The following is a 121,896-nucleotide window of genomic DNA, read 5'->3' on the forward strand; positions in this document are numbered from 1 at the left end:
GGGCTGACTCTGCCGCCAACTCGTGAGCAGCGCCGTCTGTGAGCCCGATGGCCGCATACACTGCGGCATTGGCGGTACTAAGATATTGGAACCGTGGTTTAAGTGAGTTTCTTGGAAGCTACGCAGTATATTCGTCTTCACGTACTCTTGACAAGGCTTCTGAAGCGTCGCCTGTAGGATGAGCAACTTCTCGAAGATCTGGCCGGTGGCCAATTAAGGGCTTTAGAAGCAAATTCAATGCAGCGCCTGCCAAGCTTAACGAAGGAACCTTTAGTGCAATCCAAATGTTCAGTGCGACCATGACGGTGGGCATATAATTATGCAGTGTCAAGGATAGCGGTGAAATATAGATGTTTGTTTCGTAGACGACATAAACATTTCTTAAAGTTGAGAAATGGCACTGGTTTGAAGAAATATACTATATATAGCTGGCGGTTGCGGTAAAAGATCGTTGCGGACAGAAAATTTTTTTTCAGGAGGTTAAGGTTAACCATGAATTGTGTTTACTATGGCAAGAATCTATAGAAGTTGCGTTTTGCCGAATCGCCGACCCTTGCTTGTAGGTACTCAATCGTCCATGTAGGAGTATTTGCGGAAGCAAGAAGCCATGCACGCAGGAGTTTCTATATTTATTTCTTTGTTCATTTTTTTTTCTCGCTCCTCTGCTCCCAATTTATGAAACATCATTTATGATCTCGAGTGAATAATGCCTCGAACAGAGACCTTCGTACCTGAGATCAACGAAGTCAATACGTTAGTAGCGCTCAAATTGCATGGCAAGCATTTTCTGTGCCCCTTCAGTATGGCAACTTAAATCTCACGTCTGCGCTTTATATAAAGCGTCACGACATTCCAGTTTCTACCGCAGGTATTGCGATTAGCAAATATCTGATCCGTGTGACATTCATAACAATCAGACTCGATCTTTAACTGGGTCGCGATCGAGTCGTCTGCTTGCTCAAAATGAACTGACGGAGAAAGACACAGCGTGTGTCGTCTGCTCGCCGCGGAGCAGACTACACACCCCGCACACGACAAGTGAGTGGGAGGCTGTTATACGACCACGTCGTATTCGGCGCTCAACGTTGGGAGTTGTTATATAACAAGTGCCGCCATTTTGCTTCCAGCTCGAATTGGAGTCCGTCTGTCTGGAAGCTGCGGCATCAGCTCGAGGCACTGATGCCGCGCACGTCCGTGTTCTGGACGTGTCCCACAAATGTCGTACCTCCTGGAGAACGTGCGGAGTCAGAGTCGTAAATACACCTGTCTCGTTATACGGCAAGCAAAAAACGGGTTTGGGATGAGACCCTGGTACACGCACCCGAGAGCTTGTGGCCACCTGGAAGGAAGCGTAGACAATTCAAGAGTAGGGGGATGACTCCCGAACAAGAAAATTGCCTGCGTCTTTGGAGACGTGCAACCAGCGCAATATATATGGTGCCTAGTTAACGTTGGCCAAGCTGTTCATGGAAGAAAAAAAGTATATACATTTAGGAAAGCACGGTGCAGGATACAATTTTAAGACCTACGGTGTTTTCGGTTGTCAGAACGCTGACGACTAGACAACGTAGGTCTTGTAATGGTATCATGCACCGTGTCTCTCCTTCTTTTCTTTTGTTTTCTTTTCTTTTTCGTTGAACGGCTTGGCTAACGTTTGCTTTGACACACGGTATATGGCGAAAGTAGCGTTGGGGCTTCTCTGTTCGAAGGCCCGGGTTTGACTCCCAACAACGGCGGAGTGCGCGCATTTCGACGCTAGCAAGATGTAGGCTTAGGTTTCGATGCAGAAAATAGTGCTGCCTTTCCTCCTTCCCCACAAGAACCACTTCTCTCTCTCTCTCTCTCTCTCTCTCTCTGCATGTTCGAGACGTTCAGTGCGGCGATGCGCTTAAAGGACACGGTCTCGGAGTAAGACATCATAAACATGAACAGTGAGGCAGTGAACGTCACTTATCACTGCGATGAGGCGGTTGCATGAACGCGGGAAATTCGGCAAACGACAGTTGGCATAGGTACCACTTGTAGTGCGTGTGGGAGCCAAACTAACTGTGCTTTGAGGGGGAGATGCAAAATAAATCATTTTGGTGAAACTCGGAAGTTCATTTACGCACGCAAGGTTGATTCCTTCGTTCAAAAAACAAACAAAAAAACCTCATTGTAACATTCGATAACACACAATTCCCACAGACAGGTGCTGTCGGCTTCACCCGTCAAAAACTTCTCTACTTGTGTCATATGATCGCGAATTTCCGACGGTAAGCGTGTATGCAGGAACGCATGCAGCGTCTCGACAACCGAGATGCATCCGTATTTCCTGTAGAAATCTTCTGAGGAGTTGAACTCATGCGATTTTCCTCCGTAACGCCCCGGTGGTTTCCGCTGTCTCCTTGGAAAGCTTGGATCCCCAACGTCTGGTTGAACTCCCTACCTTTCCTTCCTTCTTTTCCTCCTCCTCCTGGATCCCCAACCTCAAGCGCTCCCGCTTTAGTTGTCACATCGTCCCAAAAAGTAGGGAAGTCATCGCTAACTTGACTCATATTCTCTCTAACCGCCTTCAATAATAATTCTGCATGCCTAAACTACAGGCTCTTCTTCTGGAGGGTTTACAGTAGTGTCCAGAGGTGCGTCTAATTGACCTCCCTATACCTTTCCTTCCTACCTTTTCATCCTACTCCTCTATATGCGATTACCGAAGTAATCATCACATATTCAGAACAAAACGCAACTGGTAATATTCGCCGTCGCTCCCACCCCCTCCCACCATACCTCCCTGACGGCGAACCCACAACAATGATAGGAACGCCTGCTGCGTTCCCGTCATTGACGCTTAATTTATGCACTCAAGTTAGTGGCCACGTGCACTCAAGAATCGCCGCCACTTACTTTTGTTCGCGCTCATGTCAGACGGCACTCATACGATCCTGTTCACATCTGATGCAACTTGATCTCACTGGCACTCACACCCCGTTCGTATAGCTCACGTATATATACTCGCGCCTCCTTTGTCAGTCACGAATGATCTGTATAACTCGCTTGTGAAACGAGCGTCGAGCTTGTAAAAGTCAGTGGACTCGTCGGTGAGATGCATGCCGACCTGTATAGGTAAGTGGTATATGCAGTTGGCCCAATTGCAGCCGAAGTTATGCCGACCTCGGTTAAAGACAGCAGCAGTGGAAGAATGTCGTGACGCACGAGACTTTTCCACGAGGCTTTTCCACTGCTGCTAACGTCCAAGTAAGCGCACGATTTGTTATCTCTGTTAGCGTTGCTGACATCGGAACCGAGTGATATGCGTAGTTTGCTGGCGCGCGCCTTAGATAACAGGGGTGCGTATCAGGAGGCTATAGCGGAAAGAAGGCAGACACGATAAACAGATCTTGTGGGTACGTGAGCACCTATATATAATAGCATCTAATAGAGGCCTTACTACGCGGTAGCAGTGAGTCGGGCTTATTTATTTATTTATTTATTTATTTATTTATTTATTTATTTATTTATTTATTTCAAGGTACCGTTCAGGCACCATGCGGAGCATTGAGTAAGGGGGGGGGGGGCATGAAAGAAAAAAGAAATTTGAAATACTGAAATGCAAATAATCGGTGCAAATTATAACTATATGCACGAGTACGCCGAGACACGGAATCCACTCAAAGTCTAAAAAACACGATTGCATAACAGGGTTAAAAACGTGAATAAAAATAAAGGTATACAGTGCGGGTTAACAAACAAAATATCAGCTCATTTAGTGCGTACGTTGCCCGCTCACAATATTAGGCATCGCATAAGAGAAACCGTCGTTCGGAAACTTAAACAAAAATATTTAAAGTCAGCATTACGTTATATATGCATGGTGATACTAATTAAACGCATGATGTATTCGAAGTCTTGCACGACAGGAGTTGGCCGTGGAGTTAGCACCCGAAAAACGATTTGCAGTGAAAGCATTAATTAGTGAACTGCCAGTCACTCGTACACGTTGCACGGTTCAGTGCACATTATTCTTTGTTCTCGTCATACGCGGTTACACAGGGGAGAGAGATTAGGGAACCCGTGCGATGCGCTTTGGGGAAGGGGAGGGTGACGTAATGAGGAACGAAAAGGGGCAATTAAGGCTGTCGTGGTAGCGGGTCCCACAGCTGACAGCTGCAGACATGCAGGCTGCGCATTTACATCTCATAATAGACACCATCCACGTGTCCTCCGGGAACGTAATCAGGCGCTTGAAAGGCGGAGCTATGGCGCGGGCCGGGTAGCAGAAGTTGCGACGCCGAGAACCGCTGGAGTTTCCGGGCGTCGTAAACGACGCGGAGAGAGAAAAGCCCTGCCCTTGGTGCAGGCGGAGCAGGAGGAGAGCAGGGGATCAATCGTCTCCGCCGTGCACACTGAACAGGACCGGGGAAGGAGACAGGCCCTGTAGCTAAAACTTCCGGATATATCGCCCAGGGAAGCAGTCGAGCCGGAGAGATCCGCTATACTGCCTTGTGAGGCCACGATCCGGAAGGGGCCAAGGGGATCGAACCAGCGACGCGCTGGTCAGTCTAGCCGGACCAGCGCATCGCTTTGCCGGGTGAATTGCCCCCAGGTGCCGCTGCAACGTATACCTCACTATGCCTCGCATAGTCCAAGGCCGTTATGCAGTATCGGCTGTCGGTTGGAGTGGAGTGATTGTACTGCCTCATCCTGGGCGTATCCACCTCCTCTTTGCCCCGGACGCCGACGCGAGGGGGAAGCCACTGCGGCGACAGCTCCAAACCACTCGAGAAAAGGACGCGAAACTGTTCCGCCAGCAGAGAGACGCCGAGGCCGGAGACCCCCGGTCGTTGGAGAGCCATGGAATGGGGGCAGCGGGTCGCAAAGGATCACTACTGGGGAATCCGGGAGGTCCATGGCCCGTAGGTCCGCCCCGGGATTACGGCCGGGATTACGGATGAGGCTGTACCACGTGTACCATCAGCCGGCCCAAGTTAGCACTCTATTGCTGTAGCAGAGCCAGGGTCCGAATGGATGGAGCTGCTCATGTAGACATGGATGTGTCTGTCTAGCTGGTCCTGCAACAGGGACGTCGACGCCTGGTACCATAAGCGCAGGATGGGGACCGCGCCTTTTCGAGAGGCGCATCCGGCGATGGTGGACACTTCCAACGGCCGATGGCATACGCAGGAAAGTGTGAGGCCGGGCTAGTTGGTATAATCCATGATGATATATGTGACGCGTGTGCTATGGTAATTTGGTAATTTGCAACAACGCGACGTGCCTTAAAGTTTTGCGTGCGCACGAGTAAAAGAAGCTTCCTGTGCCTTCATTTATGATAACATTTTATTTAATATGTCGCAGCTGGAGGGTGACATCCTTCACTCTATGGATGTCACACTCCATTAGATACGCTTCGTTACTTTGGCGGTAGTTAGTACGGAACTAGCATTAACAAGTGAAAGGCGTCGAAGCGCCGGTATGGGAGAGGGGTTTAGGCTTAGCCCTACTTGCCCCCCCCCCCCCACCCCCACTCCACCTATTCGCACATTGTCCCATTCTCTAGAGGGCGCGCGGAAAAGACAGATGCAAGCTGTAGCAACTATATCTTTGGCCTAAGTTACTTGTTACGAGCTTCGTGAATAGATTAGTGCCGAAGTGGGGAACAGAAAAGCAATTTCCCCGGTAGCGTATACCTCGATATTATCAAATATTAACGCAGCTATGTTTTAGCCACATCTTCTCCGAATCTGGGAGAAGATGTCTTAAAATGGCACCGACTTTACATGCGGTACTGTCACGATCTCTCCTTTTTTATTTATTTATTTATTTTTTTTTTTTTTTTTTTTTTTTTTGTGCTGACACGATTGTGCATACGAAGTCGATTAACCATAAGTACGGTGTTGAATTAAGTGCTTTAAATCGTGAAACGTACGCCGCAGACCCGGATGAAATGACGCAATCGCATTCAGCGAACTGTGTACTGCAGCACACATTGTCACCGCTTTTCATTCCTCGCCCGTTAACACAAGAAAAAAAAAGAAAGAAAGAAAACTCCAAAGCAGAAGGCAATCGTTCCCTGTTAGAATGTTGTATACCCGGATGCGGAGAGAGCCTGCAGCCGCAAGCTACACACAGCGGAATCCTCTCCCGCGTACCGCAAACACTCGTCGTTGCAATGGCCGCATCGGCTCCTCATCGAAGATTGTTTACAGAGAGAGAGCTCGTTCAGGACGGCATCCTTATAAGGAGAACGGCAGCGCACGCGATGACGCGTACTACGTCAGAGCAAGGTTAATTGCCTTGCGCTCGTACGCGACATGGTTTGGACGGGCGCCAACGTTTTTTTTTTTTTTTTTTTTTTTTTTTTTTTTACGACATCTACAGGAAACCGCACGCGACGAGCTATGCCTGCAGGTGGTTGTGCGAAAGCAGACACAAACTATTATACCATACGTGATTGACGTCTGCTGCAGTTTTCGTCTGCTGCGGGACTTCCGATTTCTGTTTTTTTTTTTCGTTTGTTCGTTCATTCGTTTGTTCGTTCGTTTGTTTGTTTGTGATACTTATTTTAGGTCAATTCCTCGGCCCTAGTAAGAGTGGCGTACATTGACTTATGTAAATATAATATATGCTACACAAATGAGCATAAAAGTGGAAGATACGTACACGACATAATACTTACAGTACTGACAAGATAAACCGCAGGTATACACAAATGTACGATAATATTGTAACATATAGAAAACAATTATTTATATTTTTTTATAAATATAGAAGTGGGATACGAACCCACGCCCAGAAAACCGGACTGCGATTTGAGCGCAATTTGACCCCTTGAGGGCAGTTAAAAGCATGCATTTGTTTTTTGTGGACCGTCCGATTTTTTTGTACTTCCTAAGAACCGCAACATCTGAAAAATCGGGCGGTCCACAAAACAAAACAAAATGCATGCTTTTAACTGCCCTCAAGGGCTCAAATTGCCACAGCCACCTCCAAGGTAGCTTTAAATGCCGGCCAGTATAATTATTAAGCATCTCGGTGCTCGTACTGTGATAGGAAATGGCAGGTGCGCGCACGTGTAATTAAGGAACACATTTTATGTTCCACGACAGTGACCCCTTCACACATTGCTGTATTGCGGCGTAGCTGACTTTCGTGAGCCGAGTTGACCGAACAAATGCCCCCCCCCCCCCCCCCCCCCCAAACACACCTCTACAGCGCCCTCTCCTGCCACTTTTTGTGAAAATTTTACAGAATATCCTACCAGGACTGCTAAATGCAGTACTGCAAAAGCATGTGGCCTTTATATTACTTTAAGTGAGAAAATTGAGCCTATATATTAAGACCCATGGATGGTCATCCCAGCGATGTGTGTCGTGTGGGCATTTATTGTGCACTTCTTCATAATCTGTATATTATCATCATCATGTGTGCGCCCCTCTTCTTCATTGTGCGGGTAGTCGCGTCGTAATAGTGTACTTGGTCGAGGGTCCTTCGCCGCGCATCTCAGGCTCAATAAAGGTCGGCCCTTACTGTGACGTCACAAGTGGTGGAGGAGCTTGAACCCCCGTCCTTTGCACGCCTGGCATACTCCCGGGAAGGAAGGAAGGAAGGAAATCAACTTTATTGGAGGTCCTGCAGGCCACGAGAACCTTGGGCTCTCATGGAGTGGGCGTCTCCCACGACGGAACCGGGAGGTTGAGTTTCCTGGCGGCGTCGTGGACCTGCTGGACGGCCCAGAGTTGGGAGCTTCGTTCTTGTGACGTCACAGTAAGGGCCGACCTTTACTGAGTCTGAGAGACGCGGCGAAGGACCCTCGGCACAGTCCACTATGATGACGCGACTATCCGCACGATGAAGAAGAAGGGCACACACATGATGATGATAATAGATGACGAAGAAGTGCACAATAAATGCTCACACTCGTTATTGTAATAAAATAAGAATCACGCTCATATTGAAATCTGAACTCATTGTTCTTGTTGCACTAAAAAACAATGACTCGGATGATGTCCTTTTTTGCCTCTCTTTAGCCATGACGTTAGTTGAGCTCGAGTTTTCGAGGCTCTTGCATCCGTTTTTCTACAACGGTACGTTGAGGTATGGCAAGCACGTGAGAGCGCGTACAGCAAGCTTTTTTTTTTTTTAAACACTAGTCGGGGGAACCTATTTCTGGCATTGATCTCTAATTACACCTGCTATCTGAAACGCTCCCCTTGTAGACGAACGATGTTCCAGCCTAGTGGGAAAGCTCGATGACGCCACCGGAGTGGACGAGCCAGCTGGGTATGTTCAGCTGAGGACAGTCGCAAAACGGGTCCCTAGTATTTTCTTTTTTAATAGGCTTTAATATTTATGCGTCGTCGTCTGCTCGCCCATCTTCTCCTAAACTTCTTTTAAAAAGAACTTCAAAATTAGCTTAACAAGGCAAAATGCTAGAAGCATGTACGCTGTGTGGATGAAAATACATAATAGAGCTTTCATGATTCTATGTGGAAGATGGCGCACTTTTCTGCTACTTTAGCTCGCACGAACACACACACACGCACACACACACATTTACTAACTTCGAATAATCCGTTGCCGCCTTGACAATTTCTATTCTCTTTTTCTTAACTTATAATCCCTTTGTAGTTTCTCTGCATTAGGTCACCTCTCCCGCCTAAGCTTAGGTGGGACGACTAGCGTTGTTTAAGATATGTAGCAGTTTGGTCAATCCCACATGCTAAAGTTTCACTTTGAGACGCGAGCGTGAAAACCAGCGCGTCATTCGGTACCGAACAATTCTAGACTGCATAATCTTCTAACGATCTCTGGCCGCAGCGCGACTAGCATAGCTTTAGTTATAATAGCTCAATGGCGCATAGAAAAGTTTATATATATAGTGCGTTTGTTCCCTCTGACTTGCACTTTTTCGCGCATTTTCTTGCTCCGAGGGTTCATTCAGAGCGTTTGTCGTCTGCTTTTGTAACTGAGCGTTTGTAACTGACAGTTGTCAAACTTACTCTTGAGGAAAGTATACATAATAAAAATAAGAAAAAAAAACCCAGTTCACAATTGCTGCCTGCCTTACCGAGTCGATTTGTTTTGAATCCAATTCTTGAATAAGCAGTGCTGCCGCGTTACGGCAATGAAGAAAAGCTTGTTATAGCCTCCGAGATTGCCAACGCCACGTCTTGTGGAGAAGCGCTTGCGAAGCCCAAGACAGAGCATTTAAAAACGCCATCTCAATTTTCTTTTTAATATTTCTGTACCATTTGGCCGTGGCGCTTGAACTTCATGGTGGTAATGTGGCTTACGTATTAAAAATTGGATACCAGTCTTGTTACGCAATAGTTTTCACTTCTGTAGATGGGTGGCGCGGCCTGTTAACTCGGCAGTAGGAGGAGTCGTCTGCTTCTACCGGTAGCAGACGGCACATTTGCGCGGTTGATAAGATTTCCAAATTCATTCATTCAAATAACTTTATTGAGTGCCCTGCGATTCCTGGTGGGGCGGGCCTGGACCCCGCCTAGGTTTCGCCCAAGGGTTGTTGACCCTTGGCGGCTTCCTCGGCTCGCTGGACGACCCAGAGTTGGTGCTGCAGGTCCGTGCTGAGCAACGCAGACTCGGTGCGAACTATACCGATAACGACATATTAAACAGCGACAATAACGCCACGCACTGTCCATCCCGTTTCTGTTGAGTATTTATTTTGAAGGAAGACTCGGCAATGTTATTTTGCCAATCGGTCACTCTCCTTTAAGGAATAATAGTAAGTTGCTGCGTCGTTTCATTAAACTAGGTAAGGCCGATTACGAACCCGTTACCTTAGTTCTCAAAAAGGTGGTTTAGTGAGTGTGCTGAAAACATCGGCGGCCATAACGTCAATGTCGATGCTACTGGTGACGAAGCTCGAGCTGGTCTCGCCCGTCACGTGGTTTGGTGGCTTTGGCACGCTATTCCTGAGCGCGAGGTCGCGGGCTCGATTCTTGACCGCATTCCGATGGAGGCGGAATGAAAGAAACGTCCGTTTACTTACATTTAGGTGCAGGCGTTGAAGAATCCGGAGCCCTAGCCACTGTGGCCTCTTTCATATAGTCCACTGTTCGCTGTTTCGGGACGTTCAACCGCACATTTTTCTTTAATTAAAAATTAAATTGTGGGGTTTCACGTGCCTAAACCACGATTTGATTATGAGGTACCCCGTAGTGGGGGAACTCCCAAATAATTTGGGCAACCTGGGGTTCTTTAACGTGCAGATAAATCTAAGTGCACGAGTGTTTTCGCATTTCGCGGCCCCATCGAAATGGGGCCGCCGTGGATGGGATTCGATCCCTCGACCTCGTGCTTAGCTGCCCAAAACCATAGCCACTAAGCAACCACGGTGGGCGGCACATTTTTTAACTCAATCGCCTGATTAAGAGAGAGAGAGAGAAAGCAAGGAAGGAGAGGCAGGGAGGTCAACCAGTAGAGCAACCGGTTTGCTACCCTACACTGGGGGTGGGGGAAAGGGGAATAGAAAGATGGAAAAAAGGGAGAGAGTAAGCACTGAGTTCGTGTGGGAGAGACACTATACACTGGGACATTATAAACGGTCTGATTAAGTTAGTGAACAGTTATGGCTGTCACACTGCCGCCGTTCAACCATTATTACATGTGCAAACTGCGTATACCTTTACATGCTCTTGTAGAGAACTCTGCTTTTTGAAGAATCCTAGGAGTGACGCAGCGCCGAACACCACACCTCCGGCCCCCTAGAATAAAAAAAGTGAGAAGAAAAAATGACAATGATCAACAACAACAAAAAAAGACTTCCTGTTTTCTAGTTGATCATATGGTTAAGCTCAACGCACGGGTCGCTTTTCTGCTTGCGAGTCGTTCGGAAACCGATAACGTGCGGCAGTTCAAGCTTGACCGAACAAATCTTGGCGCCCTCCCAAGCCGTATAGCATCTCTCGGAAACCGCTCGCGCTCAAAGCAGAGCGCTGTCGGTTTGCAGTAACGCGCACTCGAGCGGCGGTTGTATTATTTGCGCTCGATGACAGCTAGCGTGCCGACTTTCGCTCCGCGTCGACCTTTCGAAAGTAAACGCGGACAAGCGGAAGCGGTAAAAAACAGCGTGCAAACGCGCGCTCGTTAATTAATTGCTAGCTATGCTTGTTAGCATGCGGAAACTAAACACCCCTCCTTCTGCGTCAACGGGTCATCCAGGTCATGTTAAAATTAGTTTCGTATTACGAATGGATAATGCTGCTTTCTTTCATGACACAATGCGGCCATGGTATATATATATATATATATATATATATATATATATATTTATATATATATATATATATATATATGTACATACATATATAATGTGTGTTTGTGTGTGTGTTGCCGATTCCGTGTAAGAGCATGTGCTCAACTATGTGCCTTGTATACAGCTGGCGTCATAAGTTTACAGACCCAATTAAGGATCTAACAACAACAAAAGAAGAAACAAAAGTTTTAAAAAAGCTGAGTACTTCCACAGCCTCGACGCGCAATCGTGTCAGGATTTCCAACCTGTACGCTTTCTACTGTATGCGAACAACATATGGTTTTTGTATCAAGCGCGCCCCTTAGACGGGACAAAACAACGCACACAGAGCACAACTGCGCTATAACCTAACTATAAGCCAGCAACAGACGTTGACGTGAATTTTTTTTCTTCTTTATTTTTTTCGGGAAAAGTTAACTGGAGCGCCGTGTGTCTCTCGTAGCAGGCTTTAAAGGAACGCCACGAAGAGAAGGGAAAAGAATTTTTGAGCTGTGCTAGTAAATTATCCTTCCAGCTAGAATACACACACGCGCACACACAAAAGAAACATTGTTACGTGTGCGGAGGGGCTTCATAAAGTCATGAAGTCGCAAGAACGAAACCCTAGTGGCGACGCCACCTGGAAGTTCCCGCAACAGCTTTCTGTGACGTCACGAATTTTGAGGCCGTCTGCTTGCGCGTAGCTAATGCTTTTATCGCTAATAATAGTAATCGGTAGGGGCTTCAACAGATGACGCCAGTTCCACTGGAAGCCGAGTGGTATGCGTTTGTTCTCGCAGTGCGCGCATTGCCTATTACAGCGACAAAAATAGTAATAATAATAATAAATCGTTCCTTTATTTGTACAAACCTCAAAGCTCAGAGCTGGCGTGGAGAGCGAACATTCGTATCACGACGATGGTACGTACGAACACCTATATCAAAAGTTTGAAAGATACGTTATGTACGTTGCAAGGGAGTTAAAAGGCACAACGATGAAATAAATAAATAAATAAATAACCACGTCTAAAGCAAGAAAGAGAGCAGGATAATTTATGCGGGTTCTAGGCTAGTATACGACTCACTCTATAGGCTTACGTGAACCAAAAAAAGAAAAAGAAATGCCTGGCAGCTAGACGATCGGGAGCATCTTCGAGGCAATCTCGCCACCCCCTCTCCCCTCTAGGCGATCGAATGTCGCCTTTTTACGCATCTTTGCAATCAAGGGTGTCCGCTTGTGCCCAATGCGACTCTTTAATTCTACTCCCCGGCCGGCAAAGCGATTCGCCGCAGATCGGGTAACTGGGAGCTGTCGCGTGCCCCGGATGAGATACGAGTTCTCGACCCTCCATGGAGATTTTTGAGCGAACCTTTCTTTGCCCTCACCACCCTCTCCCTCTCTCTCTCACTCCTTTTTTTTTTTTTTGGTGACATATTCTTGGATTGCAGCGCGAAGTGACACAGACGGATACCATATATATAATAAGAAGCCAAACAAACACTGACACCATGGACAAGATAGGGGAAATTACTTGTGCCTAATAAATGAAATAAGGAAACGATAAATTAATGGAAATGAGATGAAAAAACGACTCGCCGCAGATGGGGAACGATCACACAACCTTCCGCATTTCGCGGAGGGTTGTGGGATCGTTCCCCGCTCATGCACCTGCGGCAAGTTGTTTTTTCATATCATTTCCATTAATTCATCGTTTCCTTATTTCATTTATTAAGCACAAGTAATTTCCCCTATGCTGTCCTTGGCGTCAGCGTTTGTTGGCTTCTTATGATATGTCTAATAAAAATTGGGCACCCTCGGTTAATCCCCTTTCTTCTCGTTTACAGATGGAGACTAGACAGACTAGCGCTCATCCTGTCTGCTATATAGTCTCTGTCTGGGTCACTTCGCCCTACAATCCAAGAAGAGGTATGTGCCCGAACAGACAACTTGTACCACGTGCCATTGGGTATGGCGTATGTGAACATTATTGGCCAATGCTCCAGAATAGATACTTGTGCCACTGGGTTGGTGCATGAATAACATAGCATAACACAAGTAGAAAGAGGTGATGAAGTCGCGACATCAAAAGCAGCCGAGTGTTGAGTAAGAAAGGGAAGGAAGAAAAATAACGAAAACAAATTGGACCAGACCGTGCATTGAGTGACTATGTAGCGTTGAGCTATGTAGAAGTGAGGGAGTAGAAGTGGACACACTAGAGAAGGTCCCCCTCCCCCTGAATAAATAAATAGAATATTAATGAAATGTCAATAATCGTTAAATACAGCCACTTTAGCGACTGCAGTGACGCAAGTTCTGGTGTCCGCCTCTGCCGTGAAGGTTGGCCATCAAAAAAAAAAAAAAAAGAATACAGAAGTCTATTTCGTTTGAATTTCGTTTTCCTTTTTTTTCCTTTTTGTAATGAATGATCGCGCATCGTAGCTGAAACATGCGTAGTAATTTCAGCTGTGGATGACAAATTTTCATGTTCGGTGGCTCAACGATTGAATCAAGGGCCACTGAGCTTTTGCGGCGCCTATAAGTTGCGAAACGATAACGCTTTCTTTAAATTTTATTTTTCAGAGTCACAGTCATCAAATTGGTACGCGGAGCTCCATCCCGCAGCATGTTGTTGTGTCATGGACCTCCACCACCGGAAGCCTACAATATACAAAAAAAAAAAAAAGATTTCGAGGTCAAAAATATCGTGCAGAAAATACGACATGTACATTACTCGTGAGTTTCCGAATAAAACGCGTACATTGAAGTCGACTCTTATTACGTTAATTGTTTTTTTTTCTTCAAGGCCACGACCTTCTTCGCGATGCGTATGCATCACCGTGCAATTCTGTTAATCCCGCCAAAGTTGTTTGCACTTGCCAGCGTACGCGATAGTGCGCCAGCGGCGAGGTCATTAATTATTATTATTATTATTATTATTATTATTATTGTTGTTGTTGTTATTGTTAAAGTGCCGGTTCTAAGAACCCATGTTCGAACTGCCCGTGTGACACCGGACGATCTTGTTGCGAATTGTTGAGCGATTCTAACAGTGACGCATCGTCCATAACGAGGGTCCGCTTTTCAATTAAGACGATATTAAGAACGCGTATGCACGATCGAGTCTAAATGTAGGAGGCCAATATAACATGCTCGGGGCACGAATACATGCGTACGCATGTACAAATGTAGTGTAACCTTAGAAAATGGAAATCGATAAATCGTAACTGCCGCGTAAACGTAACAACAGCCTCTAACTTGATTGTTCTTTTTTGCATTTGTGTAATGTAAAAAAAAAGAATCCCTCTTAATAGCAACCAACATTTTCGCAACTCCTTGCGAACGGATCTTCACATAACAAGCTCTAAAGTTCTTTCTTTTTTTTCACAGAACCAAGCTCTAAAGAACAGACAGAATTTCTCATACATGTTTTTTTTTTTTTACAACCCAGAAAAGGCATCATTAAAAAGCTGTGTCAAAGGCGCAAGCAGGCAAAAAAATATTGCATAAATATTTAACACATGGAACCTGCAGACCTGGGCAGCTTCTAGCACCGTCACTACAGCGCCGATATAGACGGCCAAAATAGGACAACCGAAATTTTGGACTCCCTTGCACCGAGCCGTTCGATAATTTGGACCCACCCTGCACGACCGCGTTTTATTCGGCCACTGACTGGAGCATTAATTATGTTTGTTTTTTTGTTTTGATGAATATATTGCCGGCATCTCCTCTAAAACCGAAACTATAGCGAAGCCTGGTCAATCCAGTATTTAGCCGTCGACCGTGCCAAAACCACGGGACAAAACTAGAGTGTACTAATTCTTGAACACTCTAGACAAAATGTAGCTGCTACATTCACTTCTTTATGCTTAACGTGTCTGACGGTGTTAAAAGGGTGTATGACGTACGGGTACGTGTCTTTCTTTTTAGACCATGCAGCATGCATCTTTTAAATGTCGTCTGTGTCAGCCTAAGTCATTAGGCTGGATTACTCAAAGAGGTGGCCACGTTACAAAATATAGCTGCTACGTTCACTTCTTTATGCTTAACGTGTTAAAAGGTTGTGTGACGTGCGGGCACGTGTCATTCTTTTTTAGACCATGCCGCATCTTTTAAACGTCGTCTGTGACAGCCTAATTATAGTCATTAGGCTGGATTACTCAAAGAGGCGTGCATTAATTAGCTGGGCGAGAAATTGAATTGCACAATTGGCTAATTAAGAGGCATTTACTAACTCATTGTATTTTAATTAATTACGTTATGGCACATATTTAAATTTACGAATTGTAGCCGGTGAGTTCATGCAAGACGTATCCATTTCGAACAAATTTTCGGTATGACGCTGCAGTTTCGAAATGTTCATTCCCGTAGCGGGAGACCAAATACATGGACGTTCCAGTTATTCTTGTACTTCGATGTATACAATGAGGGTTTGTTAAACAAGTAAGTGAAACAGTAGGGCATTCTAACCGCAAGTTTCGCGGTGCATGTCTCGAAACCACTGCAATCCTTCGAAGTCGGCACAAGCGGATACGCATCGCAAGCTCGCCTGCTACAATTCCTAACTTGCAATATATGCGGTAAATTTAAGTAAATGGCTAGAAAATATAGCACGGGTTGGAAATCCGAATGGTAAGCTATACGTAAACGTGTCCAGGCTGGGCAAATATTATGCCTGATATCAAATCCTGTGGGCTGTGAATTTTTCACGCTGACCGTACATTTACCAAACACTCGGCCCCAGTTCAAGAATGTATCAGTAGTGATTAAAAAAAAAAGAAAAAACTATATATTAGGAGCGACAGTAGTGGGCTTGATTTGACGGGAAGAAATTTGTGACGGTTGCTGTTGAACTTTACTTGGCACAACCGACAAAATTTCTTCCGCACGAAGCCTTGGTAACAAGGCTTCGTTGTTTGCTGCAATATTGTTGCAGCGAGTATACCGGGCAGAGAATAAATAAATAAATAAATAAATAAATAAATAAATAAATAAATAAATAAATAAATAAATCTACAATGTCGCACCGTGACCCGTACTGCGTTTGATAAATAATGGCAGAAATGTTCTTGTTCATCAACTGAGTGACTCGGTCGACACCACACTTTCTTGCGTGGTTGTTCACCACAGTTGTCGTCACCACCGTCTCTATACCGTCTGCAACAGTTGCAGACGGTAGAGCGATTCTGCGTAGCAGACGAATTCCTCTGGCATCTGAGATCGCGCGTGCAAAAGCCATGGGTGAGTGTCTTTTTCTTTCTCCGCATTTGCATGAGCGCGCGGACGGAATAGTAAAAGAGGAACGCGTTCTTACGTTTTCTTCTTTTTGTGCACTTTCTTTTTTTGTTACTTTTCCCAGCCGGTGCGGTCAGCGGAGGCCGAACGAGTCTCGTATTGCGGGCGCGCGCTCAGTCGCGGATATACAAGCCGAGCTGGAATGCGCGATTTCGCCGCGACCTGTACACCGCGGGTCGGTTACAGCGGAAACCGAGAGGTCTGCTGTCGACGCCGGGACAGTCGAAGCATTCCTACGCACCACGTGACACCTGTAGCTCTATCTTTCTCCTCTTTTATTGTATTTGTCGAAACAGGAAGGCACAGAGGAAGTGGCCAGAAGAAGAAGCGAGAAAGAACGCACAGGCAAGAGCCACACAACGTAGCAAACCTCCCGCGTCAGCCCCCCTGACGTCACCGCTGCTGCGCGGCGGTCTCGGCCCAGCCGCGCTGCCGCCGCGCGCGTTCCGGTTTTTTTATCGCCTGAAACACCGCGCCGTTCTCCTTCGAAGAATTTGGGAGGGGGTGGGAGGCGACTCACGGGGAGGATTTATAATCGTGCGATTAAGACCAGGTAGGGCAAGGGAGGAAGCACAAGCCGAAGAAAACGCGTATAATTATGCGCGACATGCGTTTACGGTGATGCGCGTGTAGAGACACTCAAATGTCTGCTAGCCGCTTAAAGAGCAGACGACAAAGAGAAAAAAGGCGGCCGCTTTAGCAGCAGAAGATGCGAACGCCTCGAGGCAGACGAAAAGAAGCGCCTGAGTGGTAGCCGTCGGTGCTTCCTTCGGTGATTTGTCACTGGTGTCGCGCAGAGATGGGCTCTTGCTGTCAAACGAAAACAACGGTTAGAGGTACACGCCCTGGAAGAACGGGTTATTACACAAGCGAAAACTCCTCGCTTTCATCGCTACGTCCGCCGTCTGGCCCCCGAGGGGCATGCGCGCCTTCTTTGCGCGCTTTGCCGAGAGTCGAGGTGGAACAAAGATGAAGCTTGTTAGCTTCTCCTTGACATATTCAAAGTGTTGGATGCATTAGATGCTTCTCTCCTTAGCGCGCACCGCGCTGTTGCGTCTCGGTTCGGATACCTTCCAGTGAGTCAGCGCACAACCGCAGTCTCGCAGCCGCGTTTTTTCCCGGGCCGGCGACACCGCGCGGCGCGCTGTCGGCGCCGGCGGCGTCTCTCGATTGGCCGATAGCGCAGCACGTGGATAGTGTCACGTGGGGCACACCACGTGACTTTAAGAGGTGGTTTGTTCGTCTGCTTGTGGCGTGCGTGCGTGCGTTTGTGCGCTGGCCGAGGAACTCCTCTCAGCGAGCCAGCAGCGGCGGCGGCGGTTGACTCGCTGTGCGTGTGTGAGTGAGTGTGTGTGCGCGCCGCCCGTGTGACAGCCGTGCTACTTTAGCGGTGCCGGGCATGTCACGTTGGTTTTGAACCCCCGCAACCGAGAAATCAGTAAGTGTGCGCGCTTGGTCCGGTGACGCGTCCCACCCGGCTGGATTTACATGTCGCCGGCCCGGGAGTGAAACGCACACCTCGCCCCCCCCCGACAAACACCGCCTTGCGGGAAGGCAGCGTCCGCTCTTTTAGCCGGTCTCCTGCCAGGCCAGCGGTAGCCAACATGGCGGACCCCGCCGAACTGGATGCGTTCAACAGTCCGGAGTTGAAGTACCTGGTCGTCGACAAGAGCGACGTGTACGACCCGACCAAGCAGGCGGAATGGACGGCCAAGAAGCTGATCTGGGTGCCGCACGAGTCGCAGGGATTCGTCGCCGCAAGCGTCAAGGGCGAGCGAGGCGACGAGCTCGAAGTCGAGGTGCTCGAGACGGGCAAGCGGTTTCTCGTCAGCAAGGACGACGTGCAAAAGATGAACCCGCCGAAGTTCAACAAGGTGGAGGACATGGCCGAGCTCACCTGCCTCAACGAGGCGTCCGTCCTGCACAACATCAAGGACCGCTACTATTCGGGCCTCATTTACGTGAGTTTCTCTTCCCGTCACCCTAAAAATCCTCGTCCACGCGAGCTCCTGTCGTGCACGGCAAAGCCGCGAGGTGCGGGCCTACTACGACGAGCGAAACAAACAAAACCGAAAAGAAAAGAACGAAATCAAGCGTAAAAGAAAAAAAACAAAAACAAAAATCGAGCGCCCCTTTTGTTGGGGGCGAACCGCCACACCTATCCGCCGCCGAGCCCTTCCCCGCAACCACCACTGCACAACCGTAGCTGCTCCCGCCGTTGTTAGGCCTAGTCGTTCGCGGTGACGACGGCGTCTGCTAAAAGGTTCGGGAAAAGAAAAGTTTTGACGCTGCCTAGCAGGACACCTTGCCCACGTCTTGCCCGCGCGTTGGGATGCTTGGGCACTTGTGTGATCGCCGATCAGCGCTAGCTGCGTGACAGGATGATGCCGGCTGTGTTTTTTTCGTCGATGAAAGCGTCTTCGTCGCGCGTGTCGTTCGTTGTACCGGCGTTTTGCTAGTTGGCGCACGCTGGGGTCGGCGGCAGTCGTTATTTTTTTTTTTTCTCCTCAGGACCGGAGGTGCCACTAGTTGCATGACATCCGCCGCCAGCCGCATATGCCCGCATTGCGATAATCTTTATTTTCCTTCTTTTCTTTTTTAACTTTACGTTCCTGCCTCCCTCGCCTCTTCCTTGCGCGCATTCTTTGGTGCGGCGAACCGCTTTTTCATGCTCGGTCGACATCGCGCCGTGATTCGCGTTCGAAAAAAACGTAGTGTAGTCTGCTTTTCATTTTTAGCGTCTGCCTTCTGCTGCTTTCGAAAGCGTTTATTGTGGTCGCGGTTTTCTTACTTTTGCCGCGATTTTGCGCTCACGTCCACTTCTCGACGCGTTCCAAGAACGTCTCTCCGAGTCGTTCTCGTGAGCCGAGCTTCAAACGGGTGCGTTTGAAAAACTGTTATCGAACGACACGCCACCACTTGATATCGCTGGAGCGCACTTTCATTTTCTTTGCTTCCGGCGGGTGGGTGGTAGTAAGGTTCGCGTGCTATTTTGCCAATAACGGTCGAGCTTGTTTCGCTTCATGCCCATTGCACACCTGTCAATCATTTTTGCTGCTGCTGCGTTCTGTCTCGACTTGATATTTTAGGATCCCCTTTGAAACAGCTAAAAAAGTACGCGCCTGTAATCTTACTGTCTCCTTTGCGCCGTTTCCCCCCCCCCCCCCCAAGTTTGTGATTCAGCAACTAGCGGAGCAAATTCGGAGCGTTATTGGTGACGTCAGATCTAATACCGGTGTCACAATGCGCACTTCTGATCGCGATCAAGCCCGATCCGGATCGAATTTCTCTGTCGTGATTGGCTCCTTTGCACAATATGCGCGAGAGAGTCAATCTTAGTCGAGAATTTCCATTTGAATCGGTCCCGATCGCGATCAGAAGTGCGCCGTGTGACACCCGCATAACTATCGTTCCTTTCAATGCGACCAGACGAAGCGGGCTTCTCTCAAGGAAAAGAAATTACTACTAGATGTTGTTCGAGGTTAATTTCTCTAATTGTGTTCAGTCGACGGCGGAATAGAGCATTGATTCGTGTTTTTTTTTTTAATTGCATCGGCCGCTGATGTTTGTTGAAGAGGCTTGTGGTTCGGAAAAAAAGGAAATAAGAGCGGCATAGAGCCGATGACTCACTCTCTGCTGGCATGGAAAGGGAACGGATCTCTCCATAGTCTGATGTCTCCCACATGTGCGTTTACAAGCGGCTTCGGTCGGCGTTTGTTGGCTTTGTGACCAGAGAGAGAGAGAAAAAAACAAACAAATAAAGCGTCATAAAAGCGAAACGGTTTGAGTCGATCAACCTTTCAGACTCGGTGCCATTGTGTGTGAACACTTGGTTTGTCGAAAAAGTGATACGGCGCGGCGTTCTTCTTTTGTCGCAGCAGTGGGCGCGGTTCTCTCGGCCCTGTCGATGTATGGGTGAACGCGACGTCGTGGTTTTATGTGATATAGTTTGATCTCTAAATTAGCAGACGTGAAAGAACGATAGGAGACACGAAGGATTATGAGAGTTATCGGGAGGAGGTTGGGGAGCTTGCCTCGAGGGAATCAGCGCTGAATAAATTGGAGCAACAAGCTGCGGTCGCCCGCCTCTGCTAACGGCACGCGAAGTGGATTGCGATAGCGTGGCATTCGCCAAATTCCATCCAGGCTGCCTAGAGGGCACATTTTGTTTTCGCTTTATTTATATAGCTTTTTTTTTTCCTTGCCGTATAGCTCACTTTATTTCGTTTTGCCGTGCTGTATATATATAATATATATAATACATTGCCATGTCTTAAACGCTATCTCTCCCTCGCGTGTCTTGGACGTAGCTCAAGTATTTCTTCCTGTATAACCTTCTTTCCCCGTAGTGCTTGTTATGGACCGCACGTTTAGTCAAGGTCTGGGACTGACAACGGTATATCCACTTCAGGCGCCGGCAAATTTAGTTTTAGTACATCTTTTTTTTTTGTTGCGTTGTCGCAGTATTGAAGTGCGTATTGCTGCGGAACGGATTTTAACATGTTCGATTCATCGGTGTGTTTTGGGAAGATTACGCAATGTGTACTCTGCGCGAGGACCCTCTGCGCCATACAAGAAAGCATCAACTGTTTCATGTCTAGCATACTTGGAAGGCACCCACCCACCCACTGGAAATATATCCTGGATGTAAAACATTCTGAAAAAGAATGAACCCGCTACATCATGACATACTGATCCGAACGCAAAAACCCAGACGTGTATACCCTCCGACTTGTTTTACTAAAGCACCTTACACTGCACAAGTGCAATTAGAAGTTTTGCCATGTGTGTGAGGCATTTTAAGTATTCTTTTTATTAGTGCTTTTGATGCGCCTGAATGGGATAACTCACTGTGCGAAAGGAAATGGCGACCGAGTTTGGTAGCAGACGACGGCTGTGCCGTCGTCTGCTTTGACGGGCAGACGGAGAGGTAATAATGGCGGTTTGTAATTGTGGAATGTAGTGACATACGTGCGCCACATGCGTTCGTGTGCTTAATGGTAAACGATTCGCCCTTTTTTATTTTAGATAAATATGAAAAGAAAGGAAAGAAAAAAAAAAGCCTTTAGATTCCATGTAGGTACACGAACCCTACGTGCAGGAAACGACTTTGTCCCAGCTGGGCACTGGAACGAGAACTTTTGTTGTTTACGTTTTTTGTTTTTGTACAGGCTACAGTGAATGTTGCTCAGATAGGATGGTTGTCGTTGCTTATCAAAAAAAAAAAAAAAAAACACCCGGGAGGAGGAGGAGATAAACGGACGACATTTCATGGAGAGACAGATCTCCGTCCTCAAAATGCGGCGTGGTGGTCTTTCGCTCATGGCCGCGTGGTGTCGCTAATTAACGCCCTCGTGTGTGTCGTGGGGGCCTTCGTACGGGGGCGGGGCAATTGAGCGTTTCGGCCGACGCGTGATTGCGGTCGTGCAGGGGGCATTAGAAGCCGCGTCGAAAGTGTGCGTGCGCATATGCGCCGGGCTTTAATTAAAATCGCCCGTGTGAGGTAGTCGCGAGGATACATTGTCGCATACTTCGTTAGCGGATCGCAGGGCTAGCCAGGTCATAGGTTCGCGGTATGTATGTATGTATGTATGCATGTGTGTGTGTGTGTGTGTGTGTGTGTGTGTGTGTGTGTGTGTGTGTGTGTGTGTGTGTGTGTGTGTGTGTGTGTGTGTGTGTGTGTGTGTGTGTGTGTGTGTGTGATCGTTTCTTTACCCTTGAAAGGCCGCGCTGGGGTATTATGTAAGGGGGGTACGGTATGGTATGAAGAACTTCATTTAGGTCGTGAGGAATACATTCGTTTTCTTTTTTGGCAAAATTAGAAGCACGGGACGGTACAGGCAAAAAGTGAGAAGTGTGAAAGTAAACATACAGAGCCAAAGAGAATAATAATGAACAACACATTATGTAAATGTATTATTATTGCACAGTAACACGCGTCACAAGTAGTGCATCATGACAACAACTATAATTCACAAATTTAACATAATTTCAGTCTTATTAAAAAATATTGCACATTAGTACCTGTAATAATTTTTTTATTGTGTGTGTGTGTGTGTGTATATATATATATATATATATATATATATTTATATATACGCACGCAGGAAAAAAGAAGTCTTCCAAAAAGTTCGTCGTCTCTTTCCTGCGTATGTTACGTCGGGTCCTGCGTGCTGAACTTTGAAGAAAACCCCTATATATATATATATATATATATATATATATATATATATATATATATATATATATATATATATATATATATATATATATATATATATATAGTGTCTGCATGTGTGTGTGCATCTGACCTCGGGAACTGGGTTCACAACCAATGGTCGCACCAACTTGAGTCGCCGGGTAGTGTGACAACAGGGTATTTGGCGCCCCTTCAGTGAACCTCTTTGACGACGCCAACTTGGGTCCACGGCAGTACGTGTCAATGGGTACACGTGTCGGTTTTCGTGATAATCGCGAAACATATCGGTCGCCGATTACGCGCCCGCCGCAACATAGATTGCTAGTCGCTTTAACGTCGCCCATCGTCTCCGAAGGATGAATGCGCCGCCAATTTTTTTCTTCTTCCTTTTATTTTAAATGCGATGATGTCTTTGATTGTCTTTTTGACTTCATATACTATTCGCTGTGTCCGTAGGTATCTTAACTTCTTTCTTACCAGCTCGGGTGACTGGTTATGTGCCACTTGGCATGTTCAGACAGGCAACTTGTGTCGTTGGGTACGTGGCGTATACGTGAACATTCTTGGATAATCCTCCAGAATGGGTATGTGCCAATGAGTATGTAGGTGCCCGAATAGACAGGTAAATGTCATGCTACAGGGAAATGAGAAAGCCGGCATCAAAAGCAACCGAGTGTGGAGAAGAAAGTGGACAGTATCGAAGCGCAGGGTACGTTGAGCGAGGAGGGTTGAGCTATATAGAAGTGAAAGAAAGATGTTGGTAAGAATAATTAAAGAATTCGGCTATGTACAGAAGTGGATAACTTGGCGATAGGGTGTGGCTGCGTTGCCTCGGTGCTAAGCGCTGTGAACGTCTACAGTCATTTGCGAGGTGGGTTTCTGCCCGATTTTTAATGCGAAAGCATTAAATGTCCCATCAGGCTTTAAAGCTGGAATTGTCCGCAGTGCGAGTGGTTACAAAAAAAAAAAAAAGCATCAGTGACGTCATTAGCGTCTTGTATGACGGCAGTAGTAGCACAGAATTAAAGTTTGAAAAAGGTTAGATAAAGTGAGGTGACTTAAGGTGGAGTAAAGTGAATGAGAGTGAATTAAGGTGGATTTAGGTTGGCACACATTTTAGAGCAAACTCGATTAAGGAGGATTAAGCGTGGTATAAGTTAGAGCAAGGTGGATTAAGCTATAGGGTTGTCAAGGACACGTGACAATGTATGACGGCGTCGCGTATCACGGACGTATAACCGTGATTTCGCATTCAAATCACGTGAGGATACTTAATCGACTGTCAGTTTTTCTTATTTTGTTCTTTGGCATCTTTGGCGGGAGTTTTGTTGCGTCATCATTAGGTGTCCGTGCCTACGGTCCGACGAAAAAACCCACGCGAGGTGGTACTGTTCATTGAGATGCTGAGTTACACGTCGGTATATAGCGTACAGCACGCCTTGTATGCGCCCCCGCCCCACTTCTCGATTTCGAAAGTTTTTTTTTTTCCTTCCGTTCGAGAGACTCCTCCACCCACGCGCCGTTAGTAGTCTGCGACATGCGTTGTGAGATCGAAAGGCGCCGTAAAAAAAAAAAAAGAAAAGAAAAAAAAATCAAATACAGATATTAAACGACGTGACGGCTCTCCGAGCGGGGTTGGCACGGCACTTCCTTGTGGGCGGGCTACACAGGTAGCCGACTCGTTTTTTTTTTCTTTTTTTTGGCAGACGACGGAGGGGGCTATACAGCCGCGTTTTGATTTGCTCGCCTCACTTGGCGATATCCTTTGTCGCAGACGCATATTCTGCGATATGGAATTGCCGGTTGGTTGGTTAGTGATTTCTGGCGCAGCAGGCAACGTCTGATTGTTTAATGCGCTGCCACGACCGCGCATGCGTGGTCGCTCGCGACGTGGAGGCAACTTGGCGCATGTCGGCCGGGCTGCCCCGGCTCGATATTCTTTTAAACGCCAGTCTGCATGTTCGTAGAACAGTATGTACGGAAGATTAATATGCAGAATGCTAAGATAATGTTCAGTAGTCTGGCAAGGGAAAAAGAGTTCAAGGTCTCCAGTCAGCCTGTGGAGTCTGCGAATGAGTGTACCTTTACCTAGGTCAATTACTCCCAGGGGACCCTGATCCCGAGAAGCAAATTTACGGAAGAATAAAAGAATGGTTAGGAGTGCGTACGGCAGGCATTGCCAGATCCTGACTGGGAGCTTAACATTATCATTAAAAAGCAAGATGTACGATCAGTGCATTCTACCGGTGCTGACATATGGGGCAGAAACTTGGAGACTGACAAAGAAGCTCGAAAACAAGTTAAGGTCCGCGCACAAAGAGCGATGGAACGAAAAATGTTAGGCGTAACGCTAGGAGGCAGGAAGAGAGCGGTGTGGATCAGAGAGCAAACGGGGATAGCCCATATTCTAATCGACATTAAGAGAGAAATGAAGCTGGGCAGGTCATGTAATGCGTAGGTCAGATAACCGGTGGACCATTAGAGTTACAGAACGGGTGCCAAGAGAAGGGAAGCGCAGTCGAGGACGGGAGAAAACTAGGTGGAGCGATGAAATTAGGAAATTCGCAGGCGCAAGTTGGAATCGGATGCCGCAGGACAGGGGTAATTTAAGATCGCAGGGAGAGGCCTTCGTCCTGGGCGATGGACATAAAGATAGGCCGATGATGATGATGATGGTGATGTATGGAATGTTCCGGTACAATATTCCCCGCCAAATGGAGCTGAGTCAGCGTCGTTACTTCGCTTATATATCGTGGATTACCCCTGGTGTCGTCTACTAGCCAACCGTGGGTGTACAACGTTAGTTATTGCTGGTTATTGCGGTTCCGTTATCGCGGTACTCGTAATGACTTCTCACCCCCCCCCCCCCCTTCCGCTTTTTATTTTTTTCTTCCACGATGAACTGCAGCGTTTGGCATACGGCTACCGCGTCTGCGTTGTAATTCCGTCTTTGTCAGGTGTCCAGATCGCGCTACGTCTTTCTTTTTTTTTTTTTTTTTTTTTGTCTCCTGTTCAGCTGGCAAGATATTTTCAGTTTTACCGCTGACCAGCGCTTTCGTCGTGTACTTCTCGTGTACTTAGATTCAGGTGTATGTTAAAAGACCCCCCCCCCCACTCACCCACCCACCGTTCACACCTAATTGCCTCACGTACGGCGTGCCTCACAACCAAATCCTAGGATTGGCGCGTGAAAGCCTCAGATTATGTATTTCTTTCCTTTCAGCTGGTTACACAAATTATCCGGTGCGGCTCCCCCCCCCTTACCCCCCTCTCCTTGTTACCGCGTTCCTAATAAGCCACTGCGCACTATCGCAAACGATAAACCTCATAACTGGGGGGGGGGGGGGGGGGGAGGGCGAGGAAAAGGGGGCAAATATACTCGGAAGGCGACGCTTTCGTTGCCATTGTTCTCCTGCGGCCGCGTCGTGCGGTGTCGTTTCGCCGATAAAATGTGCCTTCCTCTCTGCCGACCGACGTGGCCGTCGTATCTCTCCGCGCGTACTGACGCCCGACTGCCCCCGTTTTAGCATACGTGCGGGCTGGAGGGAGACAATGTAAAGCTCGCGCGAAGGAATGGAAAGGGGCATCCCCGTTTAAGGCCGCCTATCTTATCCCCCGACCATGGCCTTGCACCTTCTCTTTCTCCCTTTTTCCCCTTCTTTCTTTTTCTTTTTTTTTATGTGCGGGTGTGTGACGGCGCGCGAACAATGAATACTACGTAACCGGGACGTATCGCGGGAAGCGCTTTGGCTGCTGCGGGGCTGAGGTTGGAAGGCAAAAAAGCACGTGCATTGCGCTTTTTTTACGTCGAAGATATATAATATGCGCTTTCTCTCTCTCTCTCTCTCTCTGTCTTGCTTGGTGGGGTGGCAAAGCGATTATGGCGGAGAAACTGCGGCCAGTGGATCGCTGGGCTCTGACGTTCTCCGGATATACTGAGCGCGGGGTCGCCGGTTCGACTCCCGATCGCGGGCGGTTGCCGTATATATATATATATATATATATATATATATATATATATATATATATATATATATATATATATATATCGATGGCGGGCGCAGAATCGGAGGCGTCTGTGTTTCTTCTTGTCCTGGTCTTTGCTCGAGCTTAATACTTATTACACGCAGTTCTAAGGGACAGAAAGGAGAAAAATAAAAATAGAATGCTCGTGCCCAGTGCTTTTAAGTGTATGTCGTAAGGAAGCTCAAGAGTGGAGGTGTGTGGCCTCCGAGATCGGCCGGGATGATCTCGGAGGCCGTTGGTGGTCACAGTTGGTCCCTAGACACGCCCACTTGCCCGCAGCGGCGTTCTCGGGTGTTCTCGCGCGACTACCGCGATCCTTTTGAGGGCGTCAAAGCCACTCCATCCGCGCGGTCAAACCAACGCAAAAGTCTGCAGCTTCTTCTTTTCCGCTATCGACGCCTGTCGTCATTTGCATTTACTAAGAGAAAAAAAAGAATGCCTGTCCAGCACGCCCGCGAGGCGGCGGCGAGGCAAGCCCTCGACGTCCCTTCATGGGAGGCTTAGGCCCGGCCATCATGAAGTGCTGGTTGTGCAATAAAAATTAATTCCTCCTCCTCGCAGTGGCGGATATAACCAGCTATGCCGTTCCGCTGCGGTGCACTAGGTCGAGCGTTCGAGTCCCGACCCCGCCGGCTACATTTTGATGGGTTGGGCGAGTGGTCACGCGTTAACTACGATGTCTCATCTTTGAGACCTCGATTGACCAATTAATTAAATAAATAAATAAGTAAATAAATAAATAAATAAATATTTTCTGCAGCGGTGCTGTAAGGATGTTACGTGCAGTGATGGGTATCAGCGCGTCCATCGCAATTTTGTTGTCGCTATAGCGGCAAAGAAAAAAAAATGTTGGCCGCATCGTGGCTGAGAATAACGGATGAAAAAAAAAAAAAAAAATGTGCCCCGCAGAGAGGGCAGCGTGTGAAGCACAGATAATCGAGGTGCGATACGGAGATATGTGCGCGGTAATTAGAGCACTTGCATACTCGTTGTGACAGAGCGCACGATATACGCGACTCCCGGTGAGACGACCAAAGTGTTGCCCCTCTGCGGCGACGCGATATTATGGGCTCTGCCTGGTGAATGAACGCGTCCAGCCTAATTTCATGTTCACCGCGCAAGATGAAAGTCCCTGTTAGCGATCTCCAAAGCGACACATTGTCGCGCAGAAAGGTGAAAAAACAAAAAGCAAAAACGAGATGACAGGCGAGTGCTAACTATACCAACCAACGGCAGTCGTCTCGTTTATTCTCTGTTTTTTTTTTTTTTGCTGTTTTCTTATGCACTACAATTCGTCATACCTTGAAACCAACAAGCCCAAACAGCCACAATTTTGCGACAAGCCCCCCCTACCGCCTCCGTCTTGAACCAGCTGACCCCACCGTACGGCTGCAGATTTCGCAATTTCATCACACCGCCTGCCGTCTCCGACTTGGCTTCCCTGCCCTTGGGCAACCAATCCGTAACTCTTAAATAGGCCGCAGGATTCGTCCCCCAAGCAATACGTGAGCTGCCCAACCCTATTTCTCTTGCCAATCTCAACGAGAGCGTCTGCGACACTCTAAAATAATTCACACCCTTAAAGGTTAAAATGTGTAAATCTGTCCATAACCTCGCACCCTTACACCAACCAGAGCGCCGGCTGTATACCTCCCTTCGCCCTCTAATTCACACCGTCGCTCTTTGCGCGCGGTCCATATAGTATATCTTCTCCAACTTCCTCATTAACCTCCAAGTTTCTTTCCCTTTAGGTTGACACCGTTAGAACGCAATTATTGCTCAGTTTTTTTTTTTTTTTTTTTATAAGCAGAACGCGGTGTATAGCTGGCGATCGTGACTCGGGTGTCTCGATCTGGCGTACGTCCGCTCCAATCCATGTTTTTTGTGTTCCAGAAATTTCCGTCTCACGATCTGGGTCTCCGTGTGACTAATTCGGCACACTGCGAAGAACACTTCACTGTATTGCCGTGGGCGCGTCCAGTGACTACGTGCGCGTTGTGTGCGGTCTGAAACATCTCTCTCTCTCAACCGATGCGTCAGAACGCGCTGATGCGTTTTTGAAGCCGTCGGCGTCTTTCAGCGAGGCAAAAGGGATGAGGCGATCACTTCTTCAACCTGTACGACACTCGGCGCCTAGCCAAGATCGCTGGAGAGTGTCTCTCCTGGATGTGTCAGTGATAAGGCAGCGCGCTTCGTTATCTCCTCGCGGTCGCTGAATGCGGGAAGGGGGGGGGGGGGGGGGTTGCCCCCGGTCAATTGCTTAAGTGATATGCTTGTACGAGGAACGCGAGCTGTTTGTTCATCGACCCGTATACTCGATTGCATCCCCGTTCTGACACTTCTTGACCCCACCCCTCTCTCTCCCTCTTAAGGGATACTGCCAAAGAAGACCAGTATTTGTCTTGGGAATCAGCCGTCTACGAGCTTTTTCAGGCTGTGTTCTGTAATACTCGTCGCATACTGCAGTTTCATAGACAGCTTAAGCCGACAACGGTCATCTTGAGTCTCGTTCCAGTTCTGACAAAGCCGTTAAAAAAAAAAAAAAAAGTTTTCGCGAGAACATCGAAGTAAACGAAAGAAAAAAGAGAAAAAGATGGAGGTTACTTTGCTGACCAAACAAGATGGCGGCTTAGTATATAGAATGTTCGAAAACACGACGGAAACGTCGCCTGTGCACAAGAAAACGTATTCACGCTTATGCGCCAAATGTAAGCTACGTTGTGTGTGTGTGTGTGTGTGTGTGTGTGTGTGTGTGTGTGTGTGTGTGTGTGTGTGTTCATAGGCTGGCTCGCATTACAGCGACGATGTGTGTGCGTCCTGGCTTTCTTGTTTTCTTGTCGAGGCCAGGTTGGCGTCAGGTCGGCGAGACGTCTTCCGAATACGTTCCGTCGACTTGGGCTCGAAGCACGTCTTCTTGGCAGTTGAAGTATGTAGACCGCCTTTTACAAAGGCCGGCCACAATCGCTTGCAACGCACCGTCAATCGGTCACTCCGTCCACACTCAAGATTACGCGCTGCAGACACGACGTCCTCTTCTCGAGTACTCGAGTACGACACGCGTGACTCGTGTGGCTGGTATGCGTGCGTGTGCAGACCAGTCGGGTTTTAAGAGAGAACGCCGGACGTGACGTCACCGCGGATTCCATCTCGGCTTTTGAGGTTTGCGGGCACCGCGACGGATCGATCTATAGTCAGAGGAAGCGGTCGCGAACGTATATCCGTCTGTTACTATTATATATATACGCGAGCTGATCGAGCCGACGCCGCTGCGTTTCGTAAACAGCGTGCCGTCTGTCGGTCGTCTGCGTCGAGAGGAGGAAAGAGGCGTCATCGGTCGGGAATTGGCGTGATAGAAATACATAACGGTGCGGGATGTTGTAGTATATCCGTAATGCAGGATGTATACGATGTGCACCGCGCCGAGCCTTATAGGGGAAGATAGCGCAACTGATTCGCGTTCAGTTTGTGCGAGAGTGATTCTGTACGTCTGCGTCATCTCACATTAGTCTGTACCCACGAAACCGTCTGACTGTCGAAGTGACACTAAAGGCGAATGCGAAGTCGACGTAAAGTGTTTAAATAGCATTCCAGAAACCTCGCAGCGCTTGCTTAGTTCACGAGAAAATTTCACCTGAAGGGTTCCGAATGCCTTCATTGCAATTCAAATCTCCCGCTACGCAAGCGGGGAGTGGTGACGTTGCACACGCCATCACCGCCATTTGCTGCCGTCGGTTAGTAAGATGGCGCCCGACAGACGACAGTGCGTTTTCCTTCTTTACTTCTTTCTTTCTACCGAGCCAGGGCAGACCGGTGGATTCGCCGCTGCAACTGCGTTTGTTCAAGTGGCGTGGACCGTTCGGACATCCCGCGACTTCACATGTGCGTGGAAATATCTGCTACTTGCACTTTGTGGGAGTTTCGCACGCCAGAAAAACCAGCGCAGCACTACGCTATAACGAAACTACTGAAACGCGAAAGCGCGGGCGGCGCAGAGTCGAGCGCAAACGCAACCTTTCGACCGCTGGCGTCGTTGTCAAGGGTAATGTCAATGAAGTTCTCTTTCTAAAGATGAAATAGAACTGGACAAATAGCATTTTCTTTCCGGTTATAATGCAATAGAATGATGTTTCTGTAAAGAAGTGGTTCAGTACTAGTGGCTGAATTTAAATGAGTGCTTTCGTCATCGGCTAAGTACTCGAATGTCCGGGGGGAGTCTCTAATCGTGTCCTGAATTTACCTCAATTTCTCGCTTACTAAGGCTCCGACGTAATATGTCTGCGGAAACCCGCAACGTGGAGAGAAGTAATTTTCCCTTCATTAATTACTACATTATACACTACTATTATATACACGACACTATTAAGTTTGTGGATAAATCCGTGAACGATTGGCATCGCTTACACGAGCCGTCACTTGTATACCTCAGCAATACTTCTTTTTGGGCGAGTTTGTTCATCTTGAAACATGTGGGTAACGGCGCAAACAGACGACCACAAGAAGGGAGACACGTACGCACTTGTGTGTACGTGTCTCGCTTCTTGTGGTCGTCTGTTTTAGCCGTTACCCTTACGTGCTTCACTTGTACCCACCGGGTTGCAATGGTACGAACTGAGCACCTGCTGGTGGGCGCCTACGTGGTTCTCCCGTGTCATCTTCCTTCGTCCGTCGTTTTATTTCGCGCCTTCGTTGTAATTAATAATGGTACGAAGACAAAATGTCCCGTTCTCGAAGTGCTCCGCTCCTGCGTCATGCAACGGCCGTGCTTGCCGTCTGCTTTCGACGACGAGGACGTTCCCTGGGTCAAAAACAGTTCGCAAAAGTGTGTTAAAAAAAAAATGGCGCGAAAACGAGAAGTGATTCAACCTGAAGATCGTCTGCACGAACCGCGATGGCCCGTTCGCAACAATATTTGATGTGTCACTGCCCTCCGCAACATCTGCATTGAAACGGGTCTGCACGATCACACGCAATTCCAATCCCCACATTATGCCGCGTGACAACCCTGGAAAAAAAAAAAAGGAACGCTTTTGCTTATGTCAGCCGATCTGACTGAGCAACCGATGTATAGCAGCCTGATCTGATTACGTTCCAATCCATTTCTCCATACATCCATTTCTTTTCCACTTTGACACTTCTAATGCTGACGCATTAAAAAATCATTCGACAGCGTATCTCCGGACAGGCTGCAAGTCCGCGGATTCTCTGACACAAATGAACGCGTGTATCTAGATATTCGCCAGTTGCTTGCCGCAGGAGTGCACGCAACTACTACATAATGCATCGCGCCGTGTGCATTCGTGGTGCGGGCCGCAAATTCTGGAACGTGCGCAACTCGAGGTCGGAGGGGGGGGGGGGAAGGGCAATGTGTCACTGTCCCGTCCCTTTCGCGCGCGACGCCTACGCGCGGGGGAATGTTTGATGACCGAGTGGCATTGCAGAAGACGCGGTATACATACGCTAAAATAAGCACCGCCTCAAGGCGCTCGCGGTTATTCGTCTTGCCTTAACTGCACCTGCCCGGTGGCTGTTCGCGGAGTAAGATCTAAAGATATGTGTGCTTGCGCAGCAAACTGGCTGCCGTGGGCTAGGTAGGTGGCTACGATTCTCGTGCTGTGACGATATAACGCGAGACTCGGACACCGGTGATCGTCTGCTCGCTCATATAGTAGCGAACAGACGACAGGTGTCGCCCTTGCAGGAACTCTTTGGTGTCTGTTGCGCTGTCGAAGTCGTAGCCTGTATAGTAATAGTAGTGTGTGAGGGTCTATGTCGGATTATACGTTTGAGTTTATTACTTAACCTCGCTAAAGGGAACTCTGGCGCTGCGATGGTCCAGCTACTATACGGGAATGAGTGGCGGTGCGTGAATTTGTCTGTTTTTTCTTTGTGCGTTTGTTAGGCTTTATATGCGGCCTTTGTTGGCCGAAATTTCCAAGAAATTTTATTGACCTACAAGGTCATTTAGTCTCTGCGCACACGCATAATGCGTTGCGAATTGTCGCATTTATGACGCATCGTTTCGTCGAAGCTGATCAATTTTGCCACTCGTGTCACAAATCCGTATTTGAAGCCGGAAGGACGAAAGCCCCGCGCCCGGTTGGGCGCTCTCGAGCACCCACGCGGACCCTGCCCGAAAAACGAACTCTTGCAGGAAGTCTTGTAGAAGGGAACTCTTGTAGGGGAAGCTCTGTGGCTCGTTCATATTACCTCCGAGATCGGGCGGTGCGCACGGGTTGTCGCCGCGCGCGCGTCTTCGGATCTCGGAGGCCACGCCTCTGTGTACTGCGCGCGCGCGCAACTGTGCACAGCGATGCGCATCGTCTGTTTGCCACTTTGTATTGGCGAGCACGCCCGCACGCACGCAAACTGACGTCTGCTCGTTATAAAACGGGAGCTGCGGTCTCGCCGCAGCCTTCTTTTGTGTCCGTGCTCGCGCGAGCACGCCCGCGTTTTGTGTACACACGTACGCGTGCGGTATGTCGCACCCGTCGCCGTCGCAGCGTCTGGCGTGCTGCTCGTGCCGCCTCGTTTCCGGCCTGATCGAGACGCGACGCGCTCTTCTAGTTTTTTTTGACGCAAAGCAGATGACGCCGTGCCCCCTTTCCTCGCGTCGAGAAGCGTCGGCGATACGCTGCTACCAATTCGCGAGCGAGCGTGCGTATAAGCGAGCAAGCAAACAGGCTCGCGTGAACGCACGCGCTCTGTATAGCCGTAGCGTATTATATACGCGCTCTCCGTCTGACGGGTCAAGGCTGCGGATTCGGACGGCCGAGCTGCTGCTGCTGCTGCTGCTGCTGCTGCTGTTTCGGGGCCCGGCCGTGCAGTGGTTGCGCTACGAGACCTTCACCGACAAAATAACGGGGCTCCCCTCTTTATAGCTGTGTGGCCTTCTGATTTTGAACGCCGTCGGGTCCGTTTGTGGGCCCCCCCTTCTCTTCTACTAGAGGCGAAGAAATTACTATAGAGGGACTTCTGGCACTACGGCGTACGCGGGAGCTGCGAACGGGGTGGTTTAGCCTGCCTGGAGATGATCGGTACACACCGCGTACCGGTCATCGTTGCCAGGTGGCCGTTGTTGTTGGACACGGTACATTGATTTGCCTAATCTTCGTCCTTCTGGCTTCTGGCGGTTTTTTGTTCCTTCGCGAATTGCGGAGAACGCGAATGCTGAGAAACGCTTTGGCGTTCCAGTTACATTTCTGTGCTTCTGGGCGTCAGACGACGTTTTTGTTCAGAAAGTAACTCGAACGCCAGTGCATTTCTCCGCAAAGTTCGGGAACTGATATCTCGAAACTGACGTCATCCTGAGAATTCTTTCCAAGTGGGATCCGCCTTGCGGACTCCACGATTAGCATTTGAAAATTGCAATAAGGGCCAAAAGCAATTAGTTAGAAACTTAATTGGTGACTTTTCGTTAATTAATCGGTTATGCATTCAATTTTTTGTGCAAGTAAAGTCCGCCTCTTCGAGTAGACCAGCTCATGAACTAGAATTGTGCCATCGTCCGCAGGTAACCTGTAAAAATTTTTGAGTGTTCGCTGAAACACCCGGGATATAAGTTCGGCATTACAGGTTTAAACAATCATTACGTTCGCTTTTCCTGTCGAGCTCTCCGGTATACAGTGAACAGGAACGACTCGCCCAGGTTAGGCCGCTCATCGCGCGTGAGGTCATAAAGGTGGTCGTTAACTATATATATAAAAAAAAAAACTGCTATTAAGCAACCTTGGTTTCGCGTAGTTACCGGTTTCGACCGCACGCGGGACGGACACTTCGCAAGCGTCGCGGGCCAGCGAAACTGGGACACCGCCGTCGACGCCGCGATGGGTTTAGTCATTGCCTCATTCGTTCGATAACGTTTCCCCGTCATCAGAGAGCCAGTCACTCGCCGTAGTTCTTCCCTGTCGTGGTTCCTGTGTCATTCAACGCTTACGCGCAGCACAGGACCGGGTACTCTGGCGAAGCGGGTTTTCCCCTTCCCCCGTGACGCGTCCGACGGGGCCTCCGAGATCCCGATCTCGGAGGCTATACGTCCGACGGCGCCGAGTGTAGCGTTTGCAACGCAAAAACACGCGCAAGCAACGGGGAAAAGAAATGACAAAAAAAAAACTTCTTTAAGCGCGCAACCAGACGAGGACGGTGAAAGACGGGAGACACAATCGTCAGCGTCTGGCTGTGCGCTTAAAAGTTTTTAGTCATGTCTTACCGACACGCCCAAACAGTCACATTAGGAAGAAGAAAGCGATGTTTCCCTTCTCAATACCATGTTCAGTCGTAATCAGTGTGAAAGGGAACAGCGAATACATGTATTTTTTTTTTTTAACGACGATAATTCGTGAGGCGCGTGGGTTCAAGTATGGTAACGATAAGCTTTCCTGTTGAACACTTGTGGCTTTCTTCGGAGCATGGGCTCCGAGATCGGTCGCCGCGCGCTGGCTCAACCCGCGCCACCCGGTGGCAGTGATGGTGGCTAGAAAGAAGCCTTACGACGACGTTCAAAGATTTGCCTAAACTTCGTTCTTCAGGCTTCTCAAAAAAAGGCTTTGAGAGTTTACAACTCGGTCAGTTTCAGCGAGTTATGGCGTCATGGATTTCCCTGCTGTGCTTATAAAAAGGTGGACCAGTGCTCGGCGATATCGAAATACGAGTCGAAGTAGCTTCGCAGTTCTTCGAATCGGCGCGGAAACCGACGGCGACGCAACAAGGAACGGAGTCGGGACACGGGACGATCAAGAACCGTACCATACATCGATGCATGCAAGAATGCACAAATTTCAACTCGCCCGGCTTCTCATATTACTGTAACTTTACAAGCACATTCATTTTTTTTTTTTTTTTTTTGAAGCAACAAGCACTAAGATTAGACAAATCCACGTACGCATCGATAATTCCCACGATAGCTGAACGATCGCCACTTCGGAAACGTCTGGCGAGCTTCTTGTCAGAAACTCCAAACGGCACCGAGCTTTACTTGGATAGTGGTAACTCGGCGTAACCGACGTTACGTGTTGTCCCCTATTCGATGGCCACGCCGGTGAAACTTGCTTGTCCCACTTAGGCCTCGAAGCGGCCGCAGCCCCGTCCGGGTCGATGAATGAGCAGTGGACGCGGTCACGGATTCATTGTTTGTGGATATGCACGACGGCGCGCCTTGCATGGTCGTCGTCGTCGTGTCGTTTCGGGTGACTCACCGCAGATGCCGTCAGCGCGTTTCACGCGGCAGTTTCTTTTTCTTTTTTTTTTTTTGCTGGGTTTCCTACCCCCACCCCCACCCCCATATACACCCTCTCTCCGTAAAACACACACCGTGGCAGCCAGTGTGGACCTGTGCGAAGCGGCTGTCTTGTCTCTAGCTTCGAGCCCGGTCCTAATGTGGGTCGCCGCGAGCGACTTGTTTGACAGAACATGGCGAGCAGCTGCTGTCAAAGCGGCGCTCCCAGCTGCAGGCGCTGCTGGGACGACGCGTTTTTTAAGTCCGTCGTCGTGATTTTTCTAACTCGCAGAACCCCTCCCCCCGCCCCCCTCCCGACTCGACGCCCCCGTTTCGTTTTGTCTCTCCTCGAAGGAGAGTCTCGGTTGACTCGATCTGCTCGGCGTGTGTATTGCCGTCCACACGCCATGTTTATTGCCGCTTTCCTCGATTGTGGTGTGCGTGCGCGCGTGTGTGTGTGGACTTGGACCGCATTGGCATACTTGACGCACATGTTCGACTTGTTTAGTGTTTCCTTTGATCGACCGGCGTAGTGAGATTGCAGAAAGACTTGGCGATTGACTGACTGGTGATTGATCGATCTGGTTAGCTGACTGGTTGATTGACTGACTGGTTAGCTGACTAGTTCATTGACCGACTGGTTGGCTGACTGGTTGAGTGGTTGGCTGATCGACTTCTGACTGAGCGGTTCACTGACTGATTGTTTGATTGTCCGGTCGGCTGATTGATTAATTGACTGACTGGTTGATTAAAAGATTTAGCGCTGTCTAACCGCAGATGAACGCTGAAAGTGCAAATAAAGCGAATTTAAACAAATTTGGTAGGAATTTGCAATGAAGACTAAGATTTAGAAAAAAAGATTGGGCTACTGAGCAGCACGAACCGTTGGCAGAAATGTGAGTCTGAATTTAAAGGCATTCAGATTATCTGCTTTTAACGTGTTTGAACACCGATTGCTAAAAATCAGAAGAATACCGATTGAAATAATCAGAAGAATAAGAATGGGCTTGGGTGCGTTTGGCAGGCATTCTCAGGTCATGGACAGCAGGTTGCCATTATCCCTCAAGAGAAAAGAGTATAACAGCTATGTCTTACCAGTACTCACCTACGGGGCAGAAACCTGGAGGCTTACGAAAAGGCTTCTACTTAAATTGAGGACGACGCAACGAGCTATGGAAAGAAGAATGATAGGTGTAACGTTAAGGGATAAGAAAAGAGCGGATTGGGTGAGGGCACAAACTCGAGTTAATGACATCTTAGTTGAAGTCAAGTAAAAGAAATGGGCATGGGCAGGACTTCTAATGACGATCGAAGATAACCGATGGTCATTGAGGGTTACGGACTGGATTCCAAGGGAAGGGAAACGTAGCAGGGGGTGGCAGAAAGTTGGGTGGGCGGATGAGGTTAAGAAGTTTGCAGGGACAACATGGCCACAATTAGTACATGACCGGGGTAATTGGAGAAGTATGGGAGAGGCCCTTGCCCTGCAGTGGGTGTAACGAGGCTGATGATGATGATGTTATATTACGTCAGGTTTTCACCGCCTGAATTGTCCAGTTACTTCAAACATGTTGCTATAGACTTGAGCATAAAGAAAAACCTGTTTTAACAGGGACTGCTCAAGAATGGGCACTTCCTCGTAACTGTGCCAATTGTGGTGAGCATACTTCACGGTTCATTATGCCTGCTCGAATGAATACTGCCCAATTAAAGTCAGTCTGCTAGAATTAGTACTTACCTAGTTCAAGAAGCACTTTGTAAGTGTTAGTGTGCAGATTGTTGAGCCTTGTAGTTTTGTTTTATTGTGTGTTCGTCATTTTGTTTTATTGAAGCTGTGAAGGCTCGTGTTTGATTGCAAGTTTATGTACTGGGTCACAGGCACACTCAAGCTACAACGCTGTCGCTTTTTGCCTGCGGTCCCCTTTCCTTCGTTTGAAGTATGGAATAAAGTCCCATTCACAATTCATTGGCATATAACTGTATCCAGTGAATTGTGAGTTACGAATTACGTGTAATATCTATGCTCTTGTTACGACCATGAACAGTATAAGCGTCTCAACGGCAAACTCTGCGTGGAGTGCATTCTTGCGTCTGAAAACTACTGATACGGCCTCTACTACTACTGCTACTACTTCTCCTCTCCCGACCACTACTACGACTCCTTGTCCTGCGACTGCTGTTACAACCACCGATAGACTACATCGTTTCTTCCTCCTTGTACTGCTGCTGCTACTAATACTGCAACTACCATGCTACCTAGTCTCTTCTTTCTTGTACTACTACTATTACTATACCGCTACTACTACTTTGTCACCCATATTTATCTATTCCCCAGTGCAGGGGAAGAGGTAACCTGGATACCGGTTCACCTCCCCTCCTTTCGTATCTCATTTCTCTCTACTAGCACTAGCGACTATACTAGTGGGGTACTGCAACAATTCCTCCTCCTCTTCCTCCTCCTCCTCCTCCTCCTCCTACTACTACTACTACTACTACTACTACTACTACCACTACTACTACTACCACTACTACTACTACACCTTCGTAGTCTCCTACTATTCGACTGATACTTTCTCCTCGGCCGATCATTCGACGCAGCGCGCCACGTTGCTTCGGTTCGCGATTCGCGCGTTCAGTCAGCCGTTCTCATTGTTTACGGCAGTCCTTCTCTCTCGCCTTTTTGGACGGCTCTCTTTCAAGGAGGCGATGACGACGCGAGTCTCGTTTTTTAAACAGCTTAGTCAAAGGAGAGGGGGGTCGGGCGACCGACAGCGTCGACAGGGCCACATCTGGATCCCCCAGTCTTCGAAGGGGGTACATAACCACGCACGCGCGTGTCCTCACACGCACATTGGGTGAGGGTAGCATGAGAGGGAGAGAGAGAGCTATTCCCGGAAGCGGCACTCCTGCGTTTTGTTTTCATCTTCGTTTTATTCCTTTTTCCTCATTATTGATTGTTGCGAATATTTTATTGCTTTCTTTCTCGCCTCGCCGTCCTCAGTCGTGGGCCTTGCTTGCGTGGTTGTTGTTTTCGGAGCGCCGAGAAAGAGTGGAGCTGCGCGTGTAAAAAATGTGGGCAGATGACGGATTGCGCCAGCTGGAAGGACTTTCGCTCGTTCCTTGTCTTGTCTCCTCGCCCGTGCCCTCCTCCTCGGACATTTCTCTCTCTCCTCCTTACCGATGCCGTTTTTATTTTATGTGCGTGTACTACTTGCATATCGCGCCGGCGCGTTCGAATCTGCCTGCCGGGCTGTTCCCACTGTTGTCAAGCTCTTCCCTGCGGCGTTGCCTCTGTGTTTTTGTCTCTCTGTTTGTTCTGCATCTGTCCGTCTGTCTCTGCCTGTTGTCCTGTCTCTGTCTGTGAATGCCAGCATCCGAATTTATGTCCACTGCAGGTCTACGGCATTTCCCAGCTATAGTGAATAGCACTGAGTGCGTGTGTGGGCTGCAAATGCTTGTCGAACTGCATCATCTTTTTGGTAGCTTATAAGCTGTCTTCCGGGAGGGGTGATTGAGACATCCGGCTGCGGCAGACAACGGTTCGAATTGCCTTGCGTTTCTTTTTTATTGCCTTCGTCTTCTTCCGTGGCATTGATGTGTCGAAGCTGGTTTGATGGAACGGCTGCAGGATCGGCGGTGTCTCTATCCGCGTGTCTATCTTTTTTTTTTTTTTGCGGTGACATTTGATTGAAGAGTGGTTTTTATTGTTTTTCGTTTCGCACTAGTCGTCGTTCAGCTATCGTCTAACAGTGCTTAAGTGGTAACATGGAATAGCGTTCGAGATAAAAGTGTAGAAGTGCGGTACTTTTCCCATTCAGAAACGGCCAATTGTTTCGCCGGCACCCATATTGAGTTCACCGCTCGGTGTACGCAGTTTCCGAAGCCTAACTGCGCCGCGATTCGCTATAACGAATGTCTTCGCTATACCGAGGTTCCGCTGCGTTCTCGGCTCCGCGCGTCTCATTTCGCATCGCACGCTTTGCTACCGCCTTACTATGCGGTGTGTAATTACAAACCGCCTTCTATCTGTCTTTTCTTTTTGTCTACTTTTTTTCAGACCCCCGCAAAGGCCTGATTAGATTTTTCGCGCGTGAACGCACGATGCCTGCGCGGGTGCCACCGGCAATCTCTTTTCTGTTACGTCACCATGACCGCCCTACACTCGTGTAACTGATTCCCATTGAAGTGGCCACGATCGGTTGCGAGCGCCCGCCCTCGCCGTCTCTCATAACGAATTTCCGCCTATACCGCAAAGGGAGAAAAGATTGCTAGTTGAAGTAAAACGATAGAAAAAGGTTCCGCCGCTTGAATTTCGCGCCAGAACTGCTGCGCCGGCACTTCAGTGTGACGTAACCGATGTCGAAGCACTTCACCACCCGTATTTGAGCCGCGCCGGGCGACGGAGTGAGATAATTTTCGAAATTCGTTGATTTAGCTCTCTTCGCTCCCTTTAGAATACAATGTGGTCCACATTCGGCGATGAACGATTAACGTATATGTCCGACCAGACGCCGCAATGAGTGACGTCACGGTGAGAGGGGAGCGATAACTTCGAAGGCGACGTATCGCCAACCGTCTTTCGTTTTTAGCGCCTTCCCGGGCTTAGCGGACCCCTCCTTCTCACAGTATTAAGAGCGGCATTTCCTTTTTTCACATTGTAGAAGTGTTATTTACTAACACAGTTCATGTTATTCTTCCCTTAGTATAGCCATAGGGGCTTGTTGGTACGGCATATCTTTTGTTGTAGCGCAAGCTGAACAAGTACAACAAAAGGCACATCTTTGTGTGTGTCAGATGTTCCTTTCTGTTGTCCTTGTCCAGCTTGCGCTACAACAAAATAACGTATTCTTTGCTCGAGTGTCCCTTTAAAAGGCCACGGAAAAGAAAGGTACACAGCCTTTCGCAAAAATATGTGAGCTGCTCCGCGCCTTTATTATGTATGTATGTTGTTTGGTTCCGTGGTGCGGTTCCCGAGACGCTCCTTGGATGGCGCTGACGAGAGTTCTTGCGTTCCTGAGGGCTTTGGGAACTTGCGACGTACCAAATGAAGTCCCTTTAAAAGCCTAATAGTGTGGCGATTGCGAGCGACGTAGCCCCTATATACTTGTGGCAAAAACGGTATCGTAAAAAAAAAAAGGCGATTTGGCGGTCAATGCGAGAAAAAAATGCGTTATCATTACGTCGCACCTATATTTGAGGTACGGGATGCGCGATTGAAACCGCGTTCGCCGCATTGCAAGGTATCATTCGGAAGCGCACATACATACATACATACATACATACATACATACATACATACATACATACATAGATTTAGATGAACTTTAAGGAACCGCAGGTGGTCCAAATTTCCGAAGTCCTCCACTACGGCGTGCTTCATAATCAGAACGTGGTTTTGGCACGTAAAACCCCATAAAAATAGTTATTAATTCATTCATTCATGCATACACGCTATTCTAAGTTCTCCCGTCTGCTCTGTACCTTTACCCCGTGACCGCCTTCTCACACCTTTTTTTTTTCACTTTGGCACTCTTAATAACCCCGAAGCATTAATAAAAAATAAAGCAAGCTCTGCTACCCATGCCGCCAGCGCCGGTCTCTATCGGCATACGCTCACGTGGTCACGTGGTGCGTCGTGCCTGCGGGTGTGTGCGTCTATACATACATATATGCATATAGACGCACACACACACACGCGGAACTCGTCCCTCTCCGCAGCGGGGGAGCGTTCTCTGCGCACGAAACCCACCTCCCGCGTTTATGTGTATGCATGCATGCATGCACGCACGTGCGCTGTCGCCGCCGCCGCTGGTGTAGCCGACGCTCCGGCGCCGCGCCGTTGGGGTCGGACTCGCTCGAGGCTCGCAAGCGGTGAGTCAGTCGGTCGGTCGGTCTCCGTGTTGCTTCGCTGCAGCGCTGGCTGGCGCCAAACCGTGGCGTCGGTCGCCGTCGCCAGGATGTGTCTGTGTGCGCGCGCGTGCGCGCTCTGCAGTTGGCACGAGAGAGAGAGAGAGAGAGAGAGCCCTTTAATGAAAGCAATTTTCTATAACCTGCGAGCGAGAAATGCCACGAATCGCTTACAGTATAAACCACGTCGTTACGTCGCGTCCACATACTGAAACACGCAGAGGCGGAAACATTTCGACAATTTGTATCACTCGGAATTGGAGAGAGAAAGAGCGCAAACGTTGATCTATAATTGCTCTCCGGGACGACTGGTGGGGAGAGAGGGATGATGTCTAATACCCCAGTCACACGGGCACTTTCAAAGTCCTTTGAACCAAAGATCCTTTACTTCAAGGGAGAATGCGCGCTGTCATACAGGCACATCAAAGGAGCCCTACTGGAAGGGAGCTTTGAGTCAAAGGAGTGCGCGTTCGTCCTTTGAAACCTCAAGGGAATATTCTCGAGCCTAGTGGGCGTCCGACATCAGAAAAAATAATCTCTAAAAATATGGAAGTTAAATTTTTACCTCCTCAGAACAAGCTTATAAGTACTGTATACTAATACTAATGTACTAAACACGTTCGTGACACCCGCAATCTCCATCATGAATACGCCAGTACAGCAGCGCCGGCACGGCCTGTCGTCAGCAGCAGCATCGACACAACACTGGTGCCATGTGCGATTTGGTTCTTTGGTTAGCGGCTTCTAGGCATCCCAGTCTCCTCGTCTTTCTTCTGCGCGTCTTCTTCCGTCGTCACTTTTGTTTCGTAGTTCTTTGTGTTACCGCGTTTACGCGTACCTACCGCTGCCTAGCCACAAGGAATGAAACAAAACAGCTGAAGCAAGGGCAACAACGAATAATCGACGCCATCATGCGGTGTACGGAGCGGTACACATGGTGGCCATCATTACTATAAGTACATCAGTATTTCGTAAAGTAATGCCTTTACTACGCGTACATTTTGTTTTGATGTTTCTATGTATTAGGAAAAATAAATATTGCTGAAAAAATGTGACAAATTTATTATAAGACGCACTTGGGCCATATTTTTTTGTTACTATCGAGGCGATGGCAGCGCTAAGGATACGTTGCGGTTTCTGTTAAAAGCTTCAACGGAGACTACCTGGAGACCGTGTAGCACCGACACATATCCCTTGAACTAATGTGCCTTTGAAAGCTCAATGCTCCTTAACTTCAAAGGTCCCTTGGCATGCTCCTGTGACTGGGGTATAAGTAAGGGAATATATCTAAAAGGACCTGCGGGTCAGTATGAATGTGTTCGTGAATCGGGTGGGCGTAGACTTTGCTGTAAGCGGTGGGTGATGAAAGGCCGGTTCGAACGTTGCACCATAAACGTATGCATGCCCGAAAGACCGCTGTCTCTTTAAAGTTACGCTAAGGAAAAAATAATAATCTGAGGTGTAATTAGTAAATTACGCCTTCAGCAATACCACCGCACTTACCGGGAGGATAAAGGAGCCGGGGAAAAAAAAAAAGCGCGGATAGGACTCATGCGTGGCGACGTCAACGTCGGATAGCCGAACCAGCTAGCCCTGACGTCATGAATTGTGACTGCTTAAAAAAAAAAAAAACAGCGAAATACGCAACCTCCCGCGGGCCTTTTTTTTTTTTTTTTCAGGCTTCAAAGTTTTTTTTTTTAATGTAAAGCGCATATTGTTCAACAGAAAGCTGGATCGAAAATATTTCAGCATGTCTACGATTTTTCCAATGACACTTTTTCGCTCGGAATATAGGATGTAGTGGAGTTCATTACTTAACTAGTGTAATTCGGCTAAATACAAGAAATAGCGTGACCTGCTCCGAGAGACGGCAAACAACATTACCTCTGATCTGTCCAGCTACGTGGCACTCGCATATTTCTTAATTTTTTTTTTTTTGAACAATTTACGTGGGACACATGCTGTACGGACGCCCACGTGGTTCATGCGAGCTAATTGTACATAAGGCTTGGCAAGCTCCATATTATATGTGGGAATATACCAGTTGTTATATGCTGTACCCACATGTTAACATGGGATTGTTTGATATCGAAGGTGTCCTTTTATCTTTAGCGACATGGTTGGCCTTTAGTACGCTACGCATCATCTGTGGCGTGTTCGCGTTCGGCGAGCGGAGAACGCACTTCGCGCGTGAGTTGACAGGCATGCAGGGCGCCGCGCGGGCCAACGATGTGTCGCGCGCTTGGCGCAACGCGGCGAGCGCTTTTTGTGCGCATTTGCGACCATCCTGTTCTCTCGTGTGTAACAACGCGCGCTACGAGCGATGAGGAAACGTCACGTATATAGTACACTGTCACGAACTAATGACGCGCGCGCGCGCACACGCTCGCTCGCTCACTCAGTCAGTCACTTAGTCACTCAGTCAGTAACTCACTCAGTCAGTCACTTAGTCACTCAGTCAGTAACTCACTCACTCAATCAGTCACTCACTCAGTTAGTCACTCAATCAGTCACTCACTCAGTTAGTCACTCAATCAGTCACTCAATCAGTCAGTAACTCACTCAGTCAGTAACTCTCAGTCAACCAGTCACTCAATCAATCAATCACTCAGTCAGTCACTCACTCAATCACTCACTCAGTCAGTCAGTCACTCAATCAGTCAGTCAGTCACTCAATCAGTCAGTCAGTCACTCAATCAGTCAGTCAGTCACTCAATCAGTCAGTCAGTCACTCAATCAGTCAGTCAGTCACTCAATCAGTCAGTCAGTCACTCAATCAGTCAGTCAGTCACTCAATCAGTCAGTCACTCAATCAGTCAGTCAGTCACTCAGTCAGTCACTCAGTCAGTCAGTCACTCAGTCAGTCACTCACTCAGTCAGTCACTCACTCAGTCAGTCACTCACTCAGTCAGTCAGTCACTCACTCAGTCAGTCAGTCACTCAATCAGTCAGTCACTCACTCAATCAGTCAGTCACTCAATCAGTCAGTCAGTCACTCAATCAGTCAGTCAGTCGCTCAATCAGTCAGTCAGTCACTCAATCAGTCAGTCAGTCACTCAGTCAGTCAGTCAGTCAGCCACTCAGTCAGTCACTCACTCAATCAGTCAGTCACTCACTCAATCAGTCAGTCACTCACTCAATCAGTCAGTAACTCACTCAATCAGTCAGTAACTCACTCAATCAGTCAGTAACTCACTCAATCAGTCAGTAACTCACTCAATCAGTCAGTAACTCACTCAATCAGTCAGTCACTCACTCAGTCACTCACTTAGTCAGTCACTCAGTCACTCACTTAGTCAGTCACTCAATCACTCACTTAGTCAGTCACTCAATCACTCACTCATTTAGTCACTCACACGCACAAAAAGAGAGGGGATTTCTAAAAACCCTTTCGGTTAGGGGTTTCACCTCTGCGTATTTAGCGTTTCGCAAACCGCGAGGGGAGTTCCAGGCTTCGCCGAACGATCTGAATCGAGTGAGGATGGGGGCAAAAAGGGAAAGGGAGAACAGCGGAATGTCGGACGACACGTGAACTGGAATGCGCGTATAGTTATTATCACTGCGGTCGTGTCGCACCTGCTGCGTATGTACGGCTTCCCCGCCTACTCGCTTTGTCTCGAATGAGCGATCGACATGTGTGTGGTAAAAGCGCAGACTAGCTTGCCTCTCCAAAGCTGAATTCACCTAATAAAAAATGTTCATTCTCTCTCTGTTGCCCTAGTGAGTTGAGCGTGTGACGGGGGAGGGGAACGCCGCGCCCGGCGCTGTTCGTTTGAGGTCGCCGTCTTACAATCACGTGATGTGAGTGCGTGCGTGCATCATTGAGAAAATTGTAGACCCTCCTGAAAAAAAAAAATTGCCGATTCAGCTTGGAAACAACTATTATGTAGCGCGTATTGACGAACAAAAAGCTGGATCGCATATTTTCTTTATTTTTATTTTTGGAATTGTCTACAATTTTGTCATGTACATTTTTGCGCTGAACATCTGTGAAGTTCATTAATTGATCACGAATAATGTAGTTAGGCAAAAACAATAATAGCCTGACTCAATTGCTCCGAGCGACGCGGTAAACATTGCGTTGGTTCTGTCCAGCTGCGTGGTACTTGCTTATCTAATTTCTTTAGAACGAGAGAAAAGACGTCTCATCTTCTCAGCTTCTTTAGTACGAGTTACCTGAGATACGGGGTATGTATGTATGTATGTATGTATGTGTGTGTGTGTGTGTGTGTGTGTGTATGTATGTATGTATGTATGTATGTATGTATGTATGTATGTATGTATGTATGTATGTATGTATGTATGTATGTATGCGTGCACGTACGAAATCCCCTGAGCAAAAGTGCACCGCGATCGATAAAGCCGACTTTTTCTTTCGGCTCTGAATCTGGCTTGAAACAGGATTTCGGTCCAAACTTGCCACTGGTAACTTTTCAATGCACTCCTCAATTTCCGTTTGTGCGTCTGAATCACGAATAAATTCAATTCTTTCAGAAACTGGCCTGCAGTCGGTATAACTTTGCTCGCGACGCGCGACACCGTGTCCACCGATATAACACGTTGGAAGTGTTCTTGTACATGTCACGCAATCTTCGACGAATAAACCCAAAGGTTGCATTCATGTACATCGTTATCGAAGACTACATGTTTAAGTTACTAGATATACAGAACGCCGCCACTCGCTGAAGCGAGTTATACTTGTTCGGATCTGTAACCTACAACGTCACACGCGGCCACTGGAAGTGCTCGTATACCGTCTCTGGGTACGACGGTAAGGCGCCGAACACGTCAGCGCGTACAATGAGTGCATCCGTATCATCGTAAGACACAACAACCGCGTCCAGCTCTTATCCTACCGTGTAGTCCGCTTTACCGTAGCGTAGTTTCTGCTCCCTCCCAATGTCACCTATACAATAGCATGAGGTCATACCATTCCGTGCCATGACGTCATACTGCCTTTCCCGACTGCCATAGGATCTACAGGAGACGCTCCTGAGTATAAATATGTATATGAAATATGTAAAAAAAAGGGGGGGGGGGAACGTTCCCGAGCGTTACCGCTTTCGTCAAGCCGGACCTGGCAATGGAAATTTCGGGCCTGTAGTAGCGTGACGTCATAGAGAAAAGTGCGCAGGCCTTGTGCTATATCTAATCTAGGTGGCGTTGTCGCTCCCCCCGTTATCGCACTAAAGCGGAGGAAGTTGTGCGTAGGGATGCTGCGGGGCCGGGCTGTCACTTACTGCGGCTGTTACCTTTACTCGTAACTGACCGCATTTTTTACACTGGGTGCAATTTGTCTCCCCCCTTCCAGCGGCAGAAACAGATGCCTTCAGCTTAATATGGACTCGTTCAGGCGTGCAAGCGGAATGCGCCCCCCGTGTCCTGCTGCTAGCTGGCCTCTGATCAAGTGTCTTGACCAGCTATGATGGCTGGGTACATAACGGATAGTATAAAATACTGGTTGATACGTACATAACACAGGCTTTACAGCAGACGTTTCCAACAAACATTATGCTTTAAGGCAAGTCTTCATCGCAATAATAAAAAGAGAAAGGGTCAACTAAGTATCGGCGCTAAAGGCGAGGTCGACTTACAAACTAGTTCAAGCGATTCGATGATTAAGTGTTCATTGCATCTGTATTCCCACTTTCTCATGTTCATTATTGACTAATGTCGTACCTTATTCGTATCGTATTTCATGCGCTATTTATACGTCGACCTTGTCTTCTTTAGCGTCGATACTTCGTTGACCTTTCTTTTTCTTTTCTTTTCTGGTAGTGGTTACAAGATAGCCAGATCCCAGATACGCCGAAACCCACGGGGAGCAAAAAAAAAAAAAAAAAAAAAAAACGTTCCGAACTTTAGATTCTCTTCGTGTTTCAAGTTCCAACATCCTGCTTCGAAGCATCCGCTTACCCTGACGCGTCGTCTAGCTGGCAGACTGGGCGATTTCGACGCACGTATGTGTGCCACTTTCTTTTTACCATTGTTATTATTAAAGTGGTAAACGCGCGTGCGTCAAAGCCGTGCCATATCAGCGGTATGACGCTGTCATAAATGTGCAGCTGCTTCGAGAGCGCGTCTGTCCTAGTTGTAAGCTTGATGGAAACTCGTGGCACGCGGTTGCACTTGTAGGTGTGTGTGTGTGTGTGTGTGTGTGTGTGTGTGTGTGTGTGTGTGTGTGTGTGTGTGTGTGTGTGTGTGTGTGTGTGTGTGTGTGTGTGTGTGTGTGTGTGTGTGTGTGTGTGTGTGTGTGGCTTACACGATGGCATGGACGTTTTGTCACGCTGTGTGATTCGCGCGGTAACGGTCAGGCGTACGTACGTCAGGCACCAAAACTCTCTAACGCGTGTAGCGTACGTCAGTTTGGAGCGACTCGTACACGGCATGTCATCCGACAAACGTTTTCCCATCTTTCCCCATACATACCGCGTGGGCTTTTTGTACGCCCGTCTTTGGTATAAACTGTGTGGCTGTTACTTGTCTAAAATGCCGTTCCATCTCTTCTCTCGGAACTTGCGTGGCACCAGCCCTGCCGCAAATGGGAGCTCGAGCACGCTGTCGAACAACGTACTTTCGGGTCCTTTGGATTTGGAGAGCGCGTGCGCCTTGCCTTGTCTGTGTGTGTGTCAAGTAATGAACACCAATGGTGTTCACACGTGCACTTGGCGCGTCACATGCAAATGTGCGGCGTGCGTGTCAGCATGCCGGAAGTCGGCGAGAAGCCCTCCGCTTTCTCCATTTAGAAACAGCGTCTGTCCTTTCGGCTCGATTTCTTTTCTTTTACTTTTTTGTTGCTTGCTATAGGCCGGATACAGTATACACGTATATATATTCGCGTGTAGTTCGCAGGCGTGGAACCCGCTACGCTCTCCGCAATGTAGGTAATGAACTGCGGCCGCTGTTTCTCTTTTGCTCGGCCTTACGAGATAGTGTGTGTGTGTGCGTGTGTGTGCGTGTGTGTGTGTGTGTGTGTGTGTGTGTGTGTGTGTGTGTGTGTGTGTGTGTGTGTGTGTGTGTGTGTGTGTGTGTGTGTGTGTGTGTGTGTGTGTGTGTGTGTGAGAGAGAGAGAGAGAGAGAGAGAGAGAGAGAGAGAGAGAGAGAGAGAGAGAGAGAGAGAGAGAGAGAGAGATGCGCTCGCAGCGTGGAATTACGTCTACTTTCCTGTTCTGACGTGCCCCCCCCCCTTCCCAATAATACGCACGCTAATTTTGTGTAGGCGCGCTGTGTGTCAGAGACCGCTGCGCGCAGAGGCAGCTGTACGGCCTTGAGTATCGGCGTCGGGTGACCTCGTATACGTCGAGTTTCTAGCTGTAAAAGAATCGAAAATAAAAAAAAATAATAAATAGCGTCATTTTTTGTGAAATTCGCTACGTGTAGTCAATCGACGCCTTTTGGAATTGGCACTCTCTCTGCGGCGCCCTTGATACAGGCAGCCTTGACACGAGGAATTCGCGTTATTTTGCGGAATTGCATCTGCAGCGTACGTACTTCTGGTGTAATCTTTCTCGGGAACTGTTTTGTCTAGGGAAAACAAAAAATATTTTTTATACGAGTGTAGTCATACGTTATACCAACGAGCGGGCCACCCAACGGGCTTCCAACGTGTTCCGGCTAGTTGTCAACCTATTTGAACCTGTTGGGAAAGTTTGTCGGATACGTGGCTGGGACGTATGCGATGAGCCGCAGGCTTTCTGCGTGCCATCGCGTTCAATATGAGTTGCAACACGAGAATTCGCTGTGTGTGTGTGTGTGTGTGTGTGTGTGTGTGTGTGTGTGTGTGTGTGTGTGTGTGTGTGTGTGTGTGTGTGTGGCATCATGCCAGCGCCTAGGAAAGAAAAAAATGCTGAACACCGTTCCGATTATTGGTAGCACACTGTTTAAAAGAAAGATGGCACTTGTAATTTTTATTATTGAAAGTACTGACGGCTCTATGCCCGTGTTGCAGCTCGTATTGAGCGCGATAGTACGTGTGTCAAAAAAAAAAAAAGAATATGTTGGCAAGTCTGTTGGATGGCGGTTGTTGGTACTGCCAAAAGTGAACAAATGCGGTTTTTTTTGACAGTTCCTGGCGTTCCAAGTATGCTTCTGCTTGTGATGCCGCGTTTAAAAGAAATCGTCGTTAATAAAGTGCGCATGTATCCCACGATATGTATGCTTCGGCTCAGGGCAAACTACAAACGAAAAAAAGTGCACCCCCCCCTTTCCCCCATTTTCTTCTTGCGTGCGCGTGAATATCGTTACGAATTTCGAATTCACAGGTGTGTGCAGGTGTGCTAGTCGTACGATTGGTTCGATGGTTTTCAAGCATATGTCTCATATGCGCTTGTATCCTTCATAAGAAAAAGAATCACATCCTAGAAAGCCACCTTCGCTGCGGCGCTTCGAATGCGTACGCTCGCTTGTTTTGCATTGAGGACTAATACTACCCTCTTTTACATATATGCCACGCTCAAAGATTTCTTGTATCCTGCTTTCATGTTCGTTAATAATACTAATATATGCATGTACACCGCCCCCCCCCCCGCTCCTACTGTAATGGCATTTAGGCGCTGTGGGCAATATGAATAAATAAGTAAAGATAAATAAATCTAAGCTCTCTAGTCAGGGCGATACAACGACGATGTGCAGTGATCCCGCAGCGTTCCTGCGCGTACCCGGATGTCGCCGCGACCGTACATGCAACCTGGTCGTCCGCCGAACAATGGCGAAGTGGATGTCTCGCGCAGCGCATACGCGCGTGTGTACAACGCTGCCGTACGCGTGGACATTGAAATGAAATGGGGAGCCAGCAGATCGCGTGCGCGGAAACTGTTCTCGTGTTCGTTTGCGCGCGACACTGTGTGTTACCGATCCCTTGTCTGGTGACACGAAACGCCGTCTTGTATGGCTGTGTCTGGCTGTCTGGTGTGTCGACAGACAGATAGGCAGGTAAACAGATATATATAGATGTAGATAGATATAGATGTAGATAGATGTAGATAGATGTAGATAGATGTAGATAGATGTAGATAGATGTAGATAGATGTAGATAGATGTAGATAGATGTAGATAGATGTAGATAGATGTAGATAGATGTAGATAGATGTAGATAGATGTAGATAGATGTAGATGTAGATAGATGTAGATGTAGATAGATGTAGATGTAGATAGATGTAGATGTAGATAGATGTAGATGTAGATAGATGTAGATGTAGATAGATGTAGATGTAGATAGATATAGATGTAGATAGATAGCCTTATCTTTTCCTTCACGATGGGCCCAGCGAAGGATCTTAGCATTTTCATTCCGCTTTTCCTGCTTTTCGGTAGCTATAGCTTATGTACAGGATTAACTTGATTCTTAAACCAAAGGTACAAAAAAAATTCGCTGTCCTATAGCACAAAAGTTACTAAACGGCGATTAATGCTTTGATTTCCCGTACGGGTAGGTGGCACAGTCTGCAGGAATCAGTTTGGTGAAAGCGTTTCCTGGTTTCGCTGCGATACGTCGTGTACGTCGGGGTTGCGCGATAAAGCAACACCACCTGGGCCGCTATCTTGTACAGGCGAAATCGAACGTCAGCTTTTCGAACGTATACAAGATAGCGGCCCTGGCTATACATGAAGCCCGAACCTCGAGGAACAAGTCTCCGACGGATTTCGGTCGTTGTCGTCGAGAACAGTCGATGCCGCCCTCCGTGGGGGGGGCGGGCGACACCTCGCTCGGTTTCGGCCCGAGTCTGCCCGCATGTCAGATCACAGCGCCGACGGCTGTTCGGCCACCTATTGCTACGCTGACTGGTCAACCCCGCACATCGGCGCACAGCGCCTCACTGACTCCTCTTGAGGCGGCTTTGCGAGGTACGAAAGCCGGCCGACGCCGTAAATCCGTCTCAACACTTCTTCCCCGCGGTCGGGGCCTTTAATCATTCTGCGCAAAACCCGACCGCAAGAGAACTCGCGGATCAAAGGCCCCCGCGCGGCCCCCTTATCGGAGCTGAGCACGCGCTCGCATAATCTTTTCGTCGGCATACGTATATCGGCCGGCGTAAATGTCACGGGGTCGACCTGGCGGGGAGCCTGTACGCTCGCTTCGCCGTGCGGCACCTGCGATTGCACTTATCGCGGTCTCCTCCTGTCTGCCACGCGAGTGTTGATTGCGCGGGCCTTTCTTTGTTCTTCCGTCCGTGTGTTCTCCTGTGCTTAATTATATGTGCAGAAAGGGAACGGACAGGTGCCCTATATCAACATCAATACGGCTGCTTCCATTTCAACGCGAGCACATCGGCACTTTTGTCTCTTCTTCTGTACGAGATGACAATGCATAATACGGTACGCAGTGCTCGTCGATATACGGATGGGTACCGTGGCGACCTTTTAATTAAAGGGACACTAAAGCAGAACGCTGAATCAGTTTAGACGGATGAAGCGTTCTTTTTTGAAAACTCCGTTGCCGTTAACTTTGAAATAATAGGCGGATTTGTTAGAAGAGGAAATGGACGTCATATAGTTTCAGTTTTTTCTTTCTTTCTTTTCTAAATTTCGCTCCGAATCCTCGACGCCGCTACGTCACTGTGATGTCAGGGATTACCAAAGTAGTGTTATTACTTTATTTTTTAAGTCTTTACGCCTCCTTGGCTCAGCAAGAGTTCCCTTAACTCGCCGTGTTCCATCTTTGGTTCCTTTAGAACGCGTTGCAGCCTATCTTTATTGCTAAGTGATTAACTATGCCCTGCAAGACGCTGTCGAAATTCGGGACGCCGCAGTGGCCCGGTGTGGGCACTCCAGGGAGGCGTCGCTGTACCTGTCTATTCTTATTGCGCTTCTTTTTTTTTTTTTTGGCCCACCAAGCGTCGTATCGTGGTGAGAGTGGCGTTTTTCGATATTGTAGAAGGGTAATTAATTTACTGATGCAGAAGACATAATCTTTCTCTTTTGTGTCCCTTTAATCTACAGTCGCTCTCCGTTATGTGGATGCGTGACACGTTGATCCCTGGACTACAAAGGAAAAAAAATATGTCCCACGAAGCGAGCCGTGTATATATATAACGACTCGCTGCGGAAAAAAAAATACCCACACTCATTCATTCAGTAAATGTTGCAATTCACGTCTGATAGCGTTCCAATGTGTACGGTAAGATCTTGGCGACCTGACTGTATATTTTTAGTTTCTCTGGTCGTGGGATTAATTGCTTAGAGCGTTAGCGGCGGCGGTGCGGATACTTCATATTGACAGCTGCCCCCCTATATAGCCGAAAATCCCTACGCCTTTATAATCTCGTTTACGTATGTTCATGTAGAAGGCTATTACAGCTTCCACTGAGTAATTAAGTGCAACATATTTGCAAAACGAGATGTCCCGCTTAGCAGACCTCCTGTGGAGCAAGATAAGAGTTTACGGTGCCCCAACAACGGTTTCGTCTGAGCTAGTTGATTCGTGATTACTGTGGCGCACAGTCTAAAAAAATTCTACAGAAATCCTGAGGATTATCTACTAATGCGTAAGCAATCTGTGGCTAGGCTGCTATACTTCGCTCTTGCTTACTTATTTAGCTAGCTTATGCATGTCCTACCCATCACTACCAGTAATCGATTATATATAATCAATTATATAATCAATTATATCGATTACATGTTAACTTGACCAATTATGCGATTATCTTGCAGATTTATCGTATCAAGCGAGCCGAAACGCCATCACAAGCGCATTTTTTTCCATACTACAGCTTTTCATATTTCCCTTTCGTTATTTTCCTGTTTTGTTACGGCCTTGAAGCGACAACGGCGATGTCGCCAGGTTTTTTTTTTTTTTTTTTTACGCAGCTACCAATCATCTACTATTACACTATTATAACGATTACATGTGCTAACTTATTTATTGTTTTTTTTACGACCTTGACGCAGCGACGGCGACGTAACCAGTCTTCCTTTTGTCTAACACTACCAATCACCTACTATTACACTACTATAACGATTACATGTATTAACTTCTTTGTTCTTTTTTTTTTTGACGACGCTGATGCGGCGACAGCGAGGTAACCAGTCTTATCTTTCTTTTTATTTTAATTGTTTATTTTATAACGCTACAAATCGTCTACTGTTTCACTATTATAACCATTACACGTGTTAACTTGACCAGTTATGTATCTATTTTACGGCTGAAAGGCGTCACGGGACGGACGGATACTGCTGGGGTACTCGCCATAGAATGCTTACGCGTTACTGCAGTACTGTATGAATAAACTAAGGAAATGGAGAGAAACCTCTTAGTGTCCTTTTGTCTTGAACCGGGTGTGTTGTAAACCGAGGCCAAAAAGCAACTTTCACTCCCGCGAATGTAATGTGTCGCGACAGAGCGATGGAAGGTTGTGTTTGAATGTCAAAACAGGCGATAAAGAGAAAAAAAGAGAATGCAATGTGGCTCACACAGACGTCTACCTGCCACGCTGCGGTCCATGGTTCGAATCCCTGTCAGAAATACCTTTTTTTTTTTCGTTTATGTTTTGTTTTTCTAACGCTGCCAATGATCCACTATTACACTACTATAACGATTACACGTGTGAACTTGACCAGTTATGCATTTATTCTGCTGATAAAAGGCGTCGCGGGACTTACAAATTTAGCTGGGGTACTCGCCAAAGAACGCTTACGCATTGAAAAGTTAAAAGGCACGACTCGACGGAGGCAACGCGGTGCGTGGCATTCAGCGAGTCCTGTTGCCTCCTTCGCGTCGTGCCTGCCACTTTAGGCTGCGCACACTATCGCAGGGGGGGGGGGGGGGGGCGACCACCACGTAGCGTTGCGCGTCTCCACATTCGAGCAGTTCGTAACAACGGGAAATCGCAAAAACGAGGCGAGGCTGCGTTACGTAACACACACGTGTGCAACGTAAGAGGCGTGCGCCGCACGTTGCGAATGATTTGAATGGCGGCCCGCGTTGTCACGGAGCACGTGCAATACTGTCCCGTCGACCTCAAAGACGCGCGGTTTATTGGCTCGTGTAGGCATATAGGCACAGCGGGGCCCCGCCCTGGTGTTTATTCTCCGGTGCTGCCGAACGACGGCGACGACGTGTGCATTGTTCTCTGCTTCCTTTGTTTTCTGTGTTCTCTCTCTTCCTTTTGTTTAACACGTCTCTCTCTCCCTTCTCAGTGTGCGGTGCGCGACGTAAGAAGGGTGATGCGGGACGAGGAGGTGCTGTGTGCGAAAAAGACGTTTCGCAAGAGAGAGAGAGAGAGAGAAAAGGAGTGCCGTTATGTCGCCGGCACAGGCGTGAAGTGACGATATGTGTGCGAGAGCTGGCGCGAGCGCCCAGAAGTGAATACTAACAATAATAAACCAAAAAAACATAACGAGAATAAAAAGGAGCGCCCCCGAGAGACGCCTTGCGGGGTGCGTGCCAGCCGTTTCGACACGCAATTTCATATACTTCGCGCGCGCGCGCACACTCCCACACTGCAAGCAGTCACGCGCATTGCATGGCCCGCGTAGCCCCCTCCCCTCGCCCCCCCCCCTTCCTCTCTGCGGCGACACTGTGCTGTATGCGGCGGACGCCGTGTCGAGGAGCCGGCATTGAGGCGGGATGGAAGCGCGACCGACGAGCGTTTGAGATCAAGGCTGTAGCTGCGCGCACTCCCTCCCTCCCTCCCTCTGATGCACAGTAGTCGGTGATTCGGTCTGCAGTGGGAAAAAGTGTGGCGGGGGAGGAGGCTGTTGGGCATGCGCGTTCGCACCCCCCGGGCGTAGCGAGGGGGCGTGCTTTCTTCGTTCCCACTTGCCGACCGTTCATTAATTAATGATCATCATCTTCATCGGCCTAGTAGCCCAGTTGCACGACGGCGGGGCATTTTTTATCGCGATTGAAAGTGCCCTGTGTAACCGGGGTACAAAGCTGGAGAGTATTGAAAAACTTATCTGAAAAAAAAAAAGTACCGGGAGGGGGGAGGGGGGTCTGAAACATTCCAAGAAATCTTTGAAATTCCTGACGTGATAGTAAAGCGTACCCGCCGCGATTAGGGCGCGAAACTAAGGAAAAAAATCTAGGAGATGGTGGGGAGTTGGGGTGGGGTGGGGGATAAACTTTGTAACCTTAGCTTTTCTTTGTTTTTTGACCTTTCTTCGCCAACTAAATGCAAACCCGGTCTTGTGTAGCTTTTCCGAGACTTTAAGCTTGGTGTTGCTCTTTAATATCCCTTTGTCTTCAAGCTGTTGGCTTTACACGCTCGTTACGCGTTACGCGTTACACGTGGCAGCGGCGTTGTTTGTATAGAATGAGCAGCCTGCAACGCAGGGTTGCGTCGGAGTCCCAAATTTGCTTTCAAACAATTATTGAGTTATCGGGGGTGTGCGAATAGCGATTTTTGAGACTGAATCGAATACGCGTCGAATAGTGCCAAAAGCGAATCGAGTAGTTTTCGAATACTGAACAGCCGTTATCACAATTAACATAAAACGATTTTCACACCCTGGTATTCCTAAAGTTAACCAGTTCCTGTCATTATAGTACATTATGAAGTGTTGTTCATCAAAAGCACAAATGTAGCATTAAAAACAAAACTGGGTTTTCTTCACATACACAGGGCTCTTCGGTGTGCGAATGATCGCTGTATAGCCTGCAAACTGTGGCTAACTAAGCGACGTAGGCTGCTCCACTACGAAAGCTTTCGTGTTTTATGTCTGTGCTATCTATGCCCGCGTGGGTGAATACTTACGTTATTTTTTTGCTCCAGTTTGATGCTTAATTGGATGCAGTTGACGTTTCGAAGTATCCGAGAAGTATTAAAAAAATATTCGCACTTACGATTAGTCTGACTGTACGATTCGAAGACCGAATCGAATCGGACACTATTCGCTTCGTTATTCACAGGTTTGGAATATCCCCCCCCCCCCCCCCCTACGAGTGATAGAAATTACTGAAGCAGGGTTTGGGTACGGACTAGTTGGTATACCATTGCAAACATCACACACAGCGCGTTCACAGACAGGGACAATGCAAAGGAACGACGAAGACAGCGCTTGTCTTCGTCGTTCCTTTCGTCCCTGTCTGTGTACGCGCTGTAAATGATGTTTGCTATAGAAATTAATCGGACAACTTCACAGCGCGGTTTATCTTAGCCGGTAATCCTTGTTTCTTGTTTCGCACGTCGTGTTTCCCCGGCTCCACGTTGGAGTGCAGATACGAGGGACCCAGGTAGGCAAACATGTTGTGGGTACCGCGCAAAGCTCGGGTATGGCAAAGGAATTGACGCCGGATAAATAGCGGACCGTTTGCAAAGACCTCTAGCACTTACGAAGTGTGCGAGAACTCCCTTATACAGATTCGATGTCTTTGATGTACGAGCTGCTCGGATTGGCGTACATCTGCGAAGGTTTTGTTTTGTTCTCTTTAGCATACAAGGCCGTCTTTGCTGACTTGACACGGCTTTGGCGTATCTGGGATTTGGGTATCTTGTAACCGCCTCACGAAAAAAAAAGAGTGAGTCGACCAAGTGCCGACGCTAAAGAAGGCAAGGTTCACGCAATCGCGCGCGAAATTCGATTGGTATAAGATACGAAATAATAGATGACGAACATGAAAAAAGAGCGACATGTTTGCACAGCGCGAAAGACGAGGACTGAAGGAAGAACAAAACAACACAACGCCTGTGTCGTGTTCTTCCTTCATTCCTCGTCTTTTGCGTTGTGTAAACATGTCGATATTGAATCGCCAACTCGCCCAAGCTTCCACCTTGTCACGAAAAAGAGGCAGAATGGAGAAATATAATCGACATTCAGTCGTCGAATCATTTGAACCGTCATTGCACGTCGGCCTTGTCTTCTTTAGCGTCGACGCTAATCTTTTTTTGGCCCCTGCTTCCCCCAGTTTTCTATTTCGTTTTGTTCCCTCTCGTCTTTCTCGATTCCGCGCTGTCTTTTTTTCAACGCCGGCAAATATGCGGAGGCCGGCCGCTTTCTCCCGCTGCTAATGCACTCGCCCGTGGTCATCATCATATGCGCGCGGCGGGGGGAGGGCGTCCCTTTCGAGTCCGTTTCGGCCTCGCCAGCGCCGCTGCGTCTTGACCCACTTCGACGATTCTTTCTCTTTGTTTTTCGTCATCTCATCTCTTCGGCTGTGCATGCCTCACTCTCCGTCGACTGAGTGACCGGCCTCGGGATGCCGTTTGCACGGGCCGGCCTCTCTGGCGGCGCGGTTTATTGTGGTTACGCTTCCAAGAGGAAAAGGGGGAGGGGCAGGCCTTGGCTGAGAGCGTCTATTGACGCCGACTTCCGCCCTGGCCGGGAGTTCCGGAAGTAGCGGTGACGCTATGTCGTCTGCTTTCTCCCAAGACCGCCGCGCTATGTACGTTGTTATTCGCGTGTCCCAGCCAACGTTTGCCGAGTTGTTAAGAGAAAAAAAAAAAAAAAATTAGAAGACATGGTGCGAGATTTAAGACCTGCGGCATCCGGTCGTCATACTTCCGACGACCTGACACGGTAGGTCTTAACATCGTATCTCGCACCATGTTTATTATATATATTGTTGAACAGCTTGGCTGACGTTAGCTGGGACACCCTATTTGCGATGGTTATTTGGTCGAGGTGGTCGGGGTTCATGACTCGAAGGCAACGCGAAGCGCCTAACCTAACATAACGCACCTATAACTTAACCATGGCCAGCGGGAATATGTGCTGTAATACCTTTTTCCGCTAACTACAGAGCTATCTTTCCGCACTTTCGTGCATTGCGCCATATAGTGTTGTTCTGAAGAAAACGCGCTCGTTCCGATTACACAACTGCCAACTTTCACGATTTTATCGTAAAATGCCCGATTTTTTTTTTTGAGCTTATAACGACACCAGTAGTTTTACGGTATTTGGTTTGCATCCAATTTAGGGCAAAATTATTTCGAAATGGTACGGATACAGTCGGCAACCCTCCCCCCCCCCCTTTTTTTTTTCTTCTGAGCCTGCGTCTTATTGCCATAGCAAATTACATGGGCATTCGAGGCGACAATTTATCTTTGTTTGGTTCCCGAAAGTGTCTACGTATACTGTTTAAGCACGTTTTTACAGTAAACGGCCGCCGCTGTTGTCGTGCTGTCACGGAATCGACTGCGCATGCACAGTCGGTGTCCAGCGACGCGAGCGACGCGCATTGTGTTAGGCTGCTGTCTGCAGAAGTTGTGGCTCTTTGGGGCTTGTTGGTTCGACATCGCGACAAATCGAAGCTCAGGAAAAAAAAAAAAGAACCCGGAAGGATAGAGAGAAGAAAGAAGACTAGAGACGGAGCGCTAACTGCCAGTAAAATGATTATTTTGAACCACCCGGGTGTACACTGAAAACTCGTCACCATCGCACATGCGCAACTCACTTTCTTAGGAAGGCTAAAAAGGGGGGGGGGAAGCACACACGGGGTGTTCACTCTCGTAACCAAGCCCGTTCATCTATCTATCTATCTATCTATCTATCTATCTATCTATCTATCTATCTATCTATCTATCTATCTATCTATCTATCTATCTATCTATCTATCTAATCTATCTATCTAATCTATCTAATCTATCTAATCTATCTATCTAATCTATCTATCTATCTAATTTATCTGTTTAATCTGATCTATCTCTATGGCACGCACACACACACACGCAGAGAGAGAGAGAGAGAGCTATGCCGAGTAGAAAGCGGTTCGTAGTCATACGAATTGCGGCGGAGAGCAAGACAACCATAGCGCGCATCTTTCTTGAATTTGTTATTGTTCTCTCTTAGTACGCCATTTATGCAGCGTCCTGTGTGACCTCCATGTTGTTTGGCAAAATAAAGGGGATGCTATAGACGTAAGTTACTAGCACGGGCCACGAAAGAACCTTTAACAAGCCTCTTTTCAGGGTAAGAGTGACATTTTTCTGGCATTGTGCTAGGGACATAATTCACTAATTTCGTTGACTCTCGTTACCTCGACCCTTGGGGAACCGCGTGATTTGGTCGAATTACCCGAATTGTCGAATTAATAAACGGAAGTGAAATGAATCTATTCGTTTTTTTTTTTATTGCTCGAAGTAGTTCATAATGTCTTTCTGCTTCTTGCTCTTGAAGTGCGACTCAACTTGCATGCGGCGACGAACACCGACATGTTTGAACGCTGCCGCAGTTGGACTGAAAGAAAAAGCAATGTTCCGAAAGTAAACTAAAAAACAGCTTCAAGCCTACAAGGAAGCAGTAGAGCCGTACTTCTGCTGGGTTTCTTTTCCAGCCTTAGTAACCGCTGCGTTCATGAGGGGGATGCCGGCGGAGGCCGAATCGACCGAAGCGGCGTGCTTTCGCGTTCGAACTAAACGAGTTTGTCTTTCGTAGCATAGCATGTTTTTTTTTTGCCGAGAATTAACATTGCGTTCGAATTAAGCGAAAACTCGAATTAACCGAGGTCTAATTAATGAGTCAGCTGCAGAGCTGAAATATTTTCTCTCTTTGGCGTCCCTTACTATAGAGAGAAACAAATCGAGCCGTATTGGTAAATTACTAGAGCAGGTGTAAATGGGCCAGAAAAGACTGAAGGAACGAGACGGTTGGCGACGACGCCTTGGAAGTTCCCGTAACCAACCCGCCGTGAAGTCACGGGTTTGAACGCTGCCTGCTAGGGTTTGGTTCCACTTATCCATAAAGATGTACTACATATATTATTCCAAAGGAGCCGTAGGCTGAACTTCCTGCGAGCCACAACGGCCCAAATGCGAAAAGTTACTTGGTATTCAGTGACGTCATGCCAACGTACCACCGCTGGCGTTGTGGCACGAAATTAAAAAAAAATGACCTTCATTTTCTGGTCGGCCAATCAGCATCTTGCCGCGAAAATAGACTGCTCCCATCTTTAAGTGGAATAGCGAATGTAGAAACTTTTCTAGACAGGTTTTGTAAGCACCGCCGCCAAGTGCAGTACGCCCCCCCCCCTGCCCGAACCTTCCAGTGGCAGCCGTATTTAATGCACGGCCTTCGGGAATGAACAGCCAGCAGTAATTCTCCGGCTGCTTTCCCACCCGGCGCTGCCTGTTTCTGCGTCTTTGACCGTTGGACTTCCACGTGTTTCTTCTCGTGGGCGTTCACCGCTCCCTGGACCTTCGCCACCCGCGTCGCTTGATGGCCGCGGAGAAGAGCTGAGAAGCGGCGCTCCGGAGGAGAGGGGGAAAGAGGGAGAGCGAGGGGAGGAAGACCAGGTTGGAGGAGAGAGAATGCAGGCGAGGCTGGTCGGTGTGTTGACGTGACTGCAACGTAGAAAGGGCTCCCCCACCAACCCCAACGAAAAAAGAAAAAAAAAGAGAGAGAAAAGAAGAAAAAAACCGCTCCCGTAAGGTTGGGGGTTCCGAGACATGCGTTTTGCTTTCTCTTTCTCTCTATCCATCTCTCTCCCTTTTTCGCCCTCTTCGCCTGTTCGTACATTGCGTCGTCGTCGTGCATTTGCACGTCTTCGCTCGGAGAGAATAACACTCGGCACTGTGACGTCATTGGTGGCGTACATTAACGCGGGGGGGGGGAGGGGGTGTCGAGGAAAGAGGGGGGTGGTCACGTGCGTCGAGGAGGAAGAAAACTGTTCGCGGCACGCGCGCGCTAACCTGCCGATGCCTTTGACTGACTGAAGGGGTTGGGGGGGGGGGCATCTTCGCGGACCCCCCCCCCCCCCCCCGTCTTTGTGGCCTGTTTTTATTGCCTCCCGTGTGTGAGACCCCCTTTGTTGTTTTCGCTGGCTTGGGCCGCGCGCGCTGGGGGGGAGGCTCGCGTCGCGGGACCCGTTCTTCTTTGCCGACGACTCGGCTGTCTTTATTGCCATGGGGAGGTGAAGAATGAAGGGCGACCGGCCAACGAGGTGTTGTTTGTTGTGCATAAATCGACCCCAGTACATGCCTCCCGCGGTTCCTATAGGCACCGAACGCCCAAGCTTTCCACGCCGCATCACATAGCCTAGTGAGTGCAGGAATGTCTCCTGGGCAGTGTTGGGCGTTCCCCAATAGAATGCTCTGTAGCCAGGGTTCATCACTAGGCAAGCGTTTCCACGTTTTGCATACACACAACGCGACCAAAATATGAAAAGAATTCTGGTTGAGCTCTGCATGCCGTGTGCGTCTGTATGCATTCGAATGCCGCCATGGATGGGCAGTGCTTCGCTTATCGGCTACTAGAGAGCCGCGAAACGGACGGTGTGTCTTTTGCTGTTGAGATGAGCATCTCGTTTCAGTCGTAGCCCCGAGCGGCCAGCGTCAGCAGGTCTTGTGGGAAGCTGAAACGGCCCTTGCGCCATCTGGGCAGTGCCCGGTGCGCACAGTAGGCCGCCACATGCAACACTAGATCTCATGTGGACAAACGTATCCTCGGAGGGATCGTGCCCCACACTAACATGTGGGCAAAGTATTTCTCGCTGCTCAAAGGCCCGCGGGGCGCATTAATGGTGTGATTATTTTCTCATAGCAGATGCGCACCAAGACGTGTGTACACCCGTGAGCAAAGGTATACGGACCACACGGTCGCCGAAAAAATAGAATTTCTTTGTAAATAATGCGCATAAACGGAAACTGACGAGTGCACTAAAATATTGGTAATGCCAAGTTTCGACTGCAATCTTTACTTTCCAGTTGCATTCACAGACAAAGGAGAAAATTAGTTCCATCACTCGATCCCTGGTCCGTATACTTTTGCTCACAGGTGTACGTCAATATTGGGAAATTCATCCAAGAGTGTTGGCGGTGAAAATTTCGGTGGCTCTGGTTGGCCGAACTTTGCCCTATACATAATTCTGCTTTGCACGACTCTCTTTTAACGGCCTTTGATGCACTACTAGAGCATTCTTAGCTGATGAGTCAAATATTTCATAAGGCATCCTTTGGCATATCGAATCAGTTAAAAGAGCACTAACAAGGAACTTTAACTGTATCGGTAAATTACGCTTCTGGGGCGCAATCTCATTGTTTTAAACGCAAGTTCAGTTTGCATTCAGTTTTGCCTCGTGCGATTGGCCTAGGCCGCGCTGACTGGTGCAGCTGATGACATTGGCGCAGTCTAGGCCAATCGCGTGAGGCGAAACTGAATGCAAACTGAATGCGCGTTTTGAACTACGATCTCCGGTCGCGTCCCTGCTGTCACAAAACAGCCGCTTTTACCACGAGAGGAAACAGGTGGCGATGCCACTGTGAATTTCTCACACCAGCTCACCGTTACGTGGATATTGACTGCACCTGCTTGTGTTCAGTGAAGTGTTTATGATCTGTGAAGAAGGAGGGACTACATTGCACTATAAAAGACCAGACTCAAACAAGCAAGTTTCAATAAACTTCCGTGCACCGAAATGATCCGAATATATTCAGATACTTTGGAACTTGCAACGTCGCACTGATGTACTAGTTCTTACGTTTTGGTGTGAAAGTAAAAAATGAAAAGGTTTTATTCTTTTCCAGTGATAATCAATGTGTTTCTGCTCATGCAATGAGTAATTTCTTTTTAAAGAATACCAGCTATTTACTGTTCTTTTAATCATTCAACGAAGGGAGTTGCACTTGCTGGGGATGCCTGGTCCTACAAGTATCACACACGCCGTTTTTTAAATTTTTATTCTTTTGTTAAGTTGCCTAATTATCTCCAAAAAACTTAATCACCTCTTTTTTTTTATTTCAGACCTACTCTGGCCTGTTCTGCGTAGTCGTCAACCCATACAAGAAGCTGCCTATTTACACCGATAAAGTAATAGAGTTATTTAAGGGCAAGAAACGCCATGAAGTGCCTCCCCACATTTTTGCCGTCACCGATGGTTCCTACCGTAGCATGTTGCAAGGTGAGTGTGACTTCTCTCCTTAGAACGTCTTGCGCTAGGTGGTATTTTGACGTTCGTACATTGTAGTGTTACGATTACTGCAGGGGGCATCTGGTGCTGGCAGCCTCATAGGTAGTACAGTTGGGTGTCGATAAAACAGTCACGGATATAATGAATTATCGGGTAAAACAAAGCCAGTACAAAATGCTTATATTGCCGATGGCATCATGCAGTGAATATATTCTTGTAACAGATACTGGTTGTAATGAAGGTATTTTTGTGTTGGATGAGCCTTGGGCATAACAAGGTTTGACAGTACATGTATTTAGTTACGATGGGGCATGGCTTTGTTTGCTCAATGAATTACACATTGTTTTGTTGTGCTTTGCAGTTTGTCTGAGTTAGTCGAGTGTTACAAGTTTACTGCATTAATAAGTATAGACTTTTCTCAGTATGCATGTCACAAGTTATCGATGCGTTTTGGGCAATGACACGAGCCATGGATGAACGAGAAGAAAGGGGGTTAACCATTTTTCTCATTCATTACATAATGAGAGTCTTGAATCCAGAGACATTGATGCCTTCAGTTAGCAAGTGTGAGTTTATTGACCCAAAAAGATCATATACTCGTGACGCCTGCGGCAGAAAGGATGTTCCACATCCGCCGCCAAGGTTTGGGAGTGGTGGTGCTGGCCAACACTCCCAGGGTTAGTTCTAGTAGTAACACATAAATACCCCAGAAAGTGGATGGAAGAACGGTGCTGTGGTAGCTCAATTGATAGACCATCGCACGCGTAATGCAAAGACGTGGGATCATTCCCCACCCGCGAAAGTTGTTTCTTCATCCACTTACAATTCCATTAATTTATAATTTCTTTATTTCACTTAGTAAGCACAAGTAATTTCCCCTGTGGCTGTGCTTTGGAGGACTGTACGTGCCAGAAGTTAGAGCCAGATACACGTCATAGCCACCACGTTTTAGACATCACCTATTTGAGATGACAGTGTTTGAAAGAAGTAACCATAACATTGTTTGAAGCCGAAAGGGATGAAGTTCAGACAAATCCGTATGGTTACTTGTCACTCCCATGCAGTGCGAAAGTGCTGTGCAGACAGTGGACATAAATGCTGGTGCCAGATTTTTCTCTAATAATTGAGTATGAGGTGCTGTGGAGTTATGCTCCCTCTTAAGCCTTCTCCGAAGCACATCACTGGTCAAGTTGCGGGAACTTGCGATTGTGTTGAAGTAACATGCTGCGATTTAGGTGGCATACACATCTGCGAGGAATTGCAGCCTATACAATTTAATCTTTATGCGCTTTATTAAAACTGCTGCCACTAAAAAAGAAGAGAGTGAGAGAGAAGCACTGTGGGAAAATTTTATGGCTCTTAATAGACCTTAAGTTTAGCAACCTGTATAAGTAAGTCCTATTAACTTGGGCCTGGTGACTTTTCTACGAGAGTTGCATCACGGTGCAGCATGACCTATAATTCCTAAGCTGTACACAGTTCGAGTGTTCATCTGACTAGGATGCGTTTTATGCATCCACGGAAAGCTACAAAAACAAACCATGGTTTTCCTTGTAGCATTCTTACTAGTTTAGTGAGCGCCAAGCATGTTCACTTGCAGGGCTAATTAACGCTGGTAATACGAGCAGTGTCATGACCAGCCTCCGTCAGTTGGCATATAAGGCGTTATTGTGCCTGCAGCAGGAGGCCTGCAGGAAAGCCTTCCTTATACAACCTTCCGTTCAGGAGGTCTGTGTGAAGTCCAGGAAGGAAGTTGACTTCCCGGATGGGCTTTTTTCTCTCTTCGTTGTTCCTGCTGCGGAGGCATCTTGATAAACTCTGTCGCAGCCCACATGTAATCTGGAAACTGGTCTTGCGTTGAGGTGCGAGCAGCGGTGGAAGGAAGTTGGAAAGGGCGCAGTCCTCGTGTCGCTCACCGCTGGAGGATGTGACAATGATCGCGTAGTAAGGCAGGGAGCGAGTGGGGTGGACTCGTTGCGCTCAGTGCGTGTGAGGCAGATACATTTTCCTGCAAGTACAGTAAATACGAAAAAAAAAGAAAAATGCAGTCATTGACTGCATGTGCAGTTTGTGTGAAGTTCACATGAAAAACCGGGTGTTTGTCATTGCACGTCTGCCAACTCTCCCGAATTTTTAGTAAAGTTTCCAGATTTTACCTTGTTCTACGATTTTATGAAAGTTGAGTGAAGTTTTACATAAACGGAATGCCGCTTACGAAAAAATTTTAAGTGAGTTGACAGATGAGGTGGTATGAGATGGCAAAAAAAAAAACATGCATGCAAGAAAGAAATGGGGATGGTACCTTGTGCTACCTTCTTGTGCCAGCATGAGATACTGAGGGGTACTTGCTTTGGTCAGGTTTATTGTCGCAAGTCTCTGAAACCGCTAGATTGACTACAGTGCAGTACTTGAAAGAGTCGCTGTGATCTGAAAACATTGTGTTACTTGTGAGTGTCAGCTGTTCCTAGTTGGCTACTGCTTGTGGGCTGCATCTAGAGGCGAACAATCGTTAATAAAGTGCATATATAGGCTGATCATTAAGTTTTTAAGAATGTCTTAAAACTGCCTGGTAGCATAATTCCTGTCCTTGAGCTGGATTACTTGAAGAAGCAAACATTACTAGCACACGAAATCAAAGCACATGTTCTTTGGTTTAACACAGAATCACTAATTAACTTTCTGATTAATTACTTTATGGCACGTATTGCAATTTACAAACTGTAGCCACTGGGTTTGCAGGATGTGTACACTTGAAATGAATTCCTAGGAACACGTCAGTTTCGACATATAATTTCCCATTGTGTGGGATGAAATACATGGGCATACCAATTACTTTTGTGCTTCAGTGCATAAAAGAGGGGCTTGTTAAAAATTGGAACAGTATATTTATGTTGAGGTAGGTGGCGCGTATCTCCAAAATGGCGTGTCATTATGAAAATATATTCCAAATAGATAAGCCTTGCAGACTTGCCGGCTACAATTCCTAAATTGCATTATGTGCTGTAAAGAAATTAATTACAAAGTTAATCAGTGAATTTTTAATCAGTTGAATATGTTTCGATTTTTTTGTTAAAGTAATGTCCGCCAATCTGAATAATCCAGCTTAAGGACAACTGCCTTGTCAGTGACAGGCAATTTTTAAATATTTCAGGAAACTTAAAAATTATACCCCATATATCCCACAGTGTGTGATCAGGACACGCACGCACGCACGCACGCACGCACGCACGCACGCACGCACGCACGCACGCACGCACGCACGCACGCACGCACGCGCACACACACACACACACACACACACACACACACACACACACACACACACACACACACACACACACACACACACACACACACACACACACACACACACACACACACACACACACACACACTTCATGATTTTTACAGATGTTAACATCAAGAGGTTGGCAGGCATGTCATTGTACCTTATAAGTATCTTGCAGACAACCTGCTTTTGTAGAGGTTTTTGCAGTAGACTTCATTCAACACACCTCTTGAAAGTTTTTTTTCTCGCACCTTTAGATGCGTTTGGCTTTAGTTGTCATGCACGGTATATGTCTTAGCCACTGTCGTACCGTCATGCTGACTTTTTAACGATGGCATAAGTATAAGCCCATCTCCCCCCCCCCTTTTTTTTTCATTTTTCTGCAAACTTCCAGTGTGTAATTTGGAAATACTCGGCAGACTGTAATCATAGTTATTGAATTACACCTCTTAAGAACTGATATGTTTCCTACGTGGGCCGTCCTTAGCAGTAAAATGTCTTGAGAGGCAGGAGTGTCTTTCTTTCTTCAGATTTAAGTTTTGGCGCCTTTCATGTACACGTACCTGAAGAGGCCATTGCCTACTTACTGTATTCGTATGGCGTTCTGCTCTGAGCAAATGACCAAATCCCGACCAGTGGAATTGCAGCCTATTGTAGCCACATCGCAGTTATAGACGGTTTCACACCTACGCTGCAGCATGTAATTTGTAGCATAAGTCCAGTGCCTAAGACCATTGCCTGTTTCTTTGAGAGAAGGCTTTGGCTGTGTTGCGCATCCACTTCATGTTTTTTGTAAGGCGTGTTCGCAATTCTCTACTGCACGTCGTTTGTGCCCGTGCTAGCTTTGTGCAATCATTTGGACGACTTGCCGTTTTGGTTGAGCAGTCACGTCAATGGGATGTGCGCGGTGCACGCTTCGGTGGCTTGTGGAATGCGTACCATCGGGGTAACCCGTGCATTGTGTGTCAAGCATTCATTGTCCTCACCGTCGTTCCTCTTGCTTTGGCGTCCCTTTGCGTGTGCACTGCTGCAGCGAACTGTAAAACAGCATTACAGTGTCCTTCTGGTTCTTATTCGCTTTTGCGTTTGTGTGCAAGACGTTAGAGTGGCACTAAAGAGGCTGTGCAACAAACGAAATGAAGAATCGTGGGTGTAACATGAAGAGACGGGAAGATGGTGGTATCGATTTGAGAATGAACAGGTGTGTCCGATATTCGAGTCAAGTTTAAGACGACTGAATGGGTCTTGCCAGGTTGTGTAATGTTTAGAGCAGGTAAACCAGTGGTTTACTAGAGTGGGCACCAATGGGGAAGGTGCATTTAGTTTAGGGTGGCAGAGGATGGGAAGATGTTAGGAAATTTGCAGGCACGCGCTCTAAGAAAAGTCTGCACCCTTCGGGGCTTCTCATTCCCAAACAGTAATTGTCAACTATCTTGTGTGCCTTTGTTTTCTTTAACGTAGTGTGCCTGATACTTCTAGGTCACAAATGGTATGCGAGTTATCAGCATAGCATGGCATTTGTGACAGTAAATTGGTGAGCACAGTTTTTTTTTTTTCTGGAAATGAAATGCAAGCTAGACAAATGACAATTATTGTTTGGGGACAAGATATTCCCTAAAAAGAATAAATTTCTTTAGAGTGTAGGATGGGGTAAGTGGAAATCACTGCAAGTCCTTAGTCCTCCAGTGAATATAAAATAGGCTACTGCTGCTTATGATGATGATAATAAAATAGAGATGTTAACCTGGATTTGTAAACTGTCACTTTTGAGAGCCGGAAGTTCCAGCCCTAGCATGAATGGAGTCTGGGTAGGTTATAAAAAAAAATGCAAAAATGAAAGGTGGGCTTGATGTTTCCACCCTAGTTCTTCGTGACACTGAGATTTGGGCAGTGTCTACTCGGCAACATGTCTATACTGGGTGTCCTACATAACTTTAGACAAACATATGCAAATGACATGAAGCTGGACAGAACCAAGGCAATATTGTTTGCCGTCAAGATGCTCAGATTTCCTTTTGCATTCTGCCTAACTACATAATTAGTCTTAATTAATTAATCAACTTTTCAAATATTTTTATTTGATGAAAAGTGGTAGCGAGAAAATTGTAAAGCAACATGTAAAATTCCCAATACAGCTTTCTGTTGCTCAATACAGGCTACATTAGTGTTTTTTCCAAGCGTGAAAGAAGCCTGTGAATAGTACATGCAAAGGGCTTTGAGCAGCCAGTCATGCAGTAACTTGCTTATTTATCAATAGTTTATAGATAAACAAGCATTACATTGCAATCCACAGGGGGGAAATAAAAACTCGGAACTAATGCATTCTGAGAACTTTTTCTGAATGAAAGTGACAAAAATGTGCAGAAATGCTTCGAAACCTCTGAAGCAGTGCTCAGATGTTGCTCTTTAAAGGAAAGCATCGTCCCTAATTGTGTCCTACCCTTTTCCATTACATTTGTCTCGAAAACAATATCTCACCACACTAAACTAGCTTGATCTTCCTCATTGTCATCATAGAAATTTCGCGGAGTGCTGTAATTCGGATTGCTTTCTTTCCCCATTAACACACTAGTGTGCATGATGCACACGCCCCCCATGCATTGCACTGAAGAATCTGCATGCTTACAAACTTTACCTGAAATGTCGTGAATTCTTTTTTAGCTTTTAAACCTAAGTGCACTCAGCTATATGCAACATAGCTGAGACGAATGAGGTTGTGCATCTTTTAAAGTGTTGCTTATTTTTAGTTCTCATCTCTTTGTGCAAAATAAAGCCTTCGTCAAAAAAGCATGGTCCCTAAATGTAGAATTCCCTGTGGTGTTTAAGATAGGCGTATACTATTTTGCTTCCGCAGCATGCCCTGTAGTTTATTGCAGCCAGTATTTTGACGACAGATATTGGTGGCGGTGCAAATATAATATGAACCAAACTGGCTGGGCAGTTATACCTTATACTTATACTTATACTTGGGTAGCCCAGTGAGTAATGGCACTGCACGGCCGATTTCGAGATCGTCCTTTTAATCCCGGTAATGGCGGCTGCATTTCGATAGGGGCGAAATGCAGAAACACCCACACACTTAGATTTAAGTGCGTGTTAAAGGATCCCAGGTGGTCAAAATTAACCTGGAGTCTGCCACTGCAGCTTGCTTCACAATGAGATTGTGGTCTTCTGCGTAAAACCGTAGAGTTTCATTTTAATTTAACTCACAAACCTGAGAACTGTTTAGACACATTATTCATGACACCACATGAATAGAATGTTGGCATTATGACTGCAAAACTACATGAACAACCGTTTACCACACGTGTATTGTGCATTATTCTTCTCAGCACTAAACGATTCATTTTTATGAAGTGCAGGAGGTAGACCGTGTTTAAGATGAACTTTCTCAAGCAACACTTACGAGTAAGTTGCAGCAGCTGTAGTGGCTTTCTTCTAAGCAGAACTTCTAATTTATGGGGTTCAGTAATCCGAAAAGCATAAGCGCTGTTGCGTACATCGCAGTGGAGGGGCTGGGGGAGAATTTCGACCACTTACTTACTGTTAACGTGTACCCAAAGCTTGATATGTGCGCATTTTTGCATTGTGCCTTCATTGGAATGCAGCCATCGTGGATAGCGGCGGCCATGCCCTCGGCTGCAGAATGCCACGTGCAGTGAACCACTGCATTGGCCAAAAGCATTGGTCATTGGTCATTCAATCTTATCTGCAAGGGTGTTCACTATGCAAGCTTTTGTGCTTCGTTTCCAAAGCAGGACAATGGTCCCGAAAGGAACAGTCCCCAATGAATAGGGTATTAATTAGCTCTAATATATGAAGAATATGAGGGATCATGGCGAAGAAATCACATAGAGACGGGGCACTGGTCACAGTGCTATCTTGCAGTAGTTAGCACTGTTCACTGCGCCCTTAGGCTATGTCCTCTGTTTGGGCTTTTCTATTTTCCATAAGTTACCAACTAGTAGTTTGCATGTGTATGCTGCTTTTGTAAGAAATGTGAAGTTCGGTACAATGGAGCTTCATTTAGGGATGTCATTAAGCCTTCTTGCAAGTGAACTGCTTAAGAAAATAAATTTTTCCTTTTTCTTGAAAAAGCCCTTGGATTTCATTGTATGTTTTCGCCGCATAGATTATAAAAAATGTGGAAGAAAATTTAATTATTGTGGTCACCATTGGAAATGTGTTGTGATGTGTCATCAAAGCGCTATGATAATTACAATGTACATTTCTTTCTGTGCAGATCGAGAGGACCAGTCAATCCTATGCACGTGAGTCTGAATGCATTTTTCTTAACATTGCTGTGTGTGGTTGCATGTGTGTGTGTGTGTGGTTGCATGCATGTGTGTGTGTGTGTGTGTGTGCAGGTGCACATGTGTGTGTAGGTGCATGTCTGTTGTGGGTGCATGTGCATGTGCGTGCAGGTGCAGTCATGTGCATTAGGTGCATGTGTGCACGCATGTGTGTTGCGTGTGGGTACATGTGTATTGTGCATGTGTTGCACATATGTGCATTTGGGTGCATGTGTGTTGTGGGTGTGGGTGTGTGCGTGCATGTGTGTGTGTCATAAGTCGGCAAACTCACCCATCAGTCAAGTCACAGTGACCCATGGGTCTGAGTAAGCCCAGCTTAGTAGAATTTTAGTGAGTCTGAATCTGAGTGAGTACAGCTGGATATAATTTTGGTGAGTCTTAGTCTGAGCAAGACTTAAGCAAAAATTAATTTTGTGAGCGAGTCTGAGGGAGTTCTAATTATTTTGCCGACCTATGGTGTGTGTGCACATCTTTTCTTTTTTCTCTTTTTCACATAACTTGAGGCTTGTTTGTGAGCTTGTGATGACCTCTTGTAAAAGGTCATGTATGTTTAAGGCTCCACTCTTGTCATACATGGAAGGTATGAAACTTACTTATCATTGACAGCAAAACGGTTTCTAAAATTTTTTTATACGTTGCTGAGGAAATTAAGTGAACCTTGCAAAATTGTAAAGCAAGCTGTTAAGAAAAAGACTAGGGGTGTGGGAATATTTGAAAAATTCACAATGGCGCGCTGACCAGTATTCTTTAGCCTGCATGGAATGTTGTGTACGTAGGGTAGAATGTCTACTTCGCTCTTTACAGAGATACCACACTTTTCAGGCTTGTCCCCTCATTTGACAACATTTAGCAACTTTTCAGCCTCCACAGAAAGCAAGTGGTTTGCGTAGCCAGCGTCTACCAGACGCTGGCTACACACTTGTTGTGCGAAGCTGCAATGTGTATTGGGGGGGCGGGAAGGAAGGACCTCTTAAAGGTAATTCATGGTGCAAAACACCACCATGAATACTTGATACAGCAATGGCACCATCTACCGCGACCATTTGAACTAGACAAAGAGGTGCCTTTTTTTCGCTCTGCCATCACAGCAGACGGCACATTTCTGATGTAATAATAGCGCTCAGTAGTACTGGAGCTGAGCTCTGCTTGTTCTGTCTTCAGGGGCGAGTCCGGCGCTGGCAAGACTGAGAACACGAAGAAAGTCATCCAGTACCTGGCATACGTTGCGTCTTCCAAGCCGCGGTCATCGACGTCATCCGCCATCCACTCGGTGAGGCTGTTATGCAACTCTGTTGGTACTAGAAGGCTCTAGTATTGGAGAGATCTTTTTTTAAGCCCTTCCTACATTTCTTTCTGGATGTCTGGCTGAAAATTTGTAAAGGCTGCTACTACAAATTACTGTCTTGGAGGAAGGGTGTGGCACTAAGTGTGACACCTTAATTGCACGGAGTTTGTGTCAATCTTCAACAGGCACTGCACGAGTACCTGTGAATAACTTCTGCTGACAATATTGTCAGTTTCTTGTACTCATTTGAATAATTTGACTGAGAATGAGTTGTCAATTTTTTTTTCTCTCTCGTCTATTTGTCCCCCAAGAAAGCATAAAATTTGTAATTGGGCACATGTGACAGATATTTGCAGGCTGGTGCCTAGTCAAAGTGCACTGTAATGGACATGTGAGACCTAGCCGAATGGCAATGTTAAGATGTCAATATCTCGGATACTGTGGTCTGTGGAGGTTTACTAGTCATTTAGTCGATTCAAACTTTCAATTTTGCAATAGCTGCTCTTCAGTCGTTCTGCATTTTAAATGCCGCGCTTTCACTCTGTTCATCCTTAGCACTGTAGTAGTTCTTACTAGATGCCAGAGAAAAAGAAAATTCAGGAAATGCATAGAAATCCCTGTATACTATCAACTGGGAAAACCTTGTTTACTGTGTTAAGTTTAGCTCTCGCGTTGTACGAAATACAAGGTTTCTCTTTTTCTGCCGAGCGGATTTGGTAGGTATCGATACTGTCTAAATGTGCTTCCGGTACCATGCTACAAATGCTGGTGAAAAGTAGTACCGGGTGTTTGTCTTACTTGTGCGCAAGATCGTAGCGTTGCGAGTGCCTCGACTACAGTGTTGACCATGTGTGTTCACACGCTCTCAAGGAGTCCGGCACCGTGCCTCACGTAAGTCTTGTGACTTGGCTGGTGGCGGCTGGTGGTGTGGTTGTGTGTGGTGAATGGTGTGCTGCTGTGCACGACTGTGGTGGTGCCTGGTGCATGGCGGAGTGCATCCCGGAGTTATTGCGAAACGTCACCAGTTCCCTTTCCCTGCGGTTCTTGGCTTGGGTAGCATGCCTGCCCTCTTCATGGGTTCCTGTTCACTCTGGTACTCTAGGTTTGAAAAAGAAATGAAAGACTTCTAGTCATTCAGTGCCTTGGAGCAGAGACGTCCCCCCCTCCCCCGTCATTTCTTAAGATGCGATGGCATTATGCAGGGCACAATGACCTTTATTCTTGGATTCGATACGAAATAAAGAAGGCTGACTACAGAGGCATTGTACTCAAAAGTGTGAGCAGGCCGATCGTAACAATGCTAGTGCACTACAGTCACCCAGCTTTATTCATTCATTCGTTCATTCATTCATTCATTCATTCATTCATTCATTCATTCATTCATTCATTCATTCATTCAATCAATCAATCAATTAATCAATTAATCAATCAATCCATCAAAAAAACACTTTATTCCATCCACAAATCTGTTCTTTTGTGGAAGACGAGGGCTCGAAAGAAAGTGGATCTATCCACTTGAGAAGCTTGGAGCCCCCGTTTACATGGCATACAGTGAGAGCGTGGAAATACAAAAATGTGTGTACATGTTGAACAATGATAATTCCCTAAGGCATTCATGACAATAAATTCATCGATGCTTTATACAATTGTAACACAGCAAAAAAATAATTCGGAAATCTGGAATAAAATTGTACATAATATGTAGCGTTCACATAAAAGAAATGGATCAATCTTTCACAACAAAATATGCCTTCATTGCACGGCTCCCACTTGTTTCTAATATTAAGTAATAGTAAGAGGATGTGAGCATTTCCTGTTTTGTTTATGAGATGGCTTCAGTCTCCTTAAAACATGGTGCGAGGCCTCAAACCCCTTCAGTGTGCAACAAATCGTTAATTATTCAACCCTCTCATGAAATTATTGCAATTCAGTCCATCCAACGTTACGCATCATGGTTGGAGAAAACTTTGGTTTGCTTGAGATTGGAATCGTAAGGTTCCGTCACGCGATAATGTGATCTTACATTGAGCTCGCCCGGAACATGAGTGAACAAACTTGCAGCACATGCCATTGTTCGGGTAGCAAATTCTTTAATTCAAAATTTGGCTCAAGAGGCGTCATCGAGATGAAGTTATGCAAAAGATGTATTGATAGAGAAACAAAAGCGTTTAGTACAGTTTATGCTCAACTTGCTTTTACCAGACTTGACATTACATACATGCGTCTAACTTGTTAACAGAAATTTCACTTTTGCAGAACTAATTCTCTCTTGGTTGTGTTCATTATTAAGAGGAAATGGGAATCTGCTGCTTGTTCTAAGCTGAGAGCTCATCACTGATTGGCTAATTTAAGTCAACTTCCAACCTTTTTTTTTTGCTTCCTGCAACTTAAAAGCCCAAGCACCCGCTTCAAACTTTTGTAGACTGATGTGGGAACCAGGGTACGGGAGCACCAATTGTCGGGTCACTTTTTTTCATTCTAAAAGTTTGCTTGATGGCAGCCACGAGCCAAAGCCTGGACCTGTGTACAAGTTTCTTGCAAGGAAGTGATCTATCTTGCCACTAAGATGTGCAATAGCCTCTCAACTCTCAGAACGAGGAACCGAGCATTCCCAGAGCCATACCTCTTGCGTACCTGTCATAAAACTGGAGCCACCCTCCACTGTTGTTTGAGTGACCTGCCTCAAGTAGCTGATAACTGCCACTCCAGCGTTGTGTGGCATTTCCCCCCACAGTGGCAACATTCATTGAGTCAACTTGTCTTTCTTTCTTTCCTTTTTGCACACACACAAAAAAGGAAACCTTGTCTGCAGAGTACATAGAGGAGGCACTGAACAATGTGTTTGCGCTTAAAAGGCGTGGGAAAGTGAGCAAGTTAGTCCAGTGGCATTATGTCATTTAGGGAAAAATAAGAAGCAGCATTAAAAGGGACGCTAAAAATATAAAATGAATTTGAGCTGCATTGGTATATTAAGCTTCTGCAATACCAAAAAAAACTACACTTGCCACGAGAGGATGCTTGATAAGCCAGAAAAAAAAAAGAAAAATTAAATATGGGTTGTGACACCACCTTCAAGGTCCTGCATCAGCTCTTCGTGACGTTATGGATTTTGACAGCGTCGGCTCAGCACTAGTTAATTTTTCTTTTTTAATCAGTAAAGGTGGATTGCATTGTATTCTAAAACAGCCAAAGACTAAACTTCTCAGGTTATGGTAGATTTTGCTGTGCTACAGCAGCCGAAGTACGAGAAAATACTTGTGAAATGCGTGACATTTCACAGAGATGCCAGCGCTGTGGTTTCTGTGCAAAATAAAAAAAAATAACTGCAAGTTGGGCCTTTATATTTTTTTGTAATAACAAAGCTTTTACCACAAGATTAACGAATATAGTTATAGAGCATTATTTGTCAGTTTAAACGGACTTTCTGTTCTTTAGCGTCCTTTTAAACACCTGCACGTGAGACATAGAAAAGATCACAGCCATTGAACTCGCAACTAAGATGTTCAAGAACAACCTCTACATATAAACTAACTGCTGCAATACTTTCACTTTTAATGCTTACACTGCAGAAAGTAGAAAAGTCACTGCAACAAGTGCAAATAACAGTATCCTCATACTGATTATTCGCAGCTTATATGTGAACAAGTATGCATTGTGAATCACTGGTGCCTACTGCCATTTTTGTTCAACAATAAAAAAAAGTGATCAAAAAAGACTTTGACACTACTCCCCTGGAACCACATTTGCTCATGGTTCATTCCTAGAGTTAATGGTATGTGTATATTTAGTACGTAAGCGCATAGTGTTGCTCAATCCAAAATTTATGTCATTCTCAGAGTGCACAAAGCTTTTTCTTGTCTCCTCATTTATTCAGACAAGATGCAGGGGTATCTTGCACACCTATTCTTATCAAAACCACTGCGTCCAATGGGGAAGCCCGCTCTTGGGGCTTTTTCTTTTCTCTTGATTTTTGAATGTGCTGGTGAGACTACTCCGGTTATTGGGTGTTTTGGTGGACTGAATTTAAATAGGTACCTACTTTTCTTTTAAATCACGGGGTTCTTGTGGCATTGAAAATTATTTCACATTTGCAGTTTGAAGGGCACTTGGCTGGCAAAACTGAAGACTGTGTGAAAGATAGTTGGTATATTAGAACAAACGGTAATTTTTTGAACATGCAATTTTGCAAAAGTGAAAGCTTTAGGCCAAGTTTGACTGAATGTGTATTGCAACAAACTTTTGGGAGTAATATTTCTCTCTCACACTTAAAAAATGATTAATTTTAAAATATTTTTTTATAGTCAATAGGCCCCCATAGTTAGTTAACAGTGTTGTCAGTCGCAAGAGATACGGCATCTTTGAAATTCAGGAGTCATAACATTTATGGCTATTAGAAGAAAAAAAAAGCATAAAGCTACATGATGTGTGAAAAAATGAACACATGTATATATTAAATGGTAATATGTTTCATTTGTGTATCTAATGTTGAAGGAAATCGCAAAAAGAGTGAGGGTTTTCCCCAAATAATGCAATGGCCCTGTATGTGTGTGTCACAGGTAGTTTCCATATGCATGTCACTCGCGGTGGCAAGCTTGTTTGCACTGGTACCTGTCTGGAATTTTCTGGGTTGTTTCAGCATGACTCAGTGTCTGCGTAAGGCTGTGGCATTGTGTGTCTTGCCTGCTGGAAACTTTACGAATGTCTAGGCTGCTGAGAGCTGAGTAACTTAAATATCACAGCTATGCCGAGGTAACAGCACACAACTCGTAAGAGAAGCAACTCATAACACCGGGCGAGGCTAGTCTTTACTAGTCATTACTGGATTACATATTCCTTTGTAACTGCTCGTCGTATTCAAAGGTATTCTGACAAATTGAAAATGCGCACTTCTATTCTGCAAGAAGTAAATAAAGGGTTAGTGAAAGCACACTGACTGGACTTTGAATGTGCCAAGCAAGCACTTGTTAATGATAATGCTCTACAAGAAGTAAATAAAGTGCTAGGGAAAGTAGACTGACTGCACTTTGAACGTACCACGCAAGCACTTGCTAATGATGATGCTCCACTTCCACGTTGGTTCTTGTTCCATGTAAGCGTGACACTTGTTTTCTTGACGAAAGTGGCAACTGTAGACATGCAGCAGCTGCAGCTGAGTTTCATCCATGAAGTGCTTACATACTTCTTTTATCTAGTGACAGTGTTTAAACTTGACGAAGTTGTTGAATGGTAAAGTCAAGTATAGCATAACGGAAGCCACAGAATCGCAGCTTGTTGCTTCGAGCGTCTAGGGAGCATCAAATGAAACTGATGAAACTGTTGCTATTTGTAATAGATCCGTAATCCTTCATCTACAATCAATTGGACGCCGCATGTTGCTGTGGTTCGTTGAGAGCCAGGGTCTCGAACTAAATCTCGCTATGAGCAGAAAACCGTAGCAGTGGCGTTTGCTTGAAAGTTGAACGCAGTGCATCATTGCACGCTGTTCTTGTTATTGTCTGTGTATGTAGAGACAGTTGCCTGCGCTCATTGTTGCTATAGAGAAAGGAAGCTCGTGCATTGCATTGGAAGAGTCACTTTCTTCGGTTTTGGCGCTTATATGCATCGGTGTGCTGTTTGGGGAATCTAACCTTTCTTGACATGGCATGCCCTCAGCCCAAAACGCCCCTGTTGTAATCCTCTCCTCTGTCCTTGCTAACCACGTCTCTCTTGCTCGTCTCTTCCGCAGAACTATCAACCACCAGTGTTCAACATGGTAAGTTGCGCGGTTGATGGCGCATTTTGTATTTTTGCACACACGTCTTCCGCTTGTGCCTTTTAGAACGTGGTGCTGCCAGTATGTCTAGTAATATCAGAATGGCATTCTTTTTTTTTTAATGTTTGATTACATTGTTGGTCACGTTCACTACGACTGCAGTTGGAAAGTGTCAAACCCTCCGTGGAAGCTTGTGACTTTCTCATTCAGCTTATTGGTATTCTGCAGAATTCCCTGAAGCCATGACTTCACTGAAGCAGTGAATTGACTTGCACAAAGAATTGACTGGTGGCAATTTTCAGTGACTGAGAAAGAGGTGAACTGCTAGTCGCAAGCATCACTTTGCCAGTTTAAGATTAAATTGGCTCTTGTTAGATTTTTTTGGTGCCCATTCTCTTTAATGCATTGCCTTCTCCACATTCCCTATTTAAATGCTAGAAATCGCCGTCACGTGGCCGAAGTGTTGCCTCCAGACCCTGTTCAAAAGAAGCATGTGAAGGCAGCACAGTAAAAGGTTTGGCTTACTGCCCGTGAGTTTGGTAGAGGAGCTACCCATTGTCATAGATGCTCGGTAGAAATTGTATAATGCTGGGAAATGCATAGAAAAAAGGAAACACATTCCCGTGTATGTGCCAAATTGAGTAACTCGCGCTTAAATGCAGCAAAGCTGTATGAGGGAGTTCTCGCAGTCTTCTAAAGTCCTAGGGGTCTCGTTTACTACCGCCTATAGTTTACCCAAGACTGAATAAATGCTTCACTATATCCAATGCAATTGCTTTGTTGTACCATGCTATTGTAAACTTTATTTCACCTTCTACTCTGTTTCGTGCGTTGCTACGAAGGCTGAACAGACTTCCAGAACTCACAATTTGCATTCACAACAACAACAACAAAAAAAAAGGTGCATCATGTAATTCGATGTTGTATTCTCATGCTTTACGTAGCTAAATATGACATGGAATTTATTACGAGAGAGGCGTGGTAGATCTGAACCTATTGACCACCGAACAAGCAGATTGTGACGCGTTTCTGCGACCAGCTGCCACAACAGACCGTTTGCGGCGCTCGTGACCCAAACACGGTACCCAAATTTGAACAAATGGGGACAAGTAATGCGTGATTTGACGTAACCTGATAGGGACAATTCGCAGTTGTAACATACGAAATATTTATTCAGTAGAAAGTGTCGCAGTCAAATGTAGCTTCACTGCAAAACGTGCCGAGTAGGACTGCTACAACCGAACTGCTTGCGCAGCATTGCCTGCCAAGCATGAAATCGAGTACATAGTACTGCTGTACCCTCTGATATATCCTACGCATGTTTCTGCACACTGTACTGGCTCTACAGTGTCAGCTCTGCCCTGTACAAACGTGTCTGTGCCTCCTCAGTAGCAACCACGCTGGTGCATGCAAACCGTTGTAGAACTCCATGGTACAGCTTCGCTGTAAAATAACACAGAGAAAGCTGAACGGGTGAACTAGAGCAAGATGTTTTGCTCTGGTACTGCCGTTGCAGCGCCTCCACGTTTTTTGCAGCTACCTTGGCTTTGTGTGTTGCTTCCATTTTGGAGGCTTTTATTGTCGCTGTTTTTCTCTTTGTCGCCTTGCGAACACGAGGACTGTCTGGCGGTGGGTATACATACTTACAGCTTGCTGTCTGTGTTTCAAGCTCCACTGTCTGAAGGCCTTTTGAAGAAACAAAAAAGGCTGGCATGGTGTGCGACGTTCGTTTTGACGTCCTTGTATACTTTTTTATGTGTGTGTATGTGTGTGGGTGGTGCCTGTCACAGAGTTGGCATGGTTGTCAGTTGTCACTGTGCTGTGCTTGTATGTCCAAGTACTATTTTTTTTTAAATTGTCGCTGTGGCAGTATCGTACGACTGCTGTAAAGTAGGTAGACCTGAATGAGCTCCTGCTACCTGTACGTTTTTCTCAGCCAGCAGGTGCGCATTCCATTTTGTTTGTGGATTGTGTGAGCATAAACCAGGACAAGCACTTTTTGAAACCAGTTTGAAAACATTACCAAGTTAAAATTCCCTTGCAAGCTTAGCAAGGTGCAATTTGGAGCTGGTTGGTATTCCATTATACTAAAGAAATTTCAGCACACGACAAAAAATATAGATGCTGAAAATGCAACTTCAAACTGACTGAGTCTACCATTTAAGGGTGCACTCGTATAGTATTTGGCCACCAATTATAGTCGAATTATAGCACGAGGTCACGCACACTATACATTAATGCAAAGATATTAGTCCCTTGTTCATATGCATACTATCAGCCGTTTTTCTTTTCTCTCTAAATGTGTTTCAGGTTTGTTGGCTTTACGCTGGCTAGGTGTTCCCTTTAACAGTTGAGTGCACTGTACGTGCTGCTCAAATTGACGCAGTATCAAAAAGAAACAACAGACAAAACGAACAGAAGGTGACAAACATGTCAAAAGCGAAAAAAAAGATATTGTATCTGATAGTTATGGCATTGCAATGTTAAGAGACAAGGAGATCGTGGTGTGGACTAGAGAGCAATTGGTGGTGGCAGCCACTATTCTAGTTAAGGTCACAAGGAAAAAATTGAGCTGTGCAGGCCATGTAATGCATACAATAGATAACCGTTGGTCTTTAGAGCTGCAGAATTGGTGCCAAGGGAAGGGAATTGCAGTCGAGGACAGTGGAGAATTGGGGGTGGTGATGAAATTTCCAGGCATAGGATAGTCGGCTGACACAAAGAAAGATCACTGCGAGAGGTCCTGCAGTGGACATAAAATAGCCGTTGATGGGAATAGAATGTGCTCTGTAATAAATATCTACTGAAAGTTAGTGTTTGTCTTGTCCTTCTGTGTGTCTGTTTTTCTCTCCTCTCTTTATTTTGCACTACAAGTTTGGTAATGTCTTGCAAGAAGGAAAATGCATGAATTATGCAATAAAGTTGACGTAAAACACTGTAGCACCTTCTTTTTTATTTGTTTGAGGTTCTTAAGCACCTTGGGCTCTTGATGGCTTAAATTGACATTAACAGAAACGAATGGCTTGGCTTTTAGAGCCCGCGTGACCTGACATAATATATTGCAAGCTGCTCCAGACATAACAGGCTCAGCCACTTTTTATGCAGTGCCTCCGTACTCGTTTGCTACTGGGCTACTGTTAACGTAGTGCACATCCGGTGTTGCTTTTGCGTTCCACTGGTATATGTGATTGTATAAAGTTGTTAGTGGCGGATCACTTGACGGTTTTTCTGAGAGCACATCCGTTGCCTGCTGCCTGCTCCTTGTAAACAGTTTGTGCGGCAGGATAAACAGTTTATATGGAGTGTGCAGCTGCAACGGTAGTGCTTCCGTTCTAAGCGAGGACTTGCACAGACAAGCTTAGGTGAGCTGCAGTCTTGTTGACAAGATGTTAAGGGATGTGAGCAGGACGTCTACATAATTGGTGGTTTGGCTTTAGTCGCTTACCGATTCCGTTTCCGCTTATCACATTTCCTGCTTGTGGACACTGTGTGTTTTGTGCCCGGAGGCCGTTTTCTCGTTTGGCAAGCTTGTGAAGTCTTTATCCGCGTGTTTGCTTTTGTTAATTTATTGCATTTCATAAAATTTATTTCTGCAAAGTTAGTGTGGGGTTATCTCTTAATCTCTTAGGTTATTTCACATGTCGTACTGCATATCTTGTATTTTTATAGAGTTCGTGTGCACAGGTGACACTTGTAGGCCTTGTCAAGTTCAGGCATGATATACATCGCTTGGTAGAATACCGTGCGCAGGGTTATTGTTCTTTCAGCAAATCTGTCCAGTGTCTGGCATTCTCTTTTCTAATACTGTACTGCCAACTCGTACTAATATATTTAGTAACTGCAGTCCTTTCTCGGGCCTATGTTTTTAATCTTTGGATCTTAGTTTCTATTTGTTGCATTTGTTCTTTCATCTTTTGTGCTCAGTGTGCTTGTGAAGTGTTATCTGTCTTTCTGCCTGTGGTATGTGGTGCATTTGGTAAATGAGCAGGTGCTGATGATTGTTGGGTCCTTGCACTGTCTCAGCTTGGGAAATGTATTCCCGCTGTGCTGCTTGTCATACCGGAGGCACGTCACTGCTCCTGTCATTAGGGTGATCTTTTTGCGTCCTCTTCAATCTTGCAGGGCGAACTCGAGCAGCAGCTGCTTCAAGCAAACCCGATCCTCGAGGCCTTCGGAAATGCCAAGACAGTCAAGAATGACAACTCTTCCAGATTCGTGAGTGCTTTCCTGTTCCCTAATTTTTGTTGTTGTTGTTGTTGCTTCTATTGACGTTTAGAATGTGGGCTACAAAGGGGAAAAAGATTGACAGAAATTGACTGTTAATTTGTTCTGCTTTATAGTTTGCATCCTCAACTTCGATAAAAGCATGAACCGACTAGCCCAGCAAACAAGCAGGAATTTGTTGTTGTTTTCATTCATATTTATAGATACATGAGCAAAGAAATCTATAGTACCCTGGCGATCTGTGGACCCATAACTTGTGGCTAAGTATAGTGGGGCTACTTAAACTTAAGGAGGTGCAAAATAGCCACAGGCTGTATTTGAAAACAGATTTTCGCAGGAGACTTAAGTAGCTGAAATTGAGGTTCAAGATTACTTCTGTAAGAAGCTGTTGCCTATGAAGGGGGACGAGGCATGCTTGACAGTATGAACTTGCTCTTGGGAAAAAAAAAATTTTAAACTGAATTTTTTTGGCAATGCAATCCACTGCCTCGCGAATGCAGCATAACTAAGCATTACTTCATGTTAAATTGCTCTATAAATAGGGATAGCTAGAAAAGATAAAAAAATGGAGACAATGTCTTACTGATGGCCTACATGTACATTAACAGTTGCTACATAGCGCACTATATAATCTACTATGTTTATACCTTGTGCGATGCTCTTCTAAACCATTGTACCATTGTGTAGCGCAATTCACTAAATTGCAAGAGCAAATGGGGATAGCTGATATTCTAGTTTATGTTTAGACGTAAAAAATTGAGTCGAGCAGGCCATGTTATGCGTAGGGCAGATAACTGTTGGTCTATTAGAGTTACAGAAAGGGTGCCAAGGGAAGGGAAGTGTAGCCGAGGATGGCAGAGAAATAGGTGTTGTGATGAAAATAGGAAGTTTGCAGGCATAGGATGGAATCGGCTGGTGCAAAGGAAGGGGTAACTGGAGATCACTGGAGGACTCGATCCTTGGTCCTGCAGTAGACATTATTAGTCTGGTAATGATGATTAAATAAATGTATACTTCTTTTTAAGGATAGTGGAAACTTGCCCAGAATTCGCATCACATGCCTAAGTGACAGGGGCTGAAAATGCCTGGAACTTGCCCAAAATTTGTGCCACAGGACTAGGTGAAGGTGCTGAAAGTGCCTGGGAGTGACAAGGTTGTGAAACGTTTCGATTAGTGACGTATTCGACTTTGGTGGGGATGTTACTAAGGTCGTGCAAAAGACTGCTTTAAAGCTGCTTTTTGAGGGCGAGGGGGTCATTAGCATGAATCTTGCTTTATAACCATTTGAGCCCGCTTGTGCTGTTAGTAAGGCTTAACTACTGTCTTATGCTGCCTTTGAAGCTTGGGAGAACATTAAAAAAATTGTTAGTTGAATATGCCATAAGTTTCTTTTAGGCTGTAAACACTGTCGCTTATGTGGTGCAGTTTGTTGCATTGCCAGGTTGTATACCAAGGTCAGTACTTTGACCGTTGACTTTGACCGTTGACTTTGACTGTGACTGTCGAAATATACAAAAGCTACAAGTGAACAAAAGAAGGGAAGCATCACCCTTAGTGAGCTTGCCTTCATGTGTGACTTGCCTTCACATGTCACTTTTCTTCCCACAATTTTTTTCTCATTCTTTTCTGATAAAGACAAGGCTATTTGTCGATGTGCTGGTACTCGGCCATGCGCAGCTCTGCTTCTCGTTCTTTTCTACTTCTGCATTATGAGGATTTTTTCACGAGTTCGAGTTTTTCTCAAAGTAACTTCAATCCTTTGTTTGTATGTCTGCTAGTTTTATTTTATAACACTGGCGTCTTTTACTTTTGCAGGGCAAGTTTATTAGGATAAACTTTGATGCATCTGGATTCATTGCTGGTGCCAACATTGAGACCTGTATCCTTTTTCTGAACTTGAGAAAACTGATGCATTGATGTGTCTTTGTTTCCCATTTTGATGCGAGCTGTACTCAATTTCTAGGCTATGAACAGATTTTGTTTGGGTCTATGTCTCTCTAGGATACGTGCCCAAGCCTTCTGTAATATGAATGCTCATAGCAACATATTTTACTGCAACAAGATTCCTTTTCACATTCTGATCCTAAATTTATCAAACGTTAATCACCAGAAGCATCCTGCAAAGTCTGAACAAACTTGAATATAGGCATGCCTGGAATTATTGCCGAGTGCTCGTCATGCTGAAGTTCATTTGCAAACCCTGTGGTGCCAGGTACAAGATCATGCTTATTTGTACTCATCCATTTGAATATATTGCTCATAGTTACTCATCTTGAATTGCTGTTGTTATGGGCTGCTAGCTTGCTTGGCACACGGTTTCGTTCTTGACGCTTGCAACCCTCAGACCTGCTGGAAAAGTCGCGTGCCATCCGGCAAGCAAGAGACGAGCGGTGTTTCCATGTGTTCTATCAGCTTCTGCACGGAGCCACGCCCGAGCAAAAGAGTGAGTTTCACATCTTCTGCACCTTCCTCCTGTATACAGTCCGCTGAAGAAGGCTGTACAGGAGTTGTAGTCAGTGCCCAAAAGTTTTCTGGGTGTGGATTTAGCAAAGAAAGCTGTACTTCTGCTTATTTCTAACCCAGGGCCAGTGAAATAGTGCAGCGCTTTGTTGGCTGCACATGCTAGCTCACGTTGCATATCTATAAATTCCAGGGTGCAGAAATATTCAGGTTCTTCAGAGATTACACACCCCATTTACTTTTGACTCTAGCCATGCATCAACAGCTGTGTGTTACAGACTTAGCTGCTTGAAGAAGCTTCTGTCGACTTGGGGCACTAGCGAGACCTGCTGCTAATGAGTTTCAAGGTAGTTCCAGCATGCTCTTGCATATAAACTTAGTGGGCACTGTGTGATCGCAGATTCTTGGAAAGCCGCACTGGTTCCAGTTGTCAGTACTGTCAGCATGTTGACTAAGCCTGGGAAACTTGAAGATGCAGCTGGGCTGTGCTCGGTGCTGAAATTTTTCATTCGTGCAAACCTGAAAAAGGAGCAAGAGAAGTACATGAGCGGCAATGTGAGGGAGGCTTCATTGTCGTCATGCTCTGCCTTTTCTCGCTCTTGCGTACAGAGGAGTACCTGCTGGAGGACGCCAAGAGCTACACGTTCCTGACCCACGGTCACGTGCCTGTTCCGGGAGTGGACGACGCTCAAGAATTCCGCAATACAGTCAAAGCCATGACAATCATGGGACTCAACCAGGAGGACCTCAACTGTGAGTGCTATTATCATTGCTTCAGAGACCTTCTCCCTTCATTGGCCAAGGGTTTGCCAATTCTCGGCTTCAGTGAGCACTCTCCCATAGACAAGAACCGGTTACCTTTGCACACCTGTTTATAGCAAGCGCACTTGATCTTAACCCCAGTCACTGGCTGTCGACACACCTTGCACTGGGCTTCCAATTTGATGACTGGGCAGCTGACAACAAAGCCATGTCGCACGAACAGTGGTGACAAGCACGCAGTAAGAACAGGCTGAGCGTTATCATGACTGTTCTTTCGTTCTTTCTGCCAGTTCCCACAGTCCTCCCCAAAAGATAGCACATTTATGTTTGCCGGGTTAACACCAGCAAGAACACTCCCAAAAGGAAGAGTGCAAGTGAGACAGTGCCGCTACAGGATATACTAGTACTTCTGGCACTTTCCAGTACACTTTCTCTGTCTTGCCTGGTTTGATGCTACCTCTCATGCTGATTCTCTATGCAGCCGCGGACGCAGACGATTGCCTGCAGTTGAAAGGGGACGTGTTTCTTGTGGCTGTTACTGAACTGTTGTGTGTTGTCATGTTGCTGCAGGCATATTCCGGGTGGTGTCGGCGGTGCTTCTCTTCGGCAACATGGAGTTTCGGCAGGAGCGCAACTCGGACCAGGCGACATTGCCGGACAACACGGTGGCGCAGAAAGTGAGCCACCTGCTGGGCCTCAACGTGACCGAGATGACGAAGGCCTTCCTGCGGCCCAGGCTCAAGGTGGGCCGCGACCACGTCACTAAGGCACAGACCAAGGAGCAGGTGAGTGTGTCAGGTGCGTAGTTGCACCTTGAGCGGTCCAGATTGATTGGCAAGGTTTGGCACCTTAGAGCAACACGTGGACTCGACATGAAGGGCTCAGGATTAATTTTGGCTTTGTGAGGTTCACTTAAAGTACACCCAAAGGCTGGTAAACAATTGCCTTTGCTGTCGGGCTTTGTCTATCGACGGCTGCTATCGACGGCTGCTTGTACTGAGCTGCAGAACATCGTAGCCATTTTGTCGCCATGGCAGGTTGCAGTTCGTGGACTACCACCTTTGTATCACGGGCAGAAAGAAAACCCGCCTGCTGACACAAATGCTATTTGTGAACCTTATAAGCAATCACGGTGGCTTAGTGCTACGACCTTGTGCTGCCGAGCGCGTGGTATTGCGGGTGAGAGTCATGACCGCAGCTGCCACATACTGTTGGAGCGAAAATGATGACTGTGTAACGAAGATTAATAGCCTGCAGCTGTTTGGAATGAATCTGGAGCCTTTCAATGCAGCTGTCTCATTGCCCGAGTTGCTTGACAACTCTCCCGAATTTTTCGTAATGTGTATAAATAGGGCCTCTTCTAAGATTTTACGAATGCTTCAAGTGTTACAAAAGATGCATTGTGTCTGCAAAAAAAAAAAAGTTTGGAAGGTGTTGAATAAAGAGGTGGCACATAATACATGTGCTGTTCTCATGGACTTTGAGATTGAGCGCTTATGCTTTGAGCAAGTTTCTTCCGACGTTCGTGAAAGTGGTAAAATTGGCAACAGCAATATTGCCGAAAAAAGCCACAGTTGTCTAAATATGATGCATTGCATTTTGTTCTCTGCTGTTTCTAGCTTCTGGCTAAATAAAATGCTTATGTATCCCATAAAAAAATGTGTGCTTAGAATAAACTAAAAAAAAATTCATGCTAGCCCTCCCCCCCTTGCCTTTGTTATGACCGTGACTTGTTTATGAATTTTAACGTTAGCAGGTATGTCAAGTACAGTTTGGCTACAAAAATTCTACCCATCTCTGTAAATTGATAAGCGAAACGCAAGCCAGCAAATGAGAAAGAAGTCAAGTTCCTCGCAGGAGTAATGCTGAAGGAAAATTTGTGCGTTGAAATCGTGAGAACCTTCCTCTGCTGTAAGCCAGTCTTGAGCTTGTGAAGCTTACTAGTAGCTTGCCATGCCAATACAGTTACAGTGATAGAGCATTCCTACTATCGAAAAGCAGTGTGTGCAGTCTCTCATTTAAGTCTGTGAACACCATAGCTGAGTAGACTGCATAGCTCATGCAGTCTAAGCAGTGAACAAACTGGTTTGTACACGCGCCGTGGCTGTTCTTCCATTTCACACTTTAATTGAACCCACATCCATTTCCTTTCCCGCAGGTGGAGTTTGCCGTTGAGGCGATTGCCAAGGCGTGCTACGAGCGCATGTTCCGCTGGCTGGTCAACCGCATCAACCGGTCGCTGGACCGCACCAAGCGCCAGGGCGCCTCCTTCATCGGCATCCTCGACATTGCTGGTTTCGAGATCTTTGAGCTGAACTCGTTCGAGCAGCTCTGCATCAACTACACCAACGAGAAGCTGCAGCAGTTGTTCAACCACACCATGTTCGTGCTGGAGCAGGAGGAGTACCGGCGTGAAGGCATAGAGTGGAAGTTCATCGACTTCGGGCTCGACCTGCAGCCCACCATCGACCTGATTGAGAAGCCCATGGGCATCCTGGCCCTGCTCGACGAGGAGTGTATGTTCCCCAAGGCGACGGACAAAACCTTCACCGAGAAGCTGGTCACCTCCCACAACCAGCACCCCAAGTTCATCAAGTCGGACTTCCGCGGCACGGCCGACTTTAGCATACTCCACTACGCGGGCAAGGTGGGCGGATTGTTTTGTGCTCCAGGGGCGGCGTTACTAGTGTGATCGCTTTTCGGGGATAAAGTCGCTTTTGGGGACGCGTCCAGTGCCAATTCACTTTTGTGAATTGACACTGGACGTGTTGGTGTATATGGCCCGGCAGCATTCCTGCCACTGTGCCAAGCTTCCTATCTTCTTGCATGGCCAGAAATGCTGTCAGTCACTTGTCCATTGCCAAGCCACGCGAAACTTCCCGAAAGTGATCATACCTCAGAAAGTGATCACTCGAGAATACCGCCCCAGGAAGAGAGGAATTGCGCTCCTTGAGATTTTTTGTAAGTGCATACTTGTTAAAGCTATGCAAAGAAAAAAGTAAGTTGAGCTGTATAAGTTGATTAACCTTCTGCAGTGCTAAACAAAGCCGCTTTGCCTAGAGAGGAGGCTCGGTACGCTGGAAGAGACGCAAAAACTAAAGACGAGTGATGACGGCCACCTTGAAGTTCTTGAACTAGCTCGTCGTGTTCTCTTGGATTTGCAAACATTGTGTCTACGCCACTTTCGCAACTCCTTTCAATCTCCTACTTTGTGTACTATTTCGGACCATAGTCTGACGTGTCTGTGGTTCGACCCTTCAGAATGCTAGGATTTGTGTACTCTTCTTCAACAACCTTTAGGACTTGAACTACGTACAGCTACTTTTCTATATTAACATGAAACAAGAACAGCAAAGGGTGCCTTTGCTGTCCTATACTTCTGTCCCATACTACGGGAGATATCCCAGACTTGCAGTTATAGCCTCTCCACAAAGTCCAAGTTTGAAGGGTGGTGGCACAGTCGTCGTCCATGAACTGCAACGGGCAGCGCGTCTGAGATGATGCATTGCCATCGCAGGTGGACTACCTGGCAAACCAGTGGCTGATGAAGAACATGGATCCACTCAACGAGAATGTTGTCTCGTTGCTGCAGAGTGCGCAGGATCCTTTCATTGTACAGATCTGGAAGGACGGTAGGCACTGTTTACGAATGTCTAGATCACGCTGCAGCGTCGCATCTGGCTGACATAAACTGCTGCATGTAGGATCGTGCACCAGAAAGACGGGGGACAGGAGTGATGTATAAGTTACACTAGACCTTTCCTGGCCACGTCCTTTGCCAACGCTTCTTGCATAGCAATTTCTGTCGGCTGACGTGAAAAGGTCCTGGACAGAATGGCATTGGTGTGTTTGTAATGGAAGCTCATGCTAGTCTTTCCTGGAAGCGTGTGAATTGTGCGTGTTGCCAGACACGTCACATTGCTCAAATCAAAATTGGTTTGGTGGTCGTTTTACTTGGAAGATTAGACATAGAGAAAATACGCACACACGAGTGGGGCACGCAGAATGGTAAATTTGCACTGAATCCTTCATGTACAAAGTAACGCAGCAGCTCGTCTAAGTTAGGGCTGGTGTTTACTGGAATATGTAAGGCTGCCCAGCAAGTCGTCGTATCGTGGCAGCGACTTCAGGAACAGTAGTCGCAGAGGCTTTCATGCTTTCAGCCTTTGTTGGTTCTTGCATGGGGGTAGTGTTCGCTGAAACTTATCGGTGAAGTGCAGAATCATGCCGTATGTCCTGGCTGGAGCTTTGGCCTGACAATGTTTTCCCTATATTCAGTGCAAGTGGGTGGAGTGCACTCCTTTGTGCAAGCAAGTCAATTAATACCGTCTGCACAGAACAGCCTCATGGGAACAAACTTTGCAGGAACTTTGGCTGTGGACCAGTTTCGGAAAGTACTCTGGCGATTCAGCTCTGTTAGAGCCAAACACGCCACCTTTCCTTGCGAAGTCACATCCTCCCCCTTTTATTGTTCTGTGGGTTACCGCAAGACTGTACTTGCTGAAGAACCACTGAACCATTTTAACTGTGAATGCCAAAAAGGGCTTCAACAAGCCTCCATTCAGAGGTAGAGTGACGCACCGACAGTATTAATAAGTTGTTGCTTTGAAGTTCTGAGTGCTGCATTGTGTAATGAAAGCACGTATGGGGGCCACTGAGCACACAAACAAAACTAGTTTGTTTTGTAGTTCCCAGTTTTATGTTACGATTTTTTTTGTCAATTTGCTCTTGATTGCCAATGACAGGTCAACGCATCATGACAGTGTGCGTGCCCTGGTGCCAATGAGGAGTAAAATGTAGCGAGCTATCTCCAATTATTAGAACTGTTTAATGTCACTAAAAACAAAACACATTAACAGTTTTTAAAGCATTAATGTTGTATTTTTTCATTAGGCAGCCAAAAACTACCCATCTGCAGTTTCAACCAGGAAAACTGGGTTTTAAAGTGACACCAATGTCACAGGCTGCATATGCTGTTGTGAAACAAGCTGTAGCTTCTTTTTTTAGCACTGACTATGGTTGTTAGACGACCAATGCAATGATTTTGATCTTAAAGAATCTTCCAGCAGTACTATCACAGATAAGTCACCACGGGGCCAGAACCCTGAACTGGGTTTCTCTTCACCAAAACAATCTCTCCTGCACCTCTAAGGTTCAAATCCACTGGATTGCATGTATGCTGTGTGGCCAAGATGTCTTTCTGCAACTTCTGGTTTCTTTCTCTTTCTTTCTTTCCTTCTTTCTTTCTTTTCTTTTCCCTCCCCATATATCTGCAGTGAAGGTTGCACAGTCTTGTGACTTTGACACAGTAAATAATACACAATGTCTCTTGCTATTTCTTTTTTTTTTTGACAAGAGCTGTGAAAATGCTATAGGCATTACTTAAATCAAATTTTTTTAGCTATAAATGGCCGAAAATATGAAAATCTAAAAGAATCTTAATTTTCTATCAATATTTCAAAATTTTTCATGGCAGTTAAGGGGCTAATGTGTTGCATTCACCCATGGAGCCTTTAGTTCTTTCTTGCATGTATGCACAAGAAAAAAAAGCAGAAGCAAAAGATGCTTTTTGTGTCTAACAAAGAATTTTGCACCCACAGTTTTTCAACTATATGCACCCATTTTCTTGCACAAAACCACAGGTGATGCACCATGGAAAAAAAAAAAAATTAGGGCCTAACAGCTGCCGCAGTGCATTGTCTCGCTTCTTATATTCATGACTAATACCGGTGTCACACGGCCACTTTCGATCGGGATCGAGTTCGATCCAGAATGAAATGCTTGACCGTGATTGGCTCCCTCCCGTAGCTTGTGCAAAGGGGCCAATCGCGGTCAAGCCCGATCGGGACCGGAACTGCACCGTGCGACACCCGTACAAAGTACAGTCTCTAACTGTACTTCTTTTTGCCCTCCTCGTGTTTCGCTGCCTGGCATGCCAATACCTTCGTCGCCACCACCACCACCAACACCTTCGCCGTGCACGCATGCCTCGGTGTGTCCCCTGTCGTTGTTGTGCGTGTCGGTCGGTGAGAGCAGCGGAAATCGTAGGCATGGGCACCGCCACCATGGGCGACACCCAGTTCGGCGCCCGCACCCGCAAGGGCATGTTCCGCACCGTCAGCCAGCTCTACAAGGACCAGCTGGCGCGGCTCATGGTGACCCTGCGCAACACCAACCCCAACTTCGTTCGCTGCATTATCCCCAACCACGAGAAGAAGGTGAGCGGTGAATTCGGGCAGCTCTCTCTCTCTTGCAATTCTTTTCTTTCTTTTTTTCTAACACTTGTCGCTTTTCACTTCACAAACCACTAATGGCCTGGAAAACAGTTTGAGCATCCGTAACATTGCGTTGGATTGCGATGCCCAGACTGCACAATTTAAATCGTTCTCACGAGCAGGCTAAGAGAGACGAGATTTGGCGCAGAAAAATCTGAGCCGAAGGGGAGATTAGCAAAGTTCCAGGTTGGGAGTAATTAGCATAGTTCATCATTTGCTAAAGAAGTGAGGCTAATAAGTCTAGCAGGCACCAAACTGCAACAGTTTGTATGGCCGATCTTGTGTGAGTACTGATAACTGAAACTAGGCTAAGGGTATTCTGCATCGAATAACAGCTGTAAAAGCTCATACATTTCTAATGTTCAAAATTCCTACAACAAGAAGCAGCTATGCATGTTTAGATGCAGCTATGCACTGCGTCTAAACATACTTGCACCAATGTGGTTATAATACACCATGTGCCACCATGCATCTGCATCTGAAATTTTAGTAAGGGCAGCCTTCAATGCAGCATAATTCTCGTTGCTGTTCAAAGTTGTGTCACAGACTAGCAATGATATGGGTGATATGGGTTTCATGTGGTACGGGTTTGAATTTGTGTGCATTATGGGTGGAATGTTGATACTAGTTGTTTCAGCTTTTCAAAAGGAATAAGCATTTGCCGACGGTACTGACTCGTGTGCCATTCCTTCACCAGGCTGGCAAGATTGACGCCCCTCTTGTCCTCGACCAGCTTCGGTGCAACGGTGTCCTCGAGGGCATACGAATCTGTCGACAAGGCTTCCCGAATCGAATCCCTTTCCAAGAGTTCCGGCAAAGGTGATGATGCCACTGCTGTTTCTACCATTTGGGCTTTGAGCTTACTGAACAATGTGTTCAGCGTCGTGTGTGTTTGTGCATCTGTACTGTACTGGTGCGATGTGCCATGTATGCTTATCTTTTAGTGTTTTTATTTCTTTAACTCCACAAATCTTCGACGCCATTCCACATCTAAGAAAATTAAAACAACTTATTTTGCGTTTGTTTCTGACTATGAGGAGCGCATTTGTACATGAAACCATTGAATATTATTTGAAATAAAAAATATGTAAATTAGTAATTAGTCTGCTGAGCTGTCGTGAATCGAAACTTCACTTCAGCGTGTCGGAAACGCTGCTATGGTTGTTGCGCAGGTAATAAACTCCGTGTATCAAAATTACTTTGGTTGTTCTGGGGTTAACAGTGTCGCTGTTAGTTGCCAACATTAAGTGTGTGAATTTAAGCCCAGTGCTTCTGCATGGACACTTCATTAATAACTGCAGTTGTCACTTCGCGCTTGCATAGCATGCTGCTAGTCTTGTGAGTCAGCACAATCCCTTAACCCATTAAGGCAGCAACATCAGTGTTTTAGACTTGCTTCTGTTTGCTGTGCAAGATGATCTGTTGATTGTGTGGACAAGATTGCAAGTCCTTTTAGTGTAAGGGGTATAGTGGTAGCTTGGCTGTGCAAGTTTATGTATAACTACAGTTTGTGATTTTTGTGGCAGCTATGCTCATTGGTGGAATGCTTGAGTGGCTGCTTTTTTTTGCCGCAGGTACGAGCTCCTTACGCCAAACACTATTCCAAAGGGCTTCATGGATGGCAAGCTGGCTTGCGAAAAGATGGTGAGTTCTTTCGCTGTGTGGCAGCGTCAGCTTGGCATGTTGCTGCAACAGTTCTGACGACGTTCTGAACTCGGTGCAGCCTCTGGTCAAGCTGTAGTTTGGAAGGATGAAACTACCTTTTGTAATTTTTTATGCGTAATTCAATTTCTGCTGGTGGCTTCCTACACTGTCAAGTTCAGAATAACCAAATATTTCCAATCATAAGAAGCCAACAAATACTGACACCAAGGACAACATAGGGGAAATTACTTGTGCTTAATAAATGAAATTAAGAAACGGAAACTTAATGGAAATTAAAGTGGATGGTTGTTTTTTCATCCACTTTAATTTCCATTAAGTTTCCGTTTCTTAATTTCATTTATTAAGCACAAGTAATTTCCCCTATGTTGTCCTTGGTGTCAGTATTTGTTGGCTTCTTATGATATGACATAAAAATCGGGCCCCTCGGTTAACCCCCTTTCTTCTCAAATATTTCCAAGGCACTTGAAAATTGTTAGCTGTGGTATGTTGTGTGGGAGAGAGACGTTGGAAGACATCAGTCGCTGAGGACAATGACCTTAAAGGGACACTAAAGGGAAAAATGGTTTCTTCTGCATCAGTAAATTACTGTTCTACAACACCAAAAACACCACTCTTGCAACGCTGAGACGTTTGGTAAGCCAGAAAAAAGCGCAAGAACGAAGTACGGGTGGCGACGCCTACTTAAGTTCCTGCACCTGGGGGCTGTGACGTCTTGGATTGTGATGGCATCTTCTAGGGCCTACTAATTATATATAGCGGTAAAGATTGACTACATTGTGTTCTAAAAGAACCACATATTAAACATGGCAAGTTTCGGGAACCTTTATTCAGCCAACGCGACCCAAATGCGAAAACAGTTTGGAATCCCTGACGTCGCGCTGACGTACCGGCGCTGGGGTTTCGGCGCGAAATTCAAATACTGATACTTGAACCTTCATTTTCTCATAGAATAATCAAACTATTTTTTTTAAATGACTGCCTGCAGGGTTCTGAAACAATGCTTCATTAGTCTAAACTGATTTATTGTTTCACTTTAGTGTCCTTTTAACATCGCATTCATCTGCTTGCTCTGACCTACAGTATTCCCATTCAGTCGAAGATTATTCGGGCTAGTTGGCCTTGCTTCTCTGTCAATGGCTTCTGTCAATGGCTTCCAGTAGAATTCCAAACAGCACAAATATTAGGATGTTATATTTCTTGTCTTTAATGTAGGGTTTTGTTATCTCAAATACTTGGTATGGTTGATGTAATCAGCTTTAAACAGGCCTTTGTTTGAGTTAGTTTTGCCCAACAAACTTGGAAGATATGGCCTCTGCTGTGCGACATAGTTTAAACAGGTACTTCTTCTTTCTAATTGGGCATTCAGCTTTTGTGATTGCAGAATTGCTGAATTTAATACCTAAGCCACATGGGCACGAAAAAATTTCAGTAACTGCTCGATGCCTTAAATTTAGTGTCGGTGACACATTGCTGTACGGACATATTTAATAGCATTAAAATTTAAAGCGCGATCTCTCTACTCTTTCAGCTATAAAATGTGCGCTCTCACTCCCAATGTTAGCAGTCACGAATGCATGTGGTTTAACAGATTTCTAAAGCAATCTGAAATAATTCTGCATGAAATATTAATATTAATGTTTGCTTAGTCGCACCTCTCGAACTTTCGTCCTTATTACTTTTTTTTTTTCTTTCGTGAATCATTGTAAAATTGGCTCACACTTTCATTATTCACTGCAGCAGCTGTCTCCCCAACTTTTAATGTAATTAAAAATGCTTTTGTAGTCGCAACTTTAGGTATAAATAGCGTTAGCAGACTTGAGATCCTAGACTCTTAATGACATTACCCTCGTCTGTATGGCACAGGTGTGATAGGCTTGCTGAAAATAACAGGATGAATGCAGTGCTTTCGTATGCAGTGTACAGTTGTGCGACTCACTGAGAAACCCTGACGTTTATGGAGGAACTCGCTGCAGTGATATGGAAAGCTGCACGCGTACCTCAGCGCTTTGTGGCCAGCCAAGTGACAAAGCGCGGTGGGGTGCCCCCCCCATGCTTTTTGTCGCATTGCAGATCATAGCATTAGACTTGGACCCGAACCTGTACCGAGTTGGGCAGAGCAAGATATTCTTCCGGGCTGGGGTGCTGGCCCAGCTGGAAGAGGAGAGGGACATGAAGATCTCCGACCTCATCATTCAGTTCCAGGCGTACTGCCGAGGGAACCTGGCACGCCGGTGAGCTTTGATTCTCTCTCTTCTTTTTTTTTTTAAACCTGCCTCACCCAGCTGGTGCAACTACAGTGTTAGGTTCAGTTGCCTCAAGCCATCGTTTGTCGCTCCCTGGTGGAGGAAAATGAGCTGCCAAGTCCAGCCTTCGCAGTCCCGTCGTTCGACAATCGCGCTTCTGCGCAGCTAACTACACCCACAGCAACATATGCAAGACACCGCTCACATCCCGCCGACCGTCATCTCCCCGTCTAACCTAACCCAACTTCACACTTCACGTCCACTTCACACTTCACACTTGCGTCCACTTCACATCACAATGCACCCTCGCAACAGTACTTGTGGTTTAGGACTTTCTAAGGCACCTTTTGTGTTATTAAACAAGGGTGCCGTTGACTGTGTTAGCATGCCGGTGCGCAGATAGAGAAAGTCTTTTAATAGGGTGTAGTTGGTACGACATGTTTCGATGGTATAGATTTGTAGAGTCTTGATTTGATTGTCAAGACTGTGTGTCACCTGAGCAGCGTGACCTACGCAGCTAAAACCGGCGAAAGGCATCTTTCATCGGCAAAAGGAATTCTGCACGACATGGGATGATGCCAACAATGCGTGGTGGACATTGTATATAGAAGACATGGGGGTGTTTGATATGTTAGGCATGCTCAACCTTTAAGGTGGTGTGTTCCGACGCGGTTCCAATAGTTTTGTTCTCCTGTGCAGCAACTACCAGAAGAGGATGCAGCAGCTCAACGCCATCCGCATCATCCAGAGGAATTGTGCCTCTTACCTCAAGCTTCGCAACTGGGCTTGGTGGCGACTCTACACTAAGGCAAGCTGGTCTTTTTCTTTTGTCTTTCTCTGCTTGTGCGTGCATCCATTTGTACATTTCTTCTAGTACACTGGCAAAAGATGAGTCTGCTAAACCGAGATAAGGAGGCGGCGGAAATTAGCTCGAAAATGGCTGAACTGCAGGGTAGCCTTGGGATTCTTAAGGTCTTTCCAAAACAAGCTTGCGCGAATTTATATTCTCGGTGCTCTTGAACTTCACGCCAGCAACCATGTTCTGGAGCTGCGTTTGTATATGAGCCATGCATTTGTCTCTTTCATTGACAGTTTCTCATTTGGATGTTTTGATATGTCATCATTAACTGATTTGTGATAACTCACTGTACAGTTCTCTCTTTGTTTATATGTTCTTTTCGTTTGCTTGTTTGAAACCTGCCGCGGTTATGGTATTGCACTGCCGAGCTCGGCGTGTCGGTTTCGATGCCGACTGTGCTGGCCACATCATGGCAGGGGGAGGGGGGGGGGGGGGGGGTGATATGTGAAAAACGCTTGTGTACTTGAATTTAGGTGCACATTAAAGAAACTCCGTGTAGTCAAAATTGATCCGGAAACCCCCACGACAGCGTGCTTCATAATCGAATTGTTGCTCTAGCATGTAAAACCAGAGAATTTGTTTTTGCTTATTTGAAACATGTGTACCAATTCGACCGACACTGATCGTCGTGATTTTTTTTTTTTTTTTTGCTCCCATGTTGTTTTTGTTTATATACCTGTTAATGAGAATTGGGGTTTAACTGAATTGGGGTTTAACCGTCTCTGTGTGTGCCCGCAGGTGAAGCCCCTGCTGCAGGTGACGAAGCAGGAGGAGAAGCTGAATGCCAAGGAGGATGAGCTGAAGGCCATGCGCGACCGCATGGAAAAGATGCAGTCTGAGCTCAAGGATGCCGAGCGGTGCTTGCAGCAGGTGGGTGCGCGCCACTGATCACAACGCCGCCATGTTTCTTATCCGTGCAGAAAAGTTTTTACGCGGGTAACCCCTTGAGGCATCAGTTAATTCTGCCATTGAAAATTTAGCTCAACTTTTTTTTTTTTTGCATCCTCAGAATCGTAAAAAGTGTCCAGCTGTGGAACGGATTAAGAATTTTGAACTCTTTGGTGAATTCTGTCGAGCTTACAATATGCGGACTCTATGGAAACGTCGGATATAAAAACATTGACCATTTCATGTCTAGCATACTTGGCAAGTGCCACCCACCCAACTCCTTGGAAGTATATGCTGAATGTGAAACATAGTGGGAAACAGTGAAAGAAGCGAACCATATACATGGTGACACACCGATTCCAAGCGCAAGCACTCAGGCATTTTCCTTCCAACTTGTTTTGCTAAAACTCTTTACGAGTGTTATTCAAACTTGCAGCACAGGTCTAGTCGGAAGTGTTTCAAGATGCCTACGACACATTTTAAATATCATTATTTTCATCGGTGTTATTGCTTTTGATGTGCTACCTTGGGTTGTGCAAATGTGCGCACCGTGCCTGAAAGGCACAAGCAGGAACTTCTGAAGCATTACATCGAAGAACACTGAACTGTTCATTGGGAACTTACCATGGACTTCAGTATGGTAAAAGGCGAATATCAGGACTAGCTCCAGTATGCACTCTCGTACGCAAAAGCAGCGGACCTGCAAAACATTAGCTGAAATTGTTTAGATTGGTTTGTCTATTTGAAATGTTCTCGCTCTAATACATTATTATTTTTATTATCATCATTATTATTTTTGTATGTGTATCACTGTATAGGCCATGTATAGGCTACCTGCACCCCTCTCGTCAAGCTCTTGCATGAAGCTTTTAGCCCAGGTGGCCAACCATAAACGTGGCACAAATAACACAAGGTTGATAGCTGGTGCCTTTGTCTCGACCTCACTGTCTCTGGGACCCTTACATGCAGGCGACAGATGAGAAGGTGACGCTCCAGGAGCAGCTCCAGGCGGAGACGGAGCTGTGCGCGGAGGCGGAAGAGATGCGGATGCGCCTGGCAACGCGCAAGCAGGAGCTGGAGGAGGTCCTGCACGACTTGGAAGGGCGTGTGGAAGAAGAGGAAGAGCGCTGCCAGCAACTTCTCCAGGACAAGAAGAAGCTCCAGGTCACCATCCAGGACTTGGAGGAACAGTTGAGTGTGCACGGCCGTTGGCCCCACGTTGATCCTGCTTCCGATGCTGTTGGGGTTAGGTTTGGTTAGGTAAGAAACAGTTGAGTGCACTGCTGTTGGCCCTACCTTGGCCAGGCTCGTTATGTTTAGGTTAGGTTCAGTTGGGTGAGGAGGGCATGAATCGTGGAGGCACGTTGGGGAGGCAGAAGTTCCAGAGCAGTCGTCTTCGTAGAGCCGCCATGTGAGATGTCATCATCAGCTGCATCCTAGGCTATATTGTGTTGGCTGCAGGACGGAGGCCTCAAGTCATAAACAGGAACTTGCCAGTGTCACTGAATAAAAATAAATGCACATAAATATGTTCACCCCAGTACTAACTCATGGGGTTGGCAGATTGAGGGTAATGCAGAAACATTGGGAATCTAAGGATGGCGCAGCGAGCAGTGGACTGAAAAATGATAGGCAAAGCCTTTTGGTGTCCCGAACATGCAAAGAACTGTTACTAGTTGGAACATGCTTAGCTGATGTCGTCGATGTGGGGTTGATGACCCTCGGGAGGAGCAGCTTGTACTTTGCCTGTCTATTTCGTCACGCGTTGACCATCGGTGTGGGGTCGGAGTGCCGATTTGCCGCTCGAGTGCTTACGTCAACTCCTTCAATCTGTGCCGCCCGTACAGAATGGAACCGCCTCCCTGCCTCCTTTGCTGCTTTCACCAACAGTACCAACTTTGTCATCTCGTTCCTCTCTGTAATGGCCGACGGGCCTCAAGAGTGTCGATAATGAGAAAGTGAAATTAATAAATAGCGCGAAATCTGAAAGTTCAGAGCTTACGAAGGCTGCGCACATGTCGTGGGCACTTAAGAAAAATGGCAGGGGAGCATTTCGGTGGACTTTGGCACAAGCTGCGGCACACGGTGCCACTCTGTGACACGCGAGGTTCCCCCACTTCATCCCAGGCTGGAAGAGGAGGAAGGTGCGCGGCAAAAGCTGCAGATTGAGAAGTACACCCTGGAGGGCCGGCTGAAGAAGCTGGAGGAGGCATACGCGGTGATGGAGGACGGCAGCAGCAAGGCGGCCAAGGAGAAGAAGGCGCTGGAGGAGCGCCAGGCCGAGCTGGCGCAGGCCCTGGCCGAGGAAGAGGAAAAGGCCAAGCACCTGGGCAAGCTCAAGTCCAAGCAGGAGGCCGCCATCGCCGACCTCGAGGAGAGGCTACGGCGTGAGCAGCAGGTGAGCTTGCTGGAAGGGAGCATTGGCTGTGGCGAGGGTTAGAGATTGAAAGGGGAGTGAAAGAGACATTATGCACGTAAAGGTTAGCTTAGTGTTAGGAATGCTTCTATAATTATGTCACGGGAGCATGGTGACAGGGGCATAAGAGGAATTAAATAGGTTTGTGCACATAAAAGAAAGTTCACTTCTAAAAAAAAGGGGGGGCACTTATGCATTTGATGCGACAAGCTTGGTGATGGCCGAATCAAAGGGCAGTAAAAGGAAAGGCCAATTTGGTGTTGAGCATTCTCTCCTCTTGTATGGAACATGCTCTAAAAAAAGTTTACACGCCTTGGAGTGTATCTTGGCCCCAAACGATAGTCTTCTGTCAGCCTTGCGTTTTCTTTCATGAAAACTCTGCGCTCATTACTTTCCTTTCAAGGTTGCTATGTCATGCTGATAATGCGCGTGGCGTTCGTGACCTGGAAGAACTTGATGCGCAGCATTGAAAAAAAAAAGAAAAGAAAATAGCACGCATGATAAATGGCGATTATTGTTTGGGAACAAGATAAGCTCCAAAGGTGAAAAGCTTTAGTTAGCCAGGGTTTCCTTGCATGGGGACTCGCACTGGTATTCAAGGAAACTTGTGTCCCTCTTCCTAGAAGTACACGTGAAAAACCAAACATTTTATGAATGGCTCTTGAATGGATCACTGCACTCTGTCAATCAATTTGCAAGTTACACAAGGTTTAGTGCATGGAAGTATTGTTGAAAGCAGCACACTTAATAATGCAAATGAGTTAAAGTACGAAAGGTGCACGTGCACACTCACCTGGGTACTACTTGTTAGGCATGATAGACCGAAGAAAAAAAACTTTCACATTGTGGGTTTTGCTTTAGGCCCCTTAGACATTGTTAACCTCGTGTAAAAAAAAAAAAAAAAAAGCATGTGCATGCTTTTCGTGACGGGGGAAAAAAAATGTTTGCCTGGAATGGCAGTCCAAGGGCATGCTTGAGGGCACTTTGTGGATGTGCTCTCCAGATTGTGCAGAGGTGCACCATTTTCTTGAGCCCTTCTCGAGAACTGGTGAGCTAACGCTAAAGGGCAAGTTGTACTCGAGCAGTAAGACACTCGCACACGCACTTCAGACTCTGCAATTTCACGGGGAAAAAATTTACTTCTATACTCCAGTGACACAATGCAGACGGTGTCACTCCTCTCCTACTTTTTTTGCCAGCTGCCGGGTCGTGTCGGCCAAATGTTCCGGCGTTCTTTGCACAGAGCTGAAAAGAATGACTCAGCGGGAGTTTGCGCCTAAGGGTGCTGCTTGCTTTGCTTGCTGATGGTGCGTGACGGTTGCCGCAACGATAGTGCCGTCAGTACAGTTGCAGCCGGTTGTAGTGTAAAGCGCAAAATTTTTGTCAAGCTTGGTGCTGCAGATGTGACGTAGCTAGCTTTGATCGACATAATTCAGCGAGCCAAAAACCCTGTAGTATAACGTGCCCTTACCTCTTCTCATACATGCCATCTTTGCTTGATTTTGCAAAAGGAATAGGCTGACCAGGGTTAGTGGAATTCCTGTTGCTTTAGAACTTTTTGGGAAAAAAAGTAGGGTAGAGTTTCCAACTCTCTAAACAGGACAGAAGTTGTTAGCCTCCAAAAGCTTTGCGAAACTGGGAACAAGAGAACAATGGCCAGACTGAAATTCTTTGAGTGAGCTTCTGGTTGAGTGCATGCTCAGGCCTGAATACTTTTGGTGGAGGCTGCATAATTGCACTGTAATGTCTGGCATACTAGTTTCTTAATTTGACACGCCCTGCAACCCCCCCCACTGCCACCATACCTGGCAGATGTAGCTGCGAAAACCGATAGACACTGGTGACACAACACTGAGTGGAAGTTAGCTCAGTACTGCTGGCTTTCCTGTCAATTGCATGGTTGTGCCGATAGTCAATAATGTATGTGTGTTGGGTGTTTACAGTAGTACACTTGGCAGGTAATCCAAGTTAATGGTTCTTGGGTGTCTGTTTATGGTTCCTAGAATAGCTGCAATGTCGTGACTGGTGTGCCAGGTCGGGCACTGGTGATGCACGTACAAATTCTAGTCTGTGTAGATCTAGCTTGATAGGACTGCTAGAGTGAGCAGCAGCAGAGAACTGACACGGTTTTAGGCTCATCGTTGGGCTGCCGTCTCAAGCCTAGAAGACTGCTTGCAGGGCAAGAGTCAGGTACTTGATCTTGATTTTTATATTGATAGTTTGCTAGAATCTTAGCAAAAAAGTACTTTCTTAAACATTAAATTATGACCCCATTTCCTGCTTTGCAGCATGTGGCCCCATCTAAGGTATCATGTATGCCATGGCTGTTAATATCTGTCGGACTTTGCTAGCAGTAGTTGCAGATTCAGCCAATGCGTATAGGCCTTGAAATATATAGACTCTATAGGGTGTAGGTGCTATTCACATCGGCGTTTTCTCAAGTGTCACAGAAGCTCAGTGACATAGAAAATCAATGACACAACTGGGCGACAGTCGATGTAGACGTTCAGCAGGACTGTGTAACAAGTGTCATAACATGCTGCTCGGTACTTAGTGCCAAATTAGTCGGTTCCTCTTTACCCAAGGGTAGCAAATGAATTAAAGAAAATTGTTTGGCTGGACTTGTGCATGAATCTTGAAAGTAGGTATTCTTGTACTATGCTTACGGAATGAAATTCGTCAATTTAAGGTTGATACGAACACTGTTGTTTTCATCTGCTTCATTTTGTGCGAGAATGGCATAATTTTTCTCTGGCACTGCTATCGGGGTCCATGCCACTTTTAGCAACCAGGTGCACAGTGGTGCAAGATAGCAGTCTCGGTAATTATTCGCAAGGGGTATTCTGCTTTGAAGCTTCACTATTGCATTCCACCGAGCGAGCACAATTCTTATTTTCGATCTTCTATGACCCGTAGTCTCCAGTTCAGTGGTTCTCAATGAAGAAAACCCAACTTCGGGGTGGGGAGGAAGTACGTTTCTCACTGCATGCCATTGCTTTTTTTTTCTCCTTTGGCAAACAACACTCGCAGATGCGTCAGGAGCTGGAGCGGGCCAAGCGTCGGCTGGAGACGGAGCTGAACGACACGCGCGAACAGCTGGGCGAGAAGAAGGCTCAGGTGGAGGAGCTGCAGCAGCAGATGCTCAAGCGGGACGAGGAGCTGGCGCAGGCCCTGCTGCGCTGCGACGAGGAGTCGGCCGCCAAGGGACAGGCCCAGAAGGCCTTCCGCGAGCTCGAGGCGCAGCTCGCCGAGCTGCAGGAGGACCTCGACTCCGAGAAGGTGGCCCGCGCCAAGTCCGAGAAGCTCAAGCGGGACCTGAACGAGGTACGTCGGACCCTGGGCTTTGTAGTCTTGGCCAGCTTGTGAAGTCTGTAGTTGGGAAAGCCATGCCTGCTGGATATTGTAGTCTACACAGTGCAACGTACGGTGCTCAGTGATTTGAAACTCTATACTCTGAGCACGTGGCAGTCGGAACTTTTTGTGCTACCGGCGGGCGCTGAGGACACCGATCTGATGCATTTTTGTATCAAATGAAAGCGAGTTTCTTTGTTATAGATTGCGACTACATTTGGCCCTCTCATTATTCACCCAGCGTTCACCCAGCGTTCAATGGCCAGCCATCATGCAGTTCAAGTATGACGCTTCAATTGCTGAGCACTGTACATTAGACACTGTGCATCATCATCATCTTGGCAAGCTTGCATAATCTTGGCTAGCGCGCCTTGTTTGTCACCCCCTGGCTACGCCACTGATCGTGATTAACAAAGCCCTTTGTTGCCCTTCTCCTGCTTGCCTTCTTCTGTGTCGTGAGTGTTCGGTGTGTAGTCAGGGAGGCTATTCTGTAAGCGTCCACCTAATGGGCATGCCTACTTCGTCTGTTGCTGTAGTGCTAATTGGCTGGGAGTGCCTGTCACCTTCTGACGCGTACCCCAGCCCAGCCAGTCAGAACTCCATGTAGCAGACGAAGTGGACGCTTGCAGAATAGCCCCCCCAGGTATGCTGCTTGCACTGAGGTACTGAGGTGCCAGCAGTCGATGGCAAGCCTCCCCCTCCCCCCCTTTTTTGTTTTCAGTTCAGTTGTGGCAAGTTGCAGTGCACGTGAAAGCGGTATTTTGCTTGCTATTTGCTTCGATCAAGGAAAGCACTTCGTCTTGTCCAGGAACTGGAGGCACTGAAGAACGAACTGCTGGACTCCCTGGACACGACGGCCGCCCAGCGGGAGCTGCAGAAGCAGCGCGAGCAGGAAGTGGTGGGCCTCAAGCGGTCGCTCGAGGAGGAGGCCCAGAGCCACGAGCTGCAGGTGGGCGAGATCAGGCAGAAGCACGCCCAGGTGCTCGAGGAGCTCAACGACAACCTGGACAACCTCAAGAAGGTGAGCAGCAAGGAGGCGTCTCTGCGTAGCAGGGCAGGGAGCTGGACGAGTTGGTTCAGGTTCAGTTTTCCACCATGAATCTGAATGAGCTCGCCCAACTTTCTGCCTCGCTACAGTTAATTTCTAGGACAGTGGGCTCCTTTGCGTGTCGTAACTTTGACAGCACTCGTCCTTGTGTTTCCTTCTGCCTGTGTGTGCTGAAGCTTCATCGTGCTGGCGTCGCCTGCGGTAAAGATTGCACTCGTTGTCGCCGATGTTTTGAGCGGTCTTAGATTTATCCAGTGGATTTCAAATTAACCTAATTGATGTAATGGCATCATACCACTTCAGGCATGTAACTATACTTAATGGAATTGTGAAAAAAATGCTTGTTGATGTAGCCTAAGTAATTAATGTAATGACACCATAATGTAATTAGCATAGGAGGATATTAAAGGGTGTGAGTGGATCCTCGGCCCTACTTCTATCGTAGAATTTTTTTATCCTTACATCCCTTTCTTCTATTCTAGAGGGCGTTGGTTTGTCGCTGTAATAATAATAATAATAAAAAGAAAATCTAGGTGCATTTTGCCATAGTTGCCCTTTATTTTTGCTGAGGACTTCAGTTGCCATCAACCTTTGCAGCAGTTGTCCGTAGTAAAACTCATGGTGAGGTGGGTCCATTGTCGATTTGCACACGTCGTCGCTCTGACCGACCTTGCCGTCTCCCAAAAAAACGTGCAGGCCAAGGCGACGCTCGAGAAGCAAAAGGCCAACCTGGAGGCCGAGAACGTGGACATGGCCAACGAGATCAAGGCCCTCAGCGCCGCCCGCCAGGAGTCGGACCGGCGTCGCAAGGGCCTGGAGTTCCAGCTGCAGGAGCTGTCGGTGAAGCTTGCCGACCTGGAGCGGGCACGCAGCGACACCACGGAGCGATGCCAGCGCCTGCAGTCCGACCTTGACCAGGCGAACGGAGCCCTCGAGGAACTCGAGTCGCGCGCCACGCAGGCGATCAAGAGCGCCCAGGCCTTTGAGATGCAGAATGCCGAAATACAGGTGCGTTGTTCCGTGTGGGGCTGAACGAAAGGGAACAACGGATCTGCCTATCAAAACCATCAGTTGTCCTTGTTTTTTTTTTTGCACAAAAATAATAACGTTAATAATGGGAAAATCGGACATCCACCCGTTCGTAGCAATTGCTACAAAGAAAACCCATACGGGGTCCTCGAAAGAAAAGCCTCAGAGTTGAAGAAAAATTCGTCCTGGTCCGGGACTTGAACCTGGGACCACCGCCTTTCCGGGGCAGCCGCTCTACCATCTGAGCGGCTGCCCCGGAAAGGTGGTGGTCCCGGGTTCGTGTCCTGGACCAGGATGAATTTTTCTTCAACTCTGAGGCTTTTCTCTCGAGGAACCCGTATGGGTTTTCTTTGTAGCAATTGCTACGAACGGGTGGATGTCAGATTTTCCCGTTATTAATTACTTCTCTCCACCTTGCGGGTTTCCACAGAACTACTACGTCAAAAATGAAGACAGAGCAATTGTTTGGGTTCTGCAACAGGAAAGCTTTCTGTCAAGTACTTAGTGAGTGAGGTTCCAAAACTGCGTATGTGCAGTAATTGTTGCTTCACTACTGATTAGGCGACTGATTTCATACAGGCATGCCCTGTACTGGATGTCGCATAAATAAAAGCACCAGCCGTACACGATTCTTTCTGCTGAACCATTGGATTGTTCATGGTCAATTTTTGCACAGAGGTAGCATTTAGCAGCGAGTTTAGTTCAATACCATGTTTGCGAGCATCACTTGCCAGATTTGTCCCCATTAAATGCAAAGTGGGTGCGGTCTGCTGAGGTGCCGATCAAAACATGTTGTTTTTCCACTGCGACAGAACGGTGGCCCGACCTGTTACGGCTACAGTGAACATTGCGTTTCTGCCATAGCTGTGACAGATGGTGCCATCGTTCCTGTTGCAACAAAACAACTTTGAGCACTCTTGCGCATAAATATTTCCGCCTGGACTCCCCACACAGCACTTAGCCGATGATCTGATGGTGCTCGTTGAACTGGTTCAGCCACTTCACTGAACTGGTTCAGCTCAAGTTGCAGGTTTAGTTGAGTGCCTTTTGTTGATCGTGCTTCCCCTGATCGGGATCTTCATCCTCCTTTAAAAAAGGAAAATATGCAAACTGCCTTGTCAAGGTCCTCGCGCGTTGGCTAGGTGCTTTTCTCTCGCTGCGCAAATGTAGCCAATGCTAGTGCCTTTGAGACGTTGGCTTCAGATTTCGGTTTGGTCGACAGGGGGCTTGTCGAGATGCCAAATTCCTTAGCCGTGCTCCGTTTTGTTGCTTCCAATTGTAGCCGCGGCATTTATTCGAGCCTTCTGCTCTGTTAAAAATTGTTTTCTCTTACTGGTGGGCGGTCCTGCCTTCACTACAGAGGCAAGAAAAAGTTATAAAAGTGGATCAGACGGAGTAGTGAAGCAGTAATGCAGCAGCATTCCAGCAAACACAAACACCGCATAAAAGTTTGCTTGTCAAGCCAGTAGCCAAGCATAGTCTATAATGGTTTTATAATTCATAATTCTTGTGGTTTTGCTACATTTTGGCCATTTGAGATGTCAGGAACCAGGAAATTATTTAATTTCCTAACCACTGTTGTTAAGAACTAGTTTCTGTGCTTTCTTATATTGTAGATGAAGTGGCTCGTGCCCCAGCTAGATTTCATTGAGTTGGAAGAGTGTTAATTCTGGAGGGAATTTCGATATGCTACAGTCGGTGATCCCGACAGGCAATCGAAGACACTTTCTTGTAGCCAAGTCTGACTGTAATTCTTTGGGATTTCTGTTCCCATTCATTCAATAGTTCAATCAATCCATTTGTGTCTGGCTGTCAAAGCTTATCAATGCACCAATCCGCTCGTTGTCTTTCTTTTTCCGGCGTGCAGGAGCTGCTCCAGGAAGAGACGAAGCAGAAGCTGGCACTGAGCTCCCGGCTGCGTCAGCTGGAGAGCGAGAGCACCACGCTGCAGGAGCAGCTGGACGAGGAGGAGGAGTCCAAGCGCAACCTGGAGAAGCAGATTGCCTCGCTCACCCAGCAGGTGGCCGACCTCAAGAAGAAGGCCGACGAGGAGAGCGAGGTGGCGGCCCAGGCCGAGGACGCGCGCAAGCGGCTCCAGAAGGACCTGGAGGCCCAGCAGCGCCAGATCCAGGAGCTGCAGGCGCTCAACGACAAGCTGGACAAGTCCAAGCGCAAGCTCCAGGCCGAGGTCGAGGACGTCACCGTCGAACTGGAGAACCAGAGGGCCAAGGTCGGTGGCCGCGCACCTGGCTTTTCCTTGCAATGCCCCCCCCCCCCTCCCACCATGGTGATGGGTAACATACTGTGGCATGCCAACCTAGGTGTAATGTGGATATAACAATGCACGTATTTGCAGTAGAACCTCATTAAAGTGATGCCGTTTCATGTGATTTCCCGGTGCAAGAACACAAAAAATGACTTGGTACAGTTACGCTTCTTTTTTTTTTTTTTTGCTGGTTAATACGTTCCCAGAAAACACAATATTTCGGCACCAACATTGAATACATCGGCAAACTGCGATCGTATGATAAGTTTTCCGGCCGCTAGATACCATGTGAGCAAGAAAAGCCGTGAGGCACGTGGGATCGAGAGCGGTTAGGCACGCGCCACGGAAACTTGCCCGCAGTACTCGCCCGCCCGTGTCACGTGAAAATGCCGGCGCGTGCTCGGTTTCCTGTTTCGGTACCAGCAAATGTGCTCGTGGGTCATCGCATTCACAGCTATTGCCACCAACCACATTGCAGTTAGCGTCTTCACCCACCCGTTTGACAGTGTGTGTGGCATAGTGCCATTGAAAGTGTACTGCGTGCTCTTAACAATGGGCAATAACCCAAATGTGCTGCCATTGCCTGCTGCAGGCAACGAAAAGTAAGCATCATGTTTCTTTTTGGCGGAGTGTTATTCCTGCGTCGCCCGCTAGCTCAAGGTTTTTTCGGTTTCCTGTCGCCATCTTGAATCATTACACAATGGGAAAACGACAAAGCTCGTCTTGGGCAGCTCGATACGCATTGGCGTCTCTTGATGCAACAATTAGCGACGAGTGGGCATGTGGAAGCTTCTCACCTAAATGCCCCGCCCTAAATAGAGGCTGACCCAGGCCAGATCCTCGGAGGGCTAACGTAAGCTTGCAGAAGTCTCGAGAAACAACGTGCGTTTGGGGGCTGCTTGGGCCCGTCAGCCCGGCATGCATTGGCATCTCGTGCTGCAATGATTCGTGCAATGCTTTGCATTATGTAGATGTTAACTACAATTCAGTCTGCCAAATTCTTTTGTTAGTGCGCGTCATATGTCTTTCCCAGTTAATACGTTTTTTCTTGCATTTTTTTCAAAACATATGACCGTGGTTCTACTGTGAAGCCACAAGAACGTCTGTAGCCACGAGCGCTATGATCGGTTTAAAGCACATGCTCGGCATCATTCCCACGGTAGCTGAGCAGTCGCAGCGCTAAGCTCCCTCTAGTAATTTTAGTAGGAAACTCTATGGTGCCCAGCTAGATGCTTTTTTTCTTAAAAGGGCCCTGAACCACTTCTTACCGAACTTAGAAAGGCATTTGAAGTGAAAATAGGTTATTTCAGAAAGACTTTGCCGCAAAAAGTGCTTCAATGCGCTCAGCAGAAGCCGAGTTATTGGCAATGAAACACAGCCTCTGCTGTGCTTCCGTTCCTTCAATGCCTTGCACCGTGAAGGCTACAGCGGAGTGGAGCGTGCCCACAATGCTTCGCCTTCTAAATGTTCCCGTGGCACGCAGTTCAAATTTCATTTTGGATGTTAACGTATATGCCACGACTTCAGATTTTGGTGCCTACAATGGGCTAAAGGTAAGCCAACCGGAGTTGCGCTCAGGGAGCCGCAGTGCATTTAGCCAGTGGATTCGTGGCGGCACACCGCGGCGGCCGTGCTATCTATGCTGCGTAGCTGACCGCAGCTACCAATAGCAGTGGCGTGTGGGTATCCATTCTATTGTGAAACAAAGCGTCCAGAAGAGAGTGAGGAGCAGGCTTCTGTTTGAAAAGAGAGTGTTTGGGAGAAAGGCAACTTCGCGCTCCACTTTCCAGCTCCACGCACTACGTACCATAGCAAAACTTGGCTGACATGTTCGCAGCAGTGCATGCTACCCGCGGACTAGGTCATTTCACCGAGGCCGAGGGGTGGTTCGGGTCCCCTTTAGTATCGTACCCATTTCTCTTATGGGGAAACCGTTCGCGAGTTGCAAGCGTTGGCGCCGTTGGTGCCGCAAGGTCTGCAGGTTGCCCCCGCTCGTTTCTTGACCGCAGGTGTCGGAGCTGGAGAAGAAGCAGCGCAAGTTCGACCAGCTGCTCGCCGAGGAGAAGGCGGTGTCCGAGCGGCTGGCGGCCGAGCGGGACACGGCCGAGCGCGAGTGGCGCGAGAAGGAGACGCGAATCCTGGCCCTGACGCGGGAGCTCGAGGAGCGCAACGACAACCTGGAGGAACTGGAGCGGTCGCGCAAGCAGCTCCAGCTGGAGCTGGACGACCTCGTCAACTCACAGGGCACGGCCGACAGAAATGTGAGCTTGCCGGGACTTTTCACTCGTCCTCCTTTCTTGGTCTCTCGCCGAGTCTGCGTGGCTGCTGGATGCGACTCGCAGTTTAACTATAAATGCCAACCGCAACGAGATTTAGGAATGCGTGAGAAAGCCTGTTTTCAGGTGGCGTAGACGCGCGCGCCCTTTCGCAGTTTGCAAACATGGGTCCTGGACGGCTTCTGGATTTGCCTGCTGACATATCCCGCTAAATTTGGCAGGCAAAAAGGACAAGGGCGAGCAGCAAGAATGCATTGAAACAGGAGCCTGCAGATTTTCTGCACTTTTTATCCTGTACATAACCGAAATTTTACTGGTCAAATCTGCCGCAAGTTGCAATTTGAAAAATTCTGAATACTAGTCTTGAGGTGCCCCTTCCTTTTATCTGAAAGCGTAAAGAGACTTTTCGTATATCGAAACAACTTGGAAACACGTTTTTGTTCTGGCGTAGTGGACTGATAAGGCACGAGACAAGTTTCCTGGTGCTGCAGGCTCGTTGCTCTTATTGTACGCACGTGAGAGTCTATAGATATCTGTAGATATTTGAAGGCAATTTTTCTTTAATGTCTGCATTGATAATCTCACTATTCAAGCGCCCCTGCACGATTTCTTTAAGCGAGCAATAGTTGATTGCCTGTGGCGCCCATCACGCATTCCAATGACCCGGTACCTCTCGGCACGCGCCCGTAACGCAACTCCTTCGTGCAGGTTCACGAGCTGGAGAAGGCCAAGCGCTCCCTGGAGAACCAACTAGCGGCACAGAAGACTCGGCTGGAGGAGCTGGAGGACGAGCTGCAGCTGGCCGAGGACGCCAAGCTGCGGCTGGACGTGACCTTGCAGGCGCTCAAGGCCCAGCACGAGAGGGACCTCCAGGCCCGTGACGAGCAGGCCGAAGAGAAGCGGCGTGCCCTGGCCAAACAGGTGCGTGCCCCTTGCTCACCGATTGCTAGATTTGTCTGCGGTGTCGGTGGTGTCAGCGGTGCCTCGATTGCTGCTGCACGGAGTTGCTGCAGCGGTGGCCGTTGACCGATGACCGCAGTGCTGATGGTCTGACTTCCAGCCGTGATTTTCATTTCTTCAAGATGAATTGAGGAGTGTGATCAGGTTACGTGTGCTTAGCCTGCCGAATGCTATAGTAGTAAGCGTCCCAATAGTACTAATGTACTGGCACTGTAGTACTAGTATTGAGTAATTGTATTGAGTACTAATAGTACTAGTACTATTAGTTCAGTGCTCGTGCTATTCAACTGTGTCGTAGGCACAGTTGAATAGTATGTGGTTGACTATTGCAAGAGAGTGTTGGGAGAAGGGTTGATGAACACCTTAACCTTAGGGCGATAAACGTCTGTAGGCAAACAGTTTGTTGCAGGTCTTCAACACTGTAAGCTTTGTGCTGAAGTTCTTGTGTAGGTCAAGTGATCAACAGCAGTTTGACAAGGTATGTCTCTGGGCGCCAACCATTCGACGCAGCAACTTGTCTATGCCGAAATGTTACCTTGGGAACATCTCTTGTTGGACTACTGTTGAAACTTCGTCTCCATATTCCTGTGAACCTCTGTCTCATTTGTCCAGGTCTATAGATAGTCAGATTAAACCATGTACTCCCGTACAGTGACACTTGACATTTCATAACTTTGGTGTACTTGCTGCGGTTACGACTGCGGCATAACGATCGCAGGCTAGTGATCAGCTACCAATATGCAGCTACCAATGGCAGCCACATATGGGTATACGCTCTATTATGAAATAAAGCGTCCAGAAGAGGGTAAACATGTGGTTTTGTGCGGTTGCTGGAGGGACCCGTTTCCTTGTTTCGAAGGTCCGAGATTTGGAGGCAGAGCTGGACGAGGAGAGGAAGCAGCGGTCGGCGGCTCTGACGCTTCGCAAGAAGCTGGAAGCAGACGTCCAGGAGGCTGACCGGCAGTTGGACACAGTGAACAAGGCCAAGGAAGAGGCTGTGCGTCAGCTGAAGAGGCTACAGGTGAGGAAGACTCGTTGAGGCATGCTCTGCGAGATACTCGCTGCTGTGGCCATTTCCTCTCCGCTATCTGTTCTCTTACCCTGCGTCTTCCCCACGGCCGTGGCCCAGTTCTGGTGTCCACTGGAAAGCAGGACAGTTATGATGCCCACGGCTTTTTGTTCCTGTGTTTGGCCTTCTAAATACAATAAACTAGTACAGTTTGTACTAGTTCATTCACAGTTATGCAGTTGTGCACTGTACACAGCATTGCATAGCCCTGTCGGTAGCGACACCTCAACGGCACTTTTGCAAAATTGCAGGTACAAGCCAAGGACTGGCAGCGGGAGGCCGAGGAGGCCCGAGGTTCGCGCGAGGAGCTGCAGGCGCAGGCCAAGGAGGCCGAGAAGCGGGCCAAGCTTTTGGAGGCCGAGCTTGCTCAGCTCCAGGAGGACCTGGCTGCAGCAGAGCGGTCGCGGCGTGCCGCTGAGGGGGAGCGGGACGAGCTGCAGGACGAGATTGCCAGTGCGGCTGCCAAAGGGTGGGTGGCAGACTCCGTCCGGGCCCGTGTCTGTTCAGTGACTTCGTGCACGGCGCATCGCCGCTTTGGAAGAGCGGTGCGGTTAAATATGAGAATCTCGTTTATACTGTGTAGCCTACCGTACCATGTATAACGAAAGTTTTGTCTGATGACGTGTCATTAGAAATGATTGAGGTCACCGGCCAAGTGAAGGCGTAAAATTAAGATGCGTTTCGGGGCATTACGGATTCCTCGGTCACTACAGTGGACTAGCTTCAGTCGACGATTTCTTGCGCAAAATATGACTTTGTGAGGGCAAATGAGCAGTTGTTTTGTCATTGGAGCTTCCTCACTTATGGCAACTTGTCTGCAATGTACAAACCTAGTCACTGTTGGTTCAAGGAATGCCAGGCAGAGCAATTTATTCATTCTTATGTGTGTAGAGAGGATCTCCCGAGGTAGTTCTTAAAGAATCCTTCAACGTTTGCCTACAAAGTGTTAAATGGGTGGCCATAACAAGTGACAAGAGTTCGTGCTGTCTTTTTTTTTTTTTTTAAAGAGGACAGACATTCTTTAAGCAAGCAGTAAGAAACGTGCTTCATTGTTCTCAAGTCTTGCACACGTGACTCGCTGTTTGTGTTTGTTCGGCTGACCGTATTGCGTCGATGCAGGTCGCTGCTCCTGGAAGACAAGAGGAAACTGGAGGCCAAGATGCACGCCATGGAGGAAGAACTCGAGGAAGAACAGAGCAATGGCGAAATCCTCAGCGACAAGATTCGCAAGGCCCAGGCGCAAGTGAGTCATCACTTCCAAGTCTGCAGCACTAGCACCTCTAGTGACTTTTAACTACAGCAAAGTGGATTTTGCGCTGACAGACACAGACGTAGAAAGGAAGTACAGCACTTGGGGTCCCTTTCTATGACAGTGTCTGTCAGTGCAAAAGCCTGTTTCGCAATGTATGACCAGCTCGCGCAAATCGTTGCTCTGACTAGCTACAGCTTTTTCCTAATTGTACATCAGCATTTTATGTTGCAGTTGTAGCAACTTTGGATGAAGTCCACTGCTGTTCTACTGCAGAATGAGTTTGAATAAAACCTTGCTATTGTGGAGTGTTTGGAGATTTAAAATTGCAGTAATCCAAAAACCGCCCTCCTGTAATTACATACACACATGCTTGCACTTTTTTCTTTTTTTGCCAGAGATCCCACATTCTTGGAGATGGTGCAGGGATTTTGTTGGAAAGCTAGACGGCCACAAGCTAATAAGTGCAGCATGGGTACCATCATAGCACCCTAGTTTTGGAGATCACTAGTATTTATTTTTGTTTCGTACACTACACATCCCCAAAAGATTACTTTCTTCTTTTGCCTCTCGTTTAGTGGAAGTTGCGAGGCTTAAATGCCTAAAAATTTAAGAAAGCACAAATTTCAACCAACGTTGCAATCGAAATTGCAAAAGTTCTTCTACTGCACAATTTCTTGCACTGCGCCCTAGATGGTGGGAACACTTTGACAAGATGTGCATGTAAACAGGACCGATGTGCTGTATCACCGTCTTCGCTGTTCACTGTGTTCAGTGTAAAACAACTAGCCCATCGTAGAACTCTCGTCTCGACGAACTGGGTTCAGGCACCGCACGCAGTGATCCCCCCCCATTTGTTTCGTTGACAGGTGGACCAGCTGGCGGCCGAGCTGGCGTCAGAGCGTGCCACCTCGCAGCGGCTGGAAAACAACGCGCTGGTGCAGGAGAGGCAGACCAAGGAGCTGCGCGCCAAGCTGCAGGAAGTGGAGACGGCCTGCAAGTCGAAGCTTCGCACGGCCACCAGCCAGCTGGAGGGCCGCCTCTCCCAGGTTGAGGAGCAGCTCGACCAGGCCGAGCAGTGAGTTGTCGCACCACTTGATTGATTTTTCTCCCATACTACGTGTGTGGAGTTGGCACCACTGTGTGCTGTGCTCTGGTCCGCGGACCCTGCAGTCAAGCCTTTTCAGGCTTTTTTTGTCCATGCTCCAAACATTTGACATACGTTGAACAAAGCTGAATTGAATGAGCTCTCTTGTTAGAATGGCAAAAAAATGGGAGCAGCCATAGGCTCGGTAACTTGAAGGAAAGTGCGCCTGGGAGTGCCAATCCACGGTGACTCCCATTCTGTTGTGGAACGCTTGAGGTGGTGTCGGTAACCTTTCTGTTTTGGACGAAGTCTCCAGGCAATGGCCCAAGACGCTCTCGTCTTTAGTTGGAAGTCGCTAAGTGGTGATGATAATAATGACTTGCTCCTAGAATTCTTGTTATTTTTTAAACTGTAGCTTCAAATTACCTCCTTTATTAGCGAGTTGATGACCAGGATGTGAAATGGGACAGTCACCCCTGTTTTCAAAAACTGTATCAGATCTCAAGACTGTGCGTTGCCTAGAAAAATGGCTTTAATTTCAGATAGCTCATTAGTAAGCTCTTCGGTATGCCTTTAGAAGTGGCGACAAATGGAGGCACATACATCCCTCTTTGGATAAAACGGGGCGCGACATTGAACTTGGCCAAAGTCCCTCGAGGAACTTTACTAAAAAAACTCGCCAAAGTTAACAACTTTCTTGCCCCGTTGCCAACACAGTCCTTGGGTGTCTTGGGTATACTGCTCCTGTCACACAGGCGAATTCAGTGTCACTCGAATTGAGTGAACTTTGCTGTACTGCCTCTCGGGCAGTACGCTGCTATGTGGGAAAGCAAGGTGTAATTTGGAATTGGTGGTGACGACGATGGATAAGTTAGTAGGCACACTTGATGTTTCTTATCTAGTTTCATTAAAAGTACTATACAGCGCATCTTTTAGCGTAAGGCTATTCATTGCAACTACAGTATTAGTTGTCACGAGCGAAGACAAGACAACATTGTATTGAAAGGAATATACGGTGGTTTCCATTGCAGGTGCTGCAGAAGCCATTGTAACATCTGAAATCAAAAGTGGTGTCCTAAAATTATGCTGGCTCTTTTGCAGTTGTTTTGACAACCAAAAACCTTAACCTGAACTACAAGTGTTGTTGAGCTATATAGGTTTATTATGCTTCTAGGATTGCAAATGGCTCAGCTAATGGCAGAAGCTTGATTTACCAGCAAAGGCCTAAAAATAATGGAGTTTATCGCTGTTCATGCATATTTTTTTAAGCTGAACGAACTGGCCCAACATGGCTCGATTCTGCACATGATCAGGCAAGACAGGCAGCAATGTCTCTGCAAAATTTTCGCAGCAGCTTCCCAGTGACAGCAGATATTCGAAGCATCTGCTTTTAATATCCACTGTCATCTCATATTGACATTTGATTAAAAGAAAAAGCAAGGAAACGAAACAACAATTTTTTTTTAGATTTCCAGGTTAAGCAAAAAACACTGTGTAGCCCTGCTGACATCATCATTGCCAGAGTATAAACGTGAAATTCAAAAAGTGAAGCTTGAAGTTTGTCATCTCCAGTGATATGATTGTACTTTTTTCTCTCGCTTACTTGCCAATTTCATTTTCGTGAAAGAAGTGCCAATAAATTTTTTTTTTGACCAGGAATGTTACCAGTCCAGACTGATTAACCGCTACATTTATCTTTTAGTGGAACTCTGCTTGGACTGAAGTGCACTAACGTCGCTGCTGTTTTCAGAGAGAAGCAAGCGGCCATGCGGACAATCCGGAAGTTGGAGAAGCGCCTCAAGGAGTCCATGATGCAGGTTGAAGACGAGCGGAGGCATGCCGACCAGTTCAAGGAACAGGTGCGCAGGCTCTTTTATCGCTCATTTGGTCATCGTATGCTGCCACTGCCGACAACTCAAGTCGGTTCTCGGGAGTCGGTGCAGTTTAGTCCCCACTCTTGAGTTCGACACATTTCAATCAAATCAGTTCAGAAGTTGCCCCAAGGAGAGCGCTTCTACTTGCTGCATCTGTTTGGAAGGGGCTATCCTCAAATTTGGCCCCAAGCTTTTAAAAGCTTCTGCCCAAGATGCAGGCAACATAGTTTTGGCCGTTTTCATTAGCACTCGCGGTTCCGAGGTACAATGCTCAGTGACTGAAACTCCATGCTCGGCCCGCATGGCAGCCAGCGATTTTCGCTCCACTGGAGTGCGTTGAGCGATTGCTGGGGGACCAAATGCAGTCAGCACCCGCCGTGGTTGCTCAGTGGCTATGGTGTTGGGCTGCTGAGCACGAGGTCGCGGGATCGAATCCCGGCCGTGGCGGCCGCATTTCGATGGGGGCGAAATGCGAAAACACCCATGCACTTAGATTTAGGTGCACGTTAAAGAACCCCAAGTGGTCGAAATTTCCCGAGTCCCCCACTACGGCGTGCCTCATAATTAGAAAGTGGTTTTGGCTCGTAAAACCCCATAATTGAACTTTTAAATGCAATCAGCCTGTCGCAGAGACTCGCATTCGTCGTGCACCACAAATGTTCTGCTTGGTGTCTCGAGCGCCCGGCAGTGGTACGCCGTCAGCCGTGCGCTTCCGAGTGTCGCGTTTCAATCGCTGGGCAGTGCACGTTATTGGCACGCACGGTCCTAGATACAGCCACTGAAATGGGTGCATTGTTGTTTGCAAACCTTGGTGGCCACATGTGTTCTGCTGCGCACGAGGCCGGAGGTCGTGGGCTCACTTCCCTTCCATGGCAGTGGCACATTAATGGGGCCAGCATTCCAACATGTGCATATGCCGTGCATTTACGTTCGCCTAAAGAAATCCAGGCGGTCAAAAGTGAATGGGGGGCCCTGCATAATGCTGTTTGCGTAGCCCCTGCATTGCCGTGGAACATTTGAACCCAGTCGGTCGTTGTGCAAACCTGTTGGCCAGTGTTGTCGGTCTGTCGGCATAGCGGTATGCCAGTTTAGTGGCAGAGCGTCGGGTCTCTAGCGGTCTGTGTTCAACTGTCGTTCAGTGTCGGTCAACCAGTGCGAACTTAATTGTAGTGTGGTCAAGGAATTCTGCGCAGTGCAATTTACATTAGCTTTCTCTCTACATTTTCCTTCAGGGAGAGAAGACGAATAACAGGATGAAGAACCTCAAGCGGCAGCTTGACGAAGTCGAGGAGGAATGCTCGCGAGAGAAGGCGCAGCGACGCAAGCTCCAGCGCGAGCTGGAGGAAGTGCTGGAGGCCAACGAGAAGCTCCAGAGCGACCTAAACGCCGCGCGCAGCAAGTTGAGGTGATTTGAACAACCACGGCTGGTGCTTGTAGGCTGATGTCTGTCACCACTTACGTCAACTCGCGATGGCCACACTCCCTGCACAATTGTTACTAAATTGAGAATGCAGGAAAGCTCCCTACGCTGGCGATGTTTGCATGGGTCGCCAGGCCTTGTCGTAGATTAACTTCAGTGTGTTGGGTGTTTCAACGGTTGCTTTGTTATGTTAAATCTACAGTCGCCAACGGACTTTTCGGACTCAGAAAATTCGGACTTGGAGGATTTTCCGGACTTCATAAATGTGCAGTCAGGGTTCCCATAGAGCTAATGCATTTTCGCAATCGATTTTTCGGACGAATTTAGGCCCCAGAGCTCGATTTCTCGGACTAAATTTTTCGTTCCGAGCCGCGCTACCAGATTCTTGGGGATCACCATGTTGGATTTCCCGCTGGCTTGGCCAGGTTTGAATTCCAATGGACTGCTCTACAGACTCCAAGATCAGGATAAGCCTGCTTTCAGTAGAGCAACTCTAAATACAGTTGTACCGTTTGGGATGTATATTTGCCACACAACAATAATAGTCGTCTGTCTTGCTTGCGTTTACTTTCTTGAAAACGCTGTGCTCCCTACTTTCCTGTCAAGAATGCTCTGTCATGCTGATGACACATGTGCCGTTCGTGACTTGGGAGTGCTGGGCGCCCCGCGTTAAAAAAAAGGAAAAGCGGGCAAGGCAGATGACGATTATTGTTGTGTGGCAAGACACGACCCAAAGGGTGCAATGCAACTGTTTTTACAGTGAGAGTGCACACGACATCCTCCCGTCTCGGAGGCCATGCCCACTCTCTTGGCTGACAAAATGCTCTAGGAGATGGCACTTCTCTTGTTTATCTCTTTTATTGGTCAGCACTATCATCATAACCACTTAATGCTGAATCAATTTTTATTCATTTATGTATTTTAAAATTTGGGTTGCTATTTGCACGTGGTGTGTCCACAAAGCAGGGGTGTTCTCGAAGATGACGTCACATCTTTGTTTGCGTTTGTGCAGCTTCAAATTTGTGTGGTCGGCACCACCTCATGTGCCTTCGCAAGAGCCAAGTGGTGCGAAGAAACGTGGCTCGTTTCTTCGATCTCCATGGCAGATCGCCAAGACAGTGATGCTCTTGTCAGACTGTAAACAGAGACGACGTCACTCATGCGCAAATCCAAGCAAATCTGATCGCCTCCAAGTGTAGCTTTAGGCAGGGGGTTATTGGAGGTTTTCTTAAGCCACTCTAAACATATTTTATTTTTCTGGCTGAACGAGTTTTTCTTCAGTGCCTGCGAGATCCGAAAAATAGGTTGGTGACTGTACCAATTTTTTTTGTATTACATACTTTAACAAAGTTTTCAGATTAACACTTTTCAGAAATATCCTGCTGACTTTATGGTTTCAAGGTAAAAATATTTCAGTACTACAAGCTTCAGAATACTGAACTTTTCAGATAACGATCGTTGTTCAGTTTTCGTTTCGTGTTAACACACTTCAGTACTGTGAACTAATATTCTGATATCTGTGGATTATTAGATTTCCGTGGATCCTTCACAGCAGCCAAACAGTAGGCTAGCAGACAAAGCACAGAAAGCAGATGTCGCGTGGTGGCGAAATCTGGAAAATAGCAAGACCGCGGGCCGAGAGCCAACAGCGACGTTTTCGTGGATAGCTCAAACGGCGACAACTTGTGGAACTGATGGGTTGATGGCCAGAATGGTTCATTTTGGGGCTTTCACTATAACAACCTTTCAGAATAACAAACGATTTTCAGCGGTCCCACGAGATTCCTTGCATCGAGATTTGACTGCAGATAAGTCGAGGTGCAGCGGTGTTTATACAGCTGCTGTGAAAGTGTTCATGATGCAAGGTATTCCACCAATGCATGGGCGATCACAATTGGCAGAGAGTCCTTGCACCTAAATTTCAAAAACGATCGCAAGTGCTCGACGTACAAAGCGTGACGTCTGCAATGCGTGTCTCATTGTGTACGCCTTTGTACCTCATTTTCTGAAGTGGAACGACAGACTTTGCATCTTTGTGCAGGCGGACTGGTGCTACGACCGGTGGATCAACAAGCCGAATGTTCAAGCGGGGATCCGTGCCAGGCGCTGCTGGCGACGACAGCCCGATTTCCCTGCCCGAGGAATCGTTGACAGAGGACGGACAGCCTTAGCCTGGACAAAAGCGATCGCAATATAGCCCGCTGGTTAGCCGCCCCTTGCCAAACTGTTTCTGAAGAAACACCACATGGCCCAGTGCTATCGCCCTTCGTGACCCCACGATTCTTCTTCACACTATGCACAATGCCGAGGCAGTGGATGAAATCGTGCCTTTTTTTTTTTAATTGCTCTGTTTTGACGATGCTTGATAGGTAGATCTTGCCAGCGTTGTCGCACTGACGTGGCCTTGCGATTTCTTTGGGGTCTCTCTTTTATGTGTCTAGCACTGTGAAATTGTCTCTGGGGCCTGGGAAACATACAGGAGCAACATTCCCTGCCAAATCTGGCCTGCTGTGACAATCGCAGCACAGCAACACTGGGCTGCCACGCTTCATTGTCTGTCTGGCCATTTGTGACGTGCTTCATTTTTCTCTCATGCTAATAATGTACGAAAACTGTGGCATTTTCTTTTTCTAATAGCTCTAATATGTAGCGTCACCATCTAGACTTGAACGTGGACATTATCTGTTGTCCTGCCTCATCTTGGCGTGCTTATATTATATTATTATTATGAAGGGGGCACTAGTGAAATGACGCAATCCTTCTCCGTTGCCGCATCTTGTTTCTGGTTGTGCCAGTCGGTTTTGCCATGGTCCACTTGGTTTAACGCGCCGACACAGTCATGTGAGGAGGCGTGAAGTGACCTCTTAACGATGTTATCTCAATTTTTTTTTTTTGCGTGTATGTGTGTGCGTGTAATTGTAATTTTTTTTTCTCTCTCTGTTGAACCATTTGTTGCATCGTTCGATGCATTTGGGGACTGTGACATGCGCGTTTATGTACTTCACGACAGCAAATAGAGAAAGAAGGGTTTCTTGCAAGGAGTTTAACACCGCCTTTATTCCTCGCCTCTCAGAGAGGTGGCGTCGAAAAAAACAAAGGAAGAAAAAAGGCGAATGCCAGTGTGTGATTGTGTGTGCATGCAAGATTGTGTACGTGTGGTATCAGAGAGGATGGTGCATGTTTCTTTGGGCGAGACATGTTCCTGCAAGGTCATTTTTTGAAGGAAACGGTGAAGTCCCGTTTTTTTCTTTTGGTGCTCTGTCGCGGACAAGGGAGATCCAGTAGACGAGCGACTGACTACGTCTCCCTTGGTTTGCATTGCTGCAATCGCCCCCTCTTCGTGCGGTGACGTCGCCCCCGAGTGTGGGGAATCATCGCCAGTTGGGGGGAAAAAACATGTTGCACGACTGTGTGACAATGTTCGTTCTTGTACAAAAAAAAAAAAAAAAAAAGCTGCGCTCTCTTGTCGTATAGAACGGAACGAATTAATGTGGCTCATGCGTCTAGCAATGCCGCACTTCTGATGTGGACGCCTTTGAACAAGAACTTTGGGGCTTTTTTAACTGATTTTTTTTTTTTCTGAAAAGGGGAACGCCTACCTTGAGAGCAGTTGTGAGGAATGCTTCAGGTTTTGGCTGTCAAGTTATTTTTGTATCTTGAATTGTTATACTTTAATATTGCAACAATAAATGTGTCAAATTATTTGAAATGCTGCTGTGAAAGTGATTTTTCTTAAGTGTGAAATGCTTTTAGATCCAGTTGTCGGCTGCCTCCAAGTGACCTTGAGCCAAAAGCCAGAGCCATTGTCCAGGCACGCGGACAAGAACATCCGGGCATCGTTCAAATACACATAAAATGCAAAAACGCTTTTCTGAGATAACCCCTGGACTGATTTTAGTGAAATTTGTTGCATTTGGGAGAGAAAGTTATGTTTTAGTGACTCTTCGAAGCTGAATTTAGATTTAGGGCCTGAATTTTGTTGAATAAAATATCAATAATACGAAAGTTCAATAAATAGAAGCACCAAGTTTGCAAATTAATAGCTCTCAATCAAGAACACATCGCGGTTTTGTAAACGGCATCCATTAGATCATTCAAAGCAGACAAATTCGATGTCAATTTATACATTATGTGAATTTGTTACATTGTGTAATAGGCTTCTGCAAAAACTGTGTTT

The 121,896-nt window shown here is 46.9% G+C and overlaps 1 protein-coding gene across 4 annotated transcripts; it reads left to right on the forward strand.

Annotated features, from left to right (window-relative positions):
* The first annotated feature begins 17,785 nt into the window (after positions 1–17,785).
* On the forward strand, positions 17,786–121,428 carry zip (myosin heavy chain 10). Of its 4 annotated transcripts, none has more exons than XM_055067834.2 (34): positions 17,786–18,496; positions 63,494–63,650; positions 71,192–71,219; positions 72,423–72,531; positions 73,417–73,437; positions 78,272–78,298; positions 82,421–82,513; positions 84,338–84,401; positions 84,867–84,965; positions 85,592–85,735; positions 86,315–86,529; positions 87,903–88,391; positions 89,262–89,376; positions 91,781–91,962; positions 92,717–92,838; positions 93,594–93,663; positions 95,755–95,915; positions 96,627–96,735; positions 97,525–97,656; positions 98,644–98,864; positions 99,802–100,072; positions 103,121–103,414; positions 104,250–104,462; positions 105,186–105,497; positions 107,386–107,748; positions 109,794–110,045; positions 110,769–110,981; positions 111,880–112,041; positions 112,341–112,558; positions 113,209–113,332; positions 114,208–114,416; positions 116,176–116,284; positions 117,532–117,704; positions 119,761–121,428. In XM_055067834.2, exons 1-34 carry the CDS (start codon positions 18,140–18,142, stop codon positions 119,888–119,890), a joined length of 5,958 nt encoding a protein of 1,985 aa, XP_054923809.2. In that variant the 5' UTR covers positions 17,786–18,139; the 3' UTR covers positions 119,891–121,428. The 4 variants fall into 4 exon arrangements, with proteins under 4 accessions (XP_054923809.2, XP_054923810.2, XP_050029855.2 ...); XM_055067835.2 differs by having other exon boundaries at positions 91,793–91,962; XM_050173898.3 differs by lacking the exon at positions 73,417–73,437.
* Positions 121,429–121,896: the final 468 nt, after the last annotated feature.

The sequence above is a fragment of the Dermacentor andersoni genome, chromosome 8 (assembly GCF_023375885.2).
Source record: "Dermacentor andersoni chromosome 8, qqDerAnde1_hic_scaffold, whole genome shotgun sequence".
Lineage (NCBI taxonomy): Eukaryota > Metazoa > Arthropoda > Arachnida > Ixodida > Ixodidae > Dermacentor > Dermacentor andersoni.

What these genes read in the sequence shown, in the direction of transcription:
- zip (XM_055067834.2), top strand. Translation starts at nt 18,140, where the DNA reads ATGGCGGACCCCGCCGAACTGGATGCGTTCAACAGTCCGGAGTTGAAG. An exon ending in GGCGTGCCCTGGCCAAACAG is followed by an intron (nt 110,982 to 111,879) that starts GTGCGTGCCCCT and finishes CTTGTTTCGAAG; the next exon opens with GTCCGAGATTTGGAGGCAGA. An exon ending in CCGACCAGTTCAAGGAACAG is followed by an intron (nt 116,285 to 117,531) that starts GTGCGCAGGCTC and finishes ATTTTCCTTCAG; the next exon opens with GGAGAGAAGACGAATAACAG.